General features: G+C 45.1%; 6 protein-coding genes across 7 annotated transcripts; 4 read left to right on the top strand and 2 right to left on the bottom strand.

The window, feature by feature from the left end:
• The first annotated feature begins 1,223 nt into the window (after positions 1 to 1,223).
• BCL7A (BAF chromatin remodeling complex subunit BCL7A) lies at positions 1,224 to 22,087 on the top strand. The gene is made up of 6 exons (XM_034068335.1): positions 1,224 to 1,436; positions 8,892 to 8,973; positions 12,376 to 12,472; positions 14,327 to 14,494; positions 17,302 to 17,423; positions 18,398 to 22,087. Exons 1-6 carry the CDS (start codon positions 1,345 to 1,347, stop codon positions 18,467 to 18,469), a joined length of 633 nt encoding a protein of 210 aa, XP_033924226.1. The 5' UTR covers positions 1,224 to 1,344; the 3' UTR covers positions 18,470 to 22,087.
• A 3,355-nt stretch (positions 22,088 to 25,442) lies between these two features.
• On the top strand, positions 25,443 to 75,003 carry MLXIP (MLX interacting protein). Its single transcript, XM_034068397.1, has 17 exons — positions 25,443 to 25,813; positions 49,782 to 49,888; positions 50,242 to 50,327; positions 51,831 to 51,920; positions 52,198 to 52,239; positions 53,498 to 53,669; positions 55,146 to 55,235; positions 55,471 to 55,562; positions 55,708 to 56,368; positions 59,717 to 59,838; positions 60,562 to 60,748; positions 61,304 to 61,428; positions 63,378 to 63,476; positions 65,283 to 65,410; positions 66,452 to 66,575; positions 68,885 to 69,014; positions 69,690 to 75,003. Exons 1-17 carry the CDS (start codon positions 25,443 to 25,445, stop codon positions 69,809 to 69,811), a joined length of 2,748 nt encoding a protein of 915 aa, XP_033924288.1. The 3' UTR covers positions 69,812 to 75,003.
• An 8,771-nt stretch (positions 75,004 to 83,774) lies between these two features.
• On the top strand, positions 83,775 to 90,646 carry LRRC43 (leucine rich repeat containing 43). The gene is made up of 12 exons (XM_013128065.3): positions 83,775 to 83,870; positions 83,953 to 84,228; positions 84,493 to 84,603; positions 84,742 to 84,881; positions 85,315 to 85,553; positions 86,305 to 86,483; positions 86,631 to 86,754; positions 86,959 to 87,098; positions 87,254 to 87,343; positions 87,633 to 87,812; positions 88,311 to 88,398; positions 90,441 to 90,646. Exons 1-12 carry the CDS (start codon positions 83,775 to 83,777, stop codon positions 90,599 to 90,601), a joined length of 1,824 nt encoding a protein of 607 aa, XP_012983519.2. The 3' UTR covers positions 90,602 to 90,646.
• Positions 90,647 to 91,395: 749 nt separating this feature from the next.
• Positions 91,396 to 93,340, top strand: B3GNT4 (UDP-GlcNAc:betaGal beta-1,3-N-acetylglucosaminyltransferase 4). The gene has a single exon (XM_005145147.3). It carries the CDS (start codon positions 91,565 to 91,567, stop codon positions 92,663 to 92,665), a length of 1,101 nt encoding a protein of 366 aa, XP_005145204.2. The 5' UTR covers positions 91,396 to 91,564; the 3' UTR covers positions 92,666 to 93,340.
• Positions 93,341 to 96,032: 2,692 nt separating this feature from the next.
• Positions 96,033 to 100,031, bottom strand: DIABLO (diablo IAP-binding mitochondrial protein). Of its 2 annotated transcripts, none has more exons than XM_005145148.4 (6): positions 99,985 to 100,031; positions 99,127 to 99,247; positions 98,660 to 98,791; positions 97,874 to 97,984; positions 97,629 to 97,725; positions 96,033 to 96,685 (listed from the first exon to the last, which is right to left on the bottom strand). In XM_005145148.4, the coding sequence occupies exons 1-6, from the start codon at positions 100,029 to 100,031 to the stop codon at positions 96,471 to 96,473; spliced, it is 723 nt and encodes a 240-aa protein (XP_005145205.2). In that variant the 3' UTR covers positions 96,033 to 96,470. The 2 variants fall into 2 exon arrangements, with proteins under 2 accessions (XP_005145205.2, XP_030901397.2); XM_031045537.2 differs by having other exon boundaries at positions 98,660 to 98,788.
• Positions 100,032 to 105,808: 5,777 nt separating this feature from the next.
• On the bottom strand, positions 105,809 to 113,713 carry VPS33A (VPS33A core subunit of CORVET and HOPS complexes). The gene is made up of 13 exons (XM_034068198.1): positions 113,587 to 113,713; positions 113,423 to 113,488; positions 113,227 to 113,354; positions 112,681 to 112,870; positions 111,859 to 111,975; positions 111,147 to 111,321; positions 110,301 to 110,494; positions 108,534 to 108,660; positions 108,267 to 108,334; positions 107,643 to 107,780; positions 107,134 to 107,271; positions 106,807 to 106,975; positions 105,809 to 106,275 (listed from the first exon to the last, which is right to left on the bottom strand). The coding sequence occupies exons 1-13, from the start codon at positions 113,686 to 113,688 to the stop codon at positions 106,082 to 106,084; spliced, it is 1,806 nt and encodes a 601-aa protein (XP_033924089.1). The 5' UTR covers positions 113,689 to 113,713; the 3' UTR covers positions 105,809 to 106,081.
• Between the last annotated feature and the right edge of the window lie 4,811 nt (positions 113,714 to 118,524).

The following is a 118,524-nucleotide window of genomic DNA, read 5'->3' as shown; positions in this document are numbered from 1 at the left end:
TTTAAACAGAGATGCCTGTTATGTACTCTGAAAGTATGTGTGACTGTGCCATTAATACCAACAGCAAGGTGGGAGGGGATGCAGGGTGATGGAGGAGTCCAGCAGTACCATGACCACAATGGGTGTGTGATGGGAGAACTCTGCAGGGCATCACTTTGTGCATAACTCTGCTCACTGACTGACATGTTCATGGACCTCTGCTGTGGAGCCGGGCTGAGAGAGCTGGGCTGGGGCAGCCTGGACAAGGCTCCTGAAGGGGAGACCTGAGAGCAGCTCCAGTGTCTAAAGGGGCTGCAGGAAACCTGGAGAGGGGCTTGGGACAAGGGATGTAGGGACAGGCCAAGGGGAATGGCTTGAACCTGCCCAAGAGAGGGGAGACTGAGCTGAGCTCTTAGGCAGAAGCTGTTCCCTGGGAGGGTGCTGAGGCGCTGGCACAGGGTGCCCAGAGAAGCTGTGGCTGCCCCATCCCTGGCAGTGCTCAAGGCCAGGTTGGACACAGGGACTTGGAGCAGCTGCTCCAGTGGAAGGGGTCCCTGCCCCTGGCAGGGGATGGAGCTGGAGGAGCTGTAAGGTCCCTTCCAACCCAAACCAGGCTGTGATTCTATGAAATTACTGGAATTATTTAGGGCAGCTCAGAAACCTCAGAACCACTGGAAAGAAATAAATGCTTATTACGGATTTATCCCGTCTCCTGTTTAACGAGACAAACGTTTTGCTTAACAGGAAGCATTGCTAACCCCGCGCTCCAGCTCTGACCAGTGTCAGCGCCTTGCGCAAGGGGTGCACGGGGCTGTCAGTGCCCAGCCGGCTGCTGGCGGCGGAGCTCGGATCCGGACACCTCCGTGCGGGGCTGAGGACGGGCGGGCGGGGGGTCCTTCCCTCCCCGCCCTTCGTTCCCGTTCGTTCCCGTTCCCGTCCCCATTCCCGTTCCCGTTCGTTCCCGTTCCCATTCCCGTTCCCGTTCGTTCCCGTTCCCATTCCCGTTCGTTCCCGTTCCCGTTCCCATTCCCATTCCCGTTCCCATTCCCGTTCGTTCCCGTTCCCGTTCCCATTCCCGTTCCCGTTCCCGTCCCCGTTCCCGTTCCCGTTCCCGTTCCCGTCCCCGTCCCCGCTCCGTCCCCTCCGTCCCCTCAGCGCGCGCTCCCCTCCCCCGCCAGGCCCCGCGCGCGCGGGCTGCCGGCGGCGGCGCGGGGCGCGTGCGCAGTGCGCGGGCCCCCGGCGGGCGGGCGGAGCCGAGCGGAGCCGAGCGGAGCCGAGCATTGTGCGGGCGGGCGGACGGACCGACGGACGCCGCGAGGGCAGCGCCGCATTCCCCGCTGAGGCCGCCGCCGTCCCCTCAGCACCATGTCGGGCCGGTCGGTGCGGGCCGAGACCCGGAGCCGGGCCAAGGATGATATCAAACGGGTGATGGCGGCCATCGAGAAAGTGCGCAAATGGTGAGCGGGCCGCGCCGCGCCGGGACCCCGCGCCCGCCCTCCCGCACCCCTTCCCCGCGGCCCCCGCTCTGTGCCCGCACGGGGCCGGAGCTCGCCGGGCGGCCGCGGGGGGCGGGGAGCCGGCGGCACCCAGAAGCCATTTCGCTCCGGCGAGTCACATGAAGGCGGCGGTGTGAGGGTGAGAGGCGGCTCCATTGTGCGGCCGAGCCCCCTCCCCGCCGACCCCCGCTGCTCCCCACGACCCCGGCCCGCGGCTCCACCGCTCCCGGGGCGGGCGGAGGGTCCGGCCGGGCCGGGCTCCTCCTGCCGCCGGCCCCTACAAAGGGCCCCGAGGAGCGGGGCCTGGGGAGCTCCGCCGCAGGGTCTGTGTGTTAATAGTGCTCAAAGAAGTATCAAAAACCCCCAAACCCACGTTAAAAACACCCCCGAGGAGCTCCCGAGAGTTTATTTGTGCGTAATTCCCTATTTCTTTCTTGATTTCACCTTTCAAGTTGCCGAGCTTTGCACGTAAGCGCAGCAAACCCGAGCCGGATCGTGTCCCACAGAACGCTCCGGTGGCTGTAAATCCCGAGCGAGCGTGTAATTGCCGCTGGAATTCGTTTTAAATGATATAATGAAAGGTTGTAGCCCATGAGAAGCATTCTCTTTTGTTAGGCCTTCAACGTGTTTTGGCATTTTCCCGCTTTTGTCCTTTATTTTTAATCTGCTTTTGTTATTAAGATCCACATGAGGTGTTTGAACAATGCAGTAGGACAGAGCCTGCGATGTTCCCCACGGGCGATCCAGGGGTTTGGGATGGGATAAAGAGCAGTGCCAGTGTGACTGGAGAGCAGATCTCTTTCTTCCAGCAAGTTGACTGTTCCGTAGTCTTTGTGTGTGTATCTTGAAATACTTTCTTTAACCATTTGAAATCAATGGGAAACCCTTTGGGTTAATATTAATCTGCATAACTGGTAAAACAAGGGGATGCTTTTATTGCAGTTCACCGATAACACTTTGCTTTCAGTGAAAGAGTGAACCGTAGACTGAAACGTGTTTGTTATTGGGGTGAAACGGGGTTGTTGTGTTTTAAATGGCCTGAAGCGCATGAATGGGCCCGTTGGTTCGAGCTGGACAAAGACTCGGGACGTGTGTCCAGTAACGCAGGGCACGGGATGGGGCTTTCAGAGAATCCAGCCATTGTATGGGGAGCGGAGCAGCCCCAGCACCACAGTTCGCTTGGTTTCAGGAACTCTCCTCTACTCGGGTGGTGTTTTGAAGCGCTGTTTGCTGCCTGGCGGCAGCTTTGAAGGGTCAGAACAATGTGTAGTGATGTGACAGGACTTTTGTTCAAGCGGGAGCACTGTTGGATGTGTGGGACTGTTTTGTCTGTAGGTATTTCATTCATGAGTGCAGCGTGCTGCCTTTGAAACCTAGCTTGTGGGTTTCAGAGAGGAGTAGAAGCTTGGCCATTCAACAGAGTGTCTGATTTATTTCTTCTCTCTTGGCAAGGGCTCTCTGCCATCGTGTCAGTTGCTATGGCTTCCTCTGTAAAACAGAACTCTTATGGTATAAATAGTTTTGTACGTTTTTACCCTCAAGAGAGACAACTTGCTTTAAAGGGTTCCTATAGAGCCCTGCAATGTTTCTTTTGATTATTGTCAGAAGTATTCCTGTTTGTCTGTGCATCTCACAAGTGTTAACATAAACCATTTTCTAAAGGAATCCTAATCTGAAGGTGAATCTTGTGATTCCCCCACACACAGAGTCGAGTACATCAGGGAATTATCGAGAGGGATTCTGTGTTTTGTGGGTTGGATGTTTTGGGAAGACTTGGCTTGTTCAATTGAACTTTACAGGCTAGCAATCCCTGCATCTTCAGAAGAGCCACATAGGCAATTTCCAAGTGTGCAGTTGTATTTGCATAATAGGAGCAATTTGTTGCCATCCACAGCTCTGCTGTGGAAATGCAGCCACTGAAGATTGAAATACCTTATATCCAGCATCTCCTAGAACAGAGTTGTTGGAGACTTGTGTGTTCGCACTGTGAGGATGAGCAGAGAGGCAGGTTGTGCTGTAAACTCTCCCGAGCAGGCAGTGGATCCACTATGTGCTGCCCAAAGCTTTATTGATCTGTGAAGGTGTTCAGCAGCTTTGCTGTGCAATATTACTGAATGCCTCTGCTGCCATGTCCATGAACGTGCCTATGGGAAAGCAGTTTCCATCAGTGCAGGCTTTGTTCCTTAGAAAATTAGCGTTCATTCTTAGACAGTGAGCCCTTTGATGCAGGTGCCCTATCTCCGTGTGTGTTTGTAGAGCTCCCAGCACTTCTGGTATTACTGGAACTCAGTAGTAAACAGTAGAGTTGTTAAGGTTTTTATCTTGAGATTAATGTAACCATATCTCTTTGTTTAAACCGGTCTCATGAATGAACATCTAGTTTAGAAAACACGTAGCACGTGTCTCACAAGACGTGGTTGGGTTGTGTTTGTGTGGCAGGAATGATAAAGGGCCATGGCTAAGAGGGTAGTTCTTGTTTTGAAACAGTACTTACAATATTTCTTTCAGTCTATTCTGAGAAGTTGTTTGAGATAAATTTATCACATTGAATTGTGAAAGGTGCAGGGTTGTTTTTTGTCGTCAAAGATTGATGGGTATGTGCAGATTGTAAATAGGCTGGTTTAGAGAATGTACCAGGAACCATTGCCCTTGTCTTTGAATTGCAGTATCCATGCAGAAATCCTTTGACCTTCCTCTGACCCGACCTAGGGATAGTGACAGCACCTTGTGAAGCAGAGGTGAACGTGGACAAGTGGTGAAAGGACTTACAGAAAGTGCCAAGCATTTACTGTAGCTGGGAGTCAGCTGAAGAGCAGGACATGGCTTGGGATGTAGCTTAAAACAAAGCCTGTTGTGTGCCAGTTAAGGGGGAAAGTCACCATGGGCAGTGTTACCCGGTAGCATGGGTTGGGATCGCTGGCTGTGGTTGGTTAGAGGAGGATTTCTAGGCAATGCTGCTGTAGCTTTTCTGTTCACAGTCTCCATTCAGACTTGCTAACATACTTGTGTGTGGTGTGTAATGCACCAAGGTTGAGCTTTTGCAGGTTTTGCTGCTCATGCTTCATTCTTAAAATAGCCTTTCACTCTGGGAAGTAGTTATGACGTGGAGCTTCTTAACATGATGTCTTTGGGAAAAGACTGTTTGCTGCTACCAGATTGCCCCCCTGGTGTAGTCTTACTGTACTGGCTGTGTTTGCCCTCCTGCTAAGATTGTAGTTCAAGCAGTGGCAGCTGAAGTAAAAATACTCAGTGTATGTGCAAGAGCTGAAGTGCTTTAGTGGCCCAAAAATGCTGTTATCATCCTTGAATTGTGATACCTTTTTTTTCTGACTCATTATTTCTTTTTAAGCCAGGAGGTGCTCTCTGACTAGGTGCAGGCTGGGTGTGTGTTAGAGTTTTGTCATGCATAAGCCATGTTTCTCCCTGCTGTAAGAAAAGGTGCTTGTTGCAATGTGGAACCTAGCAGAACTTGCCTAAAAACTCTGGCCTGTGTAAGTGAAAGGGGTTCTCATAAGGCACCATATTTAAACTCAGCGAGAAGGTTCCTTAACCATTAGTCTTTGTTCATTTGTGCTACATGGTATTTTATTGTATTTGCATTATGGTCGAGAAACACCATGTGTATTAGTCACCAGACAAACACGTACCTGGCAATAGGCGTGCTGTGAAGAGCAAGCCTATATTTCAAAGAAAAATCTTCTTTTTGTGCATCTGACAGCACTTTTTGTGTCTAATAATGGCATTTTCTTTTCCATTCCCCTTTCTCCTTTGCTTGATCCCACAGGGAGGTCATAATTCTGTGATTTTCACCAAACTCTGTTGCAATGCAAGTGAGTGTGATGTGATAAATTCAGCATTATGACGTCACTTCGTGATCATCAACAGAAGATGGGGTATGTGGGAGCAAATCCGTGTGTAAATCCAGATCACTGTGATAAAGGATAGTCATGGTAAAAGGCCAAACAGGTGTGAAAGCCTTTTCTTGGATGGTAATATATTGGCAATAAAGGCTTTCTGTTTCTGTGCCATCAAATGTTTCTAAGTACTCATTGCTGCTGCAGAAGCTGCCTTGACACTTTATGTATAAGTGTAATATACACTGTTGTGTTTGCTCACCGGTATATTACTTTTATACATGGAATTTGATATTAATCTTTGGAACTTTAGTGTTAATAAACATAAATATATTTAAGAGTCTTGGGCTATTTAGAATGGGGGATTGGGAATATATTTATGTCAGTTCTAGGGTATTAGTATGCCTCAGGCATAAGCACTGAAGAAGTGTTGGTACTGATGCTTACCCTATGTATCCTTGGCTGTCCTTTAAATGCTGTGCAGCTATGGTTCAGAATTTAAAAATGCTTTAACACCATTTCAGATCAATGTAAGGGTCTTTTTGCATTGATTAGTTTCTGAATTTCTTGTAACTAAAAGAGTTAAGACCCTTTGCAGTGTGGAAGATTGAAAGAAAACACTATTGTGTATATGTTAGGTGTTGCCATTTTCCAGTGTTGTTACTCCTGAGTCGTTCATGGAGGAACAGGAGAGGTTTTGAAATGAGAAAAAAGCTGGTTTATTTAAAGCTAAGGAGTTTGTCAGTTAGATGTGGCCAGGTAAAGCTGATAATTGCCACACTGTTGGCCTGATGAACTCTCAGGTTCCATTAGCCACCTTTTCCAATCTACCAGTCAATATAAAGATCAACCTATACGACAGGGGACAGTGTAATAAGAAGTATTACCTAGTGACTGCTTAACAAAGATGTAATGGAGTTACAAAGATGGAATTCTGGTCCGGGGCTTGGGATGAGTGGGTTCAACAGCAAGTCCATTTTATAGACAGGAACCCAGGTAGAGAAACTACTCGAGGCTTCACAAGAGTTGATCAATTCCTCATTCCTACTGCAGCATTTGGGCAGTGAGAATATTCTGTAGTGTGTGCAGCTTCTGTTATGGGCAGCAGCACTAAAGTTCTGACTAATGGAAAGGAAAGCCCCTGATCGGCAGGTTGGGGTGGTGTCTGTGCACATAGGATTAAAGTGAGTGCTCAGAGTAGAAGTGGTTTGGGGGGTTTGGGGTTTTTGTTTTGAAATGGAAAGGCAGTAAAAATGACAGATAACAATCAAAGCTTTATTTGCAATGAACGCCTTAAATCCTGAAGTTATTTTACCCTGTTGATCTTCAATGTCTGAAAGTCATTATACATCTTTGTTAACAAGTTTGTGTTTGTGCTGCCAATGATTTAAGTTTTAGGGGAGGTTGTCTTCTTTTTTCTTACTAATACTTTTATGGTCCTAAACCTTCAACACTGTAAATGCTGACACATGTAAAATATATGAATAATAGCAGTGTGATGATGGGTTTTCTTTTTAGCCATAAGTGTTTGCAGGACTCGGATGTTGGTGTACTTCCATCACAAGATATCCTTATCCCCAATGTTGTCTGAATTACTGTGTATTGAATTCCGTACAGAAGTCCCTATAGCTGAGGATTATCAAAACCTAAAGTGGTACTGCAGAAGCTCAAAAGAATTAAAATGTCAGGGCTAACTTTAATACTAGAAGGAAAAAGTTACTAATATAGGTTTCCTCCTGTGTTCTACAGTCTGTCCAGTGAAGATGCTGTGTGAGGCTGCTTTGAGATGCTAACAGGTATCTTGAACTTTTGGTTTTCCAGTGCAGCATCTCTGAGTAATATTTTGCTGTAGGAAAAGACTAAAACCTTGATATTCTTTAAAAGCATTTGTTTACCTCTCCCCACAACCAGAACAAAACCCCAGCTGGTTTTATTTCCATAATTTCAAAGGTTTTCCTAAGTAGAAATGAGTTTAGTTTGTCTTGTATCCTTAAAAAAATATATATAAATATATCATGATCATCTCTTCACAATTAAGTATGCTCCCATTACTGACATGCCCTCATCTCCACTGTCATTTGTAACACATCTAGTGGGAGAGCTCCAAATTAGTGTAAAATTGGGTTTTGTCACGCTTCAGCCAGTTAGTGTATCCAAATGGATGTATCTAAACACACTGAGGAAAAGCTCTGCTTCAGGAAGAGCAGTGGGAAGGAAATGAATCTGAATTAATTTTGTACTTTAATTAAAATATCCTTGTGGACAGATCCAAAGCTTATCAAACTGTTATATATAACATATTTTGTTTTAAAACAGGAAAGTGTCTCCTCTAAAAGGAAAACAAGATTTGCTTTAGTAGCTAAAACAACTAGTGAAGAGGATGTTTATAGCATTTGTCCAATGTGGCTACTTTTTATTCTGGAAGCCCTTTCTAAAACTGGAGCTATCACATACATATATATATATAGTTAGAGTCACATCCAGCTTCTCCCATCCTGCAAAGAACATTTTTTCCTCTTTTTTTAAGTCTATAACTGAATTCCAAATCTATTCCTTAAATGTGTTTTAAAACAGAACAACATTTGAGATCTCATGCCAAATTAATTTCAGCTGTTCCTGAATATTTAATGGAACTGGTCTTTGTTGTTAACTTTTAATGGATCCCTTTGCAGAGCTCTATTCGAAACCCGGGAACCAGCAGTGGTGATCTGTGACCTGCAAACTGATCACAGAAACATGATGAAATTTCTCTGGCATTGTGGCCTCTGTTTTGATATTCTGATGTAAAAAGCTCAAGGAATTCATCCCTGAGCTCAGTGTTCAGCATCCTTTCCATCTCTGCAGGCTGTGACCGTGTGCCCCCCTAATGCAGGGACACCCTCCAGCCAGATTTCCTCCACAATCTGTCAATGTCATGACTTCATGGCTGACTGGCAGGGCTTAGCAGAGAGTGCCATGGGTTATGCTTTTCCCTCTCTGATAGCCTCAGCCTTTCCAAGAGAGCTGGGCTCTCCAGAGTCTGAATTCTGCATCACGGCACATATTGCTACCAATAATGCTGTTGGTTCCAAGGCTGGAATTTCAGAGCTGTCTGACAGGAGTGTTGAGTGAATGTTAAATTGCTAGCAGCAAATTTCTACCCAGAAATAAACCTCAGATGGTCAAAATGCATTTAGATTTCTAATACCATTGAACAGTTTCATGACAATCAAAACACACTGGTCTGTCTAAAACCTCTTCTGCTCTCTAGAAACTTCAGTGAAAACTCTAGGCATTAAATCTGCATTTTTAGCAGCTGTTCTTCTTAACTGTATCTTTAATCCAGCTCTTATTACTGCTACTGCAGTTACTCAGTCAAGTAACAGCCCTGAGAAATCTGGAGGTTAGCAGTGCTCTAACAAGTTTGTGAAATGCAAAGAACAATTCGCACAATGCAGCTCTAAAGACGATGTAATAGAGATCATCCTCCTTAATAGCCTGCTTAAATCGTTGACAACTTACAGTAGTAGATCACTTTCTTCTGAATCCAGAGTTTAACTTCTCCTGCATTGTAATTTTATAGGGAGAAGAAGTGGGTGACAGTTGGCGACACATCCCTAAGGATTTACAAATGGGTACCAGTAACAGAGCCTAAAGTCGATGATGTAAGTATCCTGCAGATGTCTTGCTTTTTCCAGGATGCAGACACTCATGGTTAGGGACAGTCAAAAGAAACAGGCTCACTGTTCTTTGAGCCTTAAAGCTAAGTCTGGTGTGGGTCTTGCAAGTGTTTGAATAGAAGAGCTGTAGGGAAACGCTGCTCTCTGCAGATGATGGCTCAGTGGGTGGTAGTCTGCCTGCAGTCAGCTTGGATCAGGTCTCAGATAACTGTTAAACAGGCAGCTTGGAACTGATTTTTGAAACCTTTCTCTAACATAATAACTGGGAGGCAGGGAGGGGAGGCTGAGACAGAGATTACTTTTCTTTCTGCCTGATGCTTTAAAGGCAAGTAGCTGGTTTGGAACTGTGCAGAGAATGTTCATCTGTGCATCACTGCTGTTTTGCCCAAAATAGGTGCAAAACACTGAAATGAAGGTAGGAAAAATCCAATGGGACTGAGAGCACTTTGTTATTAAGATGTCCAGCCCAAGCAATACAGCAGACATGACCCTATTAGTAACATAGGTTTTCTCTGGACATTTTGTCTATGCAACCTGTTTATGTTCTTAGCAGGCACTGATCATGAGCCATGCTACAATCATGTCGCATAAAAATAAGTGTAAAAAAGCAAAGTTGATAGGGCTTACAATTATGTTTTCCCAAATGAATGTTGCTCTAATTTTATAAATTGAAATACCATTATAGAGAGAAAACTAACCCATGGTACCACAGGAAATTAATGATACAATAGGAAATACATCCTAAGTTTGGTACTCGTTCCTTTGGCTGTCCTGTGCTTTTACTTTATTTGAAATAAGAGATAAGACCTATCCAGAAGAAAACTACTATGTTAAATGTGAAAAACAATGATTTTTCCAGCCAAGACAATGATTTTGTCACATTCAAAGCACAAATTCAAGACCTACTTTTGATTAGCACTGTTTAAACAGAGTTTGTTTCTTTCTGTAACTTGGGTTGTACCAGAGATTTCAGTGACTGTCAGAGTTGCAGTAAAACCTCTTGTATTCTTCCAGTGCTGGAGCAGCATCTCTGTGAAGTAACCCCTTATGAACTGGAAAACCCTTCCTGGTTTCTTATAAAGAAACTTGCTTGTTCTTTTCTAGTTGTCAAATGTTTTGTCTTGATTTTATTATTTATAATACATAGATGAATAAAGCTGTGCTATGTATGTGAGAGATTTAGGATACTTAGGCTCACAGCTTCTGGTCACTGTTTTCCCACAGTTAAGGTATGTGCATGATGGGTACTATGGAACTTTAAAATAAGGGTTCTAGTGAGTTTCTGGATGAACTTTCAAGGTGACTGGTACCTGAAGTCAGATCCTCTGTTAAGAAGACTGGGTTTATGTAACGGTCTCTCTGTGCAGAGGTTAATTGTATGTTTTGAGTCATCATCTTTAGGTTTAGGCTCTAGATTTGCTGAAATTGGGACATTTGTTCAAGACCAGCTATTTTAGCATCCTGCAGCCACATTCTGTTCAGTACAAGCAGAGGCCATTGGGCAGCTGCAGTTGCACTCGATGTTGTAAGGTTTGTGACTTTTAGCTCTGGAAGTTCTCACAGTTAAAACAAGTGCATGTATCTTGCAAAGTAAATACCAGGTAGGAGTCATCTTGGTGGTTTAATTTTGCTATGGACATCCTTTTCTATCTGATTTCATCCACCTGTGAGGAGCAGACATTACTTGCTTTTTACTAGAATAGGAAAATGGGATTTTTTTATATTTCATGTTTCAAATGGAAGTTGGCTTTGTGCTTAGTGAACACAGATTACATTATTTCTCCCCTTCTACATGTTGTTTCTGAGACACTTTGACGTTTCTTTGAACTAGAATTAGCTAGGCTCTTTCCTGCTCCTAGTTTAGCAAGGCTGTTGTAGAACCTCACACTTTGATGCCTAACCCTTTCTAAGAAAACTTTCCAGCTTAAATTGCTCACAGTCATTTTCAGTATTTCTCTTGTGGCAAAAGTGTCCTTTTTACCTTGGGAAACAAAGAAACAAAACCACTAAACCTCAGAGAGGTTATGTCCCTTCTGAAGTTTCATTTTGCAAAGCTGAGGAAGTGCGTGTGCTTTCACGTCTGTTTCACGTGTTAGGGAATAAAACCTGGCTTCTCTGCAGTAAAAAGACAGTTTAAAACTGAGCCTAATCATCTGTTTAAAATAGAGGGAAAAGTCCTTCCAGACATCACTTGTTGAATTTCCTCTGCAGTCTTAGGCAGTATTTGACTGTGGTTTAGTTCCCTCCTTGGAGGACGCTGTCTTTTCCGAATGGATGGGTTCTTCCTGGAGTCAGGCTTTGAGCTGTGCTCTCAGCAGGCAGGCAGGGTCCTGCAGAAGCAGTCAGTGCAGCTGGCTCCTTCTGCTGTGAGGCTGATTACATCACCTCTTCACTGGAAATGCTGCATCCCTCAGCAGAGGCACATTTCCCACGTGATGGATGCCACTGTCTCCTCCTTTGTTTTAGTGCTTGCAGTCCGTACTGTTGTTCAGTCATGAGTATGTTGTGACCTACTGTTCACGGAGGACTGCCTCGCTTCCGTGCTTTGTTTTAGGCCAGTCTGATTTTTCTTAACCCATCTATTAGTTTGAATGAAGAAACAGCATTCGTTGTAGAGAAGGAGGAGGTCTCTGCAGTGTTGGTCATTGGGATACAGGTAAAAAGCTGTCTGTGTAGCGTTAGAATTCTCCATCTGTTATCATTCCTGTTGTGCATGCACACATATTGTCTAGGTGCATTCTGCAAGCTTTCTGATATGAAAAGGAGAGTGTATTGTGTTTTGTAGTGGTGTGTTGTTATGCATAAGCCATACAGTGAGCAGAGCTACAAGCTCAGGACACAACTCTTAGCCCTGCCTCTGATCAACAGTGCTCTTCCCTTCTGGTGTAGCAGAGGTTCTCTTGACCTTGTTTTTGGAGCTCCTTTGCCTGAGTACAAAGTTATCAGCCATCACTTGCCAAGTTCTCCAGCTCAGTTGGAGCAGGCTATTTAATCATCGTGCCTCAGATCCTCTGTTTGTAGAATGAGGGGTATTATTGATAACTTTTGTACTGTAAACAAAAATTGTGCAGTTGTTTGGAGATGAAAGACTTAGAATCATTTAGGTTGGAAAAGACCTTTAGGATCACTTTTAAGTGTTAACTGGGACTATAATTTATAGATAAAAACCTGTTTATCTTAGTGTTTTGTGTCATGAATTAGAAAACCAGCCCTGCAGTTACTGGGGCTAATACATTATTGATAATGTCAGTTATTATTACACTGGCTTTATTTGTCACTTGGAATTGTGAGATACAGAAGTGATGGGTGAATAGGGTGTTATATTGCAACATGGATTTCTCTTCATGGCAGTAGTCTAATTTGGTTGTGATGCCCTTTGTTTTTCAGAAAAATAAGAATAAGAAAAAAGGCAAAGATGAAAAATGTGGCTCTGAAGTGACCACTCCAGAGAACAGCTCCTCCCCAGGGATGATGGACATGCATGGTGAGTGGGAGAAGGGCAGCCCCTATTACACGGCTATGCCAATATAAGGCAACAGTGTCAGATTCTCTGTTGCTCAGATGTATGGATGGCATGGTTGAGTCAGTGAAAACAGCATCAGATACTCACTTGGTACCTTGGAACTCTCTTCTGTGGATATACTAACAGTTGTTTAAGCACTATTTTTATTTGGGCTGTGTGTGGGGAAAAAATTGTTAGTGGAGCTAAAACTAGAGGATCTACCATTCAAAATACTACACTTGTGTGAAGTAGTAACTCTTGAGTTTGCTGCTTGAAGACTCCCAAAGCTTCAGTGGCACTTACCATAATTTGTGCAGGTTATGTAGGTGATTCAGGTCAAAGGAATTCTGCAAGAGCCAAGAAAGTGAGGTCTCGTTCTGAGGTGTCTTCCTCCTGCTTCAGCTTGGGGAGATCAATGGGTTAAGAAAACATTGGGCTTTTTGCTTGATAGTCAGGCACTATTAAAAGTGTGAACTGTTTGAGTATTTACTTGGTGTTTAGGACAGAGGAGCTTGCACAGCTCAGCTCTGCTTCGGTTTTACCTTCTAGGTGTTTGGATAACAGTTCTGGCTGAGAATACCATACTTGAGCTGATGAGAGGGGTTTTAGTGGGTTGTAAATTTTTCATTTCACTTTTATTTGCATTTGTATTGCCCCCTGGTTGGGTTTTGCAGTGTTCACAGCAAGCGTGGTCTTGAAGCTGAAGGATGTTCACAGATCTGGGTCAATTCTTCATCTGTTTCAAACTTCATAGCTTTTGCCTTAGTCAGATCATTTAATTTTCTGAAGTCTTGTCTCTCCCGTCCATGATGTGAATATACTGCTTGCTTTTTATAATTCATCATTTGTGGGTTTAAGCCACACTGTACAATTTCATTATAAACTGACACTCCTCTGACTTCCTGCTGCTCTGAAAAGAGATGGTCCCATCACGAGTTATGTGTTCCGGAAGTCCTTTGGATGTAATGATTGTCCAGATGCAGAGGGAATGGGATCAACTTGTATGCTGGTGATTTAACTAACAATGTTTTGCTGGGTTAGTTTTCTTTGGGGAGCAGGAAATTCCCTCTTCGGTTATCCATGGTTGTTAATCTGTCTTAAAGATCACAGGCAGTTGCACCCCACTGCTATCCATGAAATATTATCCAAGATCTGTGAACCACTGTCACCGCCTTTCTCAGGAAGAGGATGCAGGCAGAGTATTTCCTGTTAACTGCAGAGGCAATCTGTGCTGTGGAAAGTTACTGTGATCCAAGGTTTTGGAGGCTAGAGAATATTCCGGACAATTACCAGGGGGAAACTATTGATATTGCTCTGGATGTTACATTTTGACTTTGATGGGGTTTTGTTGGTTTGTAGCTGCTGGGTTGGTTTTTTTACCTTCAAGGGACAAGTAGAAAACTGCTCATCTGAACCTTATAGTGATGGGTGTTTGTAAACTGCAGCATGAACACTTCACTAGCCCTGTGTTGTATGCGTTACAAAATGAGACTGTTGCATCTCGTGGTCTGTTTTACTCATATTGTGAGGTTTTGGGTTCTTTTGGACAAGATCTGAGTAAAACACTCTCCTTTTAATGTATAAAATTAGTAAGAGCACTTTGAAGTTCTCTGATTTTTGATAACTGATAGAAAACTCCTGTCTTGCAGCATAAGATGCAAGAGCAAAGATAGTGGTAGTGTGGGAAGAAGTTAGATGTAGTGTTAGTCTAAGTGCTTGGACTGCATCCCCAACAAGCTAAGACTGTATCCTGTGTTATCAGGGAATAAATGAATTCAGGGGTGAGTTTTATCTTGTCAGATGAGACATTCTTGTTTTTAACTCATTTGTTAACAGATGACAACAGCAACCAGAGTTCAATAGCTGATGCTTCTCCAATAAAACAAGAAAACAGTAGTAATTCAAGTCCAGCACCAGAACAGAACTTGGCAACACAAGCAGATGGCACTGAAGTCAAGTCTGACGAAACTCAGGCAGAAGCAAAGGAGCAGCCTGGTTCAGAAGGTAAGCTGAAAAGACCACCTTCAATGCCAAACAACAACCGTTATCCTTTAGTGTATCATTTATTTCCTTATCCATTGTAAGAACTGAGTAATAACAATTTGAAAGATGGTTTCTGAATTTTCATTGATGTGAAAATGGGTTTTAATCTCTCTGGTTTACTGGTGATGCTGTCATACAACTGGAAGGGTGAGATTAACATCAGGGTCTTTTGAGAGAGGAAACAAACAACATACTTGGTTCATTGTTGTCATAATCTCAGTCTTGAAAGAGGAAATAAATAATCTTTGAAATGGCTGCTCCTGTAATCACACGAATCTGAGGAACTATTCTGTAGATCTGTGAATGTTCATTATGTAGTGTGACGGTAAAATAGAGGTGAGATACTTTGAAATGACTCTTTTAATTGTGTAAACTTCAATGTAATTGCTTTTAACCCTGCTAATTATTTATTCAAAAGTTAGCTCTGAATCATGTCCTAATTTTCTAAAAGCATTACAAGATTGTTCTGCTGTTGTGCACAGATTAAAAATACATGTGGGTTAAGAGATTGTTCTGAACCTCACTCTTCAAATGGTATTTTGGGTAATTGAAACATGCTCCGTGTTTATATTCTTGGGAATATAACTTCCTTCATCCTATTATAACAGATAAAAGATGTCCTTAACATCATTCTAATGATTTGGTTGCAGGATTCTTCCCATAGCAAAGCAATTAAATGATGCCCTCCTGATTTAGTTCTTAGCTCAGTAGAGCCAGTAACCAATTTAAATTTAGAGCTTTTATCTCGGTGGTAGCAGGGGATGGGTTAAGTGTGTTCAGTGTTGTCATTGCTAATTGGGGTTAAAATCTGACACCTGGAGTTGCAATAAATCAAAACACCATATCCTGCAAATTAAAACTCACGGAGCAGATTCGGTCACGTAAACAGAAAGGATTTTCTCCTAGGTCTAATGCTGCCTGAACGTGCCCGTGTGAAGTTGTTACATGGCACACGTACTCCCCTGACTAAATTTAGGTTTGGGAAAATCACAGCAAGGTCTGGATTAGTTCCAGCACCAGTTACTGTAGAATGAAAGGGAGAAGTAATGGAAGAAAATCCTTGTTATTGAGGTGGGTTTTTCTCTGTTGGTCATACGGCCTGTTTAAAAAATACTAAATAATTACTTACCTACCAAAGTGTTACATCAATCAAACCCTTAGGGTTGTGTAATTGTTCAGCTGAATAGGGCTTATGATCTTGTACATCTCTCTCATGTTACTACACTGAAATCGGGAAGGTCCCTTAAAGCTACCAGAGAGTTTTGAGTGGTCAGAAATGCCTGATGTGGGCTTCTTAAAGAAAACAAGTGCATTCAAAACAGTTTGCTGTGTACACAGGTCACTGCAGGCATCAGAATCACTCAGGGCTTGGCAGTTTAAAACCTGGATACCCCTGCCCAAAGGTCAGGAGCAGAGTGAGTGGTAGTTGTCTGTAGCAACTGGAAGAGAACAGGGCAGCTCTGAGCCGTCTGTTGTGGAAGCTGCTCTAGGTGTGTGTTTGTCACATTGGGCCCATTACAGGGTGCTCCTTAGCTCAAGTTGCAATGTGTGCTGAGATGTGCACAGCAGAAACTGGAATTCCTTCTGACCCTTGGGTCTTTTTTCTTCATCACTATGAACATGTTTTTCTGGTGAGACATGGAAAGGAAGATGGTTCTGTCCGAGTTTGCTGGATGTGATCTTTGAGACTACTCATCTCTCTATCTTGAATTCGGTCAGAGGAACTCAAGGAAATGCTTATGATGCTTTTCATACAGTGCACAACAAAAATATCCATTGGTTGCTGGTTAATGCATCTTCATTAACCAGTGCTGTCCAAGTAAATTTGATCTTGCATTTCTCTTCATCTAGAATGAATTGATGTGTTTTTTGGGTTAGGGACTTCATGACTCCATACCTGCTTCTGAGTATTGAAGTCAAAAAGGCTTTTTAAATAAGGTGAAGGAAAGAATGGGTTCAGTCCTTACAGTATTCTTGGTGTGGGTACTGAAGGAAACACAACTGACCCTTTACAGTCAAAGGGGATGGTGGTTTTCTTTGTTTGTCTCTGCTTCTGGACATCCAGTGTCAAAACTTCCCGGGATCTTTAACCTGTAGACATCTGAAGTACTCCTCTGTCCTCTCCAAGTGAATGGGTGCTTCAACCTGAGTACTCTAAGTCTTGCTTTCAGAGTTTCAAAGGCCAAAGAAGCAAACAACAAATTAAAAACCCAACCAAACAACAAACAAACAGGGAAATTGGAAGCAGGGAAGAGCTGTAAGAAGCTGGAAGACTCCACAAGCATGCAGCGGAGTTAAAAACTCTACAACCTTAGGGGCTAAACTGGTTAAATTCCTAAAGTTTATCTTAAAAGCAGTATCAAGAAGAAAGTGGATTGCAAATACATATCTGAATTTCCATTCAGGTAATAATTCTCTCTCCTTAGCGATGCAGTTTTAGATCAATTGGTTATCACCATTCAGGCCTTTTTTGTAGCTGCCCTTTACTTCTGGTTTGAAGCAAGTTGCCCTCAAGTGGGCAGCCCCTTTGCAAAGTTGATGTTGAAACTTGTTTGTGAATAGCATTGACGTGATTCTGTGTTAGCGGGTGTGCGGGAGCTTAGCTCCCTCTAGGGACTGAGCCCAGCAGTGGTGTGCTGCCAACAGCAGTAATGTTTTACATGTGGGTGAAATGTATGGGTTTGGGGTGTTAGAATTGAGAAGACACCCTAAAAACTCCTGCTGAATGCTTTTATTTACTTGCTTAAAATGATTTCTTGTCATTTCAGATACCTCTGATGAACAGAATTCACAGTCTTCAATGGAAAATTCCATGAATAGTTCAGAGAAAGCAGAAATCCAGTCCTCTGGAGAAAATGATATAATTACAGAGGCATCTAAAAACTCTCAGGTAACTGTCAGCACAAAAGCCCGATTACTGGGAATTTGGAAAGGAGTATTTTTACTAAACAGCAAATGTAAGAAGGCCAGTTCTGTATTTAGACTCATTTCCAAAGGTGAGGAGTGGAGCCATGGAGTATTCAGTGGCCGTGTATCTGGTTTTGTGGCTCACTGGGTTGGCTTCTTGCATTTCACGTGGTTTGAACAGTAAGACTAGATTGGTCTGGTTTACTTTCCACTTTCCTAAGCCAGGCTGTGTTACTTTTGTAAGGGGATATTAAAACTTAATGGTGATAAATGGCTTGGACCTAACCTACTGGACAGGCCCTTCCGAAGGCCAGTCAGAAGTAAAATACCTTCTACAAAGGTAAATGCATATAGCAGTCAGGGGAGTTGATTTTGGTGGGTAGAATGTTTGGATGTTCTCACTCCTCTTCTGGAAAACGGTGGGTGGGTGGGAGGAAGGAATTATCCTGGAGTTGTCCTGCTCACACTGAGACCCTCAGGCAGAGCACTGCTCAGTCCATTGGTTTCCCTTGGGCACGGGTGGTTTGTTTCAGTGCACTCCTCACACCTTCCAAACCTTGCGTGTTCTGTCCTGTAAAGACTGTTTTGGCTGCAGCAGGAGAAAATCCATGTGCGCCTGGTGCAGGTTGTGCTCAAGTATGGAGCTGAGGGAAGGCCGGGTATAACCATGCATCAAGGCTGTTGCTTGGAATATTCACTGTGGTTTTTAGCCTGGAACTAGAGTTTTGCCCTTTGTCTGTAGACGACAAGAAGTGTAAAGATGTTTGAGGTAAGATGTAAATAGAGGAGTGGCTTCAGGAAGCAAATGCACTTGGTCATGTCATTTCTCGCATCCAGGGATGCTTTGTGCTTTACAAATGCCACACCAGGGATTTGTTCTTGCTTTTTGTTTGCTTTGTGGTGCCTGAAGTTCAGTGCAATGATAACACGGTTGTTTTTCTTTTCCCCCTCCTTAAGGACTCTGAAGGAGTGCCACCTTCTAAAAAGATGAAAGTAGAGGCTTCCCAACAAAATGTTGAAGAGATTTAGACTATAGATCTTTCTGGTCAGTTTTTATGTAAGGTACATCAGTGGGCTTAATTCTAGAACAACCTTACTTAAGCATCTTCTCTTGGATGAGGACAGAACTCCTAACTTTTCAAGTTACCAAGCAAAAATCCAAGAAAGCCTAACAAAGGTTTAACTTCTCAGACACTGAAAACTTTCTTCCTGTGAAACAAACGTTGAGAACTTTTAAGTTACTGTCTCTGAAATGGTTGGAGTAAACAACTCAGGAGGGGTCTACGCACTGTTTCTAAAGTCAAAATTACAATTACGTTGCTGCTGTATTATTTTTTTTGTGTGTTTTTCATTTCTCTATTTAACAATGTAAGATATTTAAGGATGGTACAGGTCAGGTATTAGCTTTCATGTGAAGTTCATTGTTCTGGCGTGATGTCTGCTTTTGTTTTGTGCCTTGTGTTCTGAAAACAGTGCTAACTTTTAAAGTTGTTTTGCAACTGTCTCCTTTGCAAAGTGGCCTATGTTTGTATAATGCCATAGAGTAAGGCTTGTTTCTCTTTTCCTTTTCTGCTTGGGGTTTTTGTTTTGTTGTTAATTTTTAAATCCCTGGTGCTTCAATTTTTAATACAGGTCAGGAAGCCATTTTCACTCTTGGAGTCCAAGGAGAAAAAGGAGCTTGATATTTTACGTTAGCAGCTATAGTGGAGATCTTTTATGAATGCATGGCATTCGCAACTGTAAATTTGGTCTTCTAAGTACTTAACTTCATCAGAAGTTAACATGATCTGTTTACCATTTATAGTCCAGATCTGAATATATACTATAACACAGCAGTTAAAATACTTACGTATTAGGTCCAGATCTCTGTACTGGGTACAACTTGCTTTACAGAAAACTTCCACTATGTACATAAATAGGATCAAAGGGATTAATGCACAGTGAATTTATTTTCAATTGGTCTTTTTTGATATCATGTTTTCACTGAACTGGATTTCACTGTACTGTTTCTGTATAAGATGTTTACTTCTGTGTTCCAGGTTAATACTGTATTCGGGAGTTCCTTTTTCCTTTCAGCAAGTCTTGTAAATAAGCCTTGTTGTTTCCATAGTCCCTACATCACTGTTAGGTTCTTCCTAACATTGGAAAAAGTTCTTCCTTTTCCAATGATGCTGAAGTGTGCTAATGTGAAACACTGTGGACAGGCACGAAGTATGTGCAGCTCCCTTCCAGTTGGTGGCATGCAGAGGTGCAAAACCATCTGCATCAGGTCACAGGGACCTGATCTTACAGTGGGCTTTGTGCTTCCAGGGTGAGCTTCCAGTTAGAAATACCCGGTGATGGGGGGAACCGCTTATTTCTTCCTTCAGTGCACACACATGCATGTACATAGAGATGGATGTACACACGTGTCACTGCATCAGGCCCTGAGTCTGTCTTCACTTTGTGTGGGAGATGGAACTTGTCATTTAAAATACGATCTCACAGCTATGAAAACGGTTTATAGTTTGTAAGCTAAGAACTGTAAATACTTTTTTAAATGGGGAGGGGAAAACCAACATTGCTTCCAGTTGATACACTCTGAGGGTTAGCTATTCATTAAGCTTATTTAGTTCTGAGTTCTCCAATAGTGAAAATGGCTTGTACTTAGACTACTGTTGCATTTGCAATTACCACTTTATTATGAGAAACAATAAGGGAATGGGGGGAGGGAATAGAAGGAGGGTGGAGTGGGGAGCCAATACTGACCTTCCATAGGATGTTTGTAGGATTGAACGCCAAATAACATCTGACACTCAGTTCCAGAACTCTTCCTTTATGTTGAAATAAAACCTTTTGGATTTTAACTGAATAAAAATTGGATTGCAAATCATTCATGAAAACAGTGTGCTCCCTAATAAGGTTTTGGGATTTCTGGTCTGATCATGAAGTCCATTAACATTCTGAAAATAAGGAAATGAGGAGCCAAAAAAAAAACCAACCCCTATATTTGCACAATATATGCAATGAAACGGTAGAATTCTCTCTTGAATTGTGTGTATGCCTAAAATGTGGATAACTGGTCAATGACGATTGATTTGTATGTATATTGCATTCAGATTTAAGTGATATTTTGTGAGAAGTTCTATTGATATATTAAATGGGCAAATCTAGAAAGATTCAAACGTAAGAATATTTTTGCTTTACTAACTTTCTGTTGTTTTTAATGCTAAAACAAGACGAGTCTGATGCCACCTCTGACACTAGTCATGTTTACTAACCCCGGTCTTCAGGTGCATCGCAGCAAGTTTTTAACTTTAATTTTGTAGACGTTTCCAAGGGAGTAAGTAGACTTTTCATTTAGAAACTAATTCCTGTACTTTAGGAAGAAATAAAATATATAAATAGCACTAAAAATACCTCAAAATTTTTCATTAGATAGAAGCATTTATTGGCATTCTTGACATCAACAGGTTTAATTATCAATTTCCTTTTCTCTCCTGTGGCTTCTGCTCAGAACTGTTCGTTGTTCTGTGGCTTACAAGACAAGGCATCATAACCATATTTATTCCTAGAGGCTTTATTTCTGAAGTAGTAATGGTTTATTTACAGCTTATACAGAATACATTCAGAACTGTTCTTTTTCTTTAAACCAGAGATTCTAGTGACAACAGACAACTGAACAAGCAGATAGATTTGGGTTCCTTAGACCCGTTATTGTCAGTCTCTAAGGGAAGAGACTTTGACATTATCTGGTATGAAGAAATCCAAAATAGTGTCTAAGACTGTTATTAGTCTTTTTTTGAAGTGCCTGATAACATTTATGGGCCAACGGATGTGATTAAACACATTTTAATGCCAGAAAGTACAGATGGGACCAAACCAGAACATCGAATTCCAATCAACCTAAGATTTGAAGCCAGATTTAAATCCAGCTTCTTTTTGGTTTGGACCTATCTCTACCAGAAACTTGGTTTATGAACTCACTGTAAAAGGGATTATTGAAAGCATTGAGACATGGAGCAGAAGGAGAGATGTAATTTTCTTCAAGATGACTGAAAGTTCTCATACAGCTGATGTTTTAGAAATAGTGCAAATATCAAGAAGTGCTTCCTTGCTACAATGCTGAATGTTGGAGCTTCAGTTACAAATAAATACAAAAGAAAAAAAAAAGAAAAAAAGAGGAAAAAAAAGGAAATAAAAAATAAAAGACAAAAGAAGAAACTCAAAGCAAGTGAATTAGCTGAGTCTGTGGAACACGTGGGAAGGCCTTCCGAATAAGCGATTTACTCAGCCAAACATTTTATAGCAGAACTATTCCTTGGAATTTTTATGCTTGGGAAAGTAGTTGTTAAACATTCCAAAAAGTGCTGGCACTTAACAAAACAACAAAAAAAAATCAACAAGGCAGTCTAAAATACTGGTTTTGGGTGGCTCTCTTCATACATCAAACATTGTCATGTTTTGGAATGTTCTTTCTATCTAAGGGCCTGTTAGAAGGTGTAAAGAATTTTGTTTTCTTCAATACCTAATCGTTTTCCATCTTATGATTTGTGTGTGTGTGTGTTGTACAGCAGTATAATTTTTCACTTATTTATTCCATCGGTAGTTATGGTTTGTACAATGTACAATGGTTTCATTTCAGAAATAAAAAAATCACAACCTGAACGACTGTGTGAAGAATTTTTATCAAGAAACAAGCTCAGTTTGGGTTTTCTTTTTAAATTCACAATAAATGTCTGGTTTTTGAAATTGTATTTTTAAATGTGCATTCTATGGTGGGGTCTCATTTGGTAAGGTGTGAAATGATTCACCTTTGAGTAGACCAAAGACCTGAGAGGGGTGGGAATAGTTTGTTGTAACAAACTATTATGGCCAGTGTAATTACAGCAACCTGCAGGATAATTTGGTCATTTAAGGTGCTAAGGTGTTGTGGTAACTGAAATAGGAGGGAGGAGAGCACAGTGTGGAAACAGCTTCAGTTTGGAAACATGCTCAAAGCCTGATGCTGGCAAGGGTAAAACTCCTGGGCAGTCTTGGAAAGATTCTTTACGTTCAAGTGGGATATAAATATCCAGCTTATTTTTAGTGTTTGATGTGCTCTGTCCCAAAGTAGCCTGTGGTTTCACAGACAGCTGAACTGGGCTGCTGGCTTAGCCCTACCAGAAGGGTGAGCCACAGCCAGCTTGCCTGCTCCCAGCTTGGTTTTGTTTCCTCCCTTGCATTAACTGAGTGCTCGTAGCATCCTCTCCTCAACCACTTGAATTTGTTAACCTGGAGAGAAAAGTGCTCATTTTAGGATTTTTTTTCTTCTCTGGATTGGTAGATTAAATCAGCAAGCTTATATAAAGGAATTGTGTAGAGGGGGAACCAGAGAGAGAGAAAAGAACAGGTAGAAACAAGGATGTAATTGAAGATGGGTCCCAGAAGTAAATGCCTCTGAACAGGTAAGGCTTGTGTTGGTAAAGGGTGAAGGAGCAAGCAAGAATGTAGCCTCGGAGCAGGGCATGGCTCTGGAGGTTGGCCCTGTGGTTTGCCCAGGAGCAGGAAGGGCAGAGGAGCCAGAGGGTGGTGAGGGATGGCTGGACTCCAGTGCCTGCAATCAGCCCCACAGCAAGGCTGTGAGTAAGATCCCTTCAGCTCTTGTGCCTCATCAGATGGGAATGCTTATCTTCCTGTCTGTAGATCTAGGAGGGTAATCTCTTACCACTAAGTGTTGTGGAGTACACTGTGGGTGTATTTTTAAACAGCTTGACTGTCTCTCTGTTCAGTGTGTTATAGCTGAATTCTGAGCCGGTAAATGGCTGTCTCCTCCTGTGCTAAAAGCCTGTGCTGTTGAAGGAGCATCATCAGAAGATGGTGGCCTGTGTTTCACCTTGCACTGCAGATTGCTGAGAAGAAACAGTAAGAAAGAAAACATAAAAGATGCTGCTGTGGTCCCTTAGTGCTTCCCTCTCCCTCTTGGAATTGTTGTGGAGGAGGAGAGAATAGCTGGGAGCCTTGACCTGTTGCTATCACCTTAATGCTGCTCTTAAAAAGGCAAACCAAGAGGTCTGTCTTGAAAATAACTGGATTTATTTTAAGGGATGCTGCTTTCTGTGCACCTGCAGTATTTACACCGAGGAAGCTAGAGGAGAAAACCCTGAACTACACCAAATCTTCAAGCTTAACACTGCTACCCCTGTTCTAAATGATGGTTTGGTGTACTGCTAACTGCTGAGAAAAATGCATTGCCTACGTAGTGACTTTATTTTAACCAAGTCACCCCCCCCTTTTTATGCAGGAAGAAGCAAGTGCAGCTTGTGTACAATTTTGTGAGGTAGTTGGATAGTCTGATGTCATGGAAGTTCTATATCCTGCCTGATGTGTGACTGGGATTTTCTTCTTTGTTTAGTTGAGGTTTAGTTCTTAACAAACTACATGTATGATTTAAAATAGATATTGTAAAGCTATGAATTTGAAATGTTTTCATTTTTAGTACTTAAAGTACTCCCATCAGGATGCCTTGCTGGGAGGCAGCACTGGGGGTTCTTTTGTCTTTATTTTAAGCCAACATTAATATAAGGGAGCAATAACCAGCCTTGAAGCTAAATATCTCTGGCCTTTTCTGAAGAATTTAGCCCTGTGTGATGCTAAGCTAAATGTTACTCTTGAGTTTAAAGGATTTCTCACAGAGCCCTCACATGATATGACCATGACTCACTGCTCCTTTCATGTGTGGGAAGTATTTGACCTACCATTCTTGCCCTAAACCCAGTGACCCGTCTTGGTTTCATGCTCTCTAATGGAACATATTAGATCACTGCAAGGGCATAACTGATACTGCAGGAATGCCTCTTCCCCCTGTGCCCAAGACTTGTGTGTCTCCTGAGTTTTCCTTGATCTTACTTCTAGTTTTACAAAGCAGAAGCACGTGGCAATGTAATGTTTGTTGTGTTTGGGTTTTTTTCCTTCCTGAGCATGACTATGGTTTTTGCTTTTAAGTATGACTTCCTAGAACTGAGAGAATATAAGCAATTCAGTAGAAATGGGGTATCCCACCTAGAACACAGATGCTCTGCTGGTGATGCAGGTTTGCTTTACAGGGTGAGATAGAAATCTTTCCTCTTTGTACATCCATACATATGTATATGGGCTCTTGTGCTCTAAGTTGCTGTTCTCTCCCCAGGCTAATGCATCTACTGTCGCTGTGCTTTCATGGTGACTTACAGGATCTATTGCTTCCTTTACGCTTTTAAGCAGGGTGAAATCTGCAGGCTGCTTCTGGAGCAATTTACTGCATTAGTTTAAAGCCATTAGATGTTTCTAGCGCAGTCACTCTCATCATGCTTCAGCCAGTTCTGGGCTGTCCTCTGCATCTTCTCATAGTCATGAGTCCCTTCAGTTTAGGAATGTTTTCTAATCCCCTTAACATTGTCCTGCTGGATGGGAACGCCACACTGGAGCGTTTAAACCAGCAGCCCCTGGAGAGGAGTGAGGATAGCCCTTGAAGCAATAGGGACAGGCCAGCAGCAGCACTTGAGGTGACTGTTCGATGACGGGCAGTGCTGCAAGGGGAAGGGTGAAACATGGTGTCACTTACGGCCATCTGCTGTGTTCGTGTATGGAAGGAGGCGACATGGTCCTGCCCTTTCCTCTTGGAACCGAAGGGCAGTGGCGTGAGGCAGTGGGCTCAGGGGCTGCCGTGAGGGAAAGCGACCTCCATGGTCACGGCGGGCTGCAGCGTCCACGGAGGACAACGGCCCCCACGGGTGTTTACCGGCGGCCTTCGGGGTGTGTGGCGATGGGCCGGGGCTGTCCCTGCGGGGCCGCTGCCTCAGGGGGTCGAGGGGAAGCGGCCTCGGGGTGACCACGGCGGACCGGGCCCTGGGCCGCGGGCAGGGGGCTGAGGCGGGCGCAGGCCGCGGGGGAGGGGCGCCGCCGCTCCGGCTCCTTTAAGCGCGGCGGCGCGGCGCGGCGGGGGCCGGCCCGGGGCGGAGGCGGCGCAGAGCGGGCGGCGGGCTCGGCCGGCGGCAGCGGGGCCATGGCCGCCGACGTGTTCATGCGGCCGGCGCGGCTCATCGGGGCGGCGGGGCCGCTGGCTCCCCGCACGGAGCCCGACGAGGACTCGTCGGACACGGACGACGGCGGCGCCTCGCCGGGCGGAGGGCGGCGGTGCGGGCCGCGGCGGGGGCAGCCCCCGGGGCCCCAGATCATCCACTCGGGCCACTTCATGGTCTCGTCGCCTCACAGCGAGCACCCGCCCAAGAAGGGCTACGACTTCGACACGGTCAACGAGCAGACCTGCCAGACCTACCAGTTCGGGGCGGCCCGTGGCGGCGGCGGCGCCGGCGGCCGCCTCAGCATCGACGCCTCCCTCACGAAGCTCTTCGAGTGCATGTCCCTGGCCTACAGGTACCGGCCGCCGCCCTGGGCCGCGGGGCAGGGGCCGGGGGGGGGGTACGGAGGGGCCGAGCGGCTCCCGCAGTGAGTCACGGCCGAGGGGGGAACCTGAGGGCGAGGTGAGGTGAGGGGGGGTTAGGCCTGAAGCCATCGGCCGGGGCACCCCCGGGGCTGTGAGGGCCGAGAGGCGCCTTTCGGCTGTGGTTCCCCCCCCTCACGCGTGGGACTTCGTGTGGCTTTTGTTGTGAGCTGACTTAGGGCTCCTGCCGGCTCTTGCCCGAGGCCTGAGCCCACCGCGGCCACCGTCACCGGGGATGGTGTGGGGTGAGCGGAGGGGTTGGCATCGCCGCCTCACCCGGGCCTGGGGGCGAGGAGAGGCGCTGGGGTGGAGGGGGAACTGGGAGCTCATCCCGGCGCAGGATGCGCGCTGCCCCTGCGGGCTGTCCGTGGCACCAGAAAGCGCTCGGCATCTCATGGCCAGGCTTGGAGTGAGGGTGGAGAGATCAGGAGAGACATCCTTAAAGGGCAAAGTGGACGTTGATGCCCTGCTCCGGGTGAAACCGGCCACTTCTCCTTTCCCTCCTCCCCTGGTTTTGTTTTTATCCCAAAATGAAGAACGTGGGATCTGTCATTGTTCCCTTTGTTCAGGTGGTAGTAGCACTTCCTGGGTTTATCAGCACCTTTTGCTCATACTTGAGTTTTGCTTTCATCTGTTCGATAAGGCGTTATATTAGCATTTATCCCCTTTGTTTGCCATCCAAAATGGAGGCAGAGCTGTAGAATAGGGGTGTTTTGGGAAGATGTGTGCCCGCTTGAGTCTTTTGTTCCGTGTCAGATAGCAGGAACTGGATCCAGTCTGATGTTCTCTACCCAGTGTATTTTGGAAGCTGATGAGAAGGGATGATGGAAAATGCCTCAGAGCGTGTCAGCAGAGATATTGTCATGTATAGGAACCATCTTGGCTTCTTAACAGAAAATTAACTTTGCCCACCTCATTCCTCTCTTTTAAGTATTGCTCAGTGAAGAGGAAACAATAGAACTACCCGTTCTGTACAGGTGGCAAGAAAATATAATGTAAGTAATCTCATTTTGGTAATTTTTACCAATCAGATTGTTAGTTACTGTTAAGAGGGCAAATGTGAGATAAGGTGTGCGCAAGAATGGCCATCAGCCTTTGTAGAAGAAATAAAAATGTAAAGCTTAAGTAAAAATTAACCAGCCTTTATTGTACAAGCTGAGCGGAACATGTAAAGGAACCACAAGCACCGTGAGGGAGAGAACAAGACTCCTCATGCGTATCTGCTCACTGGCCTCCATCGGCTTCATTTTATGTTGTGCTTCCCCAATATCCCGCTTGGGATTTAAAACCGAGGATCACTTCTAATGCAAAGGAATAACTCCATGATGCACATTAGGCAATAGCGAGCTCTGCTGTGGATGCATAAATCGAGCACCACATCTGTTATGGCAGAAATTTATCCTGCTTGTTGGGGGTAAAGTGCAGAAAATCCCCTAGAGGCTACCAAAGAAAATCATTCTCTTAATGCTTCTGTGCTTGAGTACCTTAAAGTTTGCTTAGTTAGAACCATGAATCATCCTGCCCAGGTCCAGTCTCCTACTCAGTGGCTTTGTTATCAGTTCTTAAAATCTGCTTAATGAACCAGTTGTAAACTTGGGTCTGAAATGGATTAAAATAATTTTGGAACATGTGATTTGGGGTGAGGAACATGGGTATGAAATGAGGTGTGATCTATTTAACAAGTGATTGACGTAGGTTGAGCTTTTCTGCCCTAGAAGCAGTCTCGCTGTCTCCTCAGGGAACACATGTAAATGGCACCTCCCTTTTGTGCAGATCTGATCCATGTTGGCTTATGGGATGTTTTCATCACTGTTGCCTCAGCTGTATCTTTCCCATGGTTGTCTATCTGACCTAGCGCTGACAAAACACACGGACTCTGTGTTTACATTTTTCATGTTGCCTTTGCTGGATAGAAGTTCACTCTAGAAAGGAATGGGGGGGCCAACACCAAAAACTGTAACACAAAAAGATGAAGAAATGTGGTTTTAGCTTTGTGGCTGTTGCAGAACCAGCAATGAAGGATGTGAGCAGGGGTGATGCAGTTGTGTTAAATACAAACCCAAGGAAGTTGCTGTAACAGAGCTTTGTGTGTAATATTTATTTACACTTGACACCCATTGCTAGTGTTTCAGTGTTTAAAGTTTTAAGAGGCAGCACTGAGTTGTGTGGTCTCCATTGATGTTACAAATGAGCTAGAAAGCACAGTTTCTCTAGATTACTTAAGTCACTTTGGGATGCGTGGCGTAGCCTGGGCTCCTTTGATTGTACTTTAAAATGTCTTCCTTTTAATATGGCTATATGTTGTTAACTGTCATTTTTTTATGATAAAAAAGGTATTTCTGAGTGGAGGGGAAATGATTCCCTCCTGCCTTAGAGCAACATAAGCTAACCTGATTTTGACTTTCATCAGGGCTGTTTCAGTCACGTTTCCAGTTGTGCAGGTTCAGAATCCTCATTTCAGATGAGCTGTTTCATAGGGGAAAATATGACCATAATATACTCCCCTCTACAGTTAGGAGATTAAACCAATCTTCTAAATGAATAAGTTACTTATAAAGCACCAGGGTTTACAACAGGTATCACGCAGGCTGTGCTTTATCTAAATGTCACCCATTTTTCTCATGAGGTTGATTGTGGGAACTCTACCACACTGACAAAGGTAAAAACTCTGGTTTTCCTCTTTTAGCCCCTTCATCTCAGCCCTTTAAAACAATGTGACTTTGTAGATCTTGATGTATTTTAGGTGACCTGTGGCAGACAGACCACTTTAGAGGCAGAAAGATGTGGAGAGTGACCTGTGTTCTGCAATGTTCTAACCACAGCATATCATGACCTTTTTTTTTCTGAGGATGGGACAGAGGAATTTTTTCCCTTCGTTTTGGAGAGATGTTATCTTCAGCAGAAGAATCATGTTCAGCTCCTTGTGGGATGAGGGCTGAAGGTTTACTGAAGGTGAAGTGAAAAATTATGCTTTACCTAAGGCCACTGTAAACCATTTATTGCCCTAACAGGAGATGTTACACTTCCCCTTAGAAAGCTCTACTTTGGGAGCAGTGATGTAGAGTTTGTTTAAGGTTCAAAACCTGAAATATGCGCTTGGAAATGCAGGTATGCCTATTGTGAACTCTGCATGCGGAGCTCTGAAACGTGTGCTGCAGGAATCAGTGGCGCTGTGCTAGTTTATCTGCAGGGTTTGGATGCTGAGGGGGAAGACACTTAAACCATGTGTGTTACTCGTGGGAAAAGTAGATTTAAGTTGATTCTTTAGTTATTTTCTTTAGATATAAAGGGGTAAGTGAAAGGGCAGACTTCAGTTAGTGCTCAGTGAGTGTATCTTATCCATGCCCTGAACCTCTTATGCTGAGACTCTGGGACCATCTAAGTCCATTAATTTTCGTTATGAAGTTGCCCCTCTTTGCATTGCTGGGAGAGACAATCTCTGCCCTTGGGTGAATGGGCTAGTCAGTTGTGTGTGATCATGTACCTCATGTAAACAAAGCTGGAGCTTTGTATTTGGGATTATCAAAAGTACTAGTCACTGTCACTGTGTGTGTGTTCTTTTTAAACTGCTGTTATATATTCCTAAGTCAGTTGATGTCTGTCTTAGCGGTGGAGTAGATGAAGATGACTTTGTGGGCTTCTTTATTATTAAGTACCCTCAGAGTTCTTTCACCTTCTATTAAGAGCTTAAGAAATACACCAGGTGTTGTTCTTTAGGTAAGAGCATTAACACTGGCATCAGATACTTGTCTAAAACCTTCTCAATCCTGCTTGTGAAAGTTGCATAGAACTGGAGTGTGTGGTTTGGGAATAGTGATAAAGGCTACCTTTAGCGAAGCTTGCCAGGTCATTTCTAGATCTCATCTCTCTTCATTAGCAATATGACCCCTTCACTTCATGTAAGCCAAAAATACTCCCCTTCATCAGTGGATTGACATGAGGGATCAGCTTGTTCCAGAACCTATGCCCCATATTCTTTGTTTATGCAGCATGTGTTTTGGGAAGTCCTTAGAAATGGTGACAGCAGGTTTGAGATGAAAAACTTCCAGAATTTAGTTACATGCTTCACATGCTGCTTTAAAAACTACTCTGATAAAACCACCTATATTCATCCTATGAATTAAGCCTGACTGGAGCAGAGTTGCTGTGTTGTAAGTATTCATGGTGAAGGGTCATTTCGAAGCAAGGATGCTGCCTTCAAAGTGCAGTACCAATCAGGACATTGTTACTGAGCCTCTTACCTTGCTTAAGTCAAATGCTTGATATAGTCACAAGCTTTTAAGCTCTGTATAAGATGCACTTTTAAATTTCACCTTGACAACCTTGAAGACGTGCAGAAAGAGTGCTGAGCTGTTCTTTCAAAGATGTATTTCTTTTGCCTGTAAACCTTTAGTAATGGCAGTGTGAGAAGGCCTTGGTTGAAATGAAGGTTTTGGTGTCCTCAGGGCTACATGTAAATTACAGGGAGAAAAGGCACATTCTGTTTAGACAGAGATTTAGATACAGGGATGACTTTTTTTGCTCTGCTCCTGGCTATTTTGGTGTCTCTGCAGGTCATAAGCTTTTAGTGGTCTCTGTGGCCCTGGCTGTGTAGGGTGTCACTACAGAGGTGTGGAGACAGCGGTCACATTTTGCATTTAAAAAAAGAACATTGTTAATATAATTTTTGTTTACCATTTAATCTACATGTTTTGTTGTAGTTCTTTTGTGTTTTCATGCAGAAAACAGATGTTACTTTCTGGCTTAAATACAAAAGATTTTATAATCACAGTTTTTGATGGGTTTCTGAAGTAGGGAAGAGGGAACTTGTTTGTCGCCAGAGTGCCCATTCTCAGGAACTTCTGCATGGTCTGGAAAAAGCTTCACTGAACTGTGAGAGTTGGAATTACTTTTAGTGAAGGTTATAATGTGCTTTGAATGGGGCAGAGTTTGATGGCAACAGAAATGAACACATTGATTTCCAGTTCTCTCCCCTTTACCTGTTAAAATTCTTTGTGCTGAGTGGCAAGCAGAGTTAAAGCCAAGAACCCGAAATTCAGGTCTTAGCTTTACTCATGTTTTTCCACATGCTCCTTTAGTAGAGCACTGAATCATTCTTGTTTGTTACTTTCCCATGTGATGGGGGGGGGGGGGGAAATTCCATTCTGTTGGAAGGCAGAGTTGATGTACAGTCACTTGAGCAGCTGCTTATCTGTCTGTGTGTCCTTAAGCTATGATTAGTGTTAATCAAACAAAGGGGTATCTAGCGGTGCAGTGAGATGGAAAGTGGTGGGGAGGAATAAAGGGAGCTTTGTAGCTGTATCAAGCCAATGGCTGGGCATTTCTGAGGTGGCATTTCTGAGGTGGCAGAGTAAAATTAAGTGGATATTTGAGAAATGCATTGAATAAATTAGGCCAAGACAAAGCTACCTGATGGCTGGATAAGTGTCGATGGAAGTCAGAGGGATGAAAACAGGAAGAAAGAAGAAGATACTGTGAAGTTCAAGTCAAACAAATGACCTTCCAGCTGACTGAGTGGGTTTGTGCCTGAGTTAGGAACCTGCTGAACCCGTGTGAGTGAGGAAGCAGTTCAGCAGCAGGGTTGGACAGAATGGCAGCAAGGAAAGGAAAGTCTCTGATGATGATAGAGACATTGTGGAGAAGAAGCAAGTTTGGAGTTTTATTTAAAGGAGCTGTGATAAAAAGAATGAAGGCGAATGGGTAATGGTGAGTTGGGGGGAAGAGAGGGTGCCATTGGCTTAATGTAGTGTTGTTCAGGGCAGGAGAGCTAGGTATGAAAGGGAACATGGTATGGAAGGTCAGGGTAAATGACCGAAGGTGTGACTGGTGTCAGAGAAGTCCAGCATTGCTTTCCCATCACAGATCAAAGCATGGGGGAATTAGATAGGATTTCATGAGGGTGTGCCTGATAAGGGGAGAGTGTGAGGTAGATGGACCCAGATAGGGAAAGTTATGGATGATAGTGCAGTAAAATGGGAGCAGGAGAGGTGGGGCTCCTCGTTTGGCTCTTATATTGCTGCTTCACTTCCTTTTGCTGTTAAAGGTTTGTCTTCTTAAAACAAAACAACAGCAACAAACCTTATCAGTTCAGAAACTTGGAGCAGATTGGGTTTAAGCTGGTAGTTCATTTGTAGTTACCACACTTCAAGCTATATGCTTGCTACTTCCTTTCCTTTGTATGCAAAAAGTAATTGCATTGACAGTTTTCCTCAACCATCCTTTGATATTTGAACGTCACTGGCACAAGCAGTTTCTTTAAAGACAAAACTTCTAAGCTACTTCTGAGGAAAAAGGCAAAGTTTCTAATCTCTTTGATGCCTATGGAAGTATCTTACAGCTTTCTTAGAATTCTCCTTTTGCTCTGGGAAGGAAACCTTTAACATGTCTATAAAACAATTCTGAAGATGATTAGGAAAAGTACTTGTTTCAGTTGCCTCCAAAGAAAATAGAGTTGGTTCTTTGTGTTTCAGACAGCGATGGAAAAACCTGAATGTGATTGTTTTTAGTGCGAGCTAGAATTACACTATTGTCACAGTTTCTGAAGCAGGAAGACTTGGAAAATGGGGTTGGGAAAAGCTGAGGTTTTCCAGAAATTGCTTCTAATAGTTTTACTACTAGAATAGAAACTCTAAACGTGGTCTTTTCAAACTAGTCTTTTTGTTTGTTTGCTCAAATGAGTGTTGGAAGGTCAGTTTTGATTGTTTGTTTTGAACATAAAACAAGCTGACTTGTGCCATTCATGATATAATTAATATAGACATCTCTTTGTAAGTACAGCGCTATTTGCCATCGGAAATGTAGTGTGCGTCTGCCACAGCTTATTTACTTTATGACACAAGCACAAAGCTTTTTGGTAGCCCTCAGTCTCTTGGCTTGTTGATCTTAGATAAATCAGCTAACTGCTTTTTCCTCTCTTTCTCCTTTCTAAAAATGATGAGAACAGTCTCAGCACTTCAGAGACCCAGCTGTGTGTACTGGCCTTTTTGAAAGGGGACAAACAAAGGCATTAAGTGTAGAAGTGAGCTAACACAGGAGTCTAAGAGGAAGCCATATCAAAGGTGACATTTCAGCTACAAATTTAAATAATAAAGGAAGGGAGACAAATGGAAGAAGGATTTAGGAGGGGAGGATGGAGATGATGTTCAGCTTACTGACACCTCTGGTTAAAAGCAGTAGCTTTTCTAACAATGGGGAACCCTACACATGCAAATTACAGGGTAATAAAACCAGGTATCTTAATGGTAATCACAATGCCTGTGAAAAGCGCCTGCTCCCTGCCCAGACCGTGTTTGTGGTTCTAAGAGGCATCATTGCTTTCCTCATGTGGTCACCGAGGAGGTTTGGCCTTCTGGAGAATGTAGAAAATCCCCTTGCTTTTAGAACAATGGGAGCCACTTTATTCATAGAGGAATTCGGATCTTTCACCTGTGGAGAGTTGTTTGTTGGGCTTGAAAGCCTAAATGACCCTGAGCTGTCAAAGGTTTAATGTCTGTGTGAGGCATGAACATGCTGCTCTGGTTAGCTAAAGGCCCCTGCCTGTTGAAGGAACTGTCTTTACAAGCACAAATGGTGAGGGCTCCTTGTCTGCTTTCCTCCCTTGGCTGGATGTGCTGCAGTTGCTGAACTCTGCCTCACTGTTCAATGAAGAGGCGGATTGAGCAGATGTTTGTCTACTCCACTCCTGTGTGAACAGTGTTTACTTTGCTGTCATTCTCATACATGTGGCGATCTCTTACACACCTCTTACAGGTCTTTTACACATAATACCTCCGAGGAGTGAGTGTTGGAGAGCCTGAATGACACCTTGGCCGTTCTGTTGCAGTGTGAATGGTTTGGTTGGCTGCAGGGTTATCTCCATTCCCTTTCTGTTAAGTTTCAGTTTATGCCTTAGGGTGTTGAAACTCTGGGTCCTACTTAAGAGCAAGGTCAGCAACAGTGAAACACTAGTGTTTTTAAAGTTGGACTGTCCAGCTGTGCCATCAGATGGATAATGGAAAATGGGATTGGAGAGGACCAGGCAGAAGGTAAAGAACACGATGCTTGGTTAGTGAGCTGTACCATGACCACTTGGAAGGTAGTTAGAGACACAAAGCCGAGGGTGTTAGGAGTGGTTCTGGGAGCTGCTTTATCTCCTTTGAGACTAAAACAAGAGGTGACAGGCCAGATGGGGAAGGCCTGCAGGCTACTGCTTGGATTACCATATAGCAGGGTATTAGTGAAAGAATCTGTTTCTCTTTAATTAGTGATACCCAAGTGCAGCCTAGAGATAACCCTTTTGATATGCTAAGTTTTGTGATGGACCCTATTGCAAGGAAAAGGGTTCAGATGTTTAAGAAGCTGAGCATGCTGCTTAATGAATTGAATACTTGTCTGGAGAGCACAAAGATTTCATTGACTTGTTAAATTTTAATGACTGGTTAGACAGCTTTTTGATCCTTGTTTTTGTGTTCAAAGCACATTATCTACAACACTAATGCACAGTTAGAGACTTTCTCATCTCTGCTTCTAGTTTACTTGGTTTTTATAAGTGGGAATGTCTTGGTACAGAGACAAATGCTTTTTTTTTAATATATCAGGAAATTTGTGAATTTCCAGAGGTATCTTTATTGCTCATTTATAGCACATGAGAGCAAGCACAGGGTATCTTTATGTGTTGTTTCTGTTTCTCTTTAGCTGCAGGTAACAATATTTCCCTGTGTGATGTCTTGCTGATTTGGGAAACAAAGGATGGAATTTGGGGGGAATGGTTCAGAGCAGAAGTAGAAGAGCTGAGGCTGCTTTCAGGTGAAGGAGCAGAGGAAGAAAGCTTGAGAGATCTACCCCCTTTAGTCCATAAAGAGTTGCCTTTATACAAGTACAGGGATCTAATACTTGCTACAGCTTTCTTTCTGCATGAGCCTGAAGAGGCTTCTTCCATCTCAGCTGGGAGTTGAAATTGTGGTCTTGCACTAGGCTTGGCTAGCACTTGAATAAGAACAAAAGTTAAGGAATTGAGCCTTAGGAGTGACTGAGGGGGTAAGGAGAAGACCCAGATCACTTTGCTCTTGTGTAATAGGTTCCCCCTTCTTGAGAAAGAGGATTGCTGTTACTAGTTTGGCAAGTGAGACACCAGCTGCATTGTTTCTATTTGGGTCTTGCAAATCTTGGGGGGAAGGTGTCAGCTCACAAGTCTGCCCCGATCTGAACCCTCTGTGTGGTAGGTCTGTGTTCCTCTGCACTGCTTGCCTCCCATGCTGTATCTACCCTGGTGTTCTTCTACAATGTCCTTATGTGGATGCTTCAGAGGTAACTGTTGAGAACTTGTGTGAATGCCAGAGCATTACTGACGTTAGTATAGCTGTGGTAAGTACAGGAACGTGGTCCTGGGGCAGTGTCCTGTCAGGCTGGGTGCAAGAGGTGTACAGGACTGTTCTGTGCTGAAGAGTTTGTGTTGCATCTTGCACTGCCTCTTAGAACAGATCTGCAGAAACATACATAGACAGGATGAGGCCTTTCCACTGATCCTTGCAGCAGTGAAGCCTGTTAGTCCTCATGGATCAGCAGGGTGTTTTTTAAGGGATATGTCTGCATCACAAGATCCAGGCAATCATTGCAGAGGCATGAAGGATGCTTTTGCTGCTGAAGACTGTCAAATTCCTTGGTTTTAGAACTCTCTAGCATGGGTTGTTTACTTGAAATCCTGGCCTCTGCTTCCCTCTGCCACCTTGTTTACTCTCCCTTCCTGCAAGGTCCCATAGTAAGGGGTGCTCTGCTGCAGCAGCTCAACAACACTCAGCTGTGGTGACCTTGGCCAGCATGACTGAGACCTCTAGCAGGCCTGCAGTGACTTCTCTGTTGACAGCCAGAGAACATCCCCACATGAGCTGGTTGTGCAGAACACTCTCCTTGTTCACATCACCCTGTCTGCCATGGGCTTGGTCACCTCGGCAGCAAGATTCTAGTGCAGGGCATGGGTTAGGCTCAGACCATCAGAACTCAGGCCTGTGTCATGGTGGTTGTGTATCTTTGGAGCAGCTGGAATGAACTGACATTGGGGTTTCTCAACAGACCTAAAAATAACTGAGGCCCACTGTGCTTATTTCCTATCTAACAGCTGTACATTCATGTGAATACGTGTGTGAGCCATCACAGCCTGTTCTACTAAACTCTTTTGCTGCATCTTGTGTCCAGATTTTAGGCTGCTCTTGAATCTCCTTACTGTCTTCATTATTGACACTATTCCCAAAGGGGACAGGGACCAAATGGATCATGAATTCTAGAAGAGTTTCATGGTTCTTCATGATTCTTTGAAATCCATGACTGCTCTTCATTGTCTTCTTATGCAGGCTTTTGGTGCTGTGGTGTGACGCTTGATGTAGGCTGTGTTATGGGAAACCATTACTTTGCAGTGTGTCAGTAGCCCAAGTGATTGACAAGGTAAAAAAGGAAAGGCATGCATGTGAAAGGGAAAATTAAACAGAAAGTTACAAGGAAAATACCTGGGCTGTGGCCTGGCAGCTGTTAGAGAAGTGCCAACCAGGAAGAGGCCAGTGGAATTTCTTGGTGCATTCCTGATCTGGCAGCCAATGGATATGGGTATTATCTGCTGCCACATTTCCCAGAGCAAAGAATGAGATAATGTGTTGTTTTCTCGGATGGTTGATCTCTGCTCATCTGGTGAATTTCTGAGTGTTTGTGCAGAAGCTGTAGCTGTTCCTTATTCATGGCAAGTCAAGCTCTGCTAGTAATACAGTGATAACTGCCTGCACCAGGAGAACTCATGGTATTTGAATGAGAGGGAACAAGTTCTGATTCTGCTAAGCTACGTTGTGGATTTAGGAATGGGCTCTGAAACTTGTTTGTCAGCAGCACATAAAGGGCTGGATGTGACATGTCGTGCTTCTCATGTTAGCTCATTCTATATAGTGTCCAAAGGAAGTATAAATGTTTCCCTATATACAGTCAAACTCCTGAGTATTAATATCTGCACAGATACTTCAGCTTAGTCCAGTGCTCTGTCTGTCCCTGACAGGGTGGAGGTTGAGAGAACTTGAGTAGAAAATCCAGTGATGGCATGTCAGCTGTTGAAAGCATGAAGCAGTGAAAGGGAGCAATCTACTTGCTTTTGGCCTTTATAGCACAGCTTTTGAGAATGAAAACCGAGAGGAAGGCTGGAAAAGGTTAGTGGCCTGGGAACACACACAGAAATGACTTTTCTGCACTTGAGGATATGGAACTTTCAGAAAGTAAGGACTAAGTTAAGGGATTTGGATATGGTTCTGAAATAATTTGATCTGCTACAGAGCCTGAGAAGGTCTTTGCATGTTGTCAGCTTATTTCAAATGAACCTAGATTTGGGATGGGAGGACTGCCTCAATCAAAGATCCAGATAACCTCAAGGAGGAAACTGCACTTAGTTCAGGTAATTAGCAACCATGTGTGACACCTAAAACCTGTTCAAAATAGAAAGCAGAGATTGCGAAATAGCCAAGAGCCTGAAGCTCCCAAAAGCTGGGGTGTCTGAGTTGCTGCAGTAGTCACCATAGTGGCTGTTCTGTATTAAAAACCTTTTCAAAGCAGACACCTGCCAGAGCAATACACATATGCAATTCACCCAGGTAAGGGGTGTGGGGGGAAGTGGCTATAAATGCAGCAAAAGAAGAAACAATGTAGTTCTTCCTATTCTCTTTCAGGCAGTGGGTGAATGTAATAGTTAATACAATTTCCCTTTACAGTTGAGAGGGGCTGTTGTGGGCTGGTTATTGGGAGCATCATACAAACATGCTTGTACTGTTCCCCTGTTCCCAAGCACCTGCTTGTGTCCAGTGCACTGGGGGCAGAGCACTGGGCAACCTGGACCTTTGGTCCAACCTGTTCTTACTGAGCAGGCAAGGTCTGATGCCAAGTACTGGAGTGAGCCAGGCAGTGTTGTAGTATCAGCTGTGGAAAAAGTTCCAGGCAGCACTTGTGCTGTTTGCTAACCTTTCCTCTAAATAAGAGACTTGTCTTTTGTCTCACAAAAGTTATGGCTTCAGAGTGCACTCATTTTATAGATTCTGCTTGGTATAGAAAGTTGTTTTCTTCAGGGCAGCACAGGACAATCTATGTCAGTGGTATTTGGTCTCTGGAAGCTGCAGATAAGCCCAGTTTGTGTTGCTGCATGGCTGCTTTCTGTGATCAGCTTCGTTCTGTGCTGCTGCCTTCCCTCATGGGCTGCCTGAAGGTACTGGATATTCCTCTGTATTGTGAAAGCAGAGATATGTTTGTGACTTGAGTGACCCTAATCTGAGTCATTCCTCCTGTGATGAAGGGGTAATCTGTAATCAAACTGCACAGGAACAAGAGGCATTCCTGCATTCTGGTTTGTCTCTCTTGCTGTCTGAAATAGTTAACCCTTCATAGGAACTGTATTATTAGATTTTGCTCATTTACTTTATCAAATCAGCAACTGTTACTGAAAAGCACAGCTCAACTTAGAGACTCTGCAACTATAAGCACAGAAATCTGCAGTAAAAGCCAATTCATTACTGTTTCTAATAAAGTTTTGGTCTGTGAAGGCTGTTGTTTAGGAGCACAGCATGGATCCCATCTGTTTTCAGTATCCACTCATACAAGGAGAACACTAATAACCAGTAAAAGTCTTAGTGGAGCTTAAGGAGCCTTAAATTTTTATTGGCAGTTTTTATTAGCACATTAGTAGGTTTGGGGTCTGCCCTCTGCATGTGGTGATTAGAGGCTGTGGGGATACAGCAGGCTTTCTAAAGTGGGGAGACAGAGCAGAGGAAGTTTAGAGACATTGCTTCTCTGTAGCAATAAATGTGTAAGAAATGCTCTTTACTTTTGAGTGCCCTAAGGGACTCTACGAAGTGAAGGTTGAGGCTGATTTAGGGTCATCAGGTATGTGGAGAAAACGTGGTTCAGAGAAGAGACTTGTATGAGGGTCATTTAGTGGTGGTTTGTTTTGCTTTTAGTAAGAGTCAGGAGCCTGCTGATACTCTCCTGTGTTTTACTTGGGAAGTCACCGTTTGGGACATAAACCATCATGGTCCATTTGAGTGTGTTCTTAGTAAGAGAAGGGGGTAGGTCTGAACTGATTTCTGAACAGGTTTGCTGGTAGGTGTTTAAGCATTGTAGTTACTACTGTGACCAAAGAATGACTTTATAAATTAATATTGCAATAAACTCAAGACCTTTCTCAGAAGCTCAGTGCATATAATGATGTCAAATACTGCTTTATAAAATTAGCTTCTAGGAAACATTCATCAATGCCCTGAGCTCTGGTGAGCACAATGACCACAACCAGTATTATAAAGTAACAAACTCTACTCTTCAGCATGACTGGGGCTGCTTTCCTAAGGACAGGGCTGATCATCTCTCCATCGGTGTGCGGGAACCAGTGATCCCTCTTGGTCTGTCCAAGCCTAAGTAGGCAACAAGAGCCATCCAGCATCAGTGTGGCAAGGATTGTGTGTCACCAGCATTAGCATGCTTCCCCCTGGCCCTGTGTCCCAGTTACTTAATGAAGGGTCATTCACACAGCCTTTCCTGCAGTGCTGCAGGACAAGTCCTTCCCTTTGAGCTGGTGGCCACCAGTGAATGTCTGTTTTCATTCTCTGAATGTTCAGCCTTCCAGGGAGGCTGTGGTCCTTGGCTGGTACATCCCAGGGAGTTTCTCTGTCATGCTTGGAGAGGTGGCTACTCCTGTAGCAGGGACAGGAGGAAATGCTGCTTTACGCAGGTCTATGTGATGCTCACCTATGACTATGGGGCTGGTCTTGTCAAAGCATTGTTTGTACTTTGATCCAGCAAAGCTCTGAGTAGAGACTTTCCCTGTGAGGTGTATGTGGCCTTTTAGAAGTGCTTTTATTTATTTGTTTAAACTCCTATTTTGTCCCATTCCAACCTGGTTTATTTGAACTCTGGAAGAGGTTTTCTCCCTGTATTACCTTTTGATGGGATTGGTTTTGATCTTTCAGTAACCTTAGTAATAACAGTGCCTTTTGTCTGCTTCTGCCTTTTGTTTCTGGTTCAACCTTTACGTAAACTTTGAATAAACTGTTTGTGCTGTTGCAGTCTTGAGTCTTTAGTAACTGAACTTGGTATTAGGTCTGGGGTTCTTCATGCTGCAGACAGCTGGTATGAAAGCTTTGTGTCACAAAGGGAAAGCTGGGGAGCGCCTCTTTTTAAAACACTTCAGTTGCTTTCAGAATAAGACCCCTCAATCTTGCAGTGTATTTATAGGATTGTAATGCTGTACAGAGTGTTACACTATCCTCTGTGGCAGAGGTGCCTGTTTCGGGTTTCTCTGCCTGTTGAGCGTGGTAAACAGCTCTGGGTTCCTGTTGGTATGTGTGTTGCTCAGAGAGCTGTGCTGATCTGCAATGCTGATAGGGTTTGTTTGGGTTTTTCAGAAGCTCTGTGTGTGAAAAGTCTTTGAACCATAATTTAGGTGCTTAAAACAAGGTCCCAGATCATCAGATCTCAATCAGTTTCTCAATTTAGGCTAAGGCCTTAACATTCAAAAGGATCCTGACTTGTTCGTAGCTCTCTGTACAAGAGAGTCCTTGCCAACATCCTTTTAAACGAGAAGGAAGATGCGCTGGACAGCTGTATCAGTTTCTGATCATCTGCACTGGAAGGCAGCTCTTCGTAATGACTATTCTGATCTGAGAAGGTTGGTGAAAAACCAGTGGCAGAAACCAAGTTTTAGGAAGAAGTGTGAAATTTCAAGAGACTGTGAAATAAGTGAGTAGGATCAGCTCCCTTTATATTGCAACTGCTCTAAAAATGACACGTCTTCCTTTTCACCATGCATGGTGAAAAGCACAGGAAACACTAAAAAATCAATAAAAACCAAATGTATTGACCTGATGTATTGATAAATGCATCAGCAAAATAACTCACATGTTCGTCATCACAACAGTTTATAGCAGTAGGAAATTTCTTTACCTCCTAGCAGAATTTATAGAACTGATCATCACATCCCTGTTATGCCACTTACAACATTGTTAGCCACATGTTCTATTTGGCTCTCCAAAATCTTCCAACCTTTGTTTGAGCAGCAGGGAGGTGAGATGAAGAGAAAGACACGATGGAGAGGAGGAGTGCATTACATGCAATGGCTGTTTTCTAAAAGGGAAGTATGCAGCAGAGAGGGAGCTGAAAAGAAAGTTACTGGTAAAGATGATGCAGCAAAGATCTGATAACTCACAGCCCTCACTGCTGCTGATCACAGTGTTAGTTACTGGTGCACCATTCCATACTGCAAAGTCACCAGCTGTGTTAAAGCTGATGTTTGTCTTGTGCTCCTTTGGGACAGAGACTGGAGTGTTCCTTAAATGAAAGTTCTTAAGCTGGTTGTGTTAAAAACAGTTTTGACAACTTCGTGAATGATGCTGGGTTCTCATCACTTGGTCATTCTGGCCCAGGGCACAACTTTGCAAGGTTCAAGGAGGAGGGGAACAGGAGAGTGGTTTGGTTTTGAAGTTTTGCATCTCTAGTAGCACAACTTCAGTACTTGGCTTGCAGCTTGCAGGCAGAGAACAGCTGCCTGGCATTTAGTAAGTGGGTTTCATGCTTACTGCTTTAAATGCAGAGATAACATGACTGTTTTGTTACAAGGGCGAGTCCTTTAAAACCTGAGCATTAAGCTACACTGCAGAGAACATGAAAAAGAATTGTCTTCCCACCCTGTTACCCAGCAATTACTGTAGGCAATGCTGGTAGCACTGCCTGTTCTTAAAGCTGCCCACTAATCCCTCCTGTGTAACTTCTTTTGGTTGTTTTAACTAGTTGACCTGAACTTTACCATGTCTGAGCCTACGTGTTTTGGATGAGTTATTCAAAGTAGTTTAGTCTGTTCCACTAGTAAAGCTGAAGCAGAATGTAACGTAGAGGTGGTTGGAGTGTAGATGGAGATGTGTCTGGTATTGGGGAGGCATCAGGAGAGGGAGCTGGAGGCAGTTTTGCAAGTGCAGGCAGCATTGGCATCTCACATTGCCAGATCAGAGAAGTGGATAATGAAATGTTACAGGTCTGTGCCTCGGTTTCCACCTGCATGATGAAGGTGAAAACACAGTAGAAAAGCTTGAGGGGAATTTGTTAAGTAATAATGTACAAATGGAGGTATGAGCACTGAAAAGCAAACAGCACGAGAGGCCACCAGTGAACATGCTGAATATTCAGGGTGTGCTGCGTAGTGTTTATTCTGTAGAGGGTGGCTTGGGATATGGACAGATTGCTTGTGAGCCTATATTAAAGGCTTTTTATAGTAAGAAAAGTGCAAAGATACCTACATATGAATTCTTCCTGCCTTTTGTAGTGATTGTAGACTACCATGACTTTTCTTCTATGTAGGATTTAATTCCATATTACACATGCGTTGGTGTTCACTTCCAGTGAGATTTGAGCTTCCTTTAACAGAGTATGTGCTAAACTTACACAGCGTAGGTTCAAGCCCATGCTTAAACCACTAGCTCTTACCTCAAACGAACTTTCTTTTTTTAACTGAATACTTACACAGTGAGGATTATCACAGTTTCTATGCTTTGCATGTCTCCATCTGATCTGCCAGGAAAATAACTGACAGATTGTGTCTCTTAGCATTTTGTACCGGAATAGAAACTTTGTGTTGCAGTGTTTATTTAAACAAAAATCAGAACAATTTCCTGTGCAGTTTATTTTGTAAGTAACAAGCCTGTATTGCTGCAAGAGTTTTGTAACTCTGAATTGCAAGATTTTAACTACTGATGATGTTCATAATGATACTTTCTTCTAAGGAAAGCTTTGAGGAGACCTGGTGTTTTTACCTGTGCTGATATCTGACCAACAGATGTGTTCTTAGCAGAAATAGTATAGGAAATACAAATATTTTAATGTTTATTTGTAAACAGAATGACTCTGTTGTGCTGGGAAATTCAGCAAGATTTGGGGAATGTGTAAATTGAAATATGTAAATCTGTTCCTTGCTAAAACTTACTCCTAGTAGAAGCATTTCCAGTATGGGGCTTGTGGCTGGGATACTGCCCTTGCTTTGTCACTGATGTACTTTGTGGCCACGGGCAACTGCTCTCCATCCTGGTGTTTGAGATTTGGGCAATGAGAGTAGTGGTACTTACCTCTAACCCTGGAGCTCAAAGCATTGTAAGTTCTCTATGTCAATGTCTTTTCTTATGATGGTTTCTCTGGTATTTCTTTGAAGAAGGTCTTGATATTGGACAGTTGATGAATGTGACATTTTATAAAGTGTTCATGTTTATAGAATTACAAAGTATGTGACACCTGTTGATGGGTGAAGTGAAGCACAGCAGGGATCAAGGAGAGGCTTTGCTTGAGAGGTGGTGATGGTGAGGCCCATTTCTCAGCCTTTTGATTGAAATGTTAGTGACATGACTTCTGAAGCTTCTTCAGTTTCCTTGCTGGTTCAGCTCCGTAGTAAAGTGAGTCAGTGTTAGACAAATGTCTGAAAAGCAGGAACATTTCTAGAAATATCCTTTGATTTCTGACTGGAAATGAGAAACTGTCTAAATAATCCAAGTCTTTAAATAGACACTGGCAGAAGGGCACTATAGCCTCCAAGTCTCCTTGATATTTGTATTGTTCTTTGTGTTCCCCTTCACTCGGTGCTGTTCCAGTGCTCTTTTCACCCTTTCAGAACTTGCATGAAACCTGCTTCTCTTGGAGGCATTACTCCATTGGTTCTTCCCAGCTGCCTGCCAGGTTCCTCTTCATAGAGCAGATCTTGGTCGCCCTATATTTGGCTAAAACTATAGCACTAAAGTCCTTTCTTTGATTGATGTAATGGTGGTGTGAAAAGCTGTCAGTGTAGATGTGATCATAATCTCAAAGCATGAGTGTTTCAACTCTTGCTGCTCTCTGAGGTGGCTGCAGTACCTTCATTTATGCAGATGAAGTTCAGCTTCCAGTCTTTGCTTAAAATAATGTTCAATTTGTCTAAGAAACAAATGAAGGTTTACAGTACATTCATTGGGGCAGGAATGTTTGCTTCAGCTTTGTGACTGATCCACTTTCCTCTTCCTTACAGGAGGTGCATACATACCTCAGCCTTCTTGGCTCAAATCAGTCTAGATAACATGTACCTTGGCAGGTGTTGCACTTCCAGTATGCCTGTGGATAACTTTGCATTTTTCTAACACTCCTTAATATATAATGCTCACGATAGAGGAAGAACCTCTGCTGTCTCTGTCTTCAAGATTGAAGTGTTAATTTTTAGGAGCTGAAACAAACAAGTGGGAGGGTTTGGTTGTTTTATAATGTTTGTATAACTTCAGCACAAAGCTCCTAGTGTGGATATATAATACAACATCCTTCTACAAACCTGGAGCCTGCTGGTGCAGGAGGATTTCAGGTAAGGACGAAGAAGGTAACCCAGCAAATGAGCTGCCCTAATGCTAGCTTTTAAAATGAGCTTTCTCTGGGATTAGTATCCTAGGGCTGCAGCTGGGATTAACTATGTAGGTATGAATAGTAAGATGCTAAAGTGTGGCCTCCTCACAAGTCCTACACACATTCACACACTGTAGCAATGTTTTTGTTTCACTTGCTGCCTCTTCCCTCTAGCATACAATGCCTATAATCTGAATCTCTGAATGAACCTTTGTTTGGGGAAATACTGTTAGTTTTGGCTCTTGGAGAGCTGAGCTGACAGGCCCAATTCCCCAGCAAAACAGATTGGAGATGATAAAACAAACTAAAACCACGCCTTCAGAAAAGAAATGCTGGGGAGAAGCCAAAACCTTCCTCTTCTGTGCTCTGGAAAAGCTGATCTCTGCAGCTGCTGTAATATCAAATCAGGGGGGTTTCTGTTGCTTAAATTAAGAGCCTAATTCTCATCACCTGCAATAAAAAGAAGAATCTTAGTCTATCTGGAAAGGTTGCATGATCACGGACAGGAAGGAATTGAGCTGCAGGGCCACAAAAGAAGTGGGTTTTTAGGCAGAACAAGGCAAGAAAGACATCTTGTAGCACAAGGGCAGTGGGAATCTGTTAATGAAACAGGAAAATGCAGTGTGTTTCCATAGCTCGTTCCTGTAAACTGAATTTACTGAATTCAGATTGGAAACAAACTAATTTGCTTACAGCTATGGCCCACAAGACCCTGTGGTCTGTGTGATTCCTGCAGCTCTGCAGTAGCTCCTTTTCAAGGTATCTTTCCTGGGAATATATATTTGGGCAGCAGGGTCAGGCCTGTGGAATCTGAGCCGCGGTGCTGAGAGGTTTGTGTTTAATTCCATGTACGACAGATCTAGGCCAGGTGCTATCTGAGTGCAAGAGAAAAAATAACTGCTCCTGAGCTAGAGAGCCAACTCTAGCCAGGGATTTTCCTTGTCCCTACATAGCAAAACAGGTGAAAGATGAGAGGAGGGTGGAATTGAGTTCACATGCAGAGTATGGCAGCATGTCAAACAAATCTGTGTCCCACTTCTCGTGCTGTCGCTCACACACTTCACAGTCATGGCCATATCATTCAGTCTCACTGCTACTTCTTTTCAAGCAAGAGATCATGAATTTCTTTTCTCACAGAGTATTTTAAAGACTTCTTTTGTGCAGCATTTAGTTCACTGCAGCTTGCCACCTGAAATGCCATGCTCAGCACCATTGACATGTCATGGTGTGGAGAATGAGCTTTGATTTTTGGTTCTGAATGGGGGAAGGGGATTTTTCAGACTCTTATTTACAGCAAAGTCTTCCCTATTGTCCTCCTGTTAGAGAAGGATTTGAAACCCAACGCTATGGTACTGTTTAGACTGTTTCTCGGGTAGGTAAAAACTGGGGAACTGAAGTTGAATCAGAAACACATTTCTTTATACAGCTCAAATACTCTATGAAGGTAAGTTCTACTGTGCTATACTCTACAGTTTCCATTAAAACCACCTATTAAATGGATGTTCTAAAGGCTATCAGATGAGCCTTCTGTGATTGTCTTGTTTTGGGTGTCATTTATCTTAATATTTAAAACTCTTTCTCTGCTCCTTCAGTGCTCTTAGAGAAATGAATTATTCTTATAATGCTGGTGTTCCTTAATATTAGTAATGAACAAAGGAACCAACCAAACTTCTGGGTTTGCACACACATAAATGTCCATTTCTGTCCAAATACAGAGAGTGGTTGTCATCTACAGGCTGAAGTCCATCTTAAAATCCTCTGATTTAGGGGAGGAGAACAGGGCAGTCTTCTGTTGTGAGTCATACTGGAGCTTGATCATGCTGCTACTGATGTTGGAAGTGATTTTTCGGTGTTACAGGGAGCTATTGGTTTAAATTTGAAGTAATCCTAACAGCTGTGAATGGCGTTTTGCGTGCCTTATGCCTGTTAAGGAAGGTCACCCATTTGCCACGTCCCTACTGAGTTAAAAGCATCACTAAAATGTCCACTAAGATAATTCTTTAACTGTGTGACATTGACAGAGAAGAAACAAGGTTCTCAGATGCAAAAACCGGACATTACCAGGGTAAAATCTGTTTTTTTACCATGTCAGAATATATACCTCTGCTCTAATGACCTTTCAGTTGATTGAAAATCACTTGTGTTTAAAAGAATCTGCTTTTAAACCACAACTGCTTTCAGTGGAATTTGAACAGCGGAAAGAGTTGTGTTACTTCGACAGATGAGTGCTGTGTTGTCTGTCTGCCTGCTGGGATCTCCATTGCCTGAGGTAGTTCCTGAACTGGGAGAAAGTATATAAAAGGCTTGGGAATGGACTCCAGCCTCTCTTGGCATATTCAAGACTCTTAAGGTGAAAGCTGGAGCATATGGAATTGGCAGCCTGGATTGTCTGCAGCTTCTGTTCTAAAAACACTCTGACTCTTCCAAAGCACGTCAGGGCTTCTGTGTCCAAGGGGAATTCCAGCTCTGCTGGCTCTTCAGCTGCAGCTCTTTTAGTTTGTTTGCTGTGATCAAATCACTTGAGGACATTTGGTCTGAGAAGGTGGAGATTCCTACACAGGAGACTAAGCTGAGCTGCTGGAATGTACTGAACATTATCCACCAGATCGTTTTCAGCCACTTTGATTTGGTCTGTGTTTCATAGTGATGAAGGTATAAAAGTCACATATTCCTTCAGCACTGAGCCAGCACATCCTGGATAGCAGCAGCCATGCAGAATGCAACTGAGAACCTAATTCCTTTCCTTGGGCACTATCTGTGAAGCACCAGTGTCCTCTAGGACACGCTGCTGGCTGGTGTGCATGCAGCTGTACCAGCTTGTACCATGCAGTATTTGGTCCAAGCCTCCTTTGGGATGCTCCCTTCCTGCCTTCTTTGGAAGCTCCTCCTGCAGAGGAGTAGCAGCAGCTGTTATGGACAGAGCCAGCCAGGGCTGTGTGTGCACTGACATGCTCACAGGTACATTGTGACCAGCTCAGAGTGTGGTCATGGAGTTGCTCTGTGTTTCTGGTAGGAGTCAGCAGCCAGTGGGTCTCTCTCCATGTGGGTTTTTTCCTGTTGTTGTTTTGCTGCTTTAAAACCTGAAACTGGCTTTCAGTTTGCAGCTGCTCTTGGGCACAGTTGGGCAAAGTAATTGACTTTGGAATAGTGTCTAAATAGTGTTGTCAGCTTCATGCTGATTCCTCTCCACTGAGGCTAAAGTCATTTCACTTCTGACCTCAAGCTGGACTTGTGCTTTGCTCCCATGGGAACTAGAAATAATAATTATTTTAAGAATAGGTTCTTAATCACTTCCTTCTTTTGATGGGCTACTTTTGTTTAGCTTTTCGTAAGAATGTAACAGAAAATGTTTTAAACTGTGTGTTTTAATGCCACTTTTAATTGGCTGCTTGAAGGATTTTGCAAGGATTCATTACAATTCCTTTTAGGTTTGCTCTTTTTATTCTGAATGGAGACTGTTCGAGTTTTGTTGCTTTGGCAAACTGGGAAGCAACACAGCTATGAAGAGATGAACATCAAGTTGAACTTCTTAGTCAAAGGCCTGTGGCTGTTTTGTCAGTGTTGGTGAGGTATCAGCATGTTAACCTGTCTCTGAACTGTTAATGTACATATGAGAAACAGGAAAAGATGTGCTTTAATCTCAGTTCAGAAGGAATGATAAGACAAGGTATGTGATGGTTTAGAGGCAGAGCAGGGAAGGTGATGAGATGGTTTGCAGGTAGAGATCCACTGCCTGCCCTGACCCCAGCATTTGGGCAACAGTGAGATAAAATACTTTATTTGGGGATCTTCCCATAAACTGAAAGAGCCTTGAAACAGAGGTGGGATTTTTGGACTCTTTTAGCCATCAGGCAGGATCTCACCTGATGGTGGTTTATTTTGTTGCTACAACTGGTATTATACACAGCAGTAAAAGTGAAAGAGCAGACCCAGCTTTTCTTTACCTGCCACTTGGCTAAGGTCTGGCATTTGCCCATCTGTTACTGTCACAGTCCTGGGAATACCTAAGTAGTAACAGCAGCAGTGATGCTAGCAAGGGAGAAAGGGATGATGAGCCAAGTGCTTGAAGAAAGTGGATGTTTAGTATCCTACTTTTGGCAGCTCTGGCATTCTGGCATCTTTTGTGTGGGCTGTGAGGACTCGTTTATAGTATTACAAGGTTTATTACAAGTTTTCTTTAAAAAGAGCTGCTATCGGGTTTCCCAGAGCAAGCAGGAAATGGGGGATCAGCAGTTCTCCAGCTTCAGGCCTCTGCCTGGCCTTGGGCAAGCCAAGGGAAATGCCTGGCACTTCTGCAGGATGTACTTCCTATTCTCGCTGTGGTTTTAGAGCTAATTGTAAAGCAAGGACTGTAAAGGAAGAATAATGCAGCTCTTTGGGTACCTTTGTACTGAATGTGTGATAGCAAATATGCAGTGAGCTGGCACAGGCCAGTTCTAGTTCATGTCTCTCATCTGCCACTGCAATTTATGGTCCAAGTCACTCCCAATTGACCGGGTGCTTGGTGATGTTTTCCAGGAGGGCAGAGTGTTTGGAGGTGACATTTTCCTGTCACTCGTTTGTGTGCTCTCGAATACAGGAGACCTTAACCTTGACCTAATGCTCGTGTTGCCTTTGCCTGTGGTGTTGATTGTGCTTTGTATTGCTGGTATTTGAATTGCTTCCATTGTAGCAAGGCTGCACAAGCAGCATGAGGAGATGAGAACTAGGAAGATGTATGGCTAAACCCGTAAAAACCAAGAGGGAACCTGGGATAGGCACTTTAATGTATGGCTTGAAATTTACAATGTTATGAATATTTGCTACTTCCTCTGCTCTGCCAGTAGTATGGATTAATGATTCATAAAGGTGTGTTTTAAAGGCTGGGTAGTTTGTATTTAAACAGTGCTTACTGGAGTCCCTGTTCTTCCATTTTCTGTCCATCTCCCACCTCCCAACATTGTTCATACTTAAGCCATTTTTCTTTCCAGCCTTCCTTTTCCTTGGAGAGAAGTTGCTATTTCCAGCCTGCTGGTGAGCCTTTGTGCCCAGCTCTGTTTACAAGCCTTGTAAGATCGGTGGGTGATAGCTTTTGTTGGGCCGGAGCTGTCATTTCATTCTTCTTTTCCATTGTCACCAGCCTGGAAAATCAAATGGAACTGAAGAAATCAACTTCTGTTGACTTCATCCCACTCCCCTGCAAAATTCATCCAAAACTATATGCAGCCAAGACCTTACAGGCCTGGGTTTGGGCTTACTTTTGAGCCATGTTGTTCTTGGTTGATGGAAGCTATAAGGTGGCATTTGAGAAGGTGGGCTACTGGCCAGGAGAAGAGTGTGGGTGAAACGAGTTTCAGTCCTGCTGGAGATTCTTGTGACACCATTTGTGACTGCCATGGACAGTGCATGGCAAAGCTGTCACTGGCCAAGCATGGACTGGTGTCGTTTTTACTGTTGACACTGTGGGAGTTTTGATGGGATGCTTTGTCTTGAAGAGCAGCCCGAAAGTAGAATGATGTGTTGTCTCTTTTGTTTCAGTGGAAAGCTGGTTTCACCGAAATGGAAAAACTTTAAAGGCTTAAAACTTCAGTGGAGAGATAAAATCCGTCTCAATAACGCCATCTGGAGGGCATGGTACATGCAGTGTAAGTGTCGGGCTCCCTTGGGTCGCTTTCTATGCAACACTTTGAGAGACTTTTAAGTAAGCAGCAAGAGAATTGAGATTCCTGTCTAATGAAAAGCTAAAGAATCTGCTGAAGACAGATTCGGTGTCTCAGAGGCTGTTGTGGCAGTGCCATTTGGATCAGTGCTTTCCATGTGCCCACACAGAGGCTGCACTGAGCAGTCCAAACACAGCCTGAGATCTCCCCATTTCCTGTGGGTTAGCTGAAGGGAACCCTGGCACGATGATGGGGCTTTTCCCCACCTCTTGCTGCTGAAGTGACAAAGCTCTCTGCCCAGCTGCATGTGTTGAGCCCATGTACTTCCATTGTTTCAGACCTGGAGAAGCGCAAGAATCCCGTGTGCCACTTTGTGACTCCACTGGATGGCTCCATGGATGTGGATGAACATCGACGGCCGGAGGTGTGTAAAACCTGAGCAGAAGCCTCATGAGCTCTGGGCTTTATAACAAGATTGTCTGGTCTGCTAGGCATGAGAGCAGCATAGCAATTCTGTGCTCTGCTGTCTTTATTTCAAAGGAATCATTAATATAAAGCAGACTGAAGCCATTGTTATAAGTTGATCATCTTGAGGTGATCAGAGTGCAACTGGAAGGATGTTTATTATCTACATAACTTATGTTTATGTCCCAGTTTAGTGAAACATAGAATCATAGAATCAACCAGGTTGGAAAAGACCTTTATGATCATGAAATCCAACCATTTCCCAGCACTAACCCATGGCACTAAGGGCCTTGTCTACACAGTTTGTGAGCACTTCACCACTGCCCTGGGCAACCTGTTCCAATGCTAGCCCTCTCAGTGAAGAGCTGTGTCCTGATACCCAGTCTAAACCTCCCCTGGGCAGGTATAGAAGTGCAATTTGAATAGTTAAGATTTTGACACCCTCTGCTCTTTTCTGGCTGGAGTCAGTGGGAAATCAGTGATGAATATTACATATGGAGGATTGAATCTAAGTGACCCTGTGAGCGTGTTCTGTATTTTATTCAGTTGTTAGCGTGTGCTTTCAAGACAATGAGCAATTGGGGTTTTTTCTCTGTCAGGGTAACTTGACAAAAAGAGCAAATACAAGTCTGTGCACTTTAATTTTTGTGGTCTTTAAACATAAGAGAAAACTAATGTCTGCCCTCTGGCTCTGTGCAGAAAACCAGTGAGGCCCTTGTTGGGGCAATATGTGGCTCTATACTCATGATTCCAGAATAATTTGTAACTCAAAGGAGTTCCAAATGAGTCTGTAGAACTGTCTCAGGCTTTTGAAAGAGCAGTATTGATGTTTGTATTGGCAGATGACCCCCAAAGACAAGAAGGTTGTGTTAAGGCCCTCATTAGTCTGCTGTCCCCAACTTACACACTGCTCTCTGTGATACATTAAACCCCCACACTGTTCTGATCCTTTTGTTGCTATTAACATGTGGCCTGCAAGGTCACTCCTGAGCTGGACATCAGATTTCTATTGCTTTGTGTCATTCTGAAGAGCTTTTGTGTACATGTGTGCATGTTCACGTGGCCTTGGGAAATTCTCTTTGCCTGTTTTCTGCAGAACAGGGAATTGTATTTTGCTTTATACATCACACTTCAGTAAATTAATTTTAAAGTTAATTTGCTTTGTTTTGGGGTTTTGCCATGCCTCAGCTATTGGTTGTGGTTGAGCTGATGTGGGAGATGCTGACAGGGCACTCAGACATCATCTCTTGTTATTTGATTGTGGGAAAGATAAGGTTAGTACTGTCAGATGTGCCTGTGATAACTGAACTCTGGGACAGTGTGGGCTGCTGATACATGAGCTCATACAGAATTAGCATGTTTCTTTTGCATCTTTTATGCCTGAATATTTGCTTGGAAATGTACTGACCATTCAGCCAGTCTGTGATTCCATGTAATTCCTGGTATGTGTTTGTGTTCTCAGGCCATTGCAACAGAAGGGAAGTACTGGAAACGAAGAATTGAAATAGTTATCAGGGAATACCACAAGTGGAGAACGTACTTCAAGAAAAGGGTCTGTTGTTTTACACAGTGGAAATACCTTATTTGAACTTGATCAGTATGTGATTGCTTTTTGAGTTTCGATGTCAGTTTTGCCAGCATACAAGAATACTTAAACCAGCTGCTAAGCTACTACAGGCATACTCGCTGGTTAGTCCCACTTAACTAAACATTACTGTGCAGGGACCCACTGTGCATGATTGGAACTTAAAAGTTTTGCAAAGAAAGGTCTTCTGTTAACATACACAAGGACCTGTTCTGACTTTAACACCTGCTTTGTTCTTTTGCAGTTACAGAAACATAAAGATGAAGATCTTTCAAGTTTGGTCAGGGTAGGTAATATCTCTGCTAAGTGGCAGCATTTGTGCTGGTAGAAGCTGCAGTAAGTAACAGAGCTGTAACATGCAATAGCTTGCATTGATTAAAATCTGAAGACAATCATCTTGCTTTAGCCTTAATTAAGATTGGAAGCCTTGGTATTTCTGTGCTGTAGAGAGCTCTAAGGTTTGTAACTTCAATTGAATGGAGAAGAGGTTGAATGTAAAGTGCTTTGACAGAAGAGATAGCAATTGGTATTGGGTGTCCAGAAAGATCAGTCTCCTTGAGGGCTGGCACATTATTTCATCTCATTATTGAATTGTAACTGGCATTACTGCCTAGTTTGTGTAATTGGAGCTGTGAAGATGTGTGTGCTACATATTGCAGCTCTTCCTGCTGCCCACAACATGAGCAAATAATGTGCCAGGATACTAAAAAAGGCAAAGTGTGTAAAGCAACATTGATACCATCATTTAGTATGCCCCCTAAAGTCATCAAACCTACTTGGGCTGTATAAATTGATGGTCAGAAGCACTGTTCTGATGTTGGGGGTATTTTTTGGAGCTAAGCATAAGTCTGGATCTGCTCCAGTTCACAAAACTCTCAGCTCTTTTGACTGTGAGCTCCAATGCACCATCATGGTCTGTTGGTGTAGTTCCTGCATGTTTGCTCAGCCACAAGAAAGAACCTGACTGTGCTTTTAGTTTGCAGCAAATGCAAGGCAATGCAATTTTGCTTAGCCTATAGTGCAGGACAGGTAAACCAATGTATTTTTCATGTGCTAAAAGTGCCCACAAGAATCTCAGCATACCCTGTGCAAAGTCAGTTTACAGTTACCTGCGTTTCAGCGATTCAGATACACTTCAAGATAGGAGTTGTTTGTTTTAATTTTTTGCTCTGTGTGTTACTTTAAAATCTTTATACAGGCCAAGGGATTGTTAAACTTTAGGTGCAAAAATACATGTATATTCAATGAAACTACAAAGTGTTGATGAGACTGTTTTGTCTTACGTCCTTCTACTCAATGTTTGGTCTGGGGGCAAAAACCTTTCCTAGAGTGTTGTGGTATTCTACTGAAGCTTTCTGTTGAGACCCAAACCAGGGAGCTGAAGCTGTTGGTGTATTAGAAGTACCACTGGTGTGTTTCAGTCCCTTTGCATGGCTCCTAAAGGAGAGTTTCTTTCTCTAAAGATGTGAAAAATTAAGGTTATTTTTATATAGCAGACCAGACTGCTTTAGCATTGTCTGATTTTCCTTCCCTTCCTTTGGCAGGATGATGATGTGGTTCTCTGGCAAAAAAGAAGGTATGGCAGAGAAACCCCTGTCCCTATGGAGGAAGGCAGCCTCTTGGATGCAGATATGCTCATGTCCGAGTTCACTGACACACTGTTCTCCACATTGTCTTCACATCAGCTGGTTTCCTGGCCAAATTCCAGGGACATAGGTATGTGTTGGCTGTTAGCTGTGTTACAGTGGGAACACTAGAAGTCTGGTTTGTTGCTTTGCTGCTCTTCTAGTCTTGCCTAGGAATTTTATCTATCTTTGCTGATACAGATAAAAATAGGTTGAAAAATGCAGCTGTCTCATGCTTTTTAGGTGATGGAATTTAATTTTTTCATCCAAATTTATTTTCTATCTTAGCTTCTAACATGCTGCTCCTGGCAATGTTGCTCTGAATCAATCTATAATAAGCAGTATTTACCTTTATCAGGGGTGAAGGCTTTGTTACTTATTTCAGAGTATGTGTGTGTGTATTTGAGGGAGTGCCTATGTGTTTTTTCTTCAGATACATCCCTTAGAACAAGTGCAGATCACATCTGTAAAACCAGTTGCAAGAGCCTATACAGCTCTGTTGAATGCTCTGTATCTGATAGCTCTGACTGTGATGGGACAGCAGGTGTCCACTACACATCATCCTTGCTGCATGGATGTCTAAGTGACTCCAGAGCAACATGGAGTATAGATGCAGTTTACTCTGCTCTTGTGATACTCCACCTGGAGCACTGCATTCAACTCTTGGGGCTCCCAGCATAGGAGGGACCTGGAGCTGTTGGAGTGAGTCTAGAGGAGGCCATGGAGATGCTTCAAGGGCCGGAGCAGCTCTGCCCTGGAACCAGGCTGAGAGAGCTGAGCTGGGTCAGCTTGGAGAAGGCTCCAGGGAGACCTTAGAGCAGCTCCAGTGCCTAAAGGGGCTACAAGAAACCTGGAGGGAGTCTTTGGACAAGGGCCTGTGGGGACAGGCCAAGGCGAATGGCTTTAACGTGCCAGAGGGGAGACTGAGATGAGCTCTTGGGCAGAAGCTCTTCCCTGTGAGGGTGCTGAGGCGCTGGCACAGGGTGCCCAGAGAAGCTGTGGCTGCCCCATCCCTGGCAGTGCTCAAGGCCAGGTTGGACACAGGGGCTTGGAGCAGCTGCTCCAGTGGAAGGGGTCCCTGCCCATGGCAGGGGCTGGAGCTGGGTGAGCTTTAAGGTCCCTTCAACCCTAACCACTTGTGGTATGATATGTACTAGAGACAAAATTAAGTGGATGATGGTTTACTTTAAAATCCTTTTCTATGGGCTATGGTGGTTCAGGTTGTGCTTCCTAGCAAGTTTATGGATTGTGCAGCAGGGGCGGGACAAGAGGTTTGGGAGCAGGAGGTATCCAAACCTGGCAGTCTCCAGTTGTTAGAGCCTTCAGGTTTCACCTCTTCAGTTTTCCTAGTTGAAAGTTTCCTTTCCCAGTGGGTTTGATTTCAGAGCTGTGCTGCAGTTGTGAAGAAAAGCAGATGCTTGCTTCCTTTCAGCAGGAGTTTTTCTGGAAGCACCCTGGCCAAGCCTGGCTGTGGAGTGTGGGGTGGTGTAGCCAGCTGCTATATTCGTACTGCTGTTACTGTGTGAGTGATGTCATGCTAATCCAATCTGTCTCCTGAATTTTGCAGCACACTTAGGAAATGCTGACATGATTCAACCAGGGCTTATACCTCTCCAGCCAAATTTTGATTTTATGGATACTTTTGAGCCTTTTCAGGGTAAGAATCATGTATATATATATTTACATATATATCTCAACTGATTTCTTTAAAAATGCAGTGAGTTGTGAACTAGTTTTTAACGTTTAACACTTCTCAGTGATGAAGTAATTTAACACTTTGTTTGCCTTGGAACATTTTCTGGTACTTTAAGAATTCTGTATGACATTGAACTACTGCTGCATATCATGAGTATGAAAAACAGAAAAGTAACGGATGACTTTTTATATTTCAGATTTGTTCACACCCAGTCGTTCCAATAGTTATTTCCCTTCTGCATCTGCTGTCAGCTCAGCTACCACAGACAGCAGCAACCATTCTTCCCAGGTAAGAGAGTTCTCAGTGTTCAAAGCAGCCTTGTCTCAGACACGTATGCGCTCTGAAGACTCTCAGACAGGAGCCATGTCCTTCTCAGAAGGAGCTCAGACAAGAGTTTCATGTATGAATCTGTACTATTTCTCTTTCCTGTCAGTCTCCTGTCCTGCCGTCGGGTTCATTGCCCAACACACTTCCAGAAGAGAACATCAGTGATGGACTCATTACTTCCTCAGTACCTGCTCCTGTCATTCCTGATGTTGGCACTGACCAGTGTTTGAACATTAAAAGCGAGGGATCTTTCATCCAGCCAGCAGACTACACTCCTGACTCGTCTATCAGCGGGCCACAGACTTTTATGCCAGTGTTTCAGACTCCCCTGCCACTGCTTCAACCTGCAACGCAACAGCACCAGTCCCCGTTGCCTGCAGTGCCTCTGAATTCCAGCTTAAGCTCTTCACCAGCTCCCTTTGCTGCACCAGAAACCCAGAAGTTTGGCCTCTCTGAGTCTACAGTTATCACCCACACAGCTTCTGCAACATTGACCCACAATGCCCCTGCCACCACCTTCAGCCAGAGCCAGAACCTTGTTCTGGCCACGCAGCAGCCGGGTGCAGGAGTGCCTTGTAACATGGCTTTCCAGACTACTGTCGTGCAGGGGCAGCCCTGGCCCCAGCTGCAGTCCCAACTGACATTTGCACTCCTCAAAGCTGTTCCTCTGGCCAGTGCTGGGACAAGGCCCAAACAGTCAAAAAAAATAGTGCCTGCTCCGAAGCCTGAAAATGTGTCCTTATTAAAGAATGCCTTCATCACCCCAGGTGAGAAGCTCTGGTGAGGTGATGTTTCTCTTTGCTGAGTGGGGTTTGCAGGAGGGAGATACCTTCTTGTTTTTCTTGGTTTACATAATAAGTAAAAATACAGCTTCCTGAGGGTGTCCAAGGAACCCCTGAACCCACTGGTGTGTGGCTACACTGTTCAATGGGATGCTCTCAATTTGAAGCTGCAGTTTGGTTGTGAGTGTGACAAGCTGATCTGTAAAAGGGGGTTTCTCCTTGTAAAACTTTGTGCTGAGCTGTACAGGTGCATCAGCACATGGGATGACTTAGAGCTCTGTGCTCCTGCCCCATAAAAACCTTGGGTTTGATGTTTAATGCTGTTCTGATTAACTCTGCCCCTTGGAGCATTCAGCCACATTAGGGTTGGAGAAGGGAGGAAGAGGTAGGGATGGAGAATGGTAGATCTGTCCCTGTCACTGACTCATCTGATTGCCCTGGACAAGTTCTGTGCCTGCTGTGCATCATCTCCCTCTGTAATGCCAGGTACCAGGGCACATCCTTTGGAAATGCTTTGGATGTATACTGATATTGATCTTAGGTGTGTCTGACTCTTCTTTAGATCAAGTACAGCATTAACAAGGGAGCAGCTATTGAAGTAGAGCACAACATTGGTCCAGATGAAAGCATAGGAGTGTGCCTCTCATCTACCATTAGTACTCCCTAGCAGAACTGGAGCGATGAGAATCAGCCCTTCCAGTGGGGTAGGACTCAGAACAGGTAGGGTGAGCTGGAGATCTGTTTCAAGCCATCTACAGGTTTGAGAAGCTGTCAGAAGCACATGATTTTCAGAGTGTGAGTGCCAAACTGATACGTGGGACCTCCACATTGGGTGTGATTTAGAGCCATCAGCACTGCACAAAGCTAAGAATAGCAAATATGAACAGAGGGAGTTGCTTGGTGGTTCCTGTGGGAAGGCTCAGGCTAGAGCAGAACAGGCAGTACTCTTATGCTTGGGGTTATTGCACAGTGGTTTTAGACTTGTGCTGGCTGGGGGCCAAGTGACTTCAGCCACTTGAATTGTGCAACAATAATGCAAGAAAAGCCCTGCCTGGAGCAGTCTTGCTAAATGGGGTTCACTAAGGAGTAACTGTGTGGTTACCCACCAGAAAAAAACCCAGCATCCAAACCAAACAAACAGCCCCTCCCAAATAAAAACCCACTGTTCAGGAGTAGAACCAGACCCACAGATCTAATTCTAGCATCTGCACTGGGTTGGCCCATGATTAATAGTACTGGGGTGTTAATGGCAGTGTTTCTATCTTTAGTACATTATAAAGCAAGAGTCTTGTGTACTTTCAGCAGTCAAGACATACATTTCTCCTAGTAAAGCATTGCAGGCACCTCTCATTTAAAGAAAGCCTTTGCTTCTGGTCTCCTTCACGCTGCCTGGGTTGTTCTTTTTCCAGGGCTTCATCAGTTACTTCTAGGCCAACACAACAAATGGCTTTGTTTTTCATCTAGATTTAAGGTTGTTGCTGTCACTCGTTCCTGGTAGGTGGTGCGTGTTTGGGGATCACAGTGCTCCTAAACTGCTGGGACACCAAGCTCAGAGGTCAAATCCAAGGTTTTATCTAGAGGTTTATTTTTGGAAATAGAATATTTAGTACCTGTAATTGAGGCATTTATACCTGTCATTTGTGTTCAGGACAAACAATCAGCTCAAGACTACAAAGCAGATTGTATTATAACCTGGCTTGTTCAAAAGGGGTGTGTTACATTTACTGTGCTGTGATGCAAGGACTCAGAAATCTGCATGGGTTGTCTCATCAGGTGCAAGACTTCACATGGGAAAGAGCTCCATTCTCACCACTTCAGGATAAAGGGTTGTGGGTTTGAGAGGGAAGTCCACAAAAGATACATGTGTAGGACAGAAACATGGAAAGTGTAAAGGGACATCTAAATATGTGCTGATTGTTAGTTACCCCAGTGGGGAAGTCTGAAATAACAAGTTTGTGTAGCAACATTAATGCACTGGTAGGAGCAGCCTCTTGAGCTCAGCAGAGATGCAGTAAGTCCAGCTGAACAGTAGTGAACAGTGGAAGGGTTGTGATTCCAGCATTGTATGTGGGAATGCTCAGGCAAAGAATGAACTCCCTATATGCCAGTGACAGTGCTCTGCCAGATGTACCCACACAAGGGCTGATACAAGGTTTATGCTGTCCACAGGCCTTTGTAATAAAGGCTATGCAGTTGATTCAAAACACAGTTGTTGGTCCCAGGGACAGTAGGGGAGAGGACATTAGATATCCTGCACTGTTGTTCTGTTCTGCTGTATGTGTCCTTCACTATCCTGATGCTGAACTGCAGAGGGGTATGTTTGCAGTGCCTGAGCTATTGTGACACTTTTCATTCATTGTGACTTTATTAGTACAAAGAAGAGCTGAAGCCAACGCAGGCTATGAATGAAATGAAGTAAGTTTGGTTTAGCATTCTCAAAAAGCATACAGAAGCTGTGTCTTTGCATGGTTCTTCCCTCAGTAACAATACAGGATGGTTAGTCATGTTCTCTCTGAAGTCGAGGTAAGACCAACATCAGTATTAATGCCATGGTAATAACTGCACATTTGCATTGGTTAAATAGAGACCTTCACAGATTTCTGTTAGACTCAAATACTATAGTAGTGGAAAAACTTCAGAGTAAGGATCCTGATTCCTGTTGTGGGGGCAAGCTCCTGTACAGACTGGGTTTGAGAATTCTGGGTAACTTTCTTTGTGGAGACAATTGCTGCTATTCACCATTATCTTTAGCTGTGTAACACTGCAGAACTCCTGGTCCTTTAACCTGTTTGCCGGAATTTTGGTGCTGATTCCCAGTCACAGTTGGTTGTCTTGTGCTCGTGTGTCATGTAAAGCAACTGTAAAACCAGGTAGTTAAAGAAGCTAGCAGAGAGGGGAATGGAATTTAATGTATATATACACAAGGAGGTGTGAAGTATTGAATATGCATCCTTCAGTTGGTTTGTCATTGACCCCTTCTGGGTCAGCAAACATGAGATCCAAGAAGTGATGAGAGGTGAAGATGATCTTGGTTCTGTCAAACCCAACTCTGATAGAGTGAAGACACTTTGCACCTCCCTGATTTACTGCCTACCTCCATAAATTCACCTTGAAAAAGGACATTAGAAGCTTCAGAAATAACTGCTGTGTGTAGAGTCCTTTGTACTAGATTAATGGGATTGAGATGATCAGAAATAGTACCAAATAGGTGCCCACTGATCCATTCCCCTGTCCCGTGACAAGTTACTTCACACAAAATAATCTCCAGTTTTTTGATTTTTTTTCTGTATTTTTTTGTCTCATTAACTATTCTAACTTAATTGTGTTCTTCAGCTGCCTTTCAAGGACAGTCCAGAGCTGTGATTGTAACTCCAGCACCTTTAAAAAGAGAGGGGATTTTGACGCCAGCCACGTCTCAGTCTAATGTTGCAATTGCACCAGCTGGAATTGTCAGAGTAAGGAGAAGAAAAAAACTATGTATTTATTCTCTAGGCCTGTTACTTTCAAGTAGTTAGAGCCATAATGTGCTCAGGAGGGTAACCAGTCCACTAAACCTCACCTTCTATGTGCATATGTGAGATTTATGTGCATATGTGTTTGTGCATTCAGTATTATGTTTGCTTATTTTTAATTTAGCTACTTTATGGGCCTGGAAGCACTATGTAGTCTTCACAGACTCTGTCTCACACAGCAGTAAGATTAAAAAGAGGCATGTATACACAGTACTATGAATGGGGATGGTTTGGGCCTTTTCTTACCTGTGCAGAAGCCAGAGGAAGCCAGGATGCTCACCTTTCCATTTACACACTGGAAGGCATGCCTGGAGTTAGGAGGGTTTCCTAATATGTTGAATGCAGGAAGATGGAAGTAGATTTTAGTATTTTATGTCGATGTGTTGTAATACTGCTTAAAGTTATGAAAGGATACTGGTCTCCTGCCAGAAGTCTGACCTCAGTGCCTGCCAATTCCTTATGTATTAGCCCTTGTTTCATGTCATCAGATTGTTAATCATGTATTAATTTGCTATTTTTAGTGAAAGGCAAGGTAACAAATCTCTCTTTCTCTCTCCCCCTCCTTCTTCTTTCTCTCATCTCTTCTCCTGCTCTGCCCCCACCCTTCCCCTTCCTGCTCTCTTGTTCTTTCTGTTTTCCTCTGTGCTATTTCTGTGCTGTTCCCAGGCTCCCGGGGTGACGGAGTTCCGTAGTAACATTCTGGTTGGTCCAGCACAGCGAGCACCAAGTAGTCAACAAACCCAGTCCACAGTCTCACATCTCTTCTCTCCTAGTGTAGTCCAGGATGTGTTGGTGAAAGGAGAGCAAATCCCTTCCCACAGTAGCAGTTCACAAGTTCCCTCACCTACACCTAGTAAGTTAGAAAGCTGTAAGCGTTCTCTCTCCCCTACACATGTGTGTTTCCATTGAGTAGGCAGGGTGTAAATGGGCCTTGTGCCATAACTAGAGCTTTGGAGGATCTGAGATATAATCCTTGTTAACAGTAGGTAAGTGCAAAGACTCCTGCATACCTGTTAATAGAGTGGTGTCTGGGCTGGTTTTAGAGATATATGCTGGTTTTGCTGGTAAGGGGTTTGTAAGTGTTACAATCATGTCTCAGGCCATTAAAGCCCTCAAATGAAGGAGTCTAGGAGGATGATGGAATTGCAGCCTTTACATTCAACATACCTTTCCTGAAACATGTGTGTGGAGTATTACATACCACTACTGAGATGTATTATCCTTGTGCCATGAACTACTAAGCTTTCCCAGCAATCTTGACATTTTCTAGCATGTGTTTGCTGCATCAGTGAGTATAATTTTGTTACCAGCTGCATTTCAATTCAATTCTGAATAGAAACTTCTCAACAGTTCCATTTGCTACAGAAAGTTGTTTGTGAATGTGACTTGTCTTTCTTCCCTTCTGAAGACCGAGACTGTCAGAATTCAGGCCAAGCTTCCCCCTGCACCTCTGAGCAGAGCCCCAGTCCACAGTCTCCCCAGAACAGCTGCTCAGGAAAACCTGCCACTGACCCTAATATGGCTGCATTTAAGGTGCGTGTCTTCTCCTTTGAGGCGCTTTTCTTCTTTGCCTTTGTAGTTACGTTTTTACCCTGAAGCCTGGACTAGAGAGAAGTTGTGTTTCAGGAACAGTGAAGTGTTTGTGCCTCAGGCGTAGGTTGTGCTGCATCCATGCTGTTCTGCTCAATTTGAAATGTCAGACTTCAGTGATCTACTCTCCTCCGTAGGGTTGTGTCACCAGAGGGCCTGGCCTTAACTGTACCTCTGCAGGTCCTTATGGTCATGACAGCAGTTCCTGCTATGGCTCACAGGAGTGTTATGACAGCTCTCAGTTTACTTGGTCAGAAGCTTGAGGCTTAGTTTTCTAAACCATGGCTTTTTGTCATTGTTCTATTGGGGGTCTTTAGTCTGCAGGGCTCTGGCCATCACTGGAGGGGGAGTTCTTGACCTGCTGAGGTACTTACATGCCTCCAGTGTTGCTATGCAGCTCCACAGAGAAGCAGCTCCACAGACTCCACAAGTTACAGCTGTAAAACACTTTGAGACTTACTGGGGTAAGAACTCAGCAGTCTAGAGGTAGCATCTGGAAGCTGGCTGTACCTCACACACAAGCTGACCTTGTCACAACACTTTCTGTGATGGTAGGAGAAATGCAGGACAATCGGCTGGAACCCTCTCATTCCTTCTCTTGTGAAAGGGAGTGTTACTTAACCATTTTGTGAGTGCCAACCCCTTTTTGGCTTCTCTATATAGCCTATGAGTTGCTGTCAGCTTGATTTACTCCCAGGGCAAAAAGGTTAAGTTTAAACATTGCAACCTGTGATTGCACTCAACTCTAGCTCTGCTGCAGAGAACTACCCCTTGCTGAGCATACTGCGAGTTACTGATTGAAGTTTGTAGTTATTTGCTTGGCATAAATTATCAGTATCTCAGCCTATATAATCAACCTAATCATCAGCATTATCGGTAGTTGCAGCCTGTTCACTGCTAGAATGCAAAGTTGGCAAAAGAGCAAATTAGGACTCGCTGAGGATGGAAGAGTGGCCACTAGATGGAGGAGTGTTCTTAAAAGTAAGGACACTGCAACGAGGTAGGCTTTGTAGCCACATAAACTGACCTGCTTAGCCAGGAATTGCTTTGATTGTGTTCTGTTAGTGACTTCGGTGGGACAAGGAAGAAAACAGTAATGCATGCCAGTCTCCAGATGTATGTTCTTTTGCTCTTCTGCGTTCCTGCTGAGATTAAACTGTTCTGTATTGCTGGGTAACATCGTTTTTCAGTTTGGCAAAGCACAGAGGGCACTGGAAATCTCAGTTCTGCTCTTGAACCTGCATTTTCTGTGGTTTTGGTCAGCCACTTTACTGCTCTATTACATTGTTTTCCTCCAAAATAAAGTGGGGTGAAGGTGAGCTACTGCCAGGAAGTCTGGCGCTGCCAAAAATGCATTCTCAAAGTGCTTTGGTGGAAGCAACTTCTAAGTTTTTAATGCTACAAATGAAAGTGCTAATTCATGGCAAAGCCTTTATCTTTGGGGTAGGCCAGAGTTGTTGATTCTTATCATCTTTTTCATTTTTGTCAGACTGTCCATTACATCCTGTGTATGTATTGGGAGTAAATGTTACAGACTGCTTTAAACTTACAGATTTCAACAAGATCCTAACCAATTGCATGCCTCCAGAACTGGAGTTTGACTTCAGAAAATGAAATTGGTTAGGAGTCCCAAGAATTTTTACTTCAAGAAAGAAAACCTATAGGGTTTGCAATTGGATTTAATACACTGGATGCTTGTTGTAACTTAAATCACTTCAAATAACTTTAATATTTAAGTTATTTAATAAATAACAAATCACTGTTTGCAAATGTGGCTTTGGCAAGACTGAATGCCACAAGTCAACAGATACTACACTGTGAATAGCTGAAACAGTCAAGCAGTAGAACGTTAAAGGAGAGCAGCATAGACTGAGCTGATTTTATTCACGCAGAATCGAAGAATGAAGCACATTTCGGACCAAAAACGAAGGTTTAATATCAAGATTGGTTTCAGTACTCTCAACAGCTTGGTTTCAACTAACTCCAAGTTGGTAAGTGACTTTTGGCACTTAAATGTGAAATATGAGCAAGAGCCATTCTAAAAAGACTTAATAGTAAATTGAATCTCTTCACTGTCAACTGAGAATGCCAGTCAGTCATTGAAGATCCTCAAACTGAGGGACTTGCAAAGGGAAGGGTGATAAATCCATGGCTTACAGTCAAAAGACTATGTGAAAATGCTTCATCTTTTAAACATTGTTCTTCTGATGCAGCTTCAGGTGTTGAGTAAATCTTGTCTGATGAGATGCTACAGCTTTAAAAGCCAACAGGGAAAGAAGAGAAACTGATCTTTGCAATCCTTGCTCTTGGTACTCCAGTAGTGAAGATATTTTTTGTCATGTTTGCAGCTTAAGATGATTTTCCATTTACTGTTAGGTCACCTTTCTTCTGACATACTGGCTTTTTATACCTATTCTGGATGAGTTCTGGTCCCCATAGCTGGACTTGAAAAAGCTACGTTCTAGCCAGTACTGTAAGCTTATTCTGCCTGAACCATGAGCCAGCCAGAAGCCAGGTAGATGCTGCTGATATGATGCTGGGCCTGGCTTAATATACCTCTGCATTTGGGCTGAGGTAGTGTAATACCCACCTATGAGCACAACTCGTTAGCTACATGCTGTTCTAACCACAGCTGAGAGCACAGCAGAGCAACCTTGTGCAGCTGTAACTACTGTTAAAACGTGACAGTGAGCCAAAGGAAGAACAAAAAGCTTCAGTGGTGTTTCTGAACTTCATACACCAGTGAGATCCCTGCCTGCCTGCAGCAGTCAGGAGCCTGGCCTGTTCAGATGACTTGTAAAGTAACCTAGAGGGATTTTCAGTCTGCCTTGAAGCATTTGTCTCTATGCCCCCAGCCTTACAAATATTTTCAGGCCTGGTTTTTGACCCCATTACCCATGCATAGATTTACAGAGAAAAAAATACCCAACTGACTTCTCATTGTCATATGACTTTGTCCAAATTAAGACCCTTTTCTGGCTATACCAGTTAGGTCACTAAAGTGAAGTCAAAATAACTGAAACACGGACTTGACTGCACAACAGATGTCCTTTAAATGCCAGTGCCTCTTGAAAGATGGATAATATGAAAGCAGTATGTTGATTTGTTCACATAATTGTTATGGTTTTGTATAGTTATGCTATAAGTTGTCAGAATTTGGCTTCCTGATTGGAAAGTTAATGACTTTTGAAAACCCAGCTTTACTGCTTATTTTACAGATTATAAAAATGTCTGATTATTCTATTTCTCAAGTACAGATACTTAATTTGTCCCTTCAAACTGAGTGGTATTTTAAAAAGAATCTGTGATACTGTTTCTGTCTCCTTTGGTGATAGCTAAACTGTGTTGCCTTCTGTTAGTAACTTCTGCTTTCCCAAACGAAATAATCTGTATTGTCAACTTGGAACAACGCTTCTAACAGGGCAATGAATCTATCAGCAGATGTAGCCCATCCTTCAGTACTTAAGTAAGAATGGTAAATGTTTTCAAGAGGCTAGGTAATGAAACAAATAATTAAATGACTTCTTCCAACGAAGTAGCAAAACTGTAATTTGTGGAAGAAAACAACCACTGCAACCACATTTCTCTGTCCTAGTGTGCAGACAGGAGCCAGAGAAATGAAGAGTTTAGTATTACCTAAAGTATTCTGCTCCGCCTGTGTCCTTTTGCACACAGTGAAGGGAACTTAAGAAAAGGTGCTGAAGTGCTTTTTGGGGTGTTACAGCAGGTTAGGGGCAAACTCTTCACCTGTCTAGCTTTGTTCCAGAAAGTGAGCTCTATGTTTGTGTTTGGTCTAGATCAGCCATGCAATCATGCTCCAGAAAACAGTAGAATATATCGCTAAACTACAGCAGGAAAGAACACAGATGCAAGAGGAAACCAGGCGCCTTCGGGAAGAAATCGAGGAGCTAAACGCTGCCATCATGTGAGATTTGGGGAGCTTTCTGTAATGAAGCAGAGCAGCTTGAATGTTGCTTTGGCTAACAACAGGGAATGTTTGCCTCAGATGTCATGCCAAACGGCAGATGGGTATTGAACAGAAGTAGGGTTGCTACCAACTGTCAAAGAGCATAGTTGCTGTGGGATGGGCATTGGTAGCAAACCATGTGGATTTTCAGCAAGCTCTGAGAAGGGATGCCCAGCCGTGGCAGCATCTGAAATGACACATCAGGTCAGTTAGAATACTTCTCAGAAGAAGCCAGTGACATGTTTTTGTAAAGCTGTGCTCACTGGGTGATCAAACACTCTTCATGATGGCTTTGCTGCAGTTCTCCTTCCAAATGCAGTCAGTTTTCATAGGAGAATAAGACTGAGTACATAAGACACAGGACTTGGAATCAAGAAGCTTGCCACTGGCTGCACATAACTCTGATAAGTCGCTTCACCTTCCTGGTTGCCTCAGTTTCCTCTGTGGGTTTAAGATAGTTCTGTGCTATTGCAAAGCATGTTGAGAACCCTGGTGGTTTTTCTTCCATCTACAGCAATGTTAGGCTTAGGCATTACATTAGACTTACCAGCAAATCACAACCTTGGGATTTTTGTTTTAAAGTATGATGTCTGTTTGGTTTTATTTCAAATTGATCTGTTTCTGAAGAATCTCTGTAACATTTTCAGCTGTAACATTGCTCAGGAGTAACCCTGTAAATTTTCCTTCGACTCCTAATGTGCCTTTTTCTAATTGGATGCCAAAAACTACTTTGTCCTATGTTATACTTTGTTTTCAGCTTTGTTGCTTGTAATGAGAAGTGTGTAGCAGCTTGAGAAATCGCTTTGCTGTATGAATATAGACAAAGTTGATGGGAAAACAGTATGTATTCCTGGCTGTAACAGTCCCATTCTGGAGGGGGTCATGCACTGGGAAACCACCTTGGTCAGGGATACTGGGGATACACACTTTTCTCTTGCTATGATTTAGTCTGGAAGTGTCCTTTCTGGTGGGGATTCTGACCTCAGAACATCTTTGCAGTTCTTGTCAACAGCAACTCCCTGCTACCGGGGCTCCCGTAACACGGCAAAGGTTTGACCACATGAGGAGGATGTTTGATGAGTATGTGAGAAGCAGGACCTTGCAGAACTGGAAGTTTTGGATTGTATCCTTTTTATATCAACCTGCTGAACTTGAGGTTTGGTACTAACAGAGCCAAGAACACTGGATTTTCATGCTTCAAGCAAAGTTACTTTGATTACATCTGTCCTCGGTTTTCATTCACACCTGTATGTGGATGTGAATCTCTGCCTTATTGACTGTCATGAGGCAGAACTTGCTCATTTTAAAGCATGGGAGGTAACTTGAGAGTAGAATGCAGTACAAAGGCAGAGTTTTCTTGGTGGGTTTTTATAGTGCAAGCAGTGTTGGACTGCTACTGTAACTGTAGTTCTTGTCTCTTGGAAGAACTGAACAGAGAATAACAAAGATTTTGGAGAAAAAGCTATTACAAACAGTTACTGAAGCTTGTGCAATGGCAGTTGTAAAAACTTGTACATTCCTTTCTCCCTCCCCCTCTTCTTTTTGATTTTCTTTCAGTTTTCTGTTTGCCTTTTGTTACAACAGGGAATCAACTTAGTTTCTCTTTGCTTCTCCAGTACTGTTGGCAGATGTGCTTGTAGGCAGATGATAATAGAGGAGGTAGAAAGATACAACCTGAAAGAAGCAAGATTAATCTGTGCTCTACAGACTGAACTAGTTTGGATCAAACATTATGAGCTTGGATCAGTTCAGGGCTATTAGTAATTAGCAATGATCATTACTGTTAACCTTTGCTTTTCCCATTAAACTTCATTTGTTCATGTGGCTATTTGCACTTCAGATTTTCTGTGTCCTGTGCTGGTTATTTCTAACCCCCTGGATAACATGAGTATATCTGAGCATGCTTGTGCATACATGAAATAGTGTTTTTAATCCTTTCATATATGAAAATGCTTTCTTTGGTGTTCCCTGGTTTATGTTGGCCCTAGAAAGATACTTCTCTTTTTAGCATTGTTTTAGGAAAGATTTCTTAGCAAGTTCTCAGGCAAACTCTGATAACTTGAGGCTGGTGCAGCTGTTGAACCTCTGGATTCTACAGCACTATTAATTTTATAACAATTCCAACTAAATGACAAAACCAGAGGTTTTTAAATAACCAGTTTGATCGATGTTCTAAAGACAATCCTGAGCATCTTTGTTGATGGGATGGTGTGTTCATTTTATGCTGCTCCAAGATGTTAATTGCCTCCAGAATTTGGAAGTGAGACACTTCTAGAAAGTGGCAGAGGTTTTCAGGGATGAAGATGCAGCTCTGGAGAGCTGTGTTTTGTCATATTTGAGCAAAGAAAAAGGTGTTTGTGGTTGGTGAAAGAAGAGGTCGATAGGCTAAGTAATGTTCCCAAACTTCTCTTTACAAGTCAGGATATAACTGTGACCCAACAGTTGTTCTAACAGCTGGATTGAATCCTTAGTGAAGGGCAGTAATAACTGGCAAGGTCCAGGGGTGAGTGTTAATAATAAAAAAGCTCTTCCTTGTAAAACTGTAAAAGCCTGTAAAAACTGTAAAAGAGAGAAGAGCAATTTCATTACAAATATGAAAATGCCATAGTTTCTGTTGCATATAAGAGGGAAATGAGTAATCTGGTTTCTCTTGGGCAACCAGAGATAAGCCAAGAATAGAATACTCTTGAATATTAGAATATCCATTGAGTAATACCCATGTTGTTCTTCCAGTCACTGTCAAAGTGTATAAGGGCATGTAAATCCCCTCAAGTGTTATTAGACCTGTCTTGATTGTCAGCCACAGTGAGATAGGGATGCATGACAATGCTGAGTGAGATTGGTTTGGACCGCATTCTTACTTGCTGCTGACATCCAGAGTAACATGATAAAACCACAGATTCTGAGCCTTCACATGAGTTTTATCATCCAGCCAGCTTCTGAAATAAATACACCTTGAATCTCCTTGCTGTATTATTGTGATAGAGGAAGCTGGTTTGAGTTCAGATATTCCAGGAAAGCTCATCTGAAAGCCTTGGAGCTGGGGCAGCTGAGGCTTGTGGCGGTGCTCTGTACGTCCTAATACACGATAGGCAAAAAATCCTATCTGCTCCTTTTCTGCCAGGAAGGTTATTGCCAATTCCAGCCCATCCTTCCAAGCTGTGACAACAGAGAGCCAAAATGAAAGCCTGACAGTCCTCAGCTTGCTACTGTTCTGGTCTGTATTGAACTGAGGGTCATTTTTTTCCTTTGTCTTAATGTTAAAGATGTAAAACAGACTCTTTGAAATGTTGCAATGCCTCTAGGAGTTGCAGTCTGTTTAGAAGTCCATTGTTTTCTGTGCAGAAAACAGGGAAAGGCTGTAGTAGCCTTTCCCATAGAATGTTTTGAACTCCTCCTTTGTTGTCTCCCTTAACATTTGATGATTTGCAGTTCAGCATTATTATTAAGCCATTGTTTGAGTCCTTCAATGGGATGGTTTCCTCTACAAGCTTTAAGGATCTGAATCAAACTGCAATGGCCTGGGTGGATCAGCACTGTTCTCTTCCTGTTCTAAGGCCAAGTAAGTAAAGTTCTCTCCAGCAGTTATTCTAGATCATTGAAAGTGAGACCATATAGAACACTATTTCTTGAAAGCCAGGGGATGACAAAGAAATCACATGATGCTAAATGTAACTTCCAGTTCCTTTCTCTTAGCAGAAAAATATGAACCTCTTTTGACTGTGAAGACACTTGGTTGCATGATTAACACTGAACAGAAAGAAACCAAACAACAAATGTTGATACCAGAATTTAAACAGTCTCAAGCTGCATTTAAATTTCAGATGCTCCACTCTAGTTGGAGTGAGTTTGGCAGTGTGATTTATCTCATTCTGAAGGAAGACTAGAGATTCTTATTCAGCTTTGGGATGACCTTCTGTCTGGGCATGATTGCTTGGTCCTTTCCCTCTTGCAATTCAGCAAGTATTTACATTTACAGCTGTAATTCCCAGAAGGTGCCCTCTTTTGTAGAAGGAATAGTTTACAACCCAATAATGGGTGGTTTAAAGCACTACATCTGCACAGTTCTTACACATCTGTTTATTGCTGTCACTGTGTGTGGAGTTGTGCATGTTTTGCAGAGGTATTTCCAAAGTTGTGGCTAACAGCCTTGCAGTACCTGCACACTGTCCTGCGTGGATCTGTTTGCAGTCAGACTAACAGCTTTTCTTGATGCTTTTCTGACTTTGTTTTACAGTGGTGCTGAACACCCTCCGGCATCTGAGTACAACCACCTCAGTTCTGTCGGACCCATCGCGCCTGCCAGAGCAAGCTGCTGAGGCAGTGAACAAGATGAACAAAACAGCTGGTGAAACCTAACAACCAAAGACAATGAGTTGCTTGTACAAGGGGTGGGGAACCTGCCAGTCCAGCAGCCTGGTGAGGCTCCTTTCAGTTGATGCACTTTAGAAAGAATTCTCTCCATCACACGAGATGTTGTTCAGGGCATCTGGCTCTGCCTTCAGAATATGTGGAACTCTGAGGCAATGTTGTCATAACGTTTTGATTCTTCTTCAGTGCTGTGCTGTACTCCGTTAAGTAAGAAAACACCAAGCTCAGGTAAATTTAGCAGGTTTGAGTCCTGCAGGCAGCAATATATCTCCATCAATGCAGCATGCATCTATATGCAACAAACACACTTCTATGAAAAAGCTTTGAGTACCAAGTTCTTTGAAGTGTCAGTCTTGTACACCAAGGGATGTTCTCCTGAAGGAGAAAAACACTTCCAATTTCATCACACAAAATGTGCTTTTTATTTTGTTTTCTGGTATTCAGTTCCATTTGTTTTACTTGAATAGTGAGAATTGTTAAACAGGATCATCTTTAAAACCAAAGGAGAAGACAAATCCGTCAATGATGTCAACTTGTGGCAAAAATACTAGCATTAAAATCTCAGGCTCTGTTTTCTGTATCCTTGTTTTCATGCATATCATGTATCATTGCATATGATCAGTTTCAAGACATGCTTTATTTTCTAGTAAATAAAGTAGCTGATTTTTATTCTTTTTCTGATACAGCCATTGCAAGTGAGTCAGTAGCAGGCTGTGCAGGAAGGGCAAGAAAGCAGTTTTAAATGGCATAGATTCTGCAATTAGGATGTATGGATTTCATACCCATTTACTCTGTGAGCTGTTTTCTTTGCACTCTGCAGAGTTCAGCTGCCTTCCTCATAATATGTGCACATGTGAAACACATCCATAAATAAATGTAGTAGTGCTTCAGAGACAAGAATTGAGGTTGTAATGTGAAGAAATTGGCTTTTTTGCTATCTTAGAAACTGTATCAAAGCACATGGACTTGTAGGCAGTTCTTTGCTTCTTTCTTGGTTGGTCTTTTTGCCTTCTACCTGAAAAGCCTGAAGGACTTAGCTATATTTGGTCTGTGTGGGGAGGTTATGTTCAACATGAATGACAAAACATATAAAAATGTTTAAAACCCAAAACAGTGCATAACATTTTTCTGTGACAGTCTCAGCAAGCACTGTGCTCTGCTGCAGGTAAACTTAAGTCTTCTTACAGCAGTCTGTGTCTATCCTGAGACAGCACTGGGATATTCATTCCAGCTGATGGTTCATAGTCTGGAGTGATCCTAAGACCCTTGTAATTCCACTCATTACTTGATGCTGATTCTTAAGAGCTATGCAAACTATGGGTAATGTCTCCCTTGTACCTCCTGTGGGTGGTTTTCTCCCAGTTTCAAAAGCAGGCTGCCTGGATGCGATTAGTGGCTGGCACAGTGCTAAAATGAGGAGCAGCTGAAACACTGGGGCATTGCACAGTGCTGAAATATAGGTTCTCCTTTGGGGAATGTAGTTTTTCTCAGCACTGGGTGGGCCAAAGTTTAAAACAAAGCAATAGGCCTGGGGAGTGGGATGAAACAGTGGGAGTATTTTTCTTCCTTGTTCTGAGATCTTGCAGCTAATGGCTTTCATTGCAGAGTTCACTTGTGTGTGAGCAGGATTGTAGCAAGAGGAAAGCATGAAAGGTTACCCCTTCTCCTTGAGCAAGAGGTACTGTGAGTTGAGGACTTGGGCACTGTTGGTGGAGAAAGGAGCTGAAGAAGACAAACCAGCATGATCTGAATATCAACGTGCCTTTCTTTTGCTCTGCAGACAAATGAAAGATGCTTTGTTGGTTTGGTTTTTTAACGATAGATCTAACATAATCATTTGAAGTTCGTGGCACATGTGAAAACCTGTGTCCTAGTCACAGAACCAACAGAAGTCCAGGTCTCAGTAAGGAATGGTTTGTGGGAATAGTGTGTAAAGGGTTGTCATAGTAATTAAATAGCAAGCAGATTTTCTGGGGCATCCATATCAAAGTCTTTCATACACAATGCTGTAATCAAGCAATACTCTTTGGGATGCATCTGGATAAAAATTGTTGACTTAAGTGTAGGTTCTTTTTTAATTCAGTGCTTTAAATCCTCCCATTTTTATCATTGATTGTGAGCTTGGCTCTGAGGAAGTCATTTAACACTATGATTAGCTGGGGAGTTTTTTCTTTGCTGGCCTGTCTCATTGAGATGCAGAGATAGCTGCATGTGGATTTGCATGTTAAAAGTACTTATCCGGTCTTCTAGAAAGAAATCAGTAGGCAAATTGTCCAGGAACAGACTCATTTGTGTTTTTGCTGTACTTTTCAGATGAACAAATCCTCTCATGCCTCCCCTACAGTGTGGTGTCCTGCTTGTCAGGCAGTGATTGTGCTAGATTTCTACCATTCCTGGTATCAATGACATCAAGAGTTTTGTCTCAACAAGCAAAGTGCACTGCAAGCACACTTCAAAGCCCAGGGAAGTCTGATGACTACTAAGCTTAAATCTCAACATCTCCAGTCTCATTGAATGGATTGGAAGTTGAAAGGGAAGGGGTAGTGTGACTGAACTGCTAAAGATTTTGCTCATTCACAGGTTTTAGCTGGATGTGGATGGAAAAACTATCATGCTCGTTGCAGCATGACCTGGTTACAATTGGAGGTAAAACGCTTATTTTAATAACTGGTAGAGAAACAAACTCATGGCACTATTAAAGGTCTGCAAATCTTAACACAGTAAAGAGAAAAACATTAAATCAAAGATTGCTTACTTAGGCAAGAATGTAGGAGGGAAGGAAGGAAAAGTGGAAAGATACTTTCCACGTAGTGCAGTTACCAGAAATGATGTGTCTGCTCTTTGAAGCAGCAAGTCAATGTATTTTTTCTCACTCTGTTATTGCAAATCAGAATTCTTTTCTTCTATCAGCCTTGTGAGGGGTATGATTTCACTTCATTTGGAGACACAGGAGGAGGAAAAAAGCTGGTTTATGTCTCACATCTGCACAGTGAAACTGCTGAGAATCGGTATGAAAAGCGATTGACCACGTATGTATTCATTTCTGCACAGTTTCCACTTTGGTTTATATTTGAGGTCCTCTGTCTTACCCTATGAGGAGTCTAAATGCATCTGTCTAAAAAAAAAAGAATGTTTGGTAACATTTTGTCCCTTAATTTAAAGTCTGATTTCCTCAGTGTCACCAAAGTACACTTAAGCAAGCAAAACACACAGTGCCTATAGTCTATACAGAATTAGAGATGATGCACATCCATCTTCAGTGAATTGGTGCTAAACTGATTGTAAAGAATTCCCACACAATTGAATACAAATCATATTCAGTCAAAGCTGGCACATTTCACTCAAAGGAATGGCTAGATAAAGCAGTGATGGCCTGTGATATGCACAAAGTCAAGCTGGGGTTGTCTCGTGGTTCCTTCTGACCTTGAATTCCATCAGTATTTAGGTGGCTCTCACCACAAACACAGGTTCTGAAGAACTTGTGCATTATCTGGTATACTTACTAGGTTTGTATGATGCTCCCTGTTAACAGGAGGAGTAAGTACTGAAAGTCTAGGAGCAAACTAGAATTGAAGGAATTAATGAGTAGTAGGAACAGATGCAACTGCAAATGTCATCTTGATTGTCTGATCTCTGCACAAAACCAAAGGATTCTTGATTAATACCATTTGACCTGATTGACATGTTCTTCCATGCTTTCCTAGACCCTTTGGGAAGTCTTCCTTGAAGGGAAGCTTACTAGGATGTTTCCATCTGTGCCTTAGATCTTGGCATCATGTATGTATTTGATTTATCTTAAGTCGTACATTTGTTCCCTTATTACAATGCTATGTGGAAAATCCAGTGAACTGACGCAGTGGGGCTTCACTGGGATTTAAGAGGATTTTTATCTGCATGGCAATTACTGTGTCCCTCTGACACTGAGGTTGAGGAAAATAGTGTGTATGCGTGGAAGAAATTGCCTCTTTCCTGCTGACTTCACTGTCCTCCTGCATACACAAGCACATCTGCACACGTGTGCATATTGTCATAGCAGGAGTTTGACAGATACCAGTAAATATGCAAATGCCTCAATTTCTAAATCTGAAACGGCTTGAGAAGACAAATTGCATTGAAAAATAGCATCCCTTTTTATCTTCCGGGGTTTTTACATTCCCTTGAGTGTGTGTGTGCACATGCGTATGCACATATTGTGGAGGTTGTGTTTGCTTCTGAAGTGCAAAACTCCTGAAGAGCAGTTTGAGAGCAGGAGGGAGAAGCTCACTGCAGAAACATTCAGTAAGCTCCTGCTTTTGCAGCACAAAGTGTTTGAAAGCTGTTACACTTTACATGTTTCTGGGGTGGATAGTTCTTGCCTTGATGTTGCCGACTAGAAGATAGAATGGGTTGTTGACTATTTTGACCTTTTTCTTTCTTTCTTTTTTGGTTCCTTTCCACATTTATTGCATGGGAAAACACCCAAATGCTGATATGTGGTTTAGGGATTCAGTCATATCAGTCTTGGAAGGTGATGGACAACTGTTGATGACTTTTAGGTTTTTATGTTAGGTGACACAATAGTTTTCCTATTACTCCTCAATTTATACACTTGAGTTTCAGAGAAAATAATTTGTTATGGGGTTTTTAGTTTTATAGGGCTCCACTGTTGTTCCCACAACATCAGTTTAAGGCTTCAGGTTTCTTTTTGTTTCATTCTTGGTCGGATTTCTGTGTTAGAGCAGAAGTGGTAGTACTGAATTGTAGCTTGGTCTGTTAAAACTTGATTCCGTTACAAAGAAACACATCTTAGCTAATAGAACGACTGAACTGCTTTTATATCTGAACTTTGGCATCATGAGTAAAGGTTTTGAATCAAAAGTTATCAATGTTAGGAGCAAGCCTTTAAATTAACAATACAGTGAATAAATTGCTCTTTTTCTTCTTCTAACCTTGTGTTTAAATGTGTTTTAAGTGAATGGACTTCATTCTTGTTTAAGAAAAAACAAAAAAGGGAAAAAAAGAGCTTGGAGGTATGAGGACTTCAGGTTGTGCTCTTGCTTTGCCTAGGTTTCCTGTTCTGTTGCATGACACAACTTCTGTTGTGCTGTTGATATGTAGCACTTTTCAGTAGGTCTGTCAAATTGTGCAATGCATTTTTTTATATTTGCAACCAAAACAATAAAGGTTATTTTTTGGAAGAACCTGGGTTCAATGCCTTTATTTTCTACCTGGATGTGGCGAAATGGTAAGTGGAATTGTTCCTGGACCAGGATCAGCACTTGCCATCCTCTTTGCCAAGTCTGAAAGGTGACAAGGACTTGTTTCCGTATTAGCAATGCTGAAGTTGTCCCTTTGATCTGTGTTTGGCTTTCCTACTGCAAGGCTTATATCCTCTGCTGGGCTTCTGAAGTTTGGACTCCTTTTAAGACTTAGAGACTGGGAATGGACAGTTGAGCTAAAGCACCATCTCCACAAGTCCAGGTGTCTGCAGAGTGTACTTGTTTCTTCACCCTGTGAAGATTAACCGGTGAGCTGCTCTTTCACGTTCTGCATAGATTTCCAAATGTCCTGATGTTCTGATGTGTTCCTGAAGTTGTCAGACTCATGTTGCTAGTAATGTTAAGCATAACAGTGAGAGCAAGCCCTTTTGACAAAACCAAGCAGACAAACATCTATTTCTTTCTGCCCCTAACAAGTTAGTAATTCAAACCCCTGGTATAAAACTTGTAAGCCTTTAGGGGCTGCACTAATGCCCTGAGCTCTGATGGTCTTACTTGCTTGCAGCCTTGGACTCTTGGCTGACATATTCCCTGGCCAGTGGACTCCACAGAGCAGCACTGAGACGGTTAACATGCCATTTCCATGTAACAAATGTCAGTGTTAGGCATTGAGCTGCTTAAATCCATTTAAAAGCTAAAACAACATTTCATCTTTGCTGTTACTGACTGACTCTTGGTTTTCCCTGTTAGGACGCTTCAGTTGTCCCCTCATTGATGTATTGGATTTTCTTGCCCAGTGGAAGCAGCATTGGGTGACTGAGGCTGTAGCTGAAGTGAAAGGTAACAGATGAGTGAAAAGAGGGATATCATTTCAAAATCATTCCCCAACAGTTGATGCTGATTAATCTCATCCTTGCGATTGGTGGTTTTGACTTCATACAGTGCACAAGAGCTTTTGATGAGTCAGGCCTGTGGTTCCAGGGGAAGGTAGAGCAGTGTTCAAACTCTGTTAATTTTTCACATATCTCAGCTTGATCTCACATAAAGCATTTGGTAGGGGAAGGCAGAGAATAACAGTGCTACTTAAACAGCAGTAAACCAACGTCTCAGCCTGATTTCACTCTCAGCCAAGCATTACAAACGCCAGTGATACTGCAGTGATGCTATCAAACCTCACTGGGAGGAAGCTGTGGCTGAAGAGCACTGTTTCTTTACTACTGATTTTGTGGTGATTTCAGTGTGGCTGGTATGTGCCAAAAGACAGTTACTGAAATGGCTTATTTTTGTGGCTGATTCTGCGAATCCTTAAACACTGATAAAAGTGGATCTACACTTGTTCTGTGGAAATTATGCCAAATAGAATCACTGTTGTAAAGGAATTGGCCCTTCAATGGGCAAATAGCTCAGGGATCTCTGTAAGTAAAAGAATAGAAAGCAATGCTCACTAGATTTTAATTATTTTAACCTGTATTTACCCTCAGGAGCTCTTTTGTGCTTATTCTTGTCCCTGAGGGTGTGGGCAGACAATAGTTGGGTGCTGGGGAAATTCCCTGTGTGCAAACACGGAAGAGTCGCTGTTGTCATCCAGAGAGATGTTTAATGTGTTCCTCTCTTGGAACAAGGTGTGTGCATCACAAACCTCAATGCCTTTCCATCACAAAATGGAAACAAAGCCACAAAAGACAAGATTCATCACATTCCTAAGTAATGCCCTGCCTGCCCTTTTGACATGTGTTAGAAAGCCCGTTTGTGACTCCTCCATCTCAACTATTCATTCCTCTAAGGCTTTGAAAGCCAACAGCCTCATTTTCAATCAGGTTAAATAGAGAACTTCTGAAAGGAAGCCACACAACCACCTCTGTGTTAGGGCTACTGTTGGCTCTCACATCTTGCATTACTGTGCAGTCCAACCTCAGTCATTTGGCATGTGACTCTAACATGTTTAATGTCCCTTTTCTGAAGCTGCCCCGTCTTCTCAGAGAAGTGGGAAGAGCTTTTCAAGAAGCCTCTATGTCTGCCTAGATTGACAGGGAACCAACTGTACTGGGATAGACAAAAGGACAGTCTACCAACATAACCTTAATGAACTCGTGTCTGACAGCATCAGTGGCTGCTTGCTATATCAGCCTGCAAAAATGAGTGTCATGCAGGTGTAAGAAGTGCTTTAGTGATGTCGTTGTGTCACTTTGTGTATCAGACTGCAGTCACTGTTTCTGGGCATGCACTAAACACTCTCATTCCAACTCCTCAGGGGATGCTGGTCATCACTTCATGACCTCAGCCCTTTGATGTTCTGGTATCAGCCAGCCCATCTGCCTTGCTGCATCCTAAATGCTGGTGGCAAAGCACTGTTCTCTTTCAAGCACATGGGAGGAGAGCAGCAGCTTGCCACAGTTTTGCATAACCTTGTGTCTGCCTTCTTCAAGCTCCCATGTGGGTGAGCTCAGGTTTTGGAGGTGAGCTGACTCTGCAGGGCTGGCAGTGCCCTCATGGGGAAGAACAACTCTTCAGGTTGCTCTTCCTATAAGGTGAACCGGTACAGACCATCTGACTCTAACATCTTGTTTGAGCTTCTGAGGAAATCTTTTGTCTTTTCCAAGGAAAACACTTTCATTTGGCTATTTGCATATTCACAAGGTGAAAGAAAAGAGAGGAAGCCGCAGGGACTGGCCCTGTATAATCCTCTGGCTCAGCAAGGCTTAAGTGGTTTGTGTCAGCCTTTGGAAATGGTGATGTCTAAGGCCCTCAGGTTGTAAATGTCTTCCTCTTGGTGGTGATTTGCTGACACTACCTGCTAAAGTCAGCAGATGTTGCTTCTGCCCTGGGGATAAGCACATCCCCAGTCAGTGATCTTTTCCATTCATTCTTCTTCCTCTATTAAAAATTAAGGCTATTGATACTATATAATTAATATTAAATATGATTAATTAAGGATATTGGTATTAAAAATTAAGGATATTGTTAAAAATTAAGGTTGAAATTGCACTTTTTGGACCTTGGAAAACTTGGCAGACCTGAACTAAGCAGATAGAAAGAGTGCCCCAGCTACTATTGTATCTGCTGCTCATGGGGGTAGTGCTGAGATCCACAGGGCTGGCAGGTACCTTTCTTATGCAGAAGACATCATGAGCAAATACCCACCTTTGGACTCACCATACTTGCACAAGGCTCAAACAGGTCAGAGAGGTGGTTAATTAAAACATGCTCTGAATTCAAGATGTGTCACTAACAAAAGAACTGTGCTGTTTGCATTGCCATCAGAACCCAGGGTAACAATCTCACATCTGCCCTCTTCTTTCTGCCTCTTGTCAATATGTGACACGGTGACATCTGAAACTGGTTCAGTTTGAGAGGAATTCTTCCCCTGGCTCTGGCAAGGAGTTTGGTCCTTATGTTTCTTTGGGGGGTCCTAGAAAAATATTCCAGTTTCCCAAGGTGGGTGCATTTTGGGGACTGGCAGTGACTTGGCTGATGTCAAGAAAACCACTTTTCCTGGAGAAGTCTGGGTAGAACAGGACCAGTTCTCCAGCAATGGGAGGAGGAAGAGCTACAGATCCTCAGCCCTAATGGCACCATCTTGGAGTACTACCCCAGCAGAAGGGTGAGCTGGGCACTGATGTATTGAGAGGATTTAAAAGGAGAACAGTGAGGATGAGCTGGTACCAAAATCCTTCACAGCCTCGGAGAGAAAGAGCACTGGTACCCAGGGGCTCAATCCAGCTGCAATTCCCTGGATATTCAGAACATAGGGCTGTGTGCTGGTGTGACCCACCACCAGTGAGCACAGGGATGGCAGCAGAAAGCAGAGTAATTTTTGCTTGTGTTTTAAGTAGGTGTTTCAAGTAAAATTATTTCTTAGCTATAGCTAAATAATGTTACATTTTTTAACTGATATTTTTCGTTTTCTATTCCTCCTCGACTGTTTGAGTGTTTCTGCCCTGTTACCAGCTCCAGGACCAGTGTGTATGGTCCATTACACCAGCGTGTATGGCTGTGTGTGTAACCAGCCGTAGTTCGGTGTGGTGGTTGTGGTGGAGCTAACCCAGCAATAGTTCACCCTTCAGAAGTGGGGGCTGATGTGAAAACAGTTTACCCACTGGTGTATCCAACCAAGGCTAAGGATATACCAGCTTAAGGAAAACTTCACATCTATGAATAAAAATGGATGGGAAAGGAGGATATGTGCTGCTTCTAGCATCTGTAACATTAGAACCAGAAACAGCTACTTCAGTTTGCTGTTTATTAAAACACCAGGTTTATAGGGCAAAAAAAATATTGTAAAGAAGAATTACGTGGTAAAAAGAATCCAATAAGAATAATTTTATTTAATCTCATTGTAATTAAATTCCAGGTTCTACCCAAATATAATGACAAAATTATTAAACCTATTCACCTATTAAGTAACACATATATTATTTATCTCTTTCAGTATTAAAATATAAAAGTTTAAAATCTGAATAAATATATATAAACTATATAATTGTTAAAATAAATGTATAAAAATAGATGTATTGAATGAATTCATAAATGCAGTTCACTTAGAAGTATAAAATCAGTCTACTGACAACTTTTGAGATAAAATTGCAAGGTAAAAATATAAATAACATTAAAATGACTGCAGTTATGCTTTCCTGTTTGTTCATGTTGTATTGGTTAATTAAATCACCCTGACTTACATTAGTCCATCCTTTTTCTATGCTGTAGCAAATAAACCAGTATAAATAGTTCTATAATAAATAGGATCAATAACTGAAGACATTTATCCATTACATATTAAATTAAACTAGTATAGAGTTAAAACATGTAGAATAGCAATTACATGATCATTGTTGTTCCTGGCATCAAACTGATCACATCACTACTGATAGGTCACATTTAGCCAAGTCTAGTATCTTGTTTCCTCATCCTGGTGTATTACATTTCTGCTGAAGAGTACATTTTGGTTGTGTTCTGCATTAATTGTTCATATCTCTCTAAAACCTGCCAGATGTACATCTTCTTGTCTGCTGTTTTCATCCTCTGGACCTGGCTATGATCCACCTGTGGAAGGTCCTGGTTCTGGCAGGTGTAAAGGGCAGCTCGTTCACTCAGTGTCACGCTCAGCTGATGGATGTTTGCATTGACGAGTTGAATTAAGTTCTTACCGCAGATTAATTCTATGTCACTTTTCAGGTCTCGCAAAATGTTGTAAAAGACATGGAAAAAGCAGCAATCTGCATCAAAAGCTGGGCACGAGGGTATCTTCTGCATGATGTCTTTGGCTTGGGAGGCAGCAGAGAGCCAGCTTGCAGTTTGGGGTATCACAGGGCTACACGTATTCTGTAGGGGAGAAAAGGAGAGACCTTATTAATCTTTAGGTTTGCATCTTTCCTGGTAATCGCTTTGTGTTTGAATGTCTGGGCACATCACACCTGTCTTCCAGTTCCTGCATGCTTGGGTTTCTTTGTTGTTGTTCAATGGCTGTACTAACACCTATGCTCCTTTTATCGAGTAGGTATTGCACACTATCGGTGTGCAGCGCTTTCTGTCTTAATAGCCTGCTTGGCTTTGATGTTTTCCCTTTGCCATATGGGCAAAATGTACTCACGCAAAGATGTGCTTGGGCCTGAGCGTATTTTCATCTGTTTCAGCAGAGGTGGTTTTGATTTCAAGAATGAATTTGAGGGAAATGTTTTATACTGATTTGTATCAACGTCTTCGCAGGAATTGAGATCTGTCTGAAGCATTGACACTTGGGTTCAGTGCATGTTGTCCTATCTCCAAGCAGGACTCGCGGCAGAAGTGCTCCTGACTGCTCTAGTACTAGGATCAGACCCAAGAGCAAAGCAATTCTCTCCATGTTTCCAGTGATCACCTCAGAACAGATGCCTGCTTCAAGCCCAACGCGACTCAAGAAGCCAAGAAGGAGCAATGCTCTTCATCTGGAATATCAAAGCTAGCACATAGCTGAGGTAAAGTTGCCCAAACTTTCCTCAGCTGTTCTAGACATTGCTCCAACTCTGCCCTAAAATACTTCAATGTAAATACCTTCCTTTGTGTATGGAATACAGAGAAGAGACTATTCTAGGTTCTAACCCAAATGTTTCTCTACTGATGATCTTTCTAGTATTTTATAATAGTTCAAGAGATTTCTGCACAAAAACACAGCAAATGCAAAATAGTACACTTACGTAGTTCTTAAACAAGGCAGTTGCTTGCCTTTCTATCACCGATGCTAAGGGCTTTATTCGGGTAGGAAAATGCTTCTGCGTTTGTCCTGTAGTAATTTTGCTTCCTTCGGAGGTGGCTGTTGGTGCCAAGGAGCCCAAAGGAACCAGTGAACAGAAGAGGAGGATTGCAAACCTGTTGATCTCTGCATTCAAATAAAGAAGGGAAAGAAGACAAGAAAAGAACACAATGATCAGTCTCAAGCCTCTACATCATTTTTGCAAAGCTTCCTGCTTTTGTGCAGCGCACTAAATGCCTAAAGGTATTGACGTGAAGTGGCTGAGCTAATGATGAGCACCAACCAGTGCAACGTTACAACGAGTAGCAAGGTTAAATGGTACCCACCTGCTCGGTGCTTCATGGTGGGCTTGGTTTGCAGCTGACTTGGCCAAAAGCTGGCTAGACGCTGGCGTTCGAGCTGTTTGTTGCCTGCAGTGCTGTGGATGTGACCAGCCAAGCTGCATTTAAGTACCCTGGAGGTTTGCGTCAGTGGTTCTCCTATGGTTTTTTTTTCTTTGCTGGTGATAATTTGGGGTTTTTTCTTTTTTGACAGATTATATCAAAACTTGGTTCAAATGAGTCTTTGCTGATTGTGATCTAGGCGCAGTTTCAAACTGACATGGATGGTGTCCTGTATCATCTCTCTGGCTAGGACTTCAGGATGCTTGGCTTGGCATCCCATCTAAAGCTTTGGGCTCACCAAAACGGAGGAGTTAGAACATAAACTTGGATGTTGTTTTCAAGAACATGATTGGAACACATTATTGGTGCCCAAAGTCAGATCCTTCTCCTGCAGGGTCAGCGTAAGAGTGAGCTAATGTGAGGAGTGAAAAAGCTATGAGGGGCTTGTGTGCAAGGCATGGTCAGGCCTCCAGGTCCCCATGGAAATCCCTTTGCCGCATGTCTGTGAGGCCTCCTCACATAATCTAGCAGAGGATGTCCAGGATCCCACCTCCCCATCTCTGTTGCCCATCTCTCTAACTCCCCTGAGGTGATTTTCCTTTTCCAGCAGGAAATTCTCATAGACACCAAAACAGAGGAAAGTTGTTCCTAGGAGTTAAGTATGAGGCTGTGATCAGAAGAGGTCCTGTAGAAATACTGATGGTTTAGGACACACAGGAGGGCAGAGGAAACACATATGAATGTACCTTTGTGAAAATTTGACACATACACACTTGTACTTTTCACCTCTGTCATAAAAGAGATCTGAAGATACCGTCTGAAATCTATTGAAAAGATGCCTGAAAGTAGTCATAGATGCAAAGATGAATAAAAGAGGAAGATGTTTCTTTGTGCAGGGTGTGTAGGGACATCTCTATGAAGATAGTGATGGGGACAGGTGCCTCCTTTCACATAGAAGGATGATCTTGGAGGGTTGCTTGTTTGGAAGCACCAAAAAAGCAGAGTTGTAATATGTGTGGAAGTTGTAAAATGCATTGTAAGATGTGCAGGAGCATGAGCTTTCACACACAAGAGACCACTGTACATTGGACACTGCCAGGCCCCTTCCAGCTGCCTCAGACGGGTACAGCCAGGGAGGACCAGACAAGGAATCGCAGCCATCCTTCTTCCAAGAGGAGGGGACATCTCCATGCAGCACCAATGGCAATGGGGCCCAGTTGTTTGTAAGTGATACAAGAGAGAGAAGCAGTGTTCTTACAGCTTGGTTTTTCCACAGAACACGATTGAACCACTGGTGATGCTTCTTCAAAGTTCTGTAGAAGATTTGACTTCATTTTCTACTGAGTCAAGGATGGCTGTTTGTGGGGCTATTCCACCTCGTGGCGTGTTACTGTCCCTGCACATCATTTCCTATCAGTACACAGCTGTGCTGAGCTGGTAAGGGAGCAGATTGGCATCTCTCTTGTGAAACCCAACCCCAGTGGAAGTTCAGCTTTCCATCACGTAACCACCAGATGCCACAGAGCATCTGCAGTTCATCTGGTGAGGTTTTACTGACACAGGCTGCTCTGTAGGCTCCCTAAACCGGAATCTGTAGCCATTGCCTCAACACCTATCACTGGAAAAAACAGACCTGAGTGCAGAGGCCTCAATGTGACCTGAGATAGCGCTGTGGCTTTTGCTTCTGGGGCTCACCTTTTTCCTAGTGTAGGAGCTGGTATTTTTCGCTGTGAGCCTGGTTTTCCGATGGCCTTGTGCTGCTGTGCTGATGGTGGTGCCCTCCACATGAGTGAACAGCAGCGTTTTTATAGCAAACTGAGAACCTGGCTACTTCCCCCCAAAACCTGAGTGACACTCAGGATGTAGTTAAGTGAAATGGCAAACACCGTATCACAGGTCCTTGGCCAAGGGACAGGGTTGATGCTGTACCCTGCAATTGCTCCGTAAGGCTGGGAGTAAACCCCCAGAATCCAGGGGGATATCCAGGAAACCAGGGGTTTATTCCCAGCCTGGGGAGCTCAGTGCTGTCCCAGGCTGACTCCACCTGCAGGGCTTGGTCCCCAGGGTGCCTTCGTCCCTGCCATCTCCTAGCGACAGGGACTCTTGTCACTGAGCCAGGGAATTCCATGCTGGGCTGGGGCTGGATGGCAGCACCTGGTCCTTGCACTGTCTCAGCTGCTCTTCAGGAGCATCTAAGGCACCTGACTCTGCAGGACTTCCCCTGTGGCCTTGGCAGCTGGGTAGGGTCCAGGGGGGCACAGCCATGGATGTGGATTGGGGCCTACAGGGCTGTCACTGCCTCTCCTCTCTCCCTCCCTGCAGAACAAGTCCCGCTTTGCTGCACGCAGGAGCCCCCATGGAGGTCAGCCAGGGCTGTGGGCAGCCCCAGCCAGGCAGGAGGAGGATGTGCCACTGGGTGAGGAGAGCCCTGAGGCACTGATAGAGCTGCTGAAGGACCAACACAGCCCCTGGGCCCTGCCACCAGGCTGCAGCCCCCAGGACCAGCTCCTGCGGGAAGTGGCTGTGCTGGAGCCTGAGCTCGTCCATGGCTCCAACGTCTTCCAGGTCCTCAGGTCCCTGCGGATTGTTGACAAGGGAGTAAGTGCAGCTGCTGGTGCCTGTAAAGCTGCTCATCTCCTGGCCAGGAAACCACATCTTCCTGTTGGGAGGGAAAAGGACACCTTCCCCATCCCTGGGACTCCCCAGATGCCACTGTTGCTGCTGGAGTAGAGCTACTGCCACAGCCCCAGCATATTGCACTAATCCATGTTACACGTGTCATGGGGATCACCACTGCATGTCCGTGTCACCTTGACCAGGAGGTGGCTCACGGACATGTTGGCCAAACCCAACTCTTTGCAGGTGGAGGAGGTCGATGCAGGTCTGTTGCAGTTACAGCAGCTGGAGGAGCTCATCCTCAGTGCCAACCACATCAGTAGGGTAACCTCAGCCAACCTGCCCCGGACTCTGAAGGTGAGCAAACAATCCCTTGTGATGGCAGGATCGGGAAGGAGATCCCATCTGGGAACACAGTGCAAGCTGAAGAGCTTGTGGGAATGTCAGGAGCAGCTCATTGCAATGGATGTTTCTTGTTCTCTTCATCCTGGACAGGTTCTGGAGCTCTGCTGCAATGCTGTGGCTGATCTGCAGGACCTGTGTGCTCAGCCTCCTCCGGAGCTTCAGCACTTGGGGCTGGGATACAACAGGCTGTGTGGACCTTTGCAGGACAAGTGCCTCACTGCAGCCTTCTGGTAATGCCATAGGCTGAATGTGGGCTCCTGAAAGGCCAAGGTGTGGAACAGGGAGATCACCTGAGGAACTGTCTTGACATCCTGCCCACCGTAGTTCCCATGTCCTTGGGCAGCTTACTCTTTCCATGCCCTTCTCAAAGCCCCTGCTGGGAGTCTGCTCTGGAAAGGATCTAAAGCTTAGGCTGCATCACCGAATGATGCAATGGGGTGGTTCATGGATGCTAAAGAAACATGGGTTGGAGCTGTGGGGCAGACTCACAATGGACCATATGGCTAAGGAACTTGGTATTGGCCTCTTGAGATTGTACCATTGGATTCCCCAGTTTGACCCAGTTTGTGCTGGGGAAACGCAATTTTTGTTTCTTTTTTGCCCCAGGATAGCAGCTCTCTGGATGCTCTTTGCCTAATCTTCTTCTCTGTGTTCTCTCCTTAGGCCAAATCTTGTATCCCTTGACCTGAGCTTTAACAACTTAACAGATCTGCTGGGGCTGGTCTCCCAGCTGTCCAGCCTGGAGAAGCTCCGCATCCTGGTGCTCAAAGGGAACCCGCTGGCTCTTATTCCCACTTACAGAGGCTTCCTTGTGGACAGCCTGCCCAAGCTCTCCATCCTTGATGACATCCATGTAGGGTTGGATGAGAGGCACCAGTTCCTTGGTTTGGCAAGTGAGCCAGGTCAGTCTGCACCCTTTACTTCTCTGTACTGCCTCCATGTTCTGGGAGGTAGTTTCATCATGGTTGAGCTAGAAGTCCTCAGGGCAAGCCCTGGATCCACTATTGACTTCCCTTTTGCTTCTCCTCAAATGGAGATCTCTCTCTGTGCTTTTTTACCCCACTAGTACAAGTGGAGAGGCAGGCAGAGGACCCTGCAGCAGTGTAATTACACTCGAGGCTGTTTTAGCCTTAGTCAGGTGCAAAGATTGCAGGAACAACCTAGTCCTAGCACCGGTTTGGTGCCATGGTCTGTCCCCATCTTTGCTTCCTAGACACTGTCTGGTTTCAGACTCTGTTTTCCTCTCCAGCTGCTGAAAGAGGAACATCTCCCTGGGGAAGATGCTCACATGGGTGCTGCTACCTCTGCAGCATGGGCTGGGATGAGAGCAGGGGCTACCCAGGGGGTAGGAAACCCTTCGTGATGGCCCTTACTTCACTTGGTTATGTGCTAGACCTGCTCTTTGGAGTTTGAAGCATTAACCAGGGAGGCAGAGCAGCCAAGGCAGGTTTTGAGTGGCTTTGGGGTGACCCCACGTGGCAGTGGCTTGTCACAGCGTTAGCACTGGGTGTCAGGGAAGGATGCCACGTGGGGGGACACATCCTCACATGATCTCCGACGGTGATTTCGCCTTGCTGGGTACTGGTGAAACTGGTGTACTTCCTCTGGAAGGAGCACACTGCAGCTTCACAGCAAGATTGTCTTTCCTTTTAGAGCTGACGAGGAGTGAAGCACGAGTGGTTGTGAGTGTTGGGGACATGAAAGGAGTCCCTGATCCCAGCACTCTTCAGCAGCTGGCAGATGACTCTGACTTTCCAGTGATCACCTACAGCTACTGTGTGACATATGAGTTTGTGGAGGGAGAGGAGCTTGACGATGGCAGCAGCGCTGAGGTTTGTGCTTAATAGAGCACCTGAAAGCAGCAGGCAATGGCAGGTCACAGCAAATGGGGGCTTCACCTCCCGGATGCAGAGCTCTGCTGCCCGGTCCTGATGCACACATAACTGCACATGCTTCCAAGAGATCCCCCTCTGTTCCAGGTAACAAAAATCCATGAGAGTCTCGAGGGGGCCACCTTGGATGCAGACAGCTCTGCTCAGGACACAGGAGAAACAAAGAACCAGCAGGAGCCTGAAGCCACAGAGGAGCCCAAGGCTAGTTCCAGTAAGGAGGAATTCTGAGTCTCCCACCTCACTGCTCAGGCTCTTCCTGGCATATGATGGCATCAGGATGTTCCTTATAGTGTTGACTGCAGCTGGGCTGTTACTGGGACTGATGGATAATGAATTGGTACCAGTCATGTCCTGGGGGGTCCTTCTGTCCTCAGGAAGGAGAACTCTCTCAGAGGCTTTTTGTGTCCTTGCACAGCAAAGGTGTTTGTCACCCCTGGAAAGCCCTGGGAAGATATCATTCACTACAGCTACAGGAAGGAGCATATTGTTAAGGATTTAATGGGGCTGAAGTCCTACCTGGCTGCTGGAACAATTGTCTCTGTTGTGGAGGAGAAGGTGTGTGGCAGAGCTGGATGAAAGGGGAAGGTGCTGCTGGGAGGCCCAACAGTGGTGGTGTGTTCTCTCTGGGATGCAGCCTGGGATTCCAATGACCCTGCGCCAGGGTCCTCGGGTGTCCCAGCCCTAAAGCATCATCTCCTCTCTCCGGGCAGGTGCTCTCATGGCCTGTTGAAGCTGATCCAGAAGAAAACATAGACAGAAATAAGAAGGCAGGACAAAGGCAGCAAAAGGCTGATGCCAAGGTAGGTGCTGGGAGAGCACGATGCCCAAATAACATCCAAGTTGCAAAAACACTGGTGGGGGAACAAGGACCCTTCTCCTGGATCGGTTTAGTGTGTCAGGACCTCCCTTCCATTCCAGACCTTTCACCAAAGTACCCCCTTGCTGTGGGAGGAAGGCAGCAGCACCTTGGTCTGGGTGCAGTGGTGGGCAAGGGGCTGGGCTGGGGTTGTTTGCTGTCTGATGAAGGGTCCCCAACCCTGCACTGAGGCTTGTCCCTGTGCTGGTGCCCTGCAGGGTCCTGCATGCAAGGACAAGCAGAAAAAGAAGAAGAAGTCCTGTGAACTCCGCAGTGAGCCTCCCATTCGGAAGACCCTGGGCACCAGGAAGGTGACCCTGGAGGCTCTGCTGGCCACTGAGGACCTGGTGACAGCTCTGTGTGACTTTGGGACCCTGATGACTGAAGAACCACCACTAAGTGTGGAGGAGAAGGTAAGGAGCGTGTTCTGGGGCACATGAGGCAGAGCTGCCAGGGATGGGCAGTGCTGCAGGCTGGGGTTCAGCATATCCTGGCCATGGGCATCCCTCCCATGCATCCCTCAGTTCTCCTCTCCATGAAATGGGACTGAAATGGCCCTGCTTGAGCACCATCCATTGATGCTGGTATCCTTACTTAGTGTTGATATTAGCAGTAGGTACTGCTACCTTTTCTGGGCCTAGGAAAATAGGTGAGTTTATTTTTCCACTTGAGAATATGAAAGCAACCCCTCGTGCTTTCCTCTGATGCTGTCTCAGCATGGCAGCACCCACCAGCTCACACTTTCTGTTACTTGGATTCTCTTCTCTGGGCATCCCCTCTGCTGTGTTTCTGTTTCCCCTCACCTCTTTCCTTTGCCCTTTGAGTCCCTGTGACTGTGATGGCAGTCACAGGACTGAATGCGGGCAGCGAATTTCATCACAGCCTAACTATGGAAACAGCTCTCTCCACAGGGCAAGAAGAAAAGCAAAGACAAGAGCAAAGCCCCCAAAGCAGAGAGTAAAAGTCAGGCCAAAGAGAAGGCTTCAACGTCTGCCAAAGGTGACAGAGACTGGGGCTGGCTGGGCAGCGGGTGGTGAGTGTGAAAGCAAACAGCAGCAGTGCCCAGCCCAGAGGCTGGTCCCAGCACCCTGCCAGCTCTGTGAGCAGGGCACTTACTCACATCCTGACCTCCAAACTGAGAACACATTTATTAGCTGTGGGGCTGTAAAGTTTGACACGCACCCGAACACGTCTGAGCAACACACACCTACAGGCTCTGAGTGCCAGGGGAGAAGGACAAAGCAGATTCTTGGGTGAGAGATGTGGTGCCTGCTGTTTTGGCTGCCAAACGTTGCTGGTGGTGTGGGCTGGCGTGGGCAGCTGGGGCCAGTGCTGTCTGGGATGCATAATAAGGTCCTCATCCATTTCCAACTCACATCTCACAACACTTTGCAGAGGAGATTATTGTTCTTTCTGGTTTAGAGATGAGATGCACAGAGAAGCACCAGGTTGCCCCATGGTGGGGCTGGGTGCAGACCCCAGTCTGCTGTCACCCATGAAAGGACCATCCTGACCACTGACGGGTGTCCCCTGCCTCCTCAGTGCAGAGCTCAGCATCTGCTCAGCCAGCAGCGTTGCTTAATCTGTGGAGACAAACCTCACACTGCCTCTTGCAGGTTATTTTTCCAGCAATCTTGTTTTGACTACAAAAATAGCAGTGCCAGCACATCAGAGGGCTAATGCAAGAGCAGGAGGAAGTGGGGGAGGGCAATGGTGAAAAGCTGCTTATGGGTCAAGGAGAGCATGGAGCTGGTCAGGCCTCCTGTGTCCCCCTCCTCTGGCATCAGATCTAGTTGCTAATTTAAGGGTAAAATTACCCCTTTCTCCAAAGCCCCAGGCTGCTTTTCTCTGCCCTGTTACCCATCTTTGGGGGGCATCTGCAGTCCTAGGCTGTGTCTGCACTCAAGGAAGCCCAATGGCCTCCCCAGCTACCTGAAAAGAAGATGAAACTCTAAATTACTGTTCCCCATAAGAAAATGTGTATTTGCAGTATATGACAGGGAGCTGCTGTCAAACAGCTAAAGTTTAGCAGTGGTGTTTTCTACTTCCTTTCCACCCCCAGTGCCTGTGGTCAGTGTGCATGCAGGAGGTCTTCAGGCTTTCCTTCAGCCTGAGTGAGACCAACCCCTTGCTGCAGGGGTTGTGAGGCTGGGGGTGATGTTGGATGCACAGAAAGCTGCTGTTGACACAGGAAATCCAGAGTGATTAGAGGCTCATGCTTAATTTGGTGTCCCCTTCTGCCTGTGCAGGAGGAGGCTGGCTGCAGCAGGGCCACTGAGTACTATTTCAGACAGTGCCTAAAAGCCATCTGCCTCCCCCAGCTTGTGACACCAGGTGCCAGCAGCATCCCACAGTGTGCGCTCTGCTGTCACTCACTATGACACCCCGATTGTGGCCGGGGGGCCCTGCCTGCTCCATGAGGCACCACACTGCACCGTTTGGCACTTGCTCATCACCTGGGTACCATGGACCACCTTTGATCTGTGGCCATGGCTAAACTTTGGGGCACTGAGGCTGGGTCCCAGCCCTCGCTCGGTTGTGGCTGCACATCCAACCAGGCTGCATAAGGACCAGCACTCGCAGCCGGGAGCTGGGGCTGATTTGCATCCCTCAGGCAGTAAATGCACACAAATAATAAGTCCTCTCAGAGGAATTGGGATCCCTTCCAGGCAGCTCAAAGAGGAAAGGCAGCAAGCTTTGTCTCAAGCGAACAATATGCCCGGACATTGAAGCGTGTCTTCGGAAGTAATCTCACGTGGGTCTCATTTTATCCCGCGCTTGATTTTCCAGGATCCTCAAAATGATTTATTTTTGCATCTTATTTCCTAGGAATTATAGTGGAATTTAACAACAAAAAGCAAGATTGCACCCAATCAATTGCCTGCTTAAAGATGAATGTTGGGCTTCTTACGCAAAGCTATATTCAAATAGATTTTCCCCCAAGGCCCAGAAGTTGGTGCAGGGGCATTCCCTGCTGTGCACTGCTGCTTTTAGGGTGATTTACTCAGTCAAGACAGTGACAGATTTACATCTTTCCACAGGAAAAATCACAAAGAAAGGCTCCAGTGTACTTGAGGACAGCCAAGGGCTGCAGCCAGTGCCACTGACGGTTCAGTTCCAGATGCAGCTGCTTCGGTGGCCCCTGGCAGCCAGTGCTCAGAGCCAGGAGAGCGTGGCCACAGCAGTGGGGAGCACTCAGTGATGTGTCAGCAGCGGAAGAGGGAGTGGGAAATAAACCCTGTGGGGATGGCACGTGGAGCCTGGTTTAGCTGAATCGCAAGAGCCTGGAGATGCCCACGGGGTTGTGGTTGTCTGTGGTTGTCTGAGGCTGCTGCTGAGCTTCTGCAAGGAAGCTGCAGAGTGCAGGGGGTGGGTGTGTGATGTGCAGGGTAGGGTGTGCAATGTGCTGTGTGTAGGGTGGGTGTGCAATGTGAGGGATGTAGGACGGGGGTGTGCCATAGGTGGGTGTGCAATGTGAGGGATGTAGGACGGGGGTGTGCCATAGGTGGGTGTGCAATGTGAGGGATGTAGGATGGGGGTGTGCCATAGGTGGGTGTGCAATGCCAGGATTATTCAGTGGTTGTTCAGTGTGGCGCGTGCACTGCACGGTGTGCAATGGTGGTTGATCAGTGCAGGGTGTTGGCAGTCCGGGGGGGTGCAATGGGTGGTTATTCAGTGCGGTGGGTGGTTGCTCAATGCGACGTGTACAATGGATGCAGGGTGTGCCATGTGCCCGGTGCTCAGTGCCCGACCCAGCGCGGTGCTGAGCCATGTGCAGGGTGCGGTGCCCGGTGCTCGGTGCCCGGTGCTCAGTGCCCGGCCCGGCGCGGTGCTGAGCCATGTGCAGGGTGCGGTGCCCGGTGCTCGGTGCCCGGTGCTCAGTGCCCGGCCCATCCCTCCCGGGGGCGGGCCGGAGCGGGGCGGGGCTGCCGGGGGGATGCGGTTCCGCAGCGTGGACTGGAGCCGGGGCCGGTGTGCGCGGCCGAGCGGGTCCCGGTGCTGCAGAGCGGCCGCAGCGCTCCCGTGCTCCCGGCAGCGCTCGGAGACAGCAGGAACCAGCCCCGGGCGCGTCCCTCCGAGCGGCGGGGGCGAGCGGGGAGTGAGTGTGCGGGTTCATTGGTAACGGCTCGTCGGTGCGGGCGGCGCAGGGGCTGCGTTCTGCACCATGGGCGCCAGGATGAAGTCCCTCGTGCTCTACACCTTCTCAGTCACGCTGCTGGTGTATTTTCTTTGCTTGAAGAAAGAGGCAAAGCTGTCAGCGTCGTCGGGGGACCAGAAAGTGGATGTAGCGACTCACAAACCCCAGGCTGTGCCTCTGGACAACGGGTGTTTGCCAAACCTGAGTCTTGACAATTCTTCTCGCACCCTCCCGGAGCCTCACCGAGTCTTCTTAACGTACAAGCACTGCCGGAACTTCTCGGTCCTGCGGAAGCCTTCCAGGTGTAGCAAAGAGGTGTTCCTCTTGCTGGCCATCAAGTCTTCCCCGATCAACGTGGACCGGCGGGTGGCAATAAGGAACACATGGGGGAAGGAGATCTCCATTGGTGGCAAGCGTGTCAGGCTGGTATTCCTTCTAGGGCGCTCAGAGGCTAAAAGCCAGGTACAAAAGCCCCTGCACCAGCTGCTGGCTTATGAGAGCCAGGAGTTTGATGACATCGTGCAGTGGGATTTTGTTGACAGCTTCTACAACCTGACCCTTAAGGAGCTGCATTTCCTCCGCTGGTTCGTGGAGGACTGCCTGCATGCCAGGTTTGTGCTGAAGGGGGATGATGATGTCTTTGTCAACACTTACAACATTGTTGAGTTCCTGCACGAATTAGACCCTGAACAGGATCTCTTTGTTGGGGATGTGATTGCCAACGCCCGTCCCATCAGGAACAGCAAGGTCAAATACTTTATTCCAGAGTCCATGTACACAGCCACCTTTTATCCTCTCTATGCGGGTGGAGGGGGCTATGTCATGTCTAGGGAGACAGTACGCCGCCTCCAGAGCACAGCAGAGGACACGGAGCTCTTCCCAATAGATGATGTGTTTGTGGGAATGTGCCTGGCAAAGATGGCAGTGACCCCAAAGAACCACGCTGGCTTTAAGACTTTTGGGATCCAGAGACCTTTCAGTCCTTTTGATCCATGCTTTTACAAAGGACTGATGGTTGTGCACAGACTAAACCCAACTGACATGTGGATCATGTGGACGCTGGTAAAGGACAAGAGCATCAGGTGTGCAGTGTCCTTAACACACAGCTATGGAAGGGGTTGGAAATGAAGCTACTGATGAGCACAGCAGGATTGTGACCGGTGACAGATACAGGGTACTTAAACTAAAAATCAGGTTGTGGTAGAGACGTGTCCTTAACTAACAGACTGTACTTGAGCCATGGGGTTTGTCTGCAGGAAGCCTGTAAAGGACCAGTTGGATTGTCACATGGTGGGGATGGGACTGGTCGATTGGTGGGACATGGAGCAGGGGAAAGTCACAGGTGCCACAGGGACGTGAGTGAGTGCCCACCTGCTATGGAGGTTCCCCAACACCTGTGGCTGGCCACAGATCAGCTTCCTGTTGGGAAGCTCGTGGTGACTAATGAGTGACACAGCACTTGAAATGACTTGAAGGAGTGGAATAAAGGTCAGTGTGTGCTGCTAGGTCTGCTGCTGTCCCAGGCCAGCAATCCCAAAGGTCCTACAGGACAGAAGGAGAAAGGGAGTGGGGTGAGGAAGAAAATCCCTTAAGGACGGGTTCCACAGCAGGGTGATCCAAGGCACTGACTGGGCTCCCACTCAAGCCCTTTGGATTTTACAGAAGTTAATTCTTACTTGCACTGGAAGCTTTTGCACAAACACTTTCTGATTGGGTTTGAGAGGAGTAATATGTCTTGAATAATCACAGTGGTAGGTAGAGTGGCTGTAGCTTTCCATGTGGTGTGGGAGGTGTATTTGTGTTGTTATGTTGGGTATAAATAAAAGACAGCTTTGAAAAGTGTTTTCCTAGGAGTACTCTTGGATTTCCTGAAAGCAAGGAGCACCAAAAGCCAAAGAGGGCTGAGATCCTATGCTGGGTATTTGTGTTAAAGAATCGTTGCTACTAAAGAGGATGAGGTTCTGTGGAAATGGATACTTGCTGCTTCCTTTCCTATGTGCAGTTGCCCTGTCCAGATAAGATGCATTGACACAGAAGTGATTGATTTGTCTTGGAATCACTGATTTGAGGAAAGATCAAGCATTAAACTTAGATTTGGTGATACTTCCGTGAAGTTTATTGGCTTCAGGGAATACATCTGCTACATCTGAAGCTGCTGCGTGTGGGCATGAGCCAGCCTGGACTTTGAGCAACCTGGTTGCATGGAAGGTGTCTGTGGCAGGGACTGGATGACCTTTGAGGTCCCTTCCAGCCCAAAGCAGCATGTGATTCTGTGACAAAGGCAGCAGGTAGAGAGGGAGTGTGTGATTACCCAAATCAGAGCAATTTGTGTTGTGCTGTTGTCACTGCTGCCCTGTGCTCACTGCCCACCAGATGTGAGCTGGAGCTTTCAGAGGTGCCTGGGAAGTGCTTCCAGGTCCTTGCTTGTGCTACAGAGAGACCAAGGGTATCTGGAGAGCAGAGATGTGATGTGCTCTCAGGGCAGGCTGCCTGTGCTGCTTTCCAGTGGGGCCATGTGTGTGTGACCTCAGGATGAGGGACTCCTGGCACTTCTCACTGCCCTGGCTTTCTAAAGCACTGCGTGTAGTTCTAGCTCAGCCCTATGGCATGACCCAGCCTCCCATGGCAGGAGTTGCCACTCTCACACAAGCTGTTTCTGTGCCAGGTGTGTTTGCTCTTCCAAGGGGTGAGCCTGTGTGTGGCCATCCTCTGTGTGGTCTGCTACAAGCTGCTGCTGTGTCTTCTCACTGCAGCCCTAAGAGAGATTAATAGCTGTGTGAGCTGTACCTGAGAAATTGGCTACATGTAGTTTCAGATGCTGTTGGCTTTGTAAACAAGGCTGAGTATCAGCAGCAAACCCAAGTTTCTGGGCACTGCTGCTTGTTCCAGAGAGGAGGCTGGGAAGAATGGGTACCATGGTACCCTCCAAACTGCTGCAGCAGCATCTTTCTGATCCACTCACTGATTCCAAATGCAAACTCAGTAACATAACGTAGAGCATGATGTCATGTCTGTTGTGGGCTTAGCTGTATGGGCTAACCCCCAACAGGCAACTCTCACTTCCTAATAAAGTGCGAGACTCTTTCCACCCTGTTTTGGAGGCAATGTGAAGCCACTTTGTGCTCTTCAGGCCTATTTTGGCTTGACTGAACTGATTCCTGTCACATCTGAAGGTTTGATGTGTGTGGGACATCGTACTTCCCAGCCTGTGTCTTGGGAAGTAAGAGTGAGGAGTACAGTTAAACAACTGGGGCAACAGGAGGCTGGGAGCATGCCCTGAAAGGGAGAGAGTTGCTTTGCAGACTCCTGTAGCAGTGCTCATCTGTACTAAACTGTATCTATGCCATGCAAGCGTCTGTGCAGTTACTGTGGCATCCTGAAAGGAACACAACTTGTACGTGCATTTGGGTCAGTGGCTTGGCAGCCATTCTTCAACTGCAGCATGTCACAAATTGAGCAGCTGTGGTTAGAGGCTGACCTGGAGTTGCCTTTGGCTCTTGAGGGTATGCTTGTGCCCCTGCTGCAAATAATCCTCTCCTGCTAGTGGGTTTTTATCTAATGCTTTGGCCCAAAGCTCTGTTTAGGACCTCCTGACTATCAGCACAACAGACACTGGCGTCTCCCTGTGAGCTTGGATTCTGGACTGTGCCATCCTCCTTGGACACAGCAGCATCCAGCAAGGAGCAGGAACAAGGAAAGGCGGTTTCTTTAATTCCTTTATTACTTCCTCTATAAATGTACAGCATTGTGCAAATGAGACTGCATCTGTTCAAAGGCCAGGCAAAATGAGACGTGTATAGAAAAGTTTATGCTACACCTGCGTGAAGCACAACTCAGTTTAGTAACAGCAACCTTGACATATGTGTAGTGCATGAGATGCTAATTCCTGGTGAAAAACCTGATTAATGTGTGTTTTCTTACAAAACCTGGTGAATGGGGATTAACTGACTCAAATCAGCAGTGATAAAGTCCCAGTGGATGCCGTTCCACGAACCCATCTCAGCTCTAAGTTTCTATTGTCTATACAGTTAATACTGCAAATTTCACATTCAGCTGTCAGGTAAAATGAGCACAGTGAAAGGCACCTGTGGTTTTGAATCCTGCACTGAAACATTAGGCTTGCAAAAGGAAAGAATTATTTTCCTGAGACTTGTGCTGGAAAGCATTCAACCATGCAAAACTGGCTTTTGCTCACTGCTCTGTAAAGAAGTACACAGCAGTTGCCACGACGACTTTGTTTAATAACCACAGGGTCTTGAAAGTCAACTCTCCCTCTGCTTCCTCAGGGAGGCAGCTGTGTTCCAAGCGGTGACTCCTGGATGGAAGCAGTTGCTGCACTGAGCTGCAAAACTAAGGACAACCTGGGGAACTCTACAGCAAATGTTTCCCCTGATTGCAATTAAGTATAATTTACTGCAGCTGTCACTCAGCTCTGTTACAGTTCCAATAGAAAATAGTGCTTAATCTTACCCAAACAAGCACACTCACAACAAGATGCTTTTGCACAGTTTAATAAAGGTACCTCCTAACAGACATCATTCACAAGTTAAAAATAGTGACTTTTAAATACATCTTTGGCTGATACCCAGCTAGCCTCTAAGTTAAGAGAGCTGTCACAAACATATCATGAGTGGTAAGACCCTCCCAGCAGAGAGACTATTAACAACCAGCTATCCATGATAGCAATCTTCACATTTGCATAGTTAAACATTTAAATAACTGAATCCATGAGTGTTACAAACATGGTAAGCTTACAAACAAGATCGAGACCTTTCAGATATTTGGAACTGACCTGATTTGTAAAGCAATCCTGTTTGAAAAATGGAATCACAGGCTTATTTCAGCAGTTTCCCACTATCCCACACTGAAAAGTTCAGGACCCTTCCATCTGTGACTGACTCTCACATGTTCCCAGGTGACATCTGAATTCTTTTCAGTCCTCCCGCAGGTAAGGGTCATCACCTGCCTCTGAGCTTCCTAAAATGCCCTCTGGCAATGAAGAATCCTCTCCTTGAGCTTTGATGAGCTCTTCTGTTTGAGCTTCAGCTAATTTGGTCTCTGCTTTCTGGGACAGCAGTCGCACTTCTTGTACCTGTGATTTCACCAGCTGAATGTGGCTGCGGGCTGACACTGAGGCTTGGTCTGCACCTAAGGTAATGATTTAAATACAGAAGATCAGAAAACACTCAGTAAACCTTCAATTAAGATACCTACTGTCTACAATTTTCACCTGCTTTGCTGTTTTGATGGCTCTTAGGCTCCATTAATGCTAAATGCATTTGTTGTTCATTTACCTTCAACACTAATTTGCCTGCTTTGAGGTTATTTTTTGCCCCCTTGAACTCTTCCCCACCCAAGTGGGTTACAGCCAGTGTCTGATCAGAGCAATCAGCTTGTGGTAGTGGGGTATAAAACTCAGCCCAGCCATTGTGTGCTGGGAGCCTGCAGCCCTTGTCCAAGCACCTACCAGCAGTGAGAATATCTGTGGCACTGCTGAACTCAGAATGCTTTCTCCTCCTAACAGACTGTTTTCCAGGCCCTGACAGAGTCAGGGTGTCCCTGTATTTTCATCGCTTTTCTCCCCTTCTCCACTCCAGTAACTTTGCTGATTTACCATAAGCCAACCCATAACTCAATCTTGGGGCTATCAAGTCCTAAACTTTTTGTGAAAGGGTGTATCCAGGGAGAGAAGACCAAAATGAATCTCTTTCCTGAGTGAAAGGCAAATATTCCCACTCTTTAATAGAAATGAGTCCATCTGGAAAGATCTGCTGGACCCTCCTAGGTAGCCTTGTTTCTGTGGCTGTATTGGAACCCACTGCATTTAGAAATGACTAAATGCTTCCCTGAAACATTTTTCTGGCATGGTTGGTCTTTATCTAAACCACATGTGAAGTTTCCAGGCCTAGTTCTCAAAACTCATCTACCAGATCTGTAGCCAATAAAATAACAGAAGTTCTCAGCATCTCTGAGAACCAGGCATTAGGTGTAAATTGCTGTGTGAACTGAACAGATGTACTGGGTCTCTCAACTCCATTCTCATTAAAGAAATGCTGCCTAAATGTGAGGGGAAAGACATCCTCAGTATTACCTGACTGATAAGCAGCTTCTGCTGCCATCTCTGAAAGACGTAACGCTGTCATCCAGCTAGATTCCAGCCTTAGGTATTCCTCCTGCTTTGTTCTCACCTAGAAGTAAACCAAAGTGTTACTTAACCAGATGTAACAGTATTTGGACACTCTTCCAAACAGCACCTTCCTGAAAAGGTGAGCAAGCGAGAGGAGTTTCTGAGTGGAGTTTTAACAGGCAGATTGGTGCCTGGAGGGAGATGCTTACATCAACTCTGGCTCCTATCACCACCTGCCAAACTGCATCCACCTCTTCTGAATTCATCTTCCCAAGAAGGTTTGCATATTGCTTGTAGAGAGACACCAGTGTATAAACTGCCTGCAAAGGAATCATTTCAGCTGCATGATGATCTGTACGTCTGAGTGTTAACTGATATTAGTACAATTGCTGAATGCTTCCAGAGGTGCTTTGTTCTGAATTCACTGCAGTTCTGGGGGCACTGACAGCATTTGCTCTCTGCCCACAGCACTGTTGTGCCCAACATCTCTTTATGCTTGCCATACCAATAAGGTGGTAAACTGGAATGCAAATATTTTACTCAAATTGGCACTTATTTGTAAAATGAAAACTCCGCCTTCTTATTTCAGACTTAAATATGGCTCATTCCATTCTTCTGATGAAATTCAAGTTCATAGTCTTAGAAATGGGCACAGAAGGTAAATAAAATACCTAAGAATACAGGGTGGTACCTCCTGCTTACTCAGTATGCAGGTATCCAATACCTGTTATGACTTTCTTTAACCCCAGCTTTGAGACATGGGGCATTCTGGTTTAAGTTCAACCTCAAATCAACAGTCTAACAAAGCTAAAGGTAACTTCTGTGTTTGGTGTAGCAGCCCAGGGAGCCCTACCCCACTGTTTTCTGGAGACCTGACTTCCTGAAACCCCACACCTCTGTTATTAAAAATAGTAAAACAGCCAAAGTCCATTCCAAGTATGGTTTAACAGGTGTAGTTCGTGTCAAATAGCACAGCACACGATCTCTCAGCTTACCTTTGTATACTCTGTCAATGCTTCAATCAGCGCGTATGTTGTTTGAGAGAGGAGTGTAGAAGTGCTGTCTGTGACCAAGGAAACTGCTCTTTTAATCAAGGCATCATTGCTGAGAGAAACCACATTCTGCTGCTGAAGGACAAAGATATCTGCATGATCTTTTACTCTGACTTTCATATGGATGCAATAAATAGTGATAAGGAAAAGCACCACTGTTAGTCACAAGTTTGGACAGCCCAATTCTAGCTGCTGGTTTTCCACTGTAAAACAAGACAACTGTTTTTACACGGTGTTACTTCCTCATTTCTTTTCCTTAACAACCACATCTTAAACACCTGTGATCCCCAAGCAGGAACACAATTCCAAGGACAAGTAAAATGCACTTTGTAAAATGCTAAGCGAGAGTTTTTGAGTGTTAAACTGTTTGTAATGAGCAGGTTCTGCACGCACCACTGCTGGTACCTTACCTCTGCAATGGGGACAGCACACAAGGACACCCCCAGCCCCACTCCCACGATTTGGTGCCATCGTCCGCTCACACCTGCGAGGCAGCGCCTCCTGACACTGGCCACAGCAGGGAAGGTTCGTCTGGAAATGCAAGAAACAAAGGTAAGCAGAGAAATAACCAGTGTGCAGTGGGCAATAGGTATCGGAGAGGGAGGGAACACCTAGAAGCTGTCCTGGGTGCCCTACTCTCTCCTGAGCTTCTGTAATGCAGCTGTGTAATAGTGAGTGGGTAAGTTTGGTTTAAATTCTGCTACATTACTTATAAGTGCAAGAAAAGAGATAAGCACAGTAACTAGCACATTATTAATCCTTTGACAGTGCAACTGTATCTTATCTGGTACCAACACACTGCTACTATTACATAATATTTGAAAGCAAGTTAAAAAGCATGCTTAAAAGTGGTATAAGGTACACGCAGGTGAGCATTATGGCTGGTAATAGTCTGCTGCAGCCCGGTGCACTCAGGGCCTCCTGTGCTCAGTGTCACTGACATCCCACGTTGTGCATTAGTCTGTGTGGTCAGGGCCTATCTCTGAAATACTCGAGCAGAGCAGCATCCTCAGCCGCGAGGCTTCTGCTGTTGTTCTGGTGTCCTCTTTTACGCTGCGGGCTCTTAACCTACATTCCCTCAGCGGCAAGCGCTGTGTGGATACCACAGCCTGTGCTCCTCCAGCTGGACACGGATAAGGCGAGCAGCTGTGGCACAGGCCGCCGCTCCAGCCGGGCTTGAAGCGAGTCACAACGGGCGCTCAGCGGCGGAGCCCATTGAACACCCGCTTGGGCCCCACCGACAGGCCCTTGCCCCGCACAGCCGGTACCTGAGCAGGGAGCAGCAGCTCCGGAGCCACCGGCTGCCCGCCGCCATCTTGGGACTGGGCGGTACGTCGGAAGTGACGTCACTCGCAGCGGCGGGGCGGGGCTGGTTTTCCACTGCTTGACGCATGCGCGGCGTTGGGGCGGGTGTTGTGAGGGGGACGGAGCCTGAGGGGGACGGAGCCTGAGGCGGCGGCGGGACCGGAGGATGGAGCCTCCGGTAGCTCAGCCCCGCAGGGAGCGGTGCCTGCCCGCGGACAGGCCCTGCGGAGCACAAACGGTACCGGGGGCTCAGCCCCGGCCGCGCTGGGCAGCTCCTGTGTGTTCCCAGGGACACCTGAGGGCCGGCCCGGCTCCTCAGGGAACAGTCCGCAGCTGTGTCAGGTCATCAGTGAGGGCTGCGATCGCTCGGACCGGCTTACACAGGTTCTGCTCCACACGCCCCTGCTTCAGTTTGTCTTTGTTTTACAAGTGTATATAATGCTGCTTTGCTTTCGGCTCGTTCCACACTAGTGATAATCCGCAGCTTCTGGGTGATAATCCCCAGCTCCTCCACCAAAGATTTCCCGTATAGTTCCACATGAAAGCCTTGGTCAATTGAACCTACTCTATTTATAGCAGAGATTCTGTTCTCTGTTACAATTCATTCAATGCAGTTTACTTTCAAGCTGTGCTGCATCACAGGCACATCCTTCAGCTAATTCTGTGTTTTAAGCATAGCACACTTGAGAGCACCAAATAATAAGCCTGTGGATAACATAGTCTTGGTGCCCCCCATGAAATACGCCTCCTAAAACTGCAGGAAGAGGGAAACCTTGTGCTGATTTGAGATGTCTTTTTTCAGCACATCTAAAAATAATTACAAGTAATTTCTGTATCTCAGCCTTCACACCCTTAATGAGGCAGAGTTAGACAAGGCAGGACTTGTTCCTATGAGATATTGGTCATGTTTGAATTGTGTTGCCTCCCTCTTGTCCATCCGCTGTGCTTGGCAGGCTGCTGTGCTCTTGAGGCAGAGCATGGGCTGGGAATCTCAGGATAGAACTGCTGAGAGGCTTTCAAACACTTTGAGGAGCAGGGGCAAATGTGTAGGAGCCACAAAGAAGCTGCAAGAGCCACAGGGATAAATAAAGTGCATGCATGCAGATGCTTTGGAAACCTTTATTCTTTTTACATAAGAAAATAAGACTGTGATTAGGCAGTAATGAAACAAAACACTTGCAGGAGGAAGGGACCGTCCCATGTGATGAGCAGATGCACAGTGGAGCCTGTTCCCTTTGGAGAGGGCTCATTTAAGCACCAAGAAGTACGTCGTCCATCCAGCAAGCAGCAGCGCCCCGACCAACACGGTGTAACTGAAGAGCACAAAGGCCAGCAGCTCCCTCAGCACCTTCAGGAAGTGGATGGTGAAGGAGTCCGGCATGATTCTCCCCAGCACTGTGCAGGTAGGATCTCTGGGGCTGGCTGCTGCTGTGCTCCTCCTGCTCTCTGAGAAAAGGGACAGGATGAGTGTTTCTGAGCAAGGAGACTGCAGAGCTGGTGGGGTGGTTCTAATGTGGGGAGAAATGGCTGCGTGCAGGAGGATTAATGTCCACTCATCCTACTTAAGAGGTTGTCACTGTCGGGTTGTACTTGTGTGTGCTTTTCAAGAGCCCTGTACAGGGCTGCTGAGCTGCAGTGTTGAAAAAGAATTCAGGATCTGATCAATGTCTCCCTATCAGGACTGGTAATGAAGCAAATTAAAACACAGCCACACACAGTGTTGGTATGGGAAGAGGCCCCTACAGAGTCCTGCTGGCTCCTGGGATCTTCTCCTCCATGTCAGTGCATCTGGGAAGCTTCATGTTCAGAGTGGTTGCTGATGGTGCATTACCAACAATATGTTCTGATCAAAGTGGTCAATTCCTCCAAGGAAGCCACCATTAATATTTAATGATATAATTGCATCTAATGGAGATACTGGCACAAACTGAGCCTTTGTTTAAGATGGATGAAAACTGGGGCTTAAATATGAGTTTGCACAGGCAAATATTTATATCTCACGTTAAAAATAACCCTTAAATGGAAGACATGGGATAAGGTGCTTTAGAATTTGTCTTCTAGCTGTATCTTAAAGTCATACTTGCACATCATTTTAGAAGTGATTGTTCATTTGGTAGTTTCATACAAAATCTGAACTCCTTCACAAAAGTTCTTGGTTCCTTAAGACTAAAAGCTGTGAAGACCCACTTAAAAAATTCTACCATCACTCCAATTTACGTATTCTTTTCAATTTTGATCATAACTGTGGCTGGTTGAATATAGCCATGCTCTTGGTCAAACACATAAAAGGGGATTTAAAACCAGACTAACCTGAAAGGATTATTTCTCTTCTAAACAGTGTAAAGCCAGCAAATTAACTGTATCCGCACTCAGATACTTAGAATATTCTTGAAGAGTTTTTGTGATAAAGAGTTCACTTTTTGGTCTTACTAAAGAGTTCAGTCATTTCAGTCTAAGCTCAAGCACATGTATACATCAAAGGAGCTATTGCAATTTCAAACCAGGCATTGTTTTCTGTTATTCAGAGCATACAGGTTTTCTATGTATAGACTTTACATGATTTCTGCTTGTCTAAAAAGAAGTGGATAAAGAAATAAGCTGCTTACCCAGGTAGATGATGGTCTCTACTTTGTAAAGTTCCTGTTTCTCTCTAGTTCTTCTGCAGCTGTCCCTTGAATTCTGCCTTCTAACTGGTTTCTGCTGTAGTTTGATCCCTTTCTGCTCTGCTCATCCGGGAGCCAGAAGTAATGAGGTGGTGTTTGCAGCCCGCACGAGGACTAATGCACTAGGTGTGGCCAGGACCAGTTATGATATGACATAGCACAGCAAAACAGAGCATGCCAAATAGCTTCCCTTCCCCAGAGTGCTTTTGTGAACAGTATTTGGTGAGGTTAAGCACCATGGCTGAATGTTACCAGGTCAAAACTGCATTTGCTTAAATGTATGCTTTGTTTTCCTTTAGCAAAGTGTTGTGTCACTTTATCCTGCAGTTGCACATCATTCTGTAGTTATGTGGAATGCTGTTGTGCCTCTTGCTCCATTCTCTGAGAGCCCAGTGCTCCTGTAGGTCGCTCAGGGAAAAGGATGCTCACATGGGGATCATCTCAGGTCAGCAGCACTTTACTTGGTGTACCTGTATGAACTGAGTCAGCCTCTTAGCAAACGAGCAAGGGCTGAAGCCTCACTGCTCACTGTGCTGTCACTAGTTCACCGATCTACCTTAACCCCACACACCCAGTCACCTCTACCTTTTAGAGTGAGCACTCCTGCAACAGGGGGAAGGAGGGAGGTAAGCTATGTATTTATTTTTAGCAAATCTGTTTTCTGATAATATTCTATGAAAAGAGTAAGTCTCCTGGGGTGGAGGCTGGGTAATGGTTTCTTTATGGTTTTTGCTTGTGAACCAGACAAACGCAGACAGCAGAGAGAGGGAAGAGTATGTACTGCAAATCAAATCTCTTATTCACAAAGATATGATGATGTAGAAAATGGCCCCATAATTTAATTAGGCTCTCTTGTTATCAGATTATTACCCGCGTGGTCAGCAAGGCCTTAGCCAGAAGCAGAACATAATCAAGATGCTCAGGAAGCCTGTTAAGAAGTAATTGCTCCTCCAGAGAATTGATCAACGTCAGGATGGCTTTTAGTTTGTGGCGTTGTTGTTGAAGAGTTCCAGGAAGACCTTGTTTAGGGTGGGTGTCCTCATGGCTCCAGCTCAGTGGTGGTGCAGGGCTACACTGCAAAAGAGCTGTAGCAGTGGTGTTGATAAATCAGTTTACCAACTGTTGGGTGTGAGCTAGCTTCAAAGTAGGCTTTACCTTTAGTGTAACAAATAACCACATTCGCTGGGCCAAGTGAAAAGGTAAGCAAGTTCTTGAATGGGTTCCTTTGTTTGCTTGTGTGGCCTCAGTTCACAAACCAGCCTGAACAATGCTGTAATTTCCTTGTGATTAGTTCAGTTTTTAAGAGTTAAAAAAAAGAATAAAATCTGGAAATGGTGGTAGTACAGCAGACTCAGGGCTCAGCAAAGGACACTGTCAGGATTGCACTGACTCACATCATTGTTTCTTGCTCTTCTTTGCCCAGTAACCTCTCAGTTTTGATCTGATCCAAACCTACTTTTCAGATAGTATGAAATTAGCTACTTCACAGTGGAGCTACAGCAATAACTCAGAGCAAGGCAGCTCATGCTTGCTCCTTACATTGTTGTCAAAGTTGCAGCACGTTTTCTTTCTGCAAGACAAGTGTGCAAGCTGCCCACCTAAATTAAAGTCTCTAATGATTAAAAATGTTATCTTTCTTCAGAAGTCAAGAAATCCCGTAAGTAGTTCTGAGGTAGTATGTACAGGTGCAGAACAGAATGGAATTAGTGTGTAAACTGAAAGGAAAAGCATTGAGCTATTCAGAGAAATAGCTTCAATTCAAGTAATTCATTTGTCCTGGGGCGGCAGGGGGAGAAGGACACAGTGACCACAGTGCAGAGGTTTGGTTTATTTTATTTAGGTTTGTATTCCAGTGAAAGAGAGAGAAACACATCCAAAAATATCAAATACAGTTTTTATTTTGTTCTAATGAGCTAAGTGGAGTTAAACAGACAGAGGTGCACTGTGACCTCATTTGGGACAACTCAATCTTACAAAACCAGACTGAAACCCACAGTCGTAAGTGTAACACCCTGGCAAAATGAAGGCAGTTTTGGGATGTGTTGTCCATTCTGCAGGATAACTGAGAGCAGCTGTGTTTGCTGAGAGTGACTTAAGGTGTGGGATGAGGTTTTTTTCAGTTGTTTTTCACTATTTAAAAAGGTCCCCGGTGGTTGCTGGAGAAGCATGTGAGTGATGGTGACCATGGAGCAAGAGGGCTGAGGCACAGTGACAGCTGCACAGGCCTAAGCAAGGAGCCTGCTCTGCCTTTCCATTCCCTGGCCATTAGCAAGGCCAAGTCTCCAAGAGCTGAAGCTGCCACTTGCACACATTGGCTCAGCAGTGCCAGGGGCCCTGCCACCAAGCCCATGGAAAATTCCATTTTATGATGTTGAACTCTGTAATAGCTTGTGGCAGCAAGTTCCACAGTTTATAAACTGAACAGGGAGAGTGAAGCAGTGTCTGTTTGAAATCCACTGTTTACTAGGTCACTGACATAGCTATTTTTGGCCCAAGTCCCATGCAGGGAGTGTTTGTGTCTTCAGACATAAGCTTTTGACATGCTGATGTAATTTATACCCTGGAGTAGCTTTCCTGAGTCAGGTGGGTGTACCCAGGACAAACAAGCCTTCAGAGGGTGAGTGCAGTGAAAGGCTCAAGCATCTCCTTCGTAATTTGGGTGCAGTTGCTTGTTTTCATAGTCAGTGCTGTTGACATGCATGTGGCTAGTTCAAGGTTTAGCTGTTGCTGCAGGAAACCCAATGAACTTCTTGGCCAAAGTGTGCAGGACAGTAGACTTGAGCGTGGCTTACAGGTACCTCACCATAACAGCCAGCTTGTAGGAGCCAGCACAGGCCAAGCATGCCTTGCAGCCTCATTATTCTGTATGCCTGAGAGCCAGGAAGTTTGTAAACATATGCAGTGAAAAAGTTACTGCTTCCCTTTACAGGAGTTCTCTTTCCATTGTGGAGTCAGCTGGGAATATTGGATGACAGCAGGAAGAGAAAACATCCTGCCTCCTCAGCACCTTAGGAGGGTAAAAAAGGAATAATCACAAATAAACTGAAAGGGGAGAAAAAAAGGAGCAATCTGCCAAATGGAAGCACCAGGCCCAATCCCTGCCACCCCATCACTTCTTTGCCAATCCAGACCATGAGCCATTTATTTCATTGTTAGTGCCTTTCAGCTCTGAAGAAGCTGAAGTAGCTCTAAAGGAGCTACTTTGTCTACTAGATGTTCCGCAAACAGTAGGAACCCAAATGCAGAGAGGGATGAGAGTAGCTGCATCATGGGCTGGTCTCAGAAGAGCTCCTTGCACTGTCTTGTTTCCCCAACTTTCAAGCCGTGCCAGAAGACCAGAAGCTGATGTGCTTTTGTCCACAGGGCCTCTCACCTTCACTGTCTCTTACCACAGACCTTAGAATGGGGCAGGCTCCAGTTTTTCCATCAAGGATTTCATCCAGGTTGTCCCATTGATCAGTTTTGTAGTGGCAATGACATATTCTGTGCCTCCATCTTCCATCTGGGACAGAAATCTCAGAGCAGCAATTTCTGCATACGTTACCCCTCCCAGGAAGAATACCAGAGTGACTCTGTTCTCACCGTGTTGACCTGTGTGTTCAGAGACATTGAGAGGTTGTAGTTTTACATCAACTGACAGTCAGACTCAGAATAAGATAAAACTAAAATAAAGATATCAGCTGAATTAGAGGAGAAACCTATTGGGCAAAACACCAGGCCCAGAAATGCAGACTCTCCTCCCAGCTCTGGAGTCTTTTTAGAGGATGTGCTCCTGCCTGCCCAGGCTTAAGGCTAGAGAGTGCAAAGAAATGTTAGTTATTAAACTCACAGTGTAAGGTTAGGGCTTATTTAAGTAACCTCATGAGAAGTTAAAACATGTATGGCTCTGTTCTGTTTTCAGTGCACATGGTGCTGTGCATGAACAGCAGGCTGAGTTTGTGACTGGATGTTTTAAAGAGCCCAGGAAGCTATCTGTCCAAAATAGCTTTGGTAGACCTAATACTGCAGTGGGAGATGAGATAGGTGCCTAGACTCTGATTTCAGTTTGCTTCGCTCCATTGCACTGCATGCCACACAGACATGTATCTCCCTTTCAAAAATGGGAAAACAAAGCAAACGCACGCTTTTTCTGAAGGCCAGTGGGCAGCTGCTGCCTCTCCTCAAAATGGGGACCTGGCAGCATCTTCAGAACCTCTTCTATGCTCCTCCACCCTGGGCGAGCCAGTAGCTGTGCCAGGCGGACACTCAGCGGTGCGTAGCCACTGTACACATAGGAGATGTCGTTGGGGTTCTGCAGGAGAGAGCAGAGTGTGAGCAGTCGGTGACAGCTGCTTCATGCTGCAAAACAGCACCATAAAACAGTAATAATTAAAGAAAGATGAAGGTTTTCCTGCTGCACACAATTCTGTGTTGTTAGATGTAATGTTCACTGTGGAGGTGTCTGTTTACCTGTTCATTGACATCATCCATCCACAAGCGCAGCGTTTTCCTGATGGTTGGGTAGTTATTCCTACCGCCTGTCTGAGGTTTCAGGAGTCCAGCCTTCTCCAAGTTGTTTAAGGTCAATATATGTTCATAGCCATAAGTCTGCAATATGAAGAATTGACTTCTAACACCACGTCAATAATCCATGACCAGAGTGTTTAAAACATATAAAGGCAAAGATGTTAAATTTAAAAAGCTTTTGGGTTAATCTGAAGTGTTTAAATCACGATAGTAAGAAGTGCAATGATGTAAACCCCCTCTGTATCTACATGTTGTAGAGCACATATCAGCACCTCCTGAGCCATTGCTGTCAGCCCACCCAGAAGCCTCAGTATTCCCTCTGCCCATGCTGGCAGTCAGCACTGCCCATGTACAAGACGGGTTTGTCTAAACTACAAGTGTATTTTAAAGCAGAGCTGAGGATTTGGTAGGATTTTCTTAGAAATGTGTGGATCCAAAAGTTCCAGCCCAACCTGGATAATCTCTCTTTTGTAATGGTCCAGAACCTTCTGCTTCAGTCCACTATTGCACACGGATTGCAAGCAAACGAGGCGTAGGATCTTGATTAATGGATGCTTTTGAGCTATGCAGTCTTCAATGTAAGTGTTAACCTATTTAAAAAAAGATAAATAAAAATACATAAGCTATTATTTAAAGGCCTATTGAAGTGCCTACAGGACCTGGAATGAAAGATCTGGTTTTGCCCAGTATCTCTGAAACGGCAAGAAAAGAGGGGGCAGCTGCTCTCCAGGCACCTCAAGAGCAGTGTATCAGTGATCCAGCTCTGGTTCCACCTGTGTCTCTGAAGTGCAACAATTGCACAATCAATAGCTAAACTTTATGTGATGCACTGAAAAAATCCGGATTACCAGTCCTCAATCTTCCCTTGATTCCTCAAATTGCAAATGTGTAAGGAGATGCACATGAGAGCTCCCAGCCTTGACACTGGAAGGGGACAGACATCACCTAGAGCAGATGTTTCCTCTAGCAAAAAAACCCACCAAACCCCAAATGGAAGAATAACCCAGAGAAATACAATGGTCTGGGGGTTTTATTTTCAAGACATTAAGAGTCACTAATTGTCATTATCTGCTTACCTTGTCTGTGTCTATTCCAGACATGAACTCTTGTTCCACCGTTAAATTATCAAAGAAATCTTCAGATGCTTTGGGAAAAGGATGAAAATCAATAGAACAGCAACCAACAGCTTATTTCCTACATTGACATTTCAGCAGAGATGCACTGGATGGAGCCCAGCCAATTTCTGCCAGGCTGAATAATGTCCATCAAGTTGTCTTGCATCTTGCTGTGGTGAAATGAGTCAGAACAACTGTTACACTCACTGATGATGAAGGACTACTCACTGGTGATGTCTTTGATGAGTTCTGCAATGGAGGTGTGATTTGCTAGAGAGCTTCTTGCTGCCTGCATGTGTGGCAGCTGTGAGACAAACTGCTTAATCTCTCCAACGGTCTTTGCATGGTGGCGTTCCTAAAGAAAGCCATCACCTAGGTTAGGGCTTGTTCAGAGCAGTAACACCAACGAGATCATTGTATCATGACAAGGTTTTTTCACTGTACTCACTGCAACAGCAGATGCTGTTAGACAGACACAACCTTTTAGACAAAACACTTTAAATGCTTACACTAATGCTATAGCATTGCCTGTAAAAGCACTTTGACCATTAAGAGGGAGGATATAGGACAGGATCATTAGGCTGGTTTTTCCCATTCTGCCAGTGTTGTCAGTCACTTTTAATCATGGTTTGGGTTGGAAGGGACTTAAAAGCTTATCCAGTTCCAACCCCTGCCATGGGCAAGGACCCCTTCCACTGGAGCAGCTTCCTCCAAGCCCCTGTGTCCAACCTGGCCTTGAACACTGCCAGGGATGGGGCAGCCACAGCTTCTCTGGGCACCCTGTGCCAGCGCCTCAGCACCCTCATAGTAAAGGATTTCTTCCTAACATCTGATTTTCTCCATTTTATCAGGCTTCAGCCATCACTCTCTGCTCCTGTTTCCCAGCAAAACTACCTTTTTCAGGCAAAGGATGAGGTACTTCACTAGCTGCTAGTAAACACAATGCTGTAGGCAAAAGAACTCAGAGATGGAGACATTTCCCCCCAAAACAGTAGTGAACGGTGCTGAGGAACTGGGTTGGTGGGGTCTGTGTCCCTCGTGAGCCTGCCATTCACTGTACCTGGCTGTACCAATGTCCCAGGTTTAGAGCAAGGATCTGACGAGGCACAGTGCAGACGTCAGCTCTCAGAGCAGTCTCTGGACTGTTTCATTTGTGCCTCTTGCTGCAACTTGGAATAAAAATAATCACTTGACTCATGTGGAGGATTTAAATGGGCAAGTGCAGGCAGGAGGGTGATAATGACACAGCCTGCAATGAAGGAGTCCTCTGCTGCCAATGTGCCACTGCTTCATTATCACCTATTACCTCTGACAGTTTAAGTTCCCTTTTTTTCTTAACAACCAGTATGAATAATCCATCTTTAGCACCTTCACCTTTAACACGGCAATAACAGTTACTAGGGGATGAGGTTGAGCATGCACTGCTTCAGTTAAGGTACCACTGCCTTGTCTTAAATGGGGCTGAAGTGAAGAGGCAAAGAAAAACCCCACAGAAACACAGTGTAACAGGTCCTCTTGAAGTCTGCAAGCAGAAACCTCAGGGGGATTCAGCTTCCTTCTGAATCATCAACAGGATGTTTTTCAACAAAACCACAAGCACAGCCCACAGCACCCTTTACCTTTATCTAAGGTGCCACGTGAGTGTGAACTGACAGGTCAAACCTCCTGTAAGGCAACTGTCGCTCTCACATTCCTGTTGTTTTTTACACTAGCCACAATGCTTAATGCTCTACAAATGCACATTCTGGAGTTCTGTTTCTTAAAGCCTTTTCTCTGCATCCTCAGTGAATTCAAAGGGAAAAGGACCTTTCATTTAACAGGTACCAACAGTGGAACTGACCAGTATGCTAAAACAGACTCCCTGGCTTTGATCTGGCTGAGGGATTATACCATGGCAACAGCTCGAGCTGCCAGTCATAGTCCTGTTCAATGCAGACTGTGACTTATCTGACACCAAGAACACCCAAGGGATGCACAGTCGGATCCAGGCCTCACCTCAAAGGCTGCAGAGATGATCTTGGCTTTCTTGCTCAGCACTGACCCCACAGCATTGAAGTTCTTGTCTCGGATTTCAGCATAGAGCTCTTCAGCAGAGTTGAGCTGGAGCTTCTTGGGTTCTGTGGGCAGATCTTTCCCACCCTCTCCCTGCTTCTTTGGGGCAAACTTCTCAGGAGGGAGTTTCACATATGCTACCAAATGCAGAGAAATCACCCTTACAGAGGGGAACTTCACCAGAAGTAAAGATAAGGAAGTGTGTCCCCTGAGCAGGAAACAGGTCTGAGCAGCAAAGCTAACACAAACTCCCAGACAGCTCAGTGCATATGTGTTCATTAAGGACAGACTCTCCCAGGGACCCAGAGAGCTACAGACATGATCAGAACCCAAGTGCATCAAGCTTTCAACAAGGCCTGGAGGCAGCCTTCCAGTCGCTGCAGCAGGAGGGAATAAAACCCATCAATGCCTCTCTGGGGTTACTCTTTGTACCTCCTAAAGAGCCAGAGACCACTCTGAACAGCCTTTCACAAACTGTTCCTGTTCCCACAGTGTGGTACCTGAGCTCAGCAGGCTGGAGGGTGAAGCACACGCTAAAGTCTGCACCCCCACACCACATGTTCCATGCCATTGGCGCCTGCCCCCAGCCCACATCCACAAAGTGCCCATTCAGGAACCAAGCCCTGCTCTCACTTCCTTTCCTGTGCAAAGAGAGCCAGGGCTGATCTTTAGGAGCTTTAGCCTGGGACTGAACCACCCCTGCACCAAGTTCCAGTGAGCTGCTCCCACACTGGAGTCATTCAGGGAAGCAGAAGGGCACCTGACACAGCTCAGCTCAGCAGTACTCACTGTTCTGGATCCCATAGATCTCATCTATCAGCCCCTCATAGGTGAGCTGCGTGGCCAGCGGCGTCAGCAGGTCCACGTTGCGGTCCAGCAACAAGAGGGTGTCGAAGACGGGAAATATGGAGTTCTGGCTCCCAGGGAACTCGCGCTTCATCCTGATCATCATGTTAGCCACGTGCTGGAGAGACACCACATTCATCTGGTTAGGGGGCAGGCCACCAGGGATGGATCTGATGTAACAGGGGCAGGACCAAGAGAGCAAACAAAATCCTCCTCTGCTGCTCCCCGCAGCTCACTGAGTGACTGCGGCCAAAGCACTGCCCTCTTCTCAAGCTGCTCCCTTGCTACCAAAGGTACCAACTCAACCCCAGGCTGATCAGAGAGAAGGAAGTGGGTACAGGGAGAGATGAGAGAGCCAAGGCATGGGCAGCAGGTTACACATTTCCCACCTCATTCAGCCCTTCTGCTACCAACAACCAAGTGTTAAAGCTCCACAGAAAGAGCACAAGGGCAGTGCACCTGTGAGCAAAAAGCACATGAAATCAGCTGAATGGGAAGACTTCTGGAGCAGCAAAGATCGTTCTTTTGGCCAGAGATGACAAAGACCTGAGGCCACGATACTGAAATTCCGGTATGACAAGAGGGGTCCCTGGCTGGATTCAGAAACCCCAGAGGCTGTCCCACAGAACAAGATGGGATTTCCCATTTGCCTCACCCGAGCACACTCGCCCTTCCCGAAGATCTGTGGGATGGTTCCGTACAGAGCCTGCAGCGTCATCAGCCCCTTTGCTGCGTGGTACAGACTCGTCTGGTCGCTCTCCAGGTAACATTCCTACACAAAAAGAGGGATTCCTGATGGAAGGTGCTCAGACAGCAGCTCCCCCAGCAAAATGTGGTCCTTGTGGTCTTCAGTTCAGAGGAGACACAGGCTGGGAAAAGACTGTGGCTGTTGACAGATACGAATCCTATCTGTGCTGTCACTGCATCAGATCATTGACCAGACACTGCAGTGATTCTGAACTCCACACCCCTCCCAGTCTGATGGAGAGAAGGAAAGGAGCCAGAAAGCAAGTACAGAGTCTCTCCCTCTAATCTAGGCCGATCCGAGCACACAGCACCTCACCACAGCTATGGACAAGCAGCAGCAAGCCCCAGTGTGTCCTCTGGGCTATGCTTAACAAGTCAGCAATGGCCAAAGAAACTCTTGGACCTTTCTGTCCCCAGACAAAGCATTCTGGGGGAACAGGCCATGCTGCTGGTACGTGACAGCTGTAAGCTCTTGGTGCACCTTAGAGCACAGCATTAACCATTATGTGTGGCTCTTTGGCTGTGCAGTGACACAAACAGTGCTGACTGTTTGCAACAACCAGGTGTTTTAATCCTGAGTGCTCGATTTGTGCAAACAGCACCAGCAGCTACAGCCAGAGGAGCTGGGGTGCAGCTCAGAGAGCAGCCATGGCTCAGTGCAGCATCGGGATCAGGCCACATTTGCTCTGCAAAGCCCGTCCCAGATGCACAGCCACTGACAAACCCTCACCTTGAAGGCGCTCTCGGCCTCCATGGAGAGCAGGTCCCCATCGAAGGGAATGAGGTCCAGGCTGTACTGCTCACGGTGGATGAAGGACCCCAGCACACCCTGCTCCTTCAGCCACTGCTCGCACAGCAGGCTGCGGCGCGGCACGAACAGGATGTGGAAGTCCCTCTGCGGAGAGCGGCCTCTGTCCTCCCTGCGGAGTCACAGCACAGGTAACAGCACAGACCACGGGCTGGGGGCAGGCAGTGCCAACGGAATGGGAATGCTGCACGTGGGTGTTATTTCAGTTACTAGCTTGGAGTTGTTTACCACGTGCACCCACAGGACTGAACCCAGGGTGAGGCTTCCCCGCAGTGCTCCTCAACCAACGCACGCATCATCCCAGCTGATCCAAAGGAACGTGTGGCTTCCCAACACGGAATGACCCCTGCATCACGGCCCAAAGCGACACCCGCTGCAGCGCCGCACACCCCAACCCGAACCTGCGAGCAGCTTCCTTCAGCCCAGAGCTGCCAACCCCGGTGCGGCTGCAGGCCCCGCCCGCTGTACCTGAGCACGTTGTCGGTGATGATGTCCATGAGCTCCAGCCGGGGCCTCACGAAGAAGATGATGTTCTTGACATCGGCCTGCGGCAGGCGCCCGGGCTTCAGCGTGAACATCTTCTCCACCTCGTGCTCCTGCCCGGGGGGATCCGCGTCAGCCCCCGCAGCCCCCCCACGGCGCGGACCCCCCCCCACACCTGTACCTTGAGCAGCGAGTACTGCGCGATGAGCCCGAAGGGTCCGGTCAGGGACTCGTCCCACACGATGGCCTGGGGGGGGGGAGGGGAGCACGGGGGGGGTCAGAGCGGGTCCTGCCGCTGCCCCTCCCCCCTCGCACCCCTCCCCCCCTCTCCCCTCCCCCCCTCACCTTGCTCCCCGCGCACTTGTCCAGGAACTCCCGCAGCTCGCGCCGTCCCGCCTCGCGCAGCGCGGTCAGGTTCACCCGCCCCGAGCTCAGGTGCGCCGCCATCGCGGATCCGCCGCACCGCTCACGTGACGGCGGCCGTCACGTGATTCACATGACGGTGGGGGGGGGGGTGCAAGGCGGAGCATGCTTGGCGGCACAGCGCCCTCCGGTGGGCACCGCTAAACCCGAGCTCTGCACCACATCTCGTAACACCAACGGGATCATGACGAACCTATTTAACCGGTACAAGCATCTACTGCGCGTGCTTCAAAGGCTGCCAGAAGTGATGAAGATTGTTGGAAGAAGTAAACGCCCCTCAGAGACCACCACAGTTCTGTGCGCATGCGGGGAGCTTTCTGGAAAGTGATGTAATCCATACGTAGCCTCATGAATATGCATGTTTGCCCAGGGACTATATAAGGATGGCTTGTGTAGCAATAGAGAGACACACGTTAGGAGGAGCTATCCTCCATGTCCAGCAATAGAGCAGAGCCTGGAGGGCTGCACATACCTGCAGCTGGACATGGACACCCATTGCTGCTCTCCCCTAGGGCGCATGAATGTGAAGAATGAGGAGATCGATGAGATGATAAAGGAGGCGCCCGGCCCCATCAACTTCACCGTGTTCCTCACCATGTTTGGGGAGAAACTCAAGGGTGAGAGGGCAGCTGGGGGGTCGGTGGGCACCGATACCAGCACCACTATCCTGCCCCACCTGGGGAAGCCACGCAGCTCCCAGGCTCTCCATCACCCTTCCAGGGAGATCCCACAAATGGTCCTTGGAGCCTTCAGATGGGAGCTGCTAAAGGAAAGCAAGTGGCACTGGCTGCTGTACTGTGGCATGCAGAGCATGGCAAGTGGGATGCTGCCATATCATGGCCAAGAGGTCAAACCTAGGGACAACCATGGGATATTTGTGAAATGATCTCCCTCTCCCATTCCTCACATCCCTTAGGGCCACCTTCTCCCAATGGCAGCACCATTTGGGACCCCCCAAAGATAGAGGCTATGGTGGGATCTTCACCAGCAACAACCTCTCTTCCCAAGAATTCCAGTTCTCATCCTCCAAATCCTGGACTTGTGTGCTCTCCCTGCTTCCCTGTCCTGAGACACCACAGACAGGACAGGACCAAGAACATCATGTACCCTGAGCAAGTGTCTCCAGTGAGATCCCTGCACCCCAACATTCACACTGATTTGCAATTGTCGTGGTTTAAACCAAGTCCCCCAACTCCCAGAGAGTTAGGAAGGAGAATCCAAAGAATGTAGCCCCCACGGATTGAGATAAGAACGGTTTAATTGCTAAGGCATAACACAAAACCCCTACTGCCATTTACTACTACAAATAATAATGATACAGCAAACAGCAAGTGAAAAGAATACAACACCCCACCAGCCACCGACCCATAACTCACTCCACCCTGCCCGGCCGAGCACCATGTGCTCCCTCCTCCATTTTCCTCTACCGCCCTCTCCTCCTGCCTTCTCTTTCCCAGTTGCATCCTGGGCATCACGTGCTATGGTATGGAATACCTCATTGCCTAGTCTGGGTCAGGTGTCCTGTCTCTCCTTCCTCCCGGACTCCCCTCCTGCCCCTGGCTGGAAAAAACCTTGAACAAAAACACCCTCAAAACATGCTCAAACCATGACAGGGCTGAAGCACAAGAGCTATGATAATCCCTTCCTCATAAGCTGGAGCGCGTGTCCAGCTTCTTCCCAGGGACTCAGCAAACCCTGCAATCCCTGGAGGGCAGAAGCATGAGATAGAGCTGGAGGCTGCAGCAGGGCTGTGCTTTGTAGTCCTGGTGCTGCTTACTCAGCTGCGGGATGAAGGAGAATAGACAAGTGCTGAAGGTGAGCAAAGGGCATCCGTGTCCCACTTTGCAGGGCTGCAGGGAGTTCAAGGCAATGAGCAAAATCCCCAGCCAGCACATCACTCCTGAGGCTGTCCATCCCTGTTAGCCTGGAGACTTTGAGGAGCTAACAAGCCAGCCATCAAGTTCCAGGCTAATTCACAGCCAGAGAGGCTCTGAGGATGCATTTAATTGGAAATGGTTTTCATGGCAAAAAGCAGAATGTGACATTAGATAAGAAAGATCTCAACCAAGGGCAGAGCAAGGCTGGGAAGGCACCAGAGCCTGAGGGTCCCACAGGGAGCCAGGGAAGCTGTTCCTGCAGGATTGACAGCTCCATGGGACAATAACAGCAACCTTCATCCATAGGGATGAAGTTGTCTCGGTGGCCCTGGCTGTGTCATCCTGCACATCCCCTTCTCTCCGGTTTGCTTCTCTTCACCCTCAGCAGAAATAAGCCAAACCTCCAGTCCAGAATAAAGGTAGAGCTGCAGGGGTGGTCATTATTTTCCTAGAAACAATGCTGCTGAATGCAGGCTCAAAAGCTGTTTTCCCTTGGCTTGGACTAGTCCAACCTCAAAATACAGCCTGTATTCTCTGTCCTTTTTGTGTTCCTTCTCCATGGGCCAATTCTCAATTGTTTAGCAATGAACAAGTCAGTAAATTAAACTATTGAGGAACGTTCTGATTTGGTAGAGTCTGTGTCTGTCACACTCACTTGTTTTACTACAGGAGATTGTTTTCACCCAAACAATGCTCAGCTCTCAGACTTGCTCTGAGTGAGGGTGACTCCATTGTCTGAATGGACCTTTAAGCTGTGGCTGAGCAGAACAGTAATCAGAGCAGGATGAGATAGTCTGTAACATCTGAATCCAGCAAATCTTTGTCATTGGGGAAAAAACAGAAGAAAAGTGACTTTCTATGCAATTCTCAACCCATCTTCCCTGATTTAATAGGTACATTTAGCACTGATTGACATGGAGAAATTACTCCTTCAGCTGAAGATCTGGGGTCCAATTAAAACTGTTTGTACTATTTTAAGGGCAAAATTCTGATCTCTGCAAGCAGCACAAATCCTCCCTGTTTTCAGCAATGATTTCCCCATTTCACTGGGTCCAGTTAAATGGCAGCGGCAGGGGACAGTCAGAACTGGGCTGACTCCGATGTAAGCTCATCTTTGGAGCATCCCATTGATGTCCAAGAAGATCTCTGGGGTAAGTGAGAGAATAAGGCCCATATTTTCATGCACATTGAATACATTCATGTTACCTAATGCCTATTGTCGTGGTTGAAATCTGCACAGTTCCCCCTTGGTTTCCCCTCCCCACTCCCGGAGGGATGGGAACGAGAGCCAGAGGAATACAGCTCCCAAGGATCGAGGTAACATCAGTCCAGCAATCAAGGTACAACAGCAACAACTACCGGTACCAATAACAAACCAATGTTAGAGGAGACAAACAGGGACAGAGAACACGACACCACCCGCGGCCACGAGCCCAGCCGGGAAGAGAGAGAGAGCTTCCCCCCTCCCCTCCCGGCCAGATTCCAGTCCCCTCCCCGAGCAGGACGTGCTGTGCTATGGAACCTCCCCGGCTAGCCCAGACCAGGCCCTATCTCTCCCTCCTCCCTGGCAGAGCATGAGCTACTGCTGAACCCATGACATTATCCACCCCTTATTCCATACCATTCACGTCATGCTTAGATCCCACATTTTCAATATACCATCATATATATATATATGGTGTTCCTCAGTGGCCCGACTCTTAGGTATGTGGGCATCTACATGGCGTACCCTCACCACCAGCTTCTGTACCCGGGCAGCGATACCTTGCCATAATGCAGCAGCCCAGATGGGTTTACCTCTGCGTTGCTCTCAGATCCAGGGACATCTTGTTCCTTTTGAAGGTGTTGGATAGTGTCGATCAAGGCCCTATAAGCATAGGCCAAGCCCCAGCACGTTGCTGTCATTTGTCCATCTCTGGTATGGCCAGGATGACAACACACCTCATTTAGGTGTTTTATTAACTCTTCCGGATTCTTCACTTGTTCGGGAGTAAAATTCCAAAGTACTGGAGGAGCCACTGACCTAGATACTTGCCCATACTATCCCATACACCCTGCCACTCATGGCTGTCCAGCCTCTGGGAAGATCTCCTGGTCCTCCTATTTCGTCGTTTAACCCCAATACAGGACCAGACCTGACTCTGCTTAACTCTTGAAATCAGATGAAATAACTGTGAGCAAAACAGACTCTGTATGCGTGCTACTATGGTGATCCCCATCACAATCAGCATACGAGTCTCAACAGTATTAAAAGGCCATTCAAGAACCCTCAAATGATGTTGTAGACCATCTGGAGAGAGCACTGGGAGGACAGAAGAATGTCTCCTTCACAGGTTGACCACCCGAGAAGGAGAAAAAAGATGTGAAATTCCTGAGCACTTCTATTATATACCTCCCAAAATATAAAGTTGGTGACCATACCAGGAGCATAAACCAGATCAGTTTCATGATCAATGCTTCTAATGTATTACAAGTCATTAACATAAAGTACAAGGAGACCAGAACCTTAGCCCAAACCCCATACTTGATAAACACTAACACAGCCAATATATATGAAAAGTAATTGGTAACATCCTGAAACCCTGAGATCAAGAGAAGAACCTGTGAGAGCCAATGAAACATCATTGTGACAAATGACTGTAAATCCGGTCAGATCTGTTGTTATTTCGTGGGTTTGGGCCCCACATTGAGCACCAAAAACTGTCCTGGTTTAAACTAAATCTGCACAGTTCCCCCTTTGTTTCCCTCCCCCCCTCACCTTCCCACTCCCGGAGGGTCCCACACGATGGCCTGGGGGGGGGGGGGTGTAAGGCAGAGCGTGCGCGGCAGCACAGCGCCCTCCGGTGGGCACCGCTAAACCCGTGCTCTGCACCACATCCATGGGATCGGGGAACGGGCTGGAGGGAGCTGGAAGCTCATCCACGGGCAGGGACATCTCCCACTGGAGCAGCCTGGCCTTGGACACTGCCAGCGATGGGGCTGC

Source organism: Melopsittacus undulatus, chromosome 12, assembly GCF_012275295.1.
Source record: "Melopsittacus undulatus isolate bMelUnd1 chromosome 12, bMelUnd1.mat.Z, whole genome shotgun sequence".
NCBI lineage: Eukaryota > Metazoa > Chordata > Aves > Psittaciformes > Psittaculidae > Melopsittacus > Melopsittacus undulatus.
This window is presented reverse-complemented; position numbering and strand designations above follow the sequence as displayed.

What these genes read in the sequence shown, in the direction of transcription:
- BCL7A (XM_034068335.1), top strand. Translation starts at nt 1,345, where the DNA reads ATGTCGGGCCGGTCGGTGCGGGCCGAGACCCGGAGCCGGGCCAAGGAT. An exon ending in ATCGAGAAAGTGCGCAAATG is followed by an intron (nt 1,437 to 8,891) that starts GTGAGCGGGCCG and finishes GTAATTTTATAG; the next exon opens with GGAGAAGAAGTGGGTGACAG. An exon ending in CAGAGCCTAAAGTCGATGAT is followed by an intron (nt 8,974 to 12,375) that starts GTAAGTATCCTG and finishes TTTGTTTTTCAG; the next exon opens with AAAAATAAGAATAAGAAAAA.
- MLXIP (XM_034068397.1), top strand. Translation starts at nt 25,443, where the DNA reads ATGGCCGCCGACGTGTTCATGCGGCCGGCGCGGCTCATCGGGGCGGCG. An exon ending in ATCTTTCAAGTTTGGTCAGG is followed by an intron (nt 52,240 to 53,497) that starts GTAGGTAATATC and finishes TTCCTTTGGCAG; the next exon opens with GATGATGATGTGGTTCTCTG. An exon ending in GAGCTAAACGCTGCCATCAT is followed by an intron (nt 65,411 to 66,451) that starts GTGAGATTTGGG and finishes ACATCTTTGCAG; the next exon opens with TTCTTGTCAACAGCAACTCC.
- LRRC43 (XM_013128065.3), top strand. Translation starts at nt 83,775, where the DNA reads ATGGCAGCACCTGGTCCTTGCACTGTCTCAGCTGCTCTTCAGGAGCAT. An exon ending in TGCCTCACTGCAGCCTTCTG is followed by an intron (nt 84,882 to 85,314) that starts GTAATGCCATAG and finishes TTCTCTCCTTAG; the next exon opens with GCCAAATCTTGTATCCCTTG. An exon ending in CACTAAGTGTGGAGGAGAAG is followed by an intron (nt 87,813 to 88,310) that starts GTAAGGAGCGTG and finishes CTCTCTCCACAG; the next exon opens with GGCAAGAAGAAAAGCAAAGA.
- B3GNT4 (XM_005145147.3), top strand. Translation starts at nt 91,565, where the DNA reads ATGGGCGCCAGGATGAAGTCCCTCGTGCTCTACACCTTCTCAGTCACG.
- DIABLO (XM_005145148.4), bottom strand. Translation starts at nt 100,031, where the DNA reads ATGGCGGCGGGCAGCCGGTGGCTCCGGAGCTGCTGCTCCCTGCTCAG. An exon ending in AGCTGCTGCTCCCTGCTCAG is followed by an intron (nt 99,248 to 99,984) that starts GTACCGGCTGTG and finishes TTGCATTTCCAG; the next exon opens with ACGAACCTTCCCTGCTGTGG. An exon ending in GTGCTGTCCCCATTGCAGAG is followed by an intron (nt 98,792 to 99,126) that starts GTAAGGTACCAG and finishes TTTGTCCTTCAG; the next exon opens with CAGCAGAATGTGGTTTCTCT.
- VPS33A (XM_034068198.1), bottom strand. Translation starts at nt 113,688, where the DNA reads ATGGCGGCGCACCTGAGCTCGGGGCGGGTGAACCTGACCGCGCTGCGC. An exon ending in CTGGAATAGACACAGACAAG is followed by an intron (nt 107,781 to 108,266) that starts GTAAGCAGATAA and finishes TTTTTTAAATAG; the next exon opens with GTTAACACTTACATTGAAGA. An exon ending in TGGATGATGTCAATGAACAG is followed by an intron (nt 106,976 to 107,133) that starts GTAAACAGACAC and finishes TCTCTCCTGCAG; the next exon opens with AACCCCAACGACATCTCCTA.